A 144,179-nucleotide genomic window follows, 5' to 3' on the forward strand; every position below is an offset into this window, starting at 1 on the left:
AATACAGCAAATGAGTATGCTTCTATGCATGTAATGCTATCTTATTTTTGGCAAGAGAATGAATATAAGCCATATATGTATACAGTGTATATATATGTATATATATAGGCCCTATATATATATATATATATATATATATATATATATATATTTATGATTATGTACAATTTGTATATACATCACATATCAAATATTCATTTTTCTTGTATAATATGGAGGACGCATAATGAGTGTGGCCATTATTATGAAATGAATAACAAAATGAGTTATCAGCTTCATTTCCCAAACGATTTGTGAACTATGCGGTCACAGATGTGATGGTTTCGTTTGAAAAGGCATCCAGTGGATATGAAAGTTAAGAAAAAAGAATATTATTTACCTATGAACGAGAACTTATGCTAATATCTTGCAAAGTTTGTCCAAGGCCTTTTATAAGTATCATCACAAAATGTAATAAAAAAAACAACAACTTGTGAAACAGGAATGCTGTGCGTGAAGAGAAAGAAAGAATGATTTAGATTATAAAAGGAAAGTGAGGGAAGAAAAAGAAGGAGAAATAAGGAGGAGAAAAAAATACACAAAAAGGAAGTATATGAAGGCCCGTTTGCGGTAAAGAATTTGGTTAACATATAATAAATCATGACATTCAAATTTGTTCATTCTGTATAGCTGTTCATTCTAGACTCGAACACGCGACTCGCGCTGTACGTTACCTGCTATGGGCGATGTTTCACGAATTTGTGATTTATGTAACTCGTATTTCAACATTCCTTCTACAAATAGTAAATGCAGAGATAATGACTGATGCTCTCGGTATGTGAGGAGTCGGCGAACTGTGAATGTCCTCTGTCTGTTTACCCAGGATTAGTCAAGGAAAAAAGTCTAAGCTTTCATACATTATCTATAAATTTTTACGCCAGCTACATGATTGTGGTGAGTTTGAATCACAGTGGATCAAGAAAGTTAGAAGTGTTTTAGATAAGTGTGGTATGTCAAATTCATGGTTAGAGGATAACCCATTGAATCTAGAATGGGTGAAATCATCTTTGAATCTTAAGTTGGACGATACGGATAAGCAAAATTGGATTGCTGAAGTTAATGAAAACCGTTTATGTTTTAATTATAGAATTTTTAAACAGGAGGTTGGCTTGGAAAATTATTTATTAAAGTTGGATGTAGTGGATAGAATAACTCTGTGTAGATTTCGTTTTGGGAACCACAAGCTGCCTCTTGGTAATTGTCGATATTTACCTGATCAAGCACGCGAATTATGTACCTTATGTAATTTGCAGGTTCAAGGGGATGAATTTCATTATTTCTTGGTTTGTCCTTTCTTTGGTGAAACTCCTAGGCATTATATTAAGAGGCATTTCTCATGCCAGCCTGACGTTATTAAATTCCATCAATTATTTAGTAGTAGGAGTATTAAAAAGGTGAAGAATTTGTCCAGATTTTGTAGGATAATTATGTCGAAGTTTGACTAGAATCATTTTTTTCTTTTATTGTTTTTAAGTAACTGGTTGTAGTTTCTTTAGGAGTGCCAAAACTGTTCAATGTGTCAGTTGACACAGTGTGCTCTATTTGATGTTAAATCTTGCCGATATTATGTCATTCATGTGTTGTGACTGCCAAAGATTTAATCTTTTTTAATGTGTGTTCTACCCATTGTATTTCTTCCATGCCCCGGGAGGGGCCGTTTTAAGAAATAAAATTCCTCGTCATTGTCATTGTCATTGTCATTGCCAATGTCATTGTCATTGTCCCAGGCACTCACGATATGAATGATCAAAATCAATTGGTTTGTTAGGGCATGAAACACGACAAGAAAAAAAAAAACCTTTTCAAAAAGAGATAAATGACTTCCCACGGGTGGCTTTTGGGAGCTTAGAAGTTTATGCCCGTGGTAAACCGTCATATTCAATAGGATTAAGAACAGATGTTTGCCTTTATTTACGTTAAGACAGATTCACATCCATTTCGACATTGAAGAATAACTGAATAACTTTTGTACAGGCAGGGTCTCTCTCTTCCACCTCCTTGGTTTAACAATACCATAGACTTACCATCGTAAACCGCAGGTCCATGGCGATGCAATGGCGCGCGGTTCCACCATAATGAACGATGTGCATGGGATCAGCGACGACCCGTACACTTGCAGACACGGGCTATAGGCTTACACCAAAGGCTCACAATTGCCACATACATGTACGTAGGAGTACAATGAATGTCTCTCCCCTCCAAGCCTTTGATTAGAAGCCATGTCGCCACTTTAGCTAAGTTAAAACTAGGGCAGTACCAAGCTCGGACTGGATTCCACAATTATCATAAGCAACCTGCAGTGGTGACACTGCAGTAATTCCAGAGACTCCAACCCAAAGCACCTTCTGATCTGGAGATTCTCCCGCCTGGAACCCCTAGCAAACGGGAGATTCCAAGTTGATGTGTGCGAAGCGCGAAATTCCCAGGGCTCTAGATGCTCTCTGGTGCTATCTAAGGCTTATTTTTTCAACAAACGATAGCAATAGGTACGAAATCCTTTCCAACGGGAGACACAGAGCCAGGGCGGGAGAAATTAAATCATAAGCGGGAGAACGGGGGATTTTGCAAAAATGGGTTTTCGGCGAGAGATCTCCCGTCGAAAACGGGAGAGTTGGAGTCTCTGTAATTCTCATCTAATGATATCTTTCTCTTTTTTTTATCACTACGCTTGATAACATATATATATATATATATATATATATATATATATATATACATATATACATATGTAAGAATGCTACCATTGGACGAGGAATGAATCTGACGAGTCTGCCTGAAGAATCTATCTTGTCTATTTTGCTGCTGTCCCACTTTTGTGTCACTTTACCAAGTAGGCCTACCAAATGCATTGCGGATGTGCATATTTGGTGTTTGTGTTTTATTAATTATTATAAATTATTATTAATAATCATCCTTGTGAGTCAAGATATGATTTATCATACTGATAACATTCTCTACAAGAGCTTTGTAGTCACCGCAGCAAACAGGAAAACGAAAGCATTGTATCATGCAATACAGGAATAAAATGAACTACGCCAGTTATTGTGCAAACAGAACTCCCACATTCTGCGCCGTAGATCTGCAACTAGATATTCGCAGATAGTAGTTTTTGGTTTTTTGTTTTTGTTTTACGCTTTAAATTTTTGCACTTTACATGAGGAGGAGGAGGAGGAGGACTCGACTGGGTGCAACAAAACTCCAAATTATGCAAATTGCTTCTACAACAAGTGAAGAATCAGAATCAATCTTATGGAACATACAACATAAATTAACATCATCAGTCTATATTTCAAGTTTTCAAGGACTCTGTTGGGAACATTATTTTGGGGTCCGATGTCTTATATTTTCATCTTCTTCTTGAAAACGCATATTATTCAAATTTTTACCAAACATGGCAGGTATCGTCCCTGGGACGAATAAATGTGCAAATGCGCAACATGCTCCCCTATCATAGGAGCCGCTGAAGTCCTGAATCCCCTAAGTTCAAGAATCTTTAAAACCGCTTCTTCTGTAGAGCCAGTCAAGAAGCTCCTAGGGTACTTTTAATGAGACTTTGTCAAGATATTTCTTTTGTTTGTTTGTTTGTTTGTTTTGTTTTGTTTTTCAAAATTTTTTAAAAGGGAAAATTCTGTTTACATCATTTCAATATTAGACTCTAATGAGATTTTCGTTTTGTTTCAATGTTATGATGTGTAATACTGAGTAGAAATCATCATAAAAACGAGAACATGGAACAGTCTGACTCTGTCAAAGCACATTGTGACAGGGCTGTACAAGTTAGACCTCGTGAAAGAGATTTCTGAATCACTCGTATGGTAAGAATTGAAAAAAATAAAATAGTATTGTTTTAATCAATATCATTTATCTACCTCGATTGTATAGCGATTGTAACTCCCGGGAACTCTTATCTTGACAGTTGGGAAAAGAAAGGTGGACCTGCGAGACTCCCCAATGTCGGAATCAAAGAAGAAGATTTTCGGGGCCGCGCTGGAGGAGGTCTCAAATGCCGTCAAACGGGCCAATCAAATTCTCTCTTCCAAGCTGGATTCGGCCAAGACTGCAAACATCACGAACGTTGATTGGCTGTTTGATTCTGCCATAGAGTCCCAAGCTATCGGAATCAACAACTACTGGTATCTACCGGGAGGACACTGGAAACCAATGAACTGTTTGCCCCGTTGGAAGGTATGTGGAACCGAAATTTTTGTGGTACTGTAGAAAGAAAGAGGGTAAAAAATGCCAGACTGTAAAAACGACAAGGAAGAAGAGTATAATAACGTGTAGCCACACGTGCACACCTTTACACTTGCATGCTTTCTTTTATCTATGTACAATTGCATTAGTAAATATAAATTATATGTATACGTACGCACACACACACACACACACACACCTAACAGTCTGAAAAAAAACCGATGGCACCCGCGATATATCTCGCAGAAATCCTGCCCTTCTTTACTGCTTCTCTCCGTGTACTAGTAATCATCAAGCCCAGAAGTTTCAGTCAAGTAGCACACTAAGCAAATTAAGGCCCACGAGATCGAGCAATGTGGAACTCGTAGGCTGTTTTTACCTAGTGTCGACTCATGGACCTTCTATGACTCGTGTTGTGGGATGACCCCATCCATACGACGTATGGCAATACGATAGACGTGTGGATATAGCACGTATTTGTCTGTCTGAATGCTCTTATATCGGTGTACGTTGCATGGATTTACGGCGTTTATTGAAACGATGGGTTGGACAAAGTCTCAATACGACGTTTATCCATAGTGTGCACGTCACGAGACCAACACCCACGAGTCATACTCATGGACCTACTTTGCCTAGTGTCGAACTCATGGGCTGTATGACTCGTGTTGTGGGATGACCCCATCCATACGACGTATGGCTATTCGATGACTCGGTGTGCAGGTCTAAAAGTGTCATCGGTGACTTATTCTACTGTTGCATTCACACGTTAGATTTCGAAAACAATCTTTAGCATTATTGTATGCAATACAATAGGAATATGTTAGCTTCTTCGTGGGAACAGACAGACTCTGTATTTTAGGGTCTCCGTGGTCAATAACTCCAATTTGTTACTATCGGCTCTCTTTTCGAACCCGCAAGAGATCAGCATCCTTTTCAGATGCACTCAAGCAATAACAGTGTCAGTACATCCCAGTAGGTTTCAAGTGATAAAGACAAAGTTAATGCTTTTCACGTTTGTCTAATCTATGTCGATATGTCGAAGATGCAAGGCCCTGTTGTGCAGTACGCTTCGATATAGTTACATCTAGGAGGCACTAGGCGAGCTCGCCTATTGTACCTCCTTGGTTATATTTGGGGGATTAGACGTTATACAAATCAAGCAAGTACATTGTACTACCAAGCTCGCAGAGATCAGACACAAAAAGACGCCAACTTGAACGACAAAGGCTCCTAAATCCATAATGCAGCCGCGGAATGCTGTAGGTATTGATGTCCTTCGGGACATTTAGCATGCAGCATTCTTTGCCGAACTCAATATTATCACAGTAACGTTCCTTTCTGTATTGTTATTTCTTCCTCTTTAAAAAATGTGACTGTTACCCGGGGCAATTTCTCTTAATGACACATATTATGTATAGTGCATTTATTTTGGTATTTTTTTTTTATCAACAAGGAAAAAGAGCGAAGACTATGACCCGTATGGCTGGATGCTATTTGCATCATTGGGGAGCTTGAGGTCAAAGGTCATAGGTCATAAAGGACATCTAAGCTTAATCTCCCAATAACTCAAGAAATGATGATTGGATTTTCACCAAACTTGCATTGTGTGTTTATAATGAAGTAAGAAACAATTTGATTTGGATGTCATGAAGTCAAATGTCAAAGATCAAAGGGGGTCATAAAGGACATGAAATAAGTCTTATCTTCCAATAACTCAACAATTGAGGATCAGATTTTCACAAAATATATTATGTAGGTGTCGCGATACCTCTATGTTTGTGTTGAAGGCACTGCCTACGAGATGGCGATATCTTAATCACGGCTGCTTTGGCGGAGATGTGCTCTCTTAGAGTGCTGTTGTTGCTTTTAGTTTTCATGTTTTTGTGCATTGGATCTATTTTCCCCACTCTTCATACTTCTTAACCGACATGCCCACTTTTCTCCACCTTGCCTTGTAGCATCCCATTTTTTTTCCTGTTGTGCAATGCTCACCGGTCTACTCCATCATTGAAACTCAGGTCTGATGTGCACTTTATATAATATTACGCTGTATTTCTTTCTCATGCACATTATAATCAGCGTTACTGTAATTAATGAATTTATTTTGGATTTCTGTGAGCCCGATGTACAGTAACCGTATAAGTCTTTGAGCTGCTACATTGTTTTGTAGTGAAAAATAAATAATAATAATAATAATATTATTATTATTATTATTATTATTATTATTATTATTATTATTATTATTATCATTATTATTATCATTACCTCTCAGACCATTCTTTAACTAGGGATATGGACGTCGGTCAAGAATGAAACAAATATCTACGCAAAGATGTAATCACATTCAGCATGATCATAATTATGATACTAGGTTCCACACTTCATTTACTGCGTATAATGAATCAGTACTTTGCTCCAAACCATATATACATATATATGTATATGTATATATATATATATGTATGTATATATATATATATATATGGTTATATATATATATATATATATTACAAGACATATATATAGTTATATATATATATATATATTACAAGAATACATGAAATGTGTTTCTATTTCTCCTTTCTTCTGTTTTTCTTCAGGTTGCGATCATCATCCCGTTTCGAGATAGAAATTTTCACCTACCAATAGTGCTCAAGTACCTCATTCCTATGTTACAGCGACAGCTCCTCGAATTCAGCTTCTTTATCATTGAACAGGTAAGTTCCTTGCTGAAGAAGTCTCATCAACACAAAGGTCTAATATCCCGCTTTTACTGCCCTCATACTCTTTTCCATCATTATCCGTACTTGATACTAGTAACAAAATTACGCAATAATTGATACAGTGCACTTCTGTTACAACGAACACGGTTAAAACGAAATTTCGTTATAACGAAGTAAATCTTCTGGTCCCAAAATTATCACCATTAAAGTCTATGGTACAAAATTCGCTTATAACGAACACGGTTATAGCGAAATTTCCGTTATAACGAAGTCTTTTTCCGAGCGCCACAGACAAAGAAAAACAAGAAATGTGCTCCGTTATAACGAAATGCGAATTGCTTTCGAAAATACGTAGCGGAACAAGCATTTACAGCGTCTCTGCATGGGTGAACGCTTCACATCACTGTGTGTGTTTGCTCCTTGTGTCACGCACTGTTTCTGAGGGGAACTTGCGTTTATTATTGTAATACAGTTATCCCATCACATTTCACATAGCTTTCCAGTGTATGATGAGTATTCAGCAAACAGAATATGATATGATACGTGGTTTCCTTGTTTTCGTTATATATTGTATTTGTTCGGTTATAACGAAATTTCGTTATAACGAAAGAAAACTGCCGGTCTCGAGCATTTCGTTATAACGGGAGTGCACTGTATTGTCATTCTGAATGACACCAAAAACGTTAAAGTATGACGTAATACATGATTAGAGAAAACTTTTCTTACTTTATGACTTCATTTGTTATGATTATAATTGCTATTTTCGTTATCTTAATATATTTAGATTTTGAAGTATGTCATTGAAAATTTAGAAAATACTATGTATAGGTTATAACTTGCGTCCAAAGGAGCATATCTAATCCATCCGACCCGATTTGAAATCGGTTAAGGTCGTAAATACACTTAGCAGCCCCATGGTCTTGTCGAACACATTACTCACATTTCATTTCATTTTCATTTCATGTATTGTTTCTGCATGGTACATTTATCAATCAACAAAGCACTTTAGAAAACATACACGTTGATTCATCATTAATCATGGCTAACTTTACAAAATGAGAGATAAGGATTCATTATGAGAGAAAACAGAGATATAACGCATACGTAATTCACCTAGTGAGACAAGTATTTGTAGAGCCTATCTAAAACATGTTCTTAAGTAATATTTATTTGCACTTCCTACAGTTTTAGTTTGTTTGTTCGTTCGTTTATTGTTTTTTTTTTTATGTTTATTTCTGTATCTGACACGAACAGGGCCCACTAGGAGAACAGCGCTTAGATCAATGAATTTGAATTGAATTGAATCGAATGAAGTGACTATCTACCCTGTATAAATAAAACCAAAATAATAATACTTAGTATGATTATGAGACGACTGAATAATGGTAATTGTAGTGATAAACATGATGATGATGATAACAACATTGAAATGATAATAATAATAATGATAATAATGATAATAATAATAATAATAATAATAATAATAATAATGATAATAATAATAATAATAATACATCTACACACACACACACAACGCATTTATACAACACATTAAAGTTGACCTCACATTTCTGTTCCGTATCTCAAATCACAAGGCCAACCAAGACCTGTTCAATCGAGCCATGCTGATGAATGTCGGGTTCCTGGAAGCGCTGAACTTCACTAACTACGACTGCTTTATATTCCACGATGTCGACCACGTGCCGCTAGATGATCACAACTACTACGGCTGCTCGGGTATGCCGCGGCACTTTTTGTCTGGCGCTGACAGGTGGAAGTACAAGTAAGCATGGAGTGTAACTTGGAAAACCCACTTGTAACTCAATTTAACAATATTTCCCTCGTCTATTTTTGTTAAAAGAGCATCCGAGGAGAGTGCATTGACCGTATTTATATACAATAATCATGTCGGACACACAAGGTGAACAGAGTGTGACCTAGACTAAAAGCAATTTTTTTAATGCCGGTCTGACCAGATAATTCGTGATCTGTGAAAACCGTCGGCGTGATACGTGATAGCCAAGCGCAAAGCAATAATGCGATCTTAGTATGACGAAAAAGTTCATGTCTCAAATTACGGTTGTGTGAAGCTCTCATTGATTGGTCGATAACGTAGATTTCAAAGCATTCTGTACGGTGAGAACCAATAGTACCTCCTCTTATAAACACACTTGCCAACACAAAGAACTGCTGACACATTACTGTGCAACATATTATGTAATGACGTACAGGATAGATACATTTTTTAGATATTTCACAAATAAACTGTATTGCCCTGCCTTCTACTCCTAAAGCTCGATCATAAGATCTTGAGATGATTAAGTAGTGTGTATGGTCTATTCACTTGAATCTTATTTCAGAAAAAACAACAACAATCATTTATTCTCCATTCAACAAAGCTTTAAATAGCACGAGAAGATATCATTTTCAAACCCTGCATAATTCTCATTCTCGGGATCCTTTTTCACTCTACGGGCTAGTATATAGGCGGGATGTTCTCAAATTCATCTCTCTCTTCTTTTTTGCGGCAAATCAGGTTTTTCGTTTGAAAAAGTTTACGTATCAATTGCTTATCACAGTATAATTGTTACCAATTTACAAATGCAGAAATATCCTAATAAACTATGTAGGCCACGTTTATCATCATCATTATCAAGGTCCCATAATGAAATCATCATAATCTTGTATATTGGAATGACTATCTTGCGAAATATTGATAGCTTGCGGGCGACACGACAAACGGTCTGCACTAACGATCTAACATTTTGTATAATAATCACAGATTGCCGTACGACGCGTTCTTCGGGGCTGTTTCGGGTCTGACCAAGGGCCAGATTCGGCAGATTAACGGCTTCCCGAACGTCTACTGGGGCTGGGGAGGCGAGGATGACGAAATCTGGAACCGGATGAAGGACAGTGGTCTGGCGGTCAGTCGGCCAAAGGGACCAGTCGGCCACTTTGACGTCATCAAGCATCATCACAAGAGCGCGCCTTTCTCCAAAGAAAGGTTTGTAGTATTTCCTCCCTCATGTCCAGTCTTTTGTCGTTCGGGGTCGATCACATCATAATAGTATGCAAGTTGAACGTTGTGAAAACTAGATGAAATGCATTTACAGACTTAAGCATCAACGACTTAACTTCATCGGTATGTATGATAACCACTTTATTTCATTTTCCCTGTAATTTAATGGATAAAAGTCATTGCGTCGTATGCATTTATTTCAAATTATTGAGGAATTTGGGTTTTAAAAGAATCGATTCTTCACTTTTATTTGGCACTCCCTCTCAATTCGTTATTTGGAATTGGTGTCAATGTTCCCATTTCTCCAACTCTTAGGCATGGCTTGCTCAGCTCGTTCAAAGGGCGCTACAAGAATGACGGCCTCAACGATATCGTGTATCGGACGCCGAACTACACCTTTAACGAGCTCTACACCAACGTGAGCGTTGACATCAAGCGCATCAAGCCGCACTATCCCATGCCGGCGCCAAAGGGTGTAAAGAAGAGCTCGCAGAAGGAGCTGATGCAGAAAATGGCGGACCTGACTTTGAAGGCTAAACCTGGCAAGGAGAATCCAGCGAAGAAGGGCCGGAGTGGTCCGGCCGTCCGAAAACCGGACTCGCTCGGCAAGTCCGAGGAGTCACCGCAAGGGAACAAGACGCAACCAGAAGCCAAGCAACTGGAAACGAAGGAACAAGAAAAGACAGAAGGGGAGAAGGAGGACAAAACTTGATGATGAACGTGGATGGAGGAGCTTAAACAGCAAGCTGATTCGCAAACAAAGTTGATCGACAACCAATCATTATGTCGTGCATTCGGATTAGAAGGACTTGGAAAGGGACCCGAAAAAAGAGGAAAACGTTGACATCGGAGAAAAATATAACCAATCACTTGAAAGAGCGGCGCTCAACTTGCAGCATACGTTAAAGTTTGCAATCTATAATGGCTTCTGACGTTGAAGGCTGAATCCAAAAACAACAACAGCCAAAAAAACCCAAACGCAGGTATGATTCGGAGAAAAGCAAAAATTTCGAAGTTTGCTTGCGTCGGCTAGTGACACTTCAACTATGACTTCGTTCTCCCAGTTGATCACTTTTTCGTCTTAATATTCCCACGATTATGTCAAAACCTTTTGCTTCTCTTCATGCGTTACATTTTCTATTTAATGTTATGATAAATTTGTTCTTCAATACTCATCGAGACAAATAAAAGAAAAATAAAATGTAATAAAATGAAATGAAATGAAATGAAAATGATATGTTAGGTGCATAATATGGCAAAAATAACAATAAAATTGACACATCAAAGTCACAGTATGTGATTGCATTATATTCCTCTGACAATATTTCCATTATTCTATGAAATGAGCTGCATTGATTTCGTAGCTATGTATAAAAATAATTGTATACTCTAATTGTATTTTATTGAAAATGACGTAAATGAAATGGAATTCAATCAAATTATTTTACAGAAACCAAAAACTTTCGATTTCCACCTGGTTTCCTTTTCTGTGTTAGTACATTTCTATTCAGATAATTCATGTCCACCTAACAGCTATATTGGCATATCGAATACCGCAGATTGCTCTCTGGAGGTCTTTCCAATGCAACTATGATTAACGTTTCCTGATAATCACACCACCAAATCTTTCTTCATGTCGTTCAATGTTGCTCTAAGAAAAAATGAAAAAAGAAACCCTTTTGGCTGATGCATTGCTGTGGATTCGCATCTATTTTCTAAATAATCTTCTTGCGGGGAATTATCCATCAGTCAATCACGTTGGATGAACACCATGATATTGTTATTGTGGTTCAAATCAAACGACCGCCCATGAAGCCATGTTTGGCACAAAAAAGAAGAAGAAAAGAAACCGTGGGCAATACTTAATGGGCGTGAATAAATATCAAATCCAGGGACACAAACACAGTATCCTTGTGCTATAGCCTTATTCACAAAAACACGGTTCTTGACCGTGCAAGCATTTTCGCACTTCCACATTTTGGGTGTCTAGTAGGGCCTATTATAGCTGTAATCGGTCATTCACTTTTAACAACCGTTTTGTGCTTCTGTTTTCCATGTATTTAAGTAACCGTGGGAGTGGGTAGTGTGAGGAGTGTGGCATTCATGACGGATTGCAGATGATGATGATGGTGGTGATGACGATGATGATAAAAAGCATTTATAGCGCCATTTATCTGTAAAGAACATTCAAAGGCGCCTATTATTGCAGTGATATCCCTTCTATTTAGCTCATCGGAGCTAAGCTTATTAACATTTTTCTCTGCATCTATACGCCCACAGATTACCGTATAAGTTTAAAGAGCTTACGGTCTGGGCTGATTCCTCTTGCAGGTGAGAACAACTGTAGAGCTCACCACGCTACCTGCATTTTAGCAAGTTTGGAGCAAATTATCTTGCGTCTTGTTACCCATAGCAATCCAACTGTTAGACCAGCGGCTGTAATTCGTTGTTCCAAGGGGAAGGTACCGTTGTATTCTAGATGTGATTCTTGTATATTACTTTGCTTTAAATAAGGAAGAAATTGGTTCGATGTAAAAATGTCAGAGGTGAAAATGTCAGGGGTAAAAATGTCAGAGATAAAAATTTCAGGGGTGAAAATGTCAGAGGTAAAAATGTCAGAGGTAATAATGTCGAAGGTAAAAATGTAAAGGGTTAAAATGTCAGAGGTCAAAATGTCAGAGGTAAGAATGTCGGAGGTCAAAATGTCGGGGGTTAAAATGTCAGAGGTAAAAATGCCAGAGGTAAGAATGTCAGAGGTAAAAATGTCAGGGGTTGAAATGTCACAGGCAAAAATGCCAGAGGTAAGAATGGTCATTGTTCAGGAAAATTGTCAGGGTGTTAACCACATACTGCCATACACACCGACTGACCCCTGTGCAAAATTACAATTTTGCACGAGGGTTGAAAACAGAGCAAAATCTGAAACCTAACTTTAATAACTTTAATAACCTAACCTAAATCTAATGAAACGGATTTATGCTATCATTTCCTAAAATAACCTCCAACAAAATTGTACACTATTCAGCTATTGCTCATATCAATGTCAGTGTTATCCGATATATAATTTAGTTTTGAACTACTAAGGATCAACAGTGGGAAATGCTTTTTGTAACACCTAGTACATGTTTATATCAGCTGGGCGTGTGGTTTGGAAAATTGATTCCTGGTTTTTTGTTTTTTGTTTTTGTTTTTGTTTTTTTTTTTTTTTGGGGGGGGGGGAGGGAGGGTGACACAATGTTGCATGCCCCACTTACAGTAGATAATCCTCCGTTGCTTCGCCCATCATGTCACACACCCACACCCACACACGTACACGTACACTCACATTTTTTAACCTTTGCGCAGGTATACATAAAACGAATTAGTATAACTCAGACTCACGTAAACACGCACAGACACACACATACACACACACATTACATTACATGTATTTTTCAGTATACATCTTTTAAAAATCAATTACTATAAGTATTCATGCTGAACTCCCAATGATGACTGTGCACAGTCAGTGAGCCGCAGAAAGGCTTTTAGGATATTAAATTTCTCTAAATGTCATGAAAATGAGGGTGAAAACCTCCCGCTCACGTCCATGTTTTCTTGTCAATTCGAGGGTGACGATTCCAAATCCGATTGATGCCACTCGCGTAACCTTGAGCATTTTCGGTAAAATGCAGAAATCCAAAATGGCCGCCAGATATCCTAATTCGGCCATGATAAACACAAAAAAATGTGCATTATATGACCAATTATTCCGCCAAACTTTGTACATTTCTGTTCCTAGAGTTACTCAATCTGCATTTGCAGAGAGTTCATTTCATAAGTTCATTTAATATTTTCATATAGGTTCATTTAGTATTTAAAGATCATTTTTTATAGGTTCATTTAGTATTTAAAGATCATTTTTTATTCAAAAGTGGCCGCCATTCCTATGCTTATGTACTATATGAATGGCAAAACATATACATGGACAGTCATATAGAACAAAATTACTGTATTTGCAGTCCCGTACGTACGCTATCATAAAGTGTTGCATGTACAATACAAATATGTTGGGTGTCACTTACAATATAGAGGGCCTACATGTATATTTGAGCATTTAATATTCATAAACCTTACGATGTTTAACACAATTTCTTATATATTTCACGAGTCATACAGCCCATGAGTTCGACACTAAGCTAACAAGGCCCACGAGACCGACACATTAAGCCCCGTGTTGAGTCTGTCGAACTCGTGGGTTGTTTTTGCCGATTGTCGAACTCATGGGCTTTATTTGCCTAATGTCGAACATATGGGCTGTATGACTCGTGAGCTGTATGACTCATGGACCTGTTTTCAATGTCGAACTCGTAGGCTGTATGACTCGTGGGTGTCGGTCTTGTGGGAATGACCCCGTGTGAAGTTGTTATAGCACTGCTTTCAGAATGAGGCAGCACTGTACATATCTCAGAGTCTCCGTTGACATCATATTATACGCAAACACATTCACTCCGAAAAAAAAAAAAAAAACTGGTGGTAAAATTCATCTACCGTGTATAATTCATCTGGGTTAACATGAAAAGCTTTCGGCCACTGTTTTCATTTCAGAGATTTGACGACAGGAAGTGAGGTGGTCCCTTTTTTCCAATTTCCCCTGCCTCATGTTCTTTCTCGGATGAGGGGACTGAAAAGTTTGTATAATATCGCTTTTAGAAGAACAGGACAGATAATTAGGAATTTCATTTGTGTCATCATCTAGGATTCAGCCTTTTCATTCAGTAGGGTAGAGTGAATATTACGATGTTGAACATCTCAAGGCAAGTAAGTGTCAAAATGTTCATATCTAATAATTCCTGATCAACGATCTTGACGTTAGCATCAATTCAAGTTTTGGTGGATTTTTCCAAATTCCTAGGGGAAAATTCAGATTGAGGGAGTAAATTTGGATGTTTGCATCAAAAAACAAAACAGCTTTTGTTAGGGACAACCTTCTGATTTATAATCAGCACACAAATTGATAAACAGTGTACCTGAGTGACAGAAAAAAAAAGAAGAACATTTGTTTATTTCCATGCATACTTTGCCGTCCATAATTGTGATGGGGTATATGAGTGGCATCCATTTTGAAGTTTTGTATTAAGAAGGATATAATAAGCCTAAAAACAATAAATTTTCTGTTTGTTTGCTTGTTTGTTTGCTTGTTTTGCTAGTGGCACTCATCAGATTTGCATTGCACACGCAAAACTTGATAAAAGCGTAGGTATGTGACTGAAAATTCGTCTTCTATTTTTGTGCATGTGTTTTGCCATTCATAAACATGAGTATAGGAGTGGCGGCCATTTTGAATTGAAAATAAGCATAAAATACTAAATGCACCTCTTCAAAAGAAAACAATTCTTGCATGTGTATGTAGAATTACTCAAGGAACAAAAATTTAAACAACTTTGATGGAATAATTGGTCATAAAATGGACATAACTGGGATTATGATGGCCAAATTAGCATATCTGGCGGCCATTTTGGATTTTTGCATTTTGCCGAAAATGCTCAAGGTTACGCGAGTGGCATCAATCGGATTTGGAATCAGCACCCTCGAATTGACAAGAAACCATCAAAAAACATTGTATATATATAAAAAAACAAGGTTAGGTGCACTTTCTATGGAGCCTAGCCTGGAATATTTTAACTGTAAAAAATCTCAATCTGGCAAAGTCTAAAAAGGACACTTCTTAGATTTCCACCTGTTCAACTATATTTTCTCAAATTCAGTTTTCGTATTCACCATTGGCATGCAAGGTCATTTTCGAGAATAATATCAAAATACAATGCAATCATGACAATGTACACAGACATGGTACACTCTTGCAAAACATTTCATTACAAGGTTCAAGTATCACATGGCGCAAACAATGTTCAAGTAGCACTCAATCACGGCCAGCAGACCTTCGCATTATTGAAACTGGAGATAAAGAACAACAAAACTTGTTCTTGCATAACGACAATTTGAAAACAACAATAGAGTCTGGTCCCGGTACTCTGGTACAATGTAGTTCAAACACGAGCTTTTGTGTTGTAACGCAATTGATGTTGAACGGCAAAAGATGTAGGGCCTTCTTTTTGATAAGCTGTATACCTCGTTGTAATTTTCCTAATGAATATACAAGCATGCGCTCCACAAAAAAAAAAAAAAAAAAAAAATTAAAAAAATTAAAAAAAATCACGATTTCACTTTAAAAAGTGATATCAACCTTTAACATGCCTATTGTTGATTTCCTAGTGTATTTGACCTGTTATATTTCACTAACATTCTTAGCTCTGACAGTTTTTGCTTGTAACATTTCACCTCCGACAGTTTTACCTGGCTCCAGAAATCATACTCCTCCATACCCTCGGGCCTCGACAGAAAAAAAGAAGATTCCTATTATGTTCTTGGTGACTGTTGTTGAAACTGTCTTCTTTTTATCTACATGCCACTCACAACAGACTTACCAGACAGGAATAGAGAAGTATAACGAAAAACAAAGATAAACTAAAATCGTAATACGAAAACCAAGCCACAGTGTCCCCCTCAAAAAAAAAAAAAAATGACTCTAACATGTTTGTGGGAAAAAAATATTCTCAATGTCAAATCTTTGAGGTTGAATGCATTATTTATCCGTTTTGTGGTAATTGCGCATCTGAAATATCCTGTTTTAGACTATTGCCGGACCCTAATCATCCCTTTTATGATAATCATACTTCTATTAGATCCGGTTCTGCACTACTTCCCCACGTGGCTTTGCACATTATTGCAGTGACAGATGTGTTTTTTTAGGTCAATAATGCCCTATATTAAAAATCCATCCGACTAGTCAATTTGATAAACCACGCTATTGACGAGTCATCACCTTCTTCCGCCGTTTAAGTACACTATCAGGCATGATAGTATGATATAGTACATCGTACCTCCAAATTCACCATCAAAGAGGTTTACTGGAAGTGGTTGAAAAATGTTCCCGTATAATCCTCCTCAATTGTAAGTGCGACTATCACAATTTTTCTTGTCGGGGATGGACTTTTTCTACCCAGTCATGCAACGATAATAAGTAGGTCCCTGTATCTGACGAATCATTATTTTGAACAATATTCTGCCAGGAATAATGTAATAACGTCTTGTTTTGACATTTTTATTATATGACAATTTTGCTTTTACACGAACAATGGAAAATATTGGGAGGTGATGACATCATCATCAGCTCATTCAATTGCATATTTATGATTACAGATATTTTGAGAAATATTTTGCAGAACCTAGTGAAACTTCATGCCTTCCCTGATTTTTGTCCGATTTTTGATAAAAGTCTCACTGTCGTGCTGATATATATTGTAATCTTTCTTTCAGACTAATTTTCAACTGGTCCGGAAAACCCCTTATGATATGTATAGGGCTCACACCCATAAATATTTCCCCATAGGGATGTGTGTTAAAAATCAAATTTCAAAAAAAAAAAAATCTGTAAAATAGCTGGGAGAAAATAATGAGGTATTTCAGCTTCACTTACCTGGATTAGTTAGATATACCCTTTCATCCATCAAATTCTCAGGGTGGATAATTCAGTTCAAATTCTGTCCAGGGGTCCGCAAAGCCAGACTACGAGTTCTTGTCACTCAAAAAATCACCCATTTTCCGTACACGTACCCAATGAAATATAGTCAACTCAAATTCCACCAGAAAAGCTTTCATCTTCCAACCAAAATGCAATTTGTAGAGGAATTCATACTCAATATCTACAGCTATTCAGTTTTTTGCCAAACTACATCATTGATTTTTAATCAGTTTTTTCTTAATTTATTTTGGTATCTTTGGTACGAATTTATGAAGGGACATTCCATTGTATTTACGGGTGTGAGCCCTATACCATGAAAAAAAAAGTTGCGGTAAGAGCGCCATCTCTCGATGCTCATTCGACTTGAAACATGATTTTTTTTTCTTTTTAAATTTCTATAAGCGGCGCCTCTTATATGATTAACCCTAAACCTACGGGTAGCCAGTGGGCAATAGACAGTCTATAGATAGTCTATTTTAGAAGTCCCGTTGGAACCAAATGATTTGAGTAACATTATTAATCATATCAGATATCTGAGCAATGTAATTTTTACATTCTTTTGATTGCCTCACTTTGACACGTAAATAAAGTTGGGAGCAGAAGAATCGTTTATTGCCTGATGGCGAAAGTTAATGGAATTTTGCAGCTGAAATAGTGGCAATAAACTGGAGAAAATGTGTATCGCAAATTTCTCACGCATAACGCGAGCACGTTTTTTACGTTCACCAACTCTTACTACAAGTGAAAGTCGTATTGCCGTATCTTCCTATCAAAAATCGCATTGTACTGTTCTTAAAGGCCGTGTCACACCTTTCCGGGCAAGCTTTGCGTGCGACTTGCAAAGAACAATTTTGACTACCCGGAGGTCCCCGTAGATGAGCCGCACATGACAGTACCTAGCACGTTTCTCACCCGTAGTCGCCCGGAGTTGCGCACGCAAATCTTTTTACCCGCAACCATTTTTAGGCCCTGTCACACCTTTCCGGGCATACTACGCGGGCTTGTTGTGTGTGGGGATTTTCGAGGATACCGGAAATTTCTGAGGACGCACAAGGATTTGGGCGAGTCAGTGCATGTGTCTTACTTGTTGGACGCGTTCTACTTAAATTCTCTACTCGCGGGTATACTGTATGACCTGTGTACCAGTCGCGTGGGTCCTGACAACTCAGTGAAGGAATTCCTCTGAAGGAATGGCAGAAATCCCACAGAATGTCATTATCTTGGCTGCATACGGGGACTGCGAGGTACCTGCGTGGGAGTTGCCTGGGAGGTGCTGCCGCTACGGACGTCCTACTGGCGTTGTGCGTGGACCTCTCCGGCATCCCCGCCACTCACCCGGAAAAAGTTTTGGTCATGCTAAAAATTTGGCTGCGGTTCAATGGGACTTGCGTGGGCACCTCCGGGCAACTACAGGAGAGATACGCGCTAGGTACTGTCACGTGCGGACCAACTGCGGAGAGCTCCGGGTAGCAAAGTTGTTTCCCCCGCAAGTCAAGCTGCAAAACTTCCCCAGATACAGTATGACAATGCCTTGAGCATACTCAAAACTTGTTCCGAGTGAGTCGTGGGGGTTCGCTCGCAGAGGTACACGCATAACACCAGTAAGAGACCCTTCCCGGCAGCACCTCGCAGGCAACTTCAACGTAGGTACTTCTCAGTACCCGTACGTCGCTCGTAACAGAAAACGGATCGGTTTCAAGGCTCTCACGCAGGTCACACGGAATACACGCAAGTAAAATGTAAGTAGCACGAGTCTAGCAGGTAAGACACAAGTGCGAAACTCACAAACATTCTTGCACGCACGCGGAAAATTCTCCTCCGTGCTGGAAAACCCTCCTCGTAACAAGCCCGTGTAGCTTGCCCGGAAAGGTGTGACACTTGTTTCGCGGCTTGACTTGCGGGGAAACAAATTTGCTACCCGGAGCAGCTATCCGCAGTTGGTCCGCATCTGACAGTACCTAGCGCGCATCTCGCCTGTAGTTGCCCGGAGGTGCGCACGCAAGTCCGATTTAACCGCAGCCAAGTTTTGAGCATGACCAAAACTTTTTCCGGGTGAGTCGCGGGGATACCCGGAGAGGTCCACGCAGAACGCCATTAGGAGGCCCTTTAGCGGCAGCTCTTCGTAGGCAACTTCCACGCAGGTACTTCGCAGTCCCCGTATACTTGCAGCCAAGATAATGACATTCCGTGGGACTTTTGCCATTCCTTCAAGTAATTCCTTCACTGAGTTGTCAGCCCCCACGTGACTGGTACACAGGTCACACAGTATACCCGCAATTAGAATTTAAGTAGAACGCGTCCAGCAAGTAAGATGCATGCACTGACTGGCCAAAATCCTTGTCTGCCCTCAGAAATTGTCTGGTATGCTGGAAAATCCCTACACGCAACAAGCCCGAGTAGCTTGCCCGGAAAGGTGTTGACAGGGCCTAAAGATAGTTACGGGTAAAAAGATTTGCGTGTGCACCTCGGGCGACTATGGGTGAGATACGTGCTAGGTACTGTCATATATGGCTCATCTACGGGGACCTCCGTGTAGTAAAAATGTTCTTTGCAAGTCGCACGCAAGGCTTGCCCGGAAAGGTGTGACACGGCCTTTAGGCAATAGAATTATTGTAGCATATCCCCTCAAGGCCAGTCAATATTGTATTAACGTTCTTTTGCGTTTTTGATTTGACAATCGATATGTCCTGTATTTTACAAGCCGACTTGTCCATGGTAGCTAGAAACCTGATTTCAATGTACAAAGTGATTTAATGGTATTACAGTTTAACCACTTTATCCCCCTATAAAACTAGCACACGAGACAAGTGAATACAAAGAGAGAATAAAAAATGGAGTATTGATGACTAACGAAGTGTTCTATACATAAGGTGTAATGAAGGAAGAACAGAAGTTCTGTTGTTCATCATTAGCTGAAGGCTATGTTTGTTATGTATTGTAGGTCCATAGTTTTACAAAAAAAAATCTAATCCAGCACATTGTCTTCCTCTGTCCTTTTAACCCTCCCCCCCCCCCCCCCCCCCCCACCACCACCATGCGTGCCCTTAAGTTTAATGAACTCTTCCTGGGTAAAATATTTGAAAGATACGCTTACATTCTTACCCGTCATAACACACACACACATAAATTTCCAGGACATTTTTTTAAACATTACAAATATGATAATCTCATCCGCTCTTGTGAAATAACTTTGTTGCTGCACAGAGTCTCTCTCGGTCGGTGCCGGTACACCTTAAAGAGCGGATGGTATATATAATGTGAACATTGTGCAGACCTCCACGGTATCGTGTGTTCGAATTTTTCTTTTCTTTTCTTTTCTTTTCTTTTTCTCCTTGTTTCTGCGCACGTAGAAAGGTCATCGATTACGAAGTTCCCACTCATCACGCTGTTACCGCGCGATTTCAACTTTGCCATCAGCTCATTTCCCTATTCAGCTTTAAGTCATAAACTGTCCGTGTCTCTCCGTCTAAACATTGCTGCGCGTGAGAGAAAAAAAAAACAAGGTATTCACAATCATTTTATTGCCATATTTTTCTTTGTGCAGCGTTATTTATGCCATCCTGTATGTTCGTCGGAATGCCGCGTTCATCACCACAGAGATATCGGAGAGAATATATCCGTAGGACAAAGATGACTGAAGACGTGAAAAGCAAGGTGCGGTTTGTCTCCCTAGACAAGATTGGAAGTACGAAAAAGACTGTACTCTTTAAATTCTTCCTTTCTTATTTTTCATCGTCTCAGGGTACGGGGTAGTTGAATCCCCCGGTACGAACATACTTGCAAGTAAATAAACGGAGCAACAAATTGGGTACATTATTCGAACCTAATGCCCTACAAAAACAAGAGATATTTTCATTCATGTATCCATATTTGAACAGACTTTCCAGAAGGCCTATTTCCTCCAATGCCATTTTGGGTTGCCTTCCCCTCTTGTGGCGGCCTCCATTGTTCAATAACAAGTTTGGCCTCAAATTGGACAAACAAATTCCACATGTAGGCCGTCCTCATATCGCACGAATGACGGAAGTTGTTATTGACGAGTTTGTGCACGATCGCGCCTTAAAGAAGTGCATGGTTTGATCTTTCGCGAAATCTGGTTTGAAGAACATTATTTTTCTTTTGAAAAATAGAATGAATCATCTGGGAAGTAGAGTAAAGAAACTTGCAGGGATGAGGAGAGGGATTCTTGTCTTATAAGAAACAAGATTAACCTTGTTTTCGGTGGAGGGAGGGAGGGAGTGATTAATGTTTGTAACTTGTTTGCAAATGTTTTCCTCATCGAATGTGACCACCATTTCTTCTGTTTCCTTCGGTTTCTCTTTGATCGAGGATAGTTATAGACAAGAAGTCATGATCGAGGCTGCTCGAAGCAATGAAAAATTCAAGCATCGCTCCGAGTCACGTAGCGCCTCATAAGCAAATTGATCATTGCAGTGACATGTCGCAATGATATCAAAATAAATACAAGGCTTCATATATGTCATCATAATACTAAAAACTATAGAGGTTCTCGTTCTCCAAATCTCCTCCTCTCTCTCTCTCTCTCTCTCTCTCTCTCTCTCTCTCTCTCTCTCTCTCTCAATATCCTTGTCTCTTCTCCTTCTTTATTATGTTGCATCATTATTGCGCCTGTCTCTTATTTTCTGTTTTTTCTTTTCGTCGTCGATTCTCTGGAGGGATTTTATGTTTGTACCATTTATCTCTTTCTCTCTCCAGCATTCTGCTTGCATCGCCCTTCTCCTCTCATATGCTTTCACAGTTTCTGAATAGTATACCATGCATCAAAACTGAATTGTCTAAACCTACCCCCTTTGCATACCCCCTTTTCATCTGCAGGGCTAAGTAAGGAATTGATAGCTGGTAGAGACGCGGTTTACCAGTATCAGTATAGGCAAATATTTCTGCTCTTCATAAAGAATGTTTCAATGACATGGAAATAGAACAGAGAGACTTCTTCGAACTGTACAAAATGAATGCTTTTTCCTTAAATGCTTCAGTGCCAGGTATGCACTACCGTCAAAACACGTTAATGATGGTTGAGAATGAATATAACTATACTCGAGAGCCAACTGCCTATTGTGTTATTTTTTCCCCCTTGTTTGGAGCACCTCGAATCGAAGACAGTGGTATTTGGGTCCCACAGAAAGAGTAAATGAAGACACCCTCGACCCACGAGACAGAAGAAGACACGGATTATTGGTCGCAAAGAAACGGTTGTTTTCGATGGGTGCAGCGAAACGTGAGCTGCACCCAAGTCGAGGAATCGAACATCAAAGGATTATCAAAAGCGCTTCAACCTCATAAAATTTCGCAGGTTATAATCGTGTCTGGGAAAGGTCATGTGACCGTCAGTATATATATATATATATATATATATATATATATATATATATATATATATATATATATATATGTGTGTGTGTGTGTGTGTGTGTATATACATATCACTAATCATATGTTATTCCTTGCCAAAAAGACAGTTTACTATTTTGTTTTCTCCCAAACTCTGCTCGCTTTCCCAGTACGTTGTGCTTTCTTTTTCACATAGACATCAGAAGTCACATCTTTCCGCTTATTAAATTCTGACAAGAAATGTCATCATTTTACGAAGCCAGACATGGGCCTATAAAATGTCACCTAGTCATGTTCGTGTCTGGAACGGAACGGTACATCACCTTCGTCTCGCAACTAAGGCAGAAACCATGAGGGTATACATGTATAGCCTACTAGACGCCATGGAATATGCCGGCTAAAGCCATAACGTCCTTATAACCAGTACAGTCAAAGTGCCCTGTTTTGCACAAGGTCTCAAAACCTGTATGGAACCAGCCCAACGTAACATTTTTTTTTTCTAACCAAAGCAACATAATTATAAATCTGGGGGGGGGGGGGGTAATGAGCCATTTTAAAGCCTTTATAATCACTCTCATTTGGAGGATACACACCGACATCAGAAGGCATCAACAAACATTCTACTCTTCGAAAACAGCAGTGGGCAAACATGTCGGTTACATTTCGTTATTCCGAAGGTTCGTTATTCCGAAAATGAAGCAGGATTCGTTATTTTGAATGTTCGTCAATCCGAAGTAATAAAAGGCTTGTAATTCTGAAGATTTGTAAGTATAGGTTTTACGCACTTTTCCTCTGCATTTTCGGATTAACAATATCAATGATTTTGCAAACATTAGCATTTTAATGCAAATTAGTTATACTTCCGTCGAGATATTTTCTTATTGCAAATGATTGGCAAGTTGTCCTTCATAGGCATATATACATATATTATTCAGTATATTAAGTAGTGTTGGTTCCAGTCATATATTCGAGTATATAGGGCCTATAATCATGCCCATGATCATGACAATTAATCAGACACTATGAGTGGTGTTTATTTACGCCGACGAAGGGTAATCTGTCAATCAGTTGCTTTGTAGTGAAGGACCTGGTTACACTTCAGATAAAATGCCCCATAAGAACCATGCTTCTATTATCAATCATTCCGGGTGAATTTGAAGCCAGAGGTGATTTCTGTTTTCAAATACACGGGTAAAATCATAATTATGATAAATCTGTACCGTTTCTTGCCATCAGCTCGTACACTTTTAGTTGGTCGTCACAACGTTCATTAATCCCGTCGGTGCAATTTGCGTGATTTTTGTTTTCCAATCATGAGTACAAGTATGATACATCATTCATATATATGAATATATATATATATATATATATATATATATATATATATATATATATATATATGTATGTATGTATACAACGACTTGCAGGCATCAATTCTCCGTGACATGTTACTTCGATAACAAAAATTGAATTCACTCAAAACAGCTTTCCAAATAAGGTAATTTTCCATTGGACAAAACAAGCATTGCATGGTCATATGTGGTATTCTTGTCAAACAAACAATATGCACTTTCTCAAGGACAAGCGTACACAATTCTTCAAACAATGTCAGAAGTCGGGGTCATTTTGCGTGTTTAAACACGTCAACGCTTTTTTTTTTATCTTTCAAGTATCACCATCTAACAACGTGCGGAACATCTATAAAGCTCTTCCTTTTTGGCTCGTAGATTACTGCGAATTCATCTCGACCATCGACTGCTACGCCAGGCCTTAGCACATGTGATGGGGAACTTTAATGATATAACATAACAAGTTAACAACCTGTATATAACTGAGACTAAAACACTTGGAGAAATGTTGTGGTAATTTCATTTATTCCCATTTACTTCTGATATAATATGATATTGGAAATGGCAATACTGATACTCATATTTGTTAAAACAATTTTTCATAATTTTGCCATCAAAAGAGCAGTAACTTCACTTGCAATGATAACAATTTTTCATATTCAACATTAAAAAGACTCATACTTGTATACATTGCATGGTAACGCCAGAATAAAAGCAAATTCTACAATTTGTCAATGAAAGCCGAAGTTTGTAAACATAATTGAAATGTACTATTTACACTGGGACATTTACAGGTATATCATAATAAGTTAGGCCCATAATGTATAAAGTTCGTTCTTTTACAAACACTCATTTACTTCACCTCAAATAACGTAAATACATAAAAAATATGGATATCATTATACACTGCCACTGTTTACTACACGCGTATGTGTATATAATATATCAATCATTCACGTATAGTAGTTTTACACTTTTTTCTGTTAGTGTGCGCAGGTTTACAAGCACACGTATAATATCTTTCAGGAGACAATTTTAATAATCATGAAATTGGCAATAGTCTGATACGATTGTATAAAAACACGCAAACTGACAAGTGTTTTAGCGGTATAAAATAAGAATGTATTATCCTGCCATTAGACCAGTGTGCGGTATATCTACAGAAGCCCCTGCTATAAGAGGCAAGATGAGCATAACAGCTTAAACTGATACCTCATTCTATCATTCCCGTTTTGGAATGCATTAAGAAAGAGATAGAGAGGGGAGAGAATATGAGAGAAACAACATTAAAGTGTAATTACAAGTAAGATAATATCAAGACGGACTTAAGCTAACGCACGGTGTGTATGTCGTTGGTCTGTCGACATAGCATAAGTAACTTCTTCCCTGTGCAGCAACCGTAGCCAATCACAATCACGAACACACGACTAAAAGTTGTCGGTGTGTACATTACAGTACATTAATCGTCGTAGTAAAAGATACGAACAGAGACCGATTTATTAAAACCAGCAACAACGACAATCATTTAAGCTGCACAAACAAAAACCAAAGAACAACAAATTTGTACATACTTGAAGCTCACATTTATATACATGTATGCTTGGCAGCACACAATTAAACTACATGTATAATATTATTTCAGAAAATATGAAATCGCCTTGGGATAACGTCATTACTTGGGATGATTACACATCCACAATAATACAATTTTGCTCTGCAACACCATTTTATACATTACAAAAGGTTATAGAATGCAGCTTTGAATCGAAAACTACTCCGTAAGCTAACTCCAGTGAAAAGAGTGGATTCCAATGATTAGAATTCTGGAAGACAAAATCAAAAAGGAAATATAGACAATAATTATACGATGTATAACGAAATATCGCAACCGTCACCATCAAATTCTTTGAAGTTCAGTAATTTTCGTATCTACCATTGATTTGAACAAATTTTTCAAAGTTGAGTTTATTTGATTTTACTCAACTTGGCAAAGTAAAATTGAAGACAAGAGTCCTATACAGCGATTAATGGATTAATACACTATAAACAATCTTTCAATTCAATTAATGCATGTTCCCACATGGACGCCGATATCAAACACAGTTCGTGAAACTGAGTGCACATCCAAGAACAGTCAAAAGGGACTGTTTGACGATATCACTACGATTCAATCTGTCATCACTTTAATGTCGCATGGACTGGTCCATGTCGTCCGCAATTCCGAACGTGCATAACTGACCAAGAAATATACAATATCCCACGGTTTGAATAAGACAATATGTACGTGGAACTTTATTAACTGCGTTAGATTCCAACATTTTGTCAATACGGTTGAGAATGAAAAAAAAAATGTATTGTGATTTCAGAAATATATTTTTTTTTCTTATTTTTCAAAAAGGTGGCAGACAGTGCATAAATATAAATTTGATTGAATAATTGTTTGTCGTACGGAAGGCAAAACTGTCTTTTTGTACCTACAGTCAGCCTTTCGTGATAATTTCTTGTTTCTTCCCAAAGATTCAAGAGATTGGAGTCACAACTGTCTTTATTTCCTTTGAACCCATGTTCGATGCCGCCACTCTAAGATATTTGAAGCATGTACCAAACTGGATCTGCCTGCAGATAGGAAGACAATTGACTCGTGTCTCATTGCATAATCACCAGCCACTTTCTGAGGAAGATATGTTTTTGTGATGGGAACTACATTTCGCCATCCCTACTTATCAAAGATAGTTGATATACATGACACAGGGATTACTGGAGTGGGCATGCCAGGCCCCTAATCTGATACATGTATTAATAAATAATTATACTTGAAGGTCATTCCATATCAGTTTTATTTGACGGAATTATAGGGAAAAGTTATACAATCAGCTTTCCGGGAGGGTACAGTTTCAAACACTTTCACGTGATAAAGCTCTGATTTACACTTTTGCACATATTCCTGGACGGGATTGGCTTTTGTTTTGTATGCCTTATCATTACGTGAGATTTCATTTCATTTAATAAAAAAACAAGCAAAGTATAGCCACATTATGTCAACATTAAAAACGAATCTTCATACTGCTAAGCAAGTCGGCGGCATCGAACATCAAAGGCACAAATGCACCTGTGGAATTCTTTTGTACATCACTTATTATTATCATTATTATTATTACTTATTTGCTTATCATTTGGCATTTCTACATAAACAAAAAAAAAAAAGGAAAATGACAACTGTTTGAAGATAACAGCCAATTGGAACTCCATATCATAAACATCCTTGGTTCTTCCTACTGCCAATACTAGTATAAGGTTGTGGGGCGTTATTGAAAGGCATGCACGCTATTCATGTGTGTTTGTGGGCTGTTTGTGTGTGTGGATGTTGTCGTTGTTGAAACGTCCATGTTGAGGGTGTTGCTTGCATCACACTTGTTGTTTGCAACCACATAAATGTGACATCAATACAGGCGCCCGTTGAGTATCGATCACCATACCATCACATAAGAAAACAGCCTCGCCACATGCGTATTGCCTGATTTGTCGAATCAAAATAATGTGATGCTCTCGTTTTATGTGAGCATACCAAACGTATTTATGCATTACAAAGCAACATACGTTTACGTGTTTCCGTTCCCGTTTTGGCAAAACGGTAGCAAACTGGCTTATGCTAATTATACGAGATTGTCAATCTAGGCCAAGATGTGACCAGACGGAAATCAGTTCTGACTGCTTCTCACGGCTGTCAGTCCGTCAAGTGTTCAGGGTAATCAACCTCACTATATACGGTCAGAAAAAGTGCCAACATAAACTTCTTCGCTTGAAAAGCTGCGCTGAGAGGGAAAAGAGCTTGGGATTGGGATTACAAATCCGAAGGTTTACTCATCAGTAGGGTACAAACCACTTCCGCTTCAAAGAGCTGGAGGGGTGTGGAGGCGTGAGGGGAAAGAAAAAAGGTGGGTCACGTTGATATAAGGGCGCCACCAACCATGCGATTGTTATCCGAAATGCCCCACGGAGCAGCCGTTGTTACGGCTAGATGTATGCACCGCCTCCGACACGACCTAACTTCGTCACGGTATCTTAGCATTCTAATTTAACCCTGGAAGTCTGCCTAACGATTGCATGAAGAAGCTATCATTGTGACTACCATAAACTATGGATTTTTTCTCTATCTTTCACCATCATAAGTAACAATGCTGACTTAAAGTAATTGACAACTGTGTGGAAGAATCCGTGTGTTTAAGAAGCCGAGTCTGTGCTTTCTGTCTTTTTTTTAAAATTATCATTAACAATGTTGGCTTTTAAATGGACGTGAGACTCAAACATATAATGGTGTATGTACTGAGAGAATGCAGACATAATACTATTAGCAGAACTCATCAGTGAAATCTGAGGAAAATCGGAAAATGCGTTCAAAAGTTAGGAGCTTTCATAGTTCGGTAAAGCCATCGCTGGATAACACTGACAATTCTAATGATCGATGTCACACGTGGGCAACGATACAAAGAAAATATAAAGGAAATGCTACAGTTTCCTTATTTTAACATAAAGAAAAAAACACTTGCTTAGCTCTTTTAAAAGGCAGGGAGGATGATATCACTCACAATTATGTTTCATAAAATATTAGTTTGGGGAATTTTATTTTTGCTTTCTTTATATTTTTGTCTATGTGCGACATCACAAAATGTAGTCTTCTATCCAGCGATTACGGTACCCAAACTTTAAAATGTCATAAGTAATGTCGATCCACGATGAACTGAGCTTGTTTTACGTGACTTCTTATAAGGAAACATTGAACGCTTATAAGCAGGCACGGGACCCTGTCACGGGACACAACCGAAGCAGTCAGGGCACTCAAAACCAGGGACATCGTGAATATAATCCGACGAGTTTTATCGCAAAACGAACTAACTCCATTCTTGTTACGTTGAGATATTTGTGATTAAAGCTGCTAAAAACATAGAAAATGACAAGAAAATACAGGACATTCTTAATCAAAACTTCTGGAATACAATCTTGTTATGTCACAACTGAAGTATTACTGGAAAGGTTTAATTTTGCTCTATCTGATGATGGACTAACATTGAAATGTTTAAAAATTGAGCTTAGTTCATTTTGCAATAAAACTCGTCATCCGTTGATCTTATCCACTTAACTACATCTCCTAACTTTTGAACAGATCATCTGATTTTTTTTCCCAAACGCTTACTGATGTGTTCTACTAATAGTTTTGCATTCACGCAATCCATGAATATAATATTTGGATTTCATCCTCCATTAAGTGTTGGCTGTGGAAGAACACGACGGAAGTGTCTCCTTAATGTGATACACACCAATTTACATCTACAGATGCACAACGTTTTTTCAAGAAAAAAAACCCCCAACAACAACCCACTAGAAACTGCTTGAAATAAGTGAGCACGAAACGAACAAAGCGTAAATTCCTGTAGAACGACTGTTAGCACCAAAGGCAATGTTTACATAGTAAATGAGACCAAACGGAACAGGAGACAAATTCGAGATTACTCATCATTCTATAATGACAGCTGATGAGTATCATCAATGTACATAAGAACCAGAACGGACCCCGTCGGGTTATTTCTGCGTCACAATAGACGGTGTCTGCATTCTTCGCGGTGTAATGAACAAAGAGCAGGACCGCTCGTACGCGCCATGTTTGCCAGAAAAAAAATATATATATACCGTGTGAACATCATCATACATCTGCGCCCATACCAACATATAGTGGAAGACATGCATTAGCGAGTACGGTATGTTGTCACGTTTGAGTAAATGGCTGATATACACGTAATACACAATAAGACTTAAAACTCCTCTTTATCGAAGTACTGTTATTTGGCGTTCATAAGATACTTGCATTCGGCATGTGATAGCTACGGTGTGAGTTCTCTTCAACTGTCCATTAAGTACTTTCGACGTCTTCGCCAAATCTATTCATCGTTACGACATCATCTCCAACAAGTCTCAGGCGTCCAGTCTGCTCTCATATAACTGTCGACATCTTAACCGCAGTAGACGTCCATGATATTCTAGGTGGCAGACCTGAGCGGGCCCAGGAACGTAGTAAACAAACGGCGTCTGACACATTGCGTCACTTTCACGACAACGGCACCAGGACACGTCAAATCCTGTGTGTCGGTCCACATAATACACACCATCCCAGTCATACGCAATAATTACATGAAAGATAAAAACACCTACGATAACATCACGCACCCTTTCAAGTAAAAATAGATACACTTTAGGTTTGCGTTCTGCGCATGCTCCCTCATTTCGCGCTGGCGAGAATGGTATGAATGTCTTTTTTTAACTCAAGAACAATCCCTCTCATATTGCGCTCTGTGTGTCACACGGGTTCGTAGGTGGACATTATCAAGCATTCTCTGTGTTCAGCCATAGTCCAGGCATGGAGATACTTAGCTCCATGGTCCTAAAAGCGCTCCATCGTCGTTACCGGATTCGGATCATCTCTCCGAGTCGTCACTTAGGTCGATTATTCGCGGGTCCGTCGTGACGGTAACCCCATTCGACGCCAGGGACAATTCTTCGGCGGCCGTGCCGTAGTGCCCCGGACCATCCGGATCTGCGGCCGGTACCGGCTCCTTCCCACCGACTCCCTTGGCCCTCATCTTGCAATAGCGAACGACCAGTATGACAAGTACCTGATGGGAGTGTTTAGAAAGGAGAAAAAGAATATTGACCATTAGCATAATATTGAAAGTGATAATAAAAACAGCGATATACGCGCAGGGGGGAAAGCGTGAAGCTTAAACAAATACAAACTTGTTATTTGAGTAAAGAATAAATCTATACTATGACTAGTATTATGGCAAAACATTGGAGGCTGTTATCAAGAAAAAGACTTGTGAAAAAAAAAGAGCGCACTGCAAAGAAATAGTACTTTGCGGTATGCCAATCGTTTTCACATTCACAGGCGATATCCAAACCAGAGATAGATGCAGGGGCATTTTAAAGGACAAGTTCACCTTCATAGACAAGTGGGTTGAGTGAATGCAGCAATATTAGTAGAACACATCAGTGAGAGTTTGAGCAAAATCGGACAATCCGTTGAAAAGTTATGAATTTTTGAAGTTTCTGCTCAGTCACGGCTAGATGAAAAGACTACTATAGCTTGTGATGTCACATGAGTACAACGATATAAAGAAAGAATAAAGAAAATTCAACATATTTCCATTTTTCTCGCATAACAAAAGAACACTCGACTTTTCTCTTTCAGAAGGTAGGGGGAATAATACTACCCTTAACATACGTCAGTAGCAAGTCAAAGAAATGTGCACTTTATTCAAAAAGCAAAGTTTTGCGAAATTCTCTTTTTATTTTCCTCATATAGTTGTACGCATGTGACATCATACACTGTAGTAGTCTTCTCTGCCAGCAGTGACTGCGCAGATACTTAAAATATTCGTAACTTTTGAACGGATTGTCCAATTTTCCTCAAACTTTCACTGATGTGTTCTACTAATATTGCTGCATTCTCTCAATCCTTATGTATATGAAGGTGGACTTGTTCTTTAAGTGTAGAAGAAATTTTTAGTCGCAGCAGTGATGCCAATTGGAGCGAATATGATGAAAGTAGTAACAGCAGCAGAATTTCAGCAGCTGTAATAGTTGTTATATATGTATACACAATGCTGGTAGAAATATTATAAGGGGTTAGAAATGCTGATAGGACAGTGTTGGCATCGTGGATGTAAAAGTTGGGACATTCTTTGAATCTGCAAAAATAACACGTGCAAGCTTTTTTCAGTGGACCATTCTTTTCCATACTTTCTTTTTTGTCAACCTTGCAAATTATTTTTTCATTTTCATATTATTGTTTTTTTCTCGTGATATGTTTGTACATTGTCACTCTTTGTTGAAAATGAAAGAAATTGTAACAAAATGAAGTATGTAGTGCTGTTAATTCTTGGTTATTTTACTTAATTGTACATATTTTAGTATAATCATACTTAACAACACTTCCTCACATACAGGTACTTCTACACACTGCATTATGTATTTCTTGCAATATTGATGAAACAATTTGTTTGTGTAATTCATGTATGCTTTTTAGCCTACTTTATTTCACTTCTTTTTGTTGGAAATAAATGATGATTGAATTGAATGTGGAAAAAACCCAAATATTTCTGTCTAGACTGTGCCAAAGACCCTCTCACTGTATTCAGCATAACTACAAGCAAAACAAGCAGAGCATTGTCACGCGAGTTGGAGTCTAGCCACCGGCAAGAGCCAAGTTCCCGCGAGCTGAGGCGACCGGCTCGCTTCGCTCGAGATTGTCGGCGCAAAGATACGTCGCAGCATATGATAATCAATTGGAAATTGATCTGACGAGTGCCAAAATCTACGGACAATGTACAAGCACACTGTGGCAAAACAAAGACAAAAATACAGTTAAATAGTATAAAGATTTGAAAAAAAAAGAGATAACTTATGACAGAGGCGAAGCCTAACATAAGAGCGTAAAGGGAACCTTAAAGTTTTTTCCTCCAAACACATACTGAAGGAGCAGTTTGGATGTCATATGATGCGTTATGCCAAAGTTTTAGACCATTTTTTGTATTTTTTTTTAAAGGGGAGGGGCTTATTTTTTCTTCTTTTTTTGTGCTGTAAAATACCGCGCTCGTTGTAGCCTACTGTCAGGCCTAGTGGCTTAGGTCTACATTCCACACTGCCAGACGTACTCAGGACTATAGTGGCTCGTCTGTACGGTGGAGAAAGAGGACGCGCAATGGGTAAAGTGGGTATAGCATCACACAGACGCCACTGTCTTTATCTCACAGTTGTGTGAAACAAAGTGAACCAGCCCAACACCCATCATGTTGACGTACCAAAGATATATTAAATAAATGGGGAGGGGAAGGATTTATCGAAAAAAAAATTAAACCAGTCAGCTCAGAATCATTAATGGCGGCGAATCTCTCTATAAAATATACCTCGCGGGTTTTGAAACTGGGTACCTGATATTTAGGCGTATATAGTTTCAGAATACACGTAGCCTTTTGCCAAGGCCCTGTCGGTGTATAGTGGTGAGCGGATAGGGGCGAACGAAGCTAGCTCAGCTGAGTTGGAGAGCGTGCGCTCGGCTGGGTTCGCTTCACTTGCTCGTAATAGCCATCATATAGCAAGAGGGACTTGACAAAAGGCTAGAATACACGCAATATTTTTGAGTGTGAAACAGTAGTTTTTTTGGTTTTGGTTTTGGTTTTTTTTTTTTTTTTTGGTCTTTTGGGGGAAGTTAAATGTAGGACATCTAACGGGAATTGAAGCAAACCCCCATCCTTTGCAAATTTTTGGACCGAATTGATATCAGTTGGTTTAAGTAACGGTCTATAGATGTAAAACACAAATTAAATCTTTCGTGCATGTCATTAAAAAAAAATAAAATAAAAAAATTCAAGTTGCAGTATCCTATGGCGTGCGTGTGGGACCTCTTTTATTCCTAGCCTCTTTGCTAGTCTAGCTTCGAATACGACGCACGGCGTGGAATACAAACTTACGCCACTATGGCCACAGGGCCTTTATTACTAAAAACCCTGTATTCGTTCGTTCAGTGTCCCGTATTTTGAGGACGATGTGTCAAGGAGAGTATTTCTTCTTCTGTTGTTTTTGTTTTTTTCTCTTTCTCTGTTATTCTGGTGGAAATGCGTTGCTATTCGCTACATGAATGGTCAACTACAGAATCCGAAGATCATACAAGGTTGCTTCGTAGGGTACAATCACAGCGATCTAATCTGCGACAGTTAAAAGTTTGTTCCTTTATTCCGACAACACACACATGCATACACACACATTATACCCACACGCACACAACTTCATACGTCCGCGTTACTTTCTGTAGGAGCTTCGTATACCTTAGTCTGGTTTCCAGACCCTTTGCTAACTGGACTCCGTGGCAACGAAGTCGACGCCTTAAACTATACCAGTTTTCGACGTTGAGGGCGTCAATATCCTGAATAGCGAAATAGTACGAGCAGAGGGTCTGGAAACCAGACTACGTATACCTATGAACTGCACCTCCAATAGCACTTTTCTCGCAGCCGGCGTCTTTTCTTTGTATATATAAACTATCCTGCTACGCTCTACCCAGGGAGGTGGAACCGTTCTACTTTCTACAAATGTACGTCTGTACACTGAAGCGAGTTCATTTGGCCACACTTTATTACATTCATCACATGGTGTGTTTTTTTTTTCGGTTTTTTTTTTTTTTTGGGGGGGGGGGGGGGGGGAGGAGGTTTCCTTGCAGCTTACACAAACATATTGTTTCGCAAGCCCTCTGACATGCATTAACGACATTGTGCGTGTTAAATCTAGAAAACTTCATAACACAACAATGATATCATTCGCACATTACATTCTTTGTTCAACTTGTACACCGAGGACCTTATGTTGTGGTCATTGAACTCATCTGCTTTCAACAAGATCGCTTCAAGCGTGTGGAATTACTGATGAATAGAATAAACTCGAATTGAATTGAATGATAAGGAAAAATAAATGTTCGCATATTTTTTTTTCTTTTCATTAATACTCTGCATGATTTTACAATGAATATAGGAAATATAAACCAAGAAAACAAATAGATATCTTGACAATTTTCAGGGCGTAAATGATCTCTTAGGTGGTGGTGCTTGTCAACGCTCTTACAATTGTTTGTATCGCATTGCCTGAGGCAGGAATTCGTATTACCAGAGCACACGGGCAATTTTAGCCTGTATAGGCTACCAGCCGCGATTTAAGCAATTCAATGACAAAATGAATGCATCAGGAGAAGTTCATGGCTGTGTTACTTTCTCTAGTTAGCTTCAAGCTGTAGGGGTCCACTCTAATCATCATGGAAATAAACATTTTTTTTTTCGGTCATACCATGCTCGGAAGAATCTCTCACATGGGGGTTTAGCACTCTGGACTACGATTAAAGGGATGTAACTTACAGTTTCAGTTGAGATGGGACTTCAGATTTTCGAAGGTTTCAGTTGAAATTTTTTGAGATAATGCACAAACATCTTATGAAATATGAAAGAGCATATAATTCTAAGAGGAATTCAAAATTTATTTGGTAAAAATTGGTTTTAAAATGGCTGAGATATCCAAAATAAAGTGATCCTAATAAAAGGTGGGACCCACCTTTTACTAAGATCACTTTGATTGATTTGATTTTTTTTTGTGTGTGTGTGTGATATCTCAGCCATTTCAAAACCTATTTTCATGAAATGAACTTTGAATTCCTCTTAAAATGTTGTATGCTCTGTAACATGTCATATAGCGGTTTCTAAATATCTCACAAAAAGTTAATAGCTGAATCCCCACCTCAACCAATACTATACCCTCCCTTTAACTTAATCCTCCCTAAAATGCCTCCTTTCCAAATTGGGCTTTGAAAGAAAGAGATCTAAAGACCCTAGAGGTGAAATCTCAGGGAGAGAAAGAGAAATAAAGAGTTCGCCTCGGGGAAAATGATTTGACATCTGATAACATTCATGCTGCGAGTAAACTCATTTGGGAATTGTGGCGCTTAGGACGTATCTATCTCGTGTAATGAACAATCTATTTATGAATATTATTTTGTTGTAATATCCAATATGCCAAAATATTTCCATTGCGTACAATGAAGCCCATCAATCAAACATTCACTCACTCAGTCAATCAATAATTCTAGATATTCCCTTTGTTGCACTGTTTACAACAACCAATTGTAGTAATACAAACTATTTTTTCCCCGGCCTTTTAAAGACGCATCTCTTCAATACAACTTAATTGCGTCTACTATCAAAAAGAATAAACCACTCGTGCATGGTTCTTATATCGCTTATTTCATTTCTTACATATTCAGAGAACGAAAACATGAGGTATTTTGAAGGCTCGCTCTTATCTCCCTTTCACACGTTTTTTTTTTTTTTTTTGTGTGTGTGTGTATGTATGTGTGATTAAATGCGGGTGGCAGTGATAACATTGCGATAACACAAACAGCGTTATTTGGTACCTGGGAGTCAACACGTGTCTAAACAGATCGTTATTTGACACGCGTTATTACATTATTGATTATCGATACGAAAATGTCCCGGCTGATTGTCCTGCAATAGAAAACGCCCTTGGAATTTTTCTTACCTTTACTATTTTTTTTTTGTAGACCAACTGGCGTTTTTACTTCTCTCTCTCTCTCTCCTTTTCTTGTCAATTTGTCTGTCTTTCAGTCTGTTTTGTCTACCTCTGTCTGTCTGTCTGTCTGTCTGTCTATCTGCTGAAGTCTGACTTTCTCTCATCCCTCTCCTGAAAGTCCGCCGCGGGACTTGCTGTACAGCGACAGGACTGTGTATAGTTATTATGGTTCTATGAATATGATTCTACAGTTATGGGAAGGTGGGAAGGGTTGGGAGGGTGTGGGTTAACCATAAGAATTTAGTGACCAATGGTAACAGTGAGAGAAAATGACAAAGTTTCTACGGCTCCGTGTTCGTTCCCATCGCAGCATTAATATCCTCACAGCATGAGCACTATTCTTCGCGAGTACCCTACTAGAGGTACAAGACGAGCCCATAGTACTTCCTTGGTGCATCTAGAGTAGGCCCTACTAGTCCGCTGATGCCCTTTAATCGAACACGTGGGCCAGCGGGTTCTGCACGTAAGAGGTTAACCCCGGCGCCAGCAGATGCCCATGGAGGTGCAGCTCCATGAGATAATATACCCAACTGAACGCATCGCATGGTGCAAAGGGACAAATGACGTAAGTGTATGCGAACGACTGCATTCAACGAGGCAGCTAATAGGGCTCGAACCCATGACCTGATGAGTCCAGTCCAAAGCAGTCCCTACTACATCACACTGTTTCCACCCACGTAATCAGTCAGACCAACGTGGCCGACCGGCAGAGGGCAGTCGGAAGGGCTCAAAGAGGGAGGCATTTCTCGCGGAAAGGTCTGCTGCAGACAAGGGCATTGACAGGAAATTCCACCGGGAAGGAAAAGTTGCAAAGGACAGTGGGTAGGTCATTCAGTGGGAGAAATTGCTATTGCCCTCCTCTTTCCCTGTATGTCTCTCAGAGACTCCAACCCCAAGCACCTTCTGATCTGGAGATTCTCCCGCCTGAAACCTTTAGCAAACGGGAGACTCCAACTTGATGTGTGCGAAGCGCGAAATTCCCAGGGTTCTAGATGCTCTCTGGTGCTATCTAAGGCTTACTTTTTCAACATACGATAGAAATAAGTAAGAAATCCTTTCCAACAGGTGACAAAGAGCCAGGGCGGGAGAAATTAAATCTCAAACGGGAGAACGGGAGATTTTGCAAATATGGGTTTTCGGCGGGAGATCTCCCGTCGAAAACGGGAGAGTTGGAGTCTCTGGTCTCTATGTATGTAATATGTAGGAACCTATGTATTTATGTATGTATGTATGTGCGTGAATTTTGTGCACCAATGTGTACCAATAAATTATGTAGGTCTGTGTGTGTGTGTGTGTGTGTGTGTGTGTGTGTGTGTGTGTGTGTGCGTGTGTGTGTGTCGGTGTGTGTGCATGTAGGCCTCTGTATGTATGTATGTATGTATGTATGTATATATCATATACAAACAGTGAAAAAGTATGAAACAAAAACTTACAAAATTATCATCTATCAGAAAGTCATCGCAGGGTATGAACAGAGGCAGACAGAGATTTAACTTGCAAAAGCAAAGTGGTGCTTTTGCAGAAAAGGGAACATTACTACTTCCTCATTTGTATCACTGCTACTAGTACTACTACAGGGTATTTTCCATTATGGGAAAATACGGAATCCTACTTTTGAGTTGTAATTAACAGCTTTCTGCAAACCAAGTGCGCTGGAAACAGACTGGTGTGGCATGCTTGACGGGCTCTTCCCTTCTAGATGGTAAAAAATCCTTGATGTTCGGTAATCCGGCCTGTCAAAATAAGCACGCTGTAGTCTAATGTGTGGTTTTCCCCGTAAGTACCGTAATAAGCCAGGTCGTACTTAGCTTATGTGCACATGTACTCAGTATACGATTGTTCAAATTAGGACATTCTTCCGTCGAGATGTTTTCATTGCAACTGATTGACAAATTGCCCAACATCGACTCGATGTTGGGCAATTTGTCAATCATTTGCAATGTATACGATGGACCTTCCCTTTTTAGGCACCTCACTCGTCAACGCATGACACCTAATGTCCTTGCCCGACGTAACGATATGGAACTCGTGTTCAAACAAAGAATGAACCTACGTAGACCACGTGACAAGAATGGCCCGTCAGTTTCTACTTGGGGAAGCACCCATTGTTTTGCATTGAGTGTATTTTACAGTCTTCTTCTATAGATTAGGCCTATCACTAAATAGGGCAACCAGGTAGATCCTGGTGCTGGCAAGCACCATAAATACAGATTATATATATATATATATATAATCATAACACCACGGATGGGTATCTCAGTGAATTTAAAAACCCACTGGTATACGCTTGTTATCTCGACTGAACCTTTTTTTTTTTCTGCTCATTCGCAAAGTGGAATTGCGAACTGGCTTATTATAGGCAGCACCTTACGATTCCTGTAGTGACGTAAAGTTGGAGAAAGGCTCTCCATCACCGAGGATGCTGGCTTCCAACTGACCTCACGAATCATGACTTTAAGTCCCTTATCAGTGATTACATTCCAACGGTAATGACGTAAAGTTTGAAACATCATTTCATTATCGCAACTCACTCTACAAAAAGTAAAACGTTACATGAACCCCAAATGTACCTATGTTATATTTGTACCTACTTGTACTTCTATACTCCTCATTCCTCATCTATACTTGTAGTCAAAAACAGACCAAGTGCATTACTCCTACGTGATTGATTGACCAATTACATTCATTGCATTTGAATGAACAAGATAGAAATGATCTCGCACCAGTCATCCAACGTGAGTCAAATTCCTCGGAATTCATCGTTTGCCGTTAGATCGTCAGGGGGTATGATAGAGGTTGAACCCCTATCCTCAAACTTACACAAAATCATCGCAAACAAACGCACACATTCCCACAGACAAAGAAAGCAAACCACAATGAGAGAAACATACCATTTTATTGTGAATCAACATTCTTCCCCCCCCCCCCCGTTCTCTCTCCCATCGGAGGATGAAATGACACGTGACGCTGTCGATGTCAATGGTGAGCATACAATGTATTTTTTTTTTCTCTCTCTCTCCCGGACGAGTGTTAACAAGTGTCCTCCGCACTATTGTGATTCTGATACGGCTATTACTTGACTGACCCGCTTTTCCTTAGAAAAATATTTTACAAGCTTTATAGCCTTCTGGTTACCGCACATTCTCTATTATCTGGATAATATGACAGCGTGATGGATGACGACCAATCAGACCACTTATCAGAAAGGCACTTCCGAGTACACTCGTGGTCGGGCTAGAACTATTAGAATATTACTATCCATGGCAGCTTCATGTCTTTTGACAATCAACCGTGTTGATCATTAAACAGGAATTCCAGTCCATTTATAAGTCAGTCCGATACGTAATAGTCAAGTCTAACGAGTATAACAGTGAACATTTGATCAAAATCGGATAAAAATCAAGGAAGTTATGACATTGGGAAGTTTTGCTAATTTGTGCAGAACAGTTCTCGGAAAGTCAATATGAATATGCAAATGAATGAGCTGATGATGTCATCACCTCACTATTTTCCACTGATTGTGTACAAGAAAATGGTGAAAATTCAATGTTTCTGTTAACATGATGTAATTCCTAGTTGAATAAATTCAGAATAATGATCAGTTATGGACAAATCAGGACTTGAGACTAGGGTAACATTGCATTTGAATGAAAACCTAGAAATTCAAAAATTTTTAGGCGCAAACTATATGGCAAGCTGTGAGGAGATGACATCATCACTTCACTATTTGCTTATAAAAGAATATTCATATTGACTGTCCAAGAACTATTTCACGAAAAATCAGCGAAATTTCAAAATGTCACATAGACTTTTTAAACCCAATTTCGATCAATTTTTTATTGCTGTGCTAAGAAAATTTTACTCCTTCTTTTCAAACTAATTCTTATCTGCACTAGGATTACCCTTTACGCTAGCTGGTGAAACACTCCTCAGCCCACGGCATCTTTGGACCACAACTTCTGAAATGTCATTGGCACTGTAAGCAGACAGATCACCAGTGGCATAGTATAATAACAGAGCTAAAACTAGGGTTGCCCAATGGATATGTCCCCCCCCCCTCCCCACACACACACACCTACACTTACAAAGGAATTAATCGAAATATTTTTTTTTCAAAAGTAGGCCTAGTGAAATATTCCAAAGTTCAGTCTATATAGTATAACAATGACAAGATTAGACACTGTTGCCTTTCATTCCACATTTTGACTCCAGCGTGCTTCACTCAGAGATTCTTCTCACTACCGCTCATTGTAAGCTCTTTAGCTCATTAATTTGTGTGGTAATAAATAACGAAGGTGAAATACTATGTGAAACATGAACAGAGCGAAGTCGTACGATGATCCATCCATACATACCAACATGACAAGGGATCATTAGCAAGATTGAACGTAATAACAATCATTTGTGCTTTTTTTCTATAGGGTTGTCACCCGCAAAGAACAGAATCACTGTGAGCGTAAGAAATCAATGTCGCGCCATTCAATGGTCGCCATGGCTACGCGCCACAAAACTCCCCCGGCAGAAAAGGACAGACGACCAGTGTGCATATTCTGCTGGAAGAGGAATATGCCTAATGAATTGGAAGAGACCGGGAATCTATAGAATTTCGGAACATTAATGGGCCTGCATTCAAAATTGAGTCTTCCCTAATTTCAAAGAGGGTCCAAAGTAACCTCCTCAGATTCTCATCGGAGTAGTTAGGAAGCCATCCTGTACAATTGGCCTCAATGAGAGTCGGAACGATAACCCAAAATAACTGTATTTCAAACCTAACCCTTTGACCCACAGCTCGTCGCAGTGCTCAATAGCGTTTTGGCAACATCATTGACTTATTCTAGTCTTGGGAATCTGGACGCACCCATAGTTCACTTCTACTCCACTCGTAAGTAGGCCTATTCAAGCCATGCAGGCCGGCATTTTCCGGCCTAAGCAAGCTAAATCAAACCACACAATAACATTGAACTTCCTTTTGACGGATGTCCATTCTTTCTACGCCCGTGGAAAGAGAAGACCACGTGGATATAGGGCCTTGCACCCGGTACATGCAGTGCCGTATACGGCACTGGGTACATGCAGGTGTCTTGGCAGGGCTTGAAGCCTGAACCTTGTTACTGAAGGAGTAATGCCCAATCTAGCACAGCGCAAGTTACGCCATAACCTTTCGTCAAGGCCCTCTTGCTGTATACTGGCGAACGAAGCGAACCCGGCCGAGCGCGACTCTACTCGGCGCTCTTTAGAGCACATATTATGCAAACCTCAAATACGCCTATAGCTTGAACTACAAAGTTCATTAACCCTATCTGCCAAAAGATTTTTAAAAAATCCTTCAAATATCCACAAAAAATTCCCGGATCACTACCAAAATTTAATCGTCTATTCCTTGTGTCACTATCAACTTTTCCTGCAAGTTTCATTCAAATCCGTTCACAATTTGTTGAGTTATTTTGTAAACAGACAAACCAACGCCGACTTCCTTGACGGAGGCAATACGCGTGAAATCGGCGTACCTTGGACATGTGCGTATTGAATGCGCGTTTTTTTATTGGACGTCCAATGGCGTACGCAATCTGGCAATTGTATTTACGCAGAAGAAATTTGCATAAACCGTGGCTTAAATTTCAACCACCTTTGTGAATTCGGGCCAATAAATTTTGAAACTTTTACAGTGAGAATGCTGAATTAAAAAGACGCAAACCTGATTGCGACCAAAATTTCGATTTTCTTTTTTTTTTCCGATGAGAACGGGCACTATAAAGGTTCCTATCCTCCCTCATCAGCCGCATCAAGGTGAATCTAATTCAAGTCAGTAAGGTCATTTTTCTCCTACTCCAGTGAAGAATCAGAAGTCTCTCATAAAAGGGTCACACCGCTTAGCATTACAGCCGTTAAAGGTCACGATTACCCAAGTATATGTGTGGACAGTGAGTGGAGTGAACGCAGCTTTTGTCAGGAGAACGCAGTTAAGGGAAATCGGACAATCCGTTCAAAAGTTATGAAATGTTAATATTTCAGTGCCACCATCGATGGATGAGAGGACAACAACAGTTTAGAGTGACATCACTAGAGGACCCGTTAATTACATAAGGTAGCAGAAATAATATAAAAATAAAAAGAATTCCGCAAATTTCATTCTTCTATGAAAGTAGGTCCTACATATTGCATTCCCTCGACTTGATACGGACACATTTTAAGGATAATATTGCTCCCTCTGCTTTCTGAAAGAAGTAAGTCAACTGCTCTTTCATTTTTGCTAGAAATATGAAAATATGTTGAATTCTGTGAAGGTTTTCTTTATAACGTTGTACTCGATGATATCACACACAGTGATGTTGGAATCTTTTCGCCTAGCGATGGCTGGACTGAATCTTAAAAAAGCTTTTGAACGGATTGTCAGATAACGTCAAATTTTTACTGATGTGTTCTACGAGTATTGCTGCATTCACTCAGTCCACTGAAATATCTGGGTGACTTTGCCCTTTAACAACGATCGTAAGATGGATGTCGAGTGGAACTAGTTGACTTTGACCTCTACCCAGCTTGACTGTTTAGATCGTTGTTGTTCTTTGGTCTTTATTTTCTCAGACATGACCTCTCTCAAAATCGAGCTGAAGACCCGACTGTCTCGTTGCTATGTTTTTCCTCTGTCTGATCTTCCATAATCCGTTGTCTAGGCAACTGTGTCACAATGTTTCTGGTAAACTGGGGCCCCACTTGAAACGCAGTCCTTCGAGACAGTATAAAAACTATACAAAACCTACTATACATCAAAAGTATTTGAAAAATCACCAACGCGGCTACTGAACTATCAATAGGAAACAGCATTTCATCACAGCAAACATGACGTAATTCTCCTAAATACAATTTCATTTTTTTTTATCCACATGGTTTTGATATTGATTATATAATCAACGATATCAAAGTGTTATTTCCAAAATATGATAAAATCTCTCCTCTCGGGTAGGTTTGTTGGAAAACAACAGCAACAGCCCCAGGGAGGGAAACAAAGTACATATTCATCAAAGCAAACACATAACGTTTTCAAAACGTTTTTACAACGTTTTATTTTTTGTTTGTTTTTTACTTTCCGTACGTCTTTGTCTAAAACGGATGTTTTCATACGTTACATATAACGTCAAAGTTTGGACTTAGCATTTACCGCAAACCACAGGTTGTTGTTTTTCTTTCTTTTCTTTTTTTGAAAACGATTCTATAACGGCAATGGACGTTACAAATGAAATGTCTTTTACAAAACGTTTGTAACCGTTATCGGACGTTACAAAACTAAACGTCCGATGCCTAACGGTTCTCTTGAATATTCGTGCATATTTATGAATATTCAAGTAAGAAAATCTAAAATTTGAAAACTAGTAGATATACAATCAGCAAAAAAAGAAAGCAAACACTTATTCCAGTGCATATTTTTCATAGAAAATTTTGATAAAAAGTTTTGTGTCATTATCATATTAAAGGTTATCCATTTGGCTGTCGACCTGGTAGGTGAATACAAAGAGAAATTTTACGTAGGAGTGAACACATTCGTTTTGGTCTTCCAAGGCACAAAAATGAAAATTGCAAAATTTTACATGTAGTGATTCATTTCGCAAATGCCCTTCAAGATAGCAATGGTAACAAAAGACAAATTCAACACAATGAGAAAGATGAATGAATAGCAAAAAGCAAGTTTTTGTTTCTTTGTATCTCTTTATATCCTCAAACAAGAACTTGATAGTGGGAAACTAAAGAAGGAAAATAAGAATTTTTTGTCAGGTTAAAATCAAATGTAAAAGAGAGTAAGATGCAACAGTGGTAAAATGGACCTTTTTATTTCATTCTTTTAATTAAGGGATTTAAGAATTAATGAGACAAATTCAAGAACCAGTTATCTTTTCCATGTTGTAAATTCGAAATAACATTTCAAATTTCTACCATTTTTGTGAACATTGTCTCTTTTCTAATGTCATCTGAATTTGGATTTGACAGAAGGTTCCTATTTTCTCCATTTTTTTTTTGGCCTTTTTCATCTTTGGGGGCTGCAAAGATATTATAGAGATCAATGGGTAAATTTCCATAATTTGTGTTTCCTATCGTGTTGGATTTGTCTTTTGTTCTGATTGTTGTATGGAAGAGCACATACGCAAGAATGAGAAATGGTCCATTTGTGCAATTTTTACTTTTGTGCCTTGAAAGAGAAAAAACGAATGTGTTCACTCATGCATAAAGCTTCCATTTTTACTGACCTACCAAGTTGATAGCCAATGAAATTGCCTTAACATTGCATATGAAAATTAACATTTAGCCTAATATGAGAAGTATGAGCTTGAAAAAGTGTTCACTTTCTTTCTTTCTTTTTGCTGAGTGTAGATAAAAGACATTGAAATCTTAAGTATTCATGGTGGGTTCAAGCTATTTGACTGCGTTAAATTTGTATTTATTATATATATCAGTTATTAACAATTTCAAATTGTGTTATGATGAGGTATTTTCATATTTTAATGGGCCTAACTAAGGTATGTAAGATTTAATTTTAGTAACCATGTCTTCACACATGAAAGAATGTGATACAGATACATCAACTAGTATAGGATGTAGTAGGTATATATAGGTAGTACAGTAGTAGGACATCAGGAACAGGGAATTTCAGGATAGGATTTATAGGATTATCTGATTATAGGCTCAGAAAACATTAATCCCAGATTGTGCCCGTATAATCTCATAACTAAATAGTATGCCGAATACAATCCTTATTTTCACCCATTACGTTATAAGGGTCGTAAAGGTTTTTCAAAGGGTTCTTTGAACATTCTTTAAACGTTCATAGGAAATTGTAGACATTCCTGAAAAGTTCTAAGACGTTTTTTGGAAGTTTTCGAAAAGTTCTTTAAACGTTTGTTGTACACATTAGACGTTCTTAATTTTTTTCTGGACGTTCTAGACGGATATTAAAGGTTCTCTTTACGTTCTGTAATGAGTCATAAGACTTTTTAGACATTTTTAAACACTTTTTGAACGCTCTAGACGGTTTTCAGAGGTTTCCTTGACGTCTGCGGAACGTCCACAGAACGTATATTCTAGTAATATGTCTTGTAACGTGTCATGTTCTTAAAATGTTTTCTGACGTCTATTTCAAAAGGTTATTAGCAGGTCCTAATAAACTTTGGAAAGTCTTCTTTAATTTTTTTCAACGTCCATTTGAAACGTTTTAAATACGTTAAAAACTTCACAAAAATGGCATTCTGAAAAAGTTTTGACAAAACGTTCAAATAACAAACTTTTATATATTTGCTTAAAGCAATATCGTAACATGTATTTGTGACAACTTTTGGCTCCCTTAATGTTTAAGTCTCGGTGTTTGCTCCGGATGTGTGGAGAAAGGCAAACCAAATAACATCCATTTTTTTTTTCGACGACGAACTGCGCGCTTTTCGGGCTTTTTTTGTTGTTGTTGTTCTTTGTTTGTTTGTCTGTATGTTTGGTGATTCCAAAATCCAAATAACATAAGCTATAAAAAAAATGTCAACATTTTCGCATGATCAAAAGGTAGAGTATTCTCGCTAATGCTGAATTATTCGAATCATATTTTATACATCTATTTTTTTTTAGACCAAAATCATCATCTGGTAACTCTGACGTAACATCACACAAAGCTATCAACAGCTACAGATGACGATCGATATCAATCTGCCAATGCTATTGATTGGTGAGACTGCAAAATATATATTTAAAAAAAGATTGTCTTGACGAGAATCTAATGAACAAAGGCCGTTCCCTGTGGTAACAGCACTGCCGAATGCACGTTCCATATAACTGAATCAATTTCGTACGAATTACTGCGTATCTCGTAACCACAAAAACTTATCTGTTTCTAACAGACTGTATAGTTGATTACATTATATCATGTGATATGATATGATATGATATGATTTGATATTACTTTCATCATTACAAGTTAGAAAGTATGCAGGCGAGCATCTTTAACTTGTTTCGGCTATAATCGATCTTCAAAAGTTTCCCTTCACTGCTCCCTTTGCCTTCTGTTAACAAAACGTTACAGTCGTATTCTTTCCCATCATATTACCTGGCGTACAAATGCGACATGTATTTGGCAACACATTGCATACAATACGGGGTGGGGAGGGGAGAGACTCGTATCCATGTACACGCACATGGAGATGGTAACACGCAATTGCGCACACACATATATCGATACATATTTGATCTTAATATGCACTTGGAAACACTGACAGACATTAAAAAAGGACAATGTACCTTCGTCACATATTTCAATACAAGATACTCAGTAGTGGCAAGCACAAACACGCTTACAGCAACATTAGCTCATCGGGAAAATAGCATCTGCTGTTAAACTTTGGCCCGACCCTTGCAACAAAAAATGAACAATGCTTAGCATTTTGTGATGGTTTGTCATGTTACACGCAATGTTCAGGGATCCACGACAACACTCCAACAGCTGCCACGCAGGCGTGCATTCATTTGTTCAAAATCATATGCCGAGGACACTCGCAGAAGCCGAGACAGACACAACATAAAAAAGTACAACACCTCTTCTAGCACAAAACATACACTCACAAACACATGCGCAGGCACACACACATACACTCTGACACACACATTTCTTCTTATTATTATTCTCATTATCATTATTATCACTACTATTATCAAAATTATTATTATTATTGTTATCAGTATTATCATAATTATCATTGTTATTATTATTATTATCATTATCATCATCATTATTATTGTCATAATAATCATTATTATTATTATCGTTATTATCATTATTATTATAGTTTTTACAGAAATCTTGCAATATTCGGGTTTTTTTTTCTGTTCAAAAGTAACTGTGCTCCGGTCTTGAATCCTTATAATATTATCATTATATCTGACTGATCATTAGTCTGAAGTTTTTCAGCCAGGATTAACAATATTGTTTAACACTTCTACATGCAGCAGAAGAATAATAGATTGATAAATAGTGGGTAAAAACTTATATAGCGTTTAATACTGACGTTTCCAGGCGCACTTACTGATTGGATATTATGTTTTGCATATGTGAAAATTGGTACATTTGGGTACATGAACACTCAAGTAGAAAGATTTAAATGCACTTGACGGGAGATATTATGTTGTCAGTACATATACACGTATATATATATATATATATATATATATATGAATATATATATATATATATATATATATATATATATGAATATATATATATATATATATATATATATATGAATATATATATATATATATATATATATATATATATATATATATATATGAATATATATATATATATATATATATATATATATATATATCTTTTTTTCGTTGCGTATATGTGAATATTCTGTATACGTGTTTATTTGAACATTCAAGTGGAATGTTTCATGTGCACTCGTCAGGAGATATTCTTTTTCGTTAAATTTCGTTACATTTTCGTTACATTCATTTTGTTCATGCACACATTCGAGCGGAATGTACAGCAGCGAATGAAATTAAAGTAAAACAAAACTTTGGGATAAAATCCGCTCTGTCACGTTTCACTACATCCATTATACGAGAATTTAGGGTGAAAAGGATTCCTTTGAGTGGTTAGGTGCTTACAGTCGGCAAGCACGGCCCACAAACTCCTTCAAGGCACTCCATCGTGCCACACGACCCCACACCATCGTGGCAAAGACACAATCGCTGCAAGAGGGTTAGAGGAGATCAGAAACCCCCCAAGCCCCAACATCATCCCATGTCAATAAGGAGATGTCATCGGTATTTTCATACAAGGGATCTGAGATGATCTTCTTAAGCATGCTGTCAGAGGCTTTCCTAGATTACAGGCCTACTCGTTAACACCATGGTTTTTTTTATCAGTCTTGGCTGATTTTTGACAAAGGGGGCGAAGACACTTTCAGCGGATTCATTCAATGCACCCCCGCAATACCACTCGTTGAGGGTGGCGTCACAACACTGCCTCGACATCCCAAAGGAGGGTATAAGCACCCAAGAAGGCCTATAGATCTGCTTGACTGAATGTTACACAATGAATCATGAATTCAGCTGGATTGGGCTTTTTTTTCCCTCTCTTAATTCGGTATTTTCTCCTTTCTTTCGGACAAGATCACTCCCGTATTGTCTGCGTGGCGTCAACTACCCCTCAGGAATGTCGGAGGATGGGGCGGGTCCTCCATCCTTATAGCCTACAAGTGTAGGCATATCTCGTATGGAAGTTCAGAGTAACACAGTCCCATATCATGGATTACACGGGGTAATCATGGCTCGCCTTGAACAGTTCAAAAAAAATCGATCGTCTGATCATAGTTCATCTCCCATAATCACACTCCTCCTATTCATGGAACAATGGACGTTTTAACATACCACATTTAGGCTTAGAGGGCATCACATACAGCTTGAAACCATTTTATGGAGCGTTAAAGAGCGTACTATTCTAAGTGGAATTCTAAGTTTATTTGACGAAAATTGGTTTTAAAATAGCTGAGATATCCAAAAACAGAGTAAAACGAAGCAATCCTAGTAAAATGTGGATCCCATCTTTTATCAGGATTGCTTTGTTTTGGATATCTCAGCCACTTCAAAACTAATTTTCATCAAACAAACCTTGAATTGCTCTGAGAAATCATATGCTCTTTCACTTCTTATTATCTAAAAAAAAGAGAAGATAATAATCATCGAAAAACGTTGGAAATCCGAAGCTCCATCTCAACTGAAACTGTACCCATCCCTTTGATAGAATGCACTGACCACCGGGAATGTGTGTGAGGGCGAATGGCTGTGTGTGCGTGTGTGGAGGGGGGGGGGGGGGGATAGGAAATTCGAACTTGCTTCACAGCACTCCCATAGAGATGGTCGAAGGATTAAAGGTGTAACAGGAAATAGGGCATGCATCCAATCGATACAACACTGGGATATTTAAGCGTTTGTCACCTTCTATTAAACGTGGTGAAATATCTCGATACCGGTAGTATTCAATGCCTTGCAGCAAACTATTTGCCGTGTACCCTTTTCGTCACTTTATAAGCAGAACCCTGAATGATGTGAATAACAAATACCTTCTGTTAAACGTGGTGAAATATCTCGATACCGGTAGTATTCAATGCCTTGCTGCAAACTATTTGCCGTGTACTCTTTTCGTCACTTTATAAGCAGAATCCTTGAAGTGAATAACAAACAAACATCAAAATGGCCGTTCTTGGTATCCAATTAATGACTGTCAGTAGACCATGGAAAGAGGAAGAATTTTAAATCCATCCTTTCAATATATACGTCACCTACGTTTCGCAATGTACATTTGTAGCTAGATCCAGTACACCAAAGTTACAATAATATATTGTAAGTATGTAAAATGGTGAAAATGCAAACCCTCCACTAATGGCTATACGTACTAATCCAAACTAATGCACTAATGGCCATTACGTACATTACAAATATTGATAATGTCCATACATTGAAGGAAAAAATCAAATTAATCGAATTTAACTAACTTCACTGGAAGACAGCAGTGACGTTGAGATTATATTTTTCTCATTTACTTTTACTGCATATTCATTTTATTAATGGAGATCCAATGAACATACAGTGAACCGCAACAAAGAATTGACAGCTTATAATTATAAGCGGAAGACTCCGGGAAGCTATGTCAACACAAACGCACATCTATTTCATTCATTTCAAGCTGAGGTGGCATATATTGATGTCGATACCTCATACAATCAGCATTCGTTATGGTCAGTCACGTGGTATTTAGCTGGCCCGGGCTAGTCGTTTGGTTGATCACAATTCGCTTACGCTGCGGACTACCTGTTTGCGTGCACAATGCAATCCCATAACGGAAATGGAACACCAGCCATACTGACGACATTTATATCGAAATGACAGCGCCGTCAAAGGAAATATCTGTTGCACTTAACGCTGGACTCCACACATCATCTTCCGGAATGTACTCATAACCGATTTGGCACCAAGGGGTGAGGGGTTTGTTCACCTTACCCATCTCTACTCCACTAGAGTGCTCTTCCTCACGGATGCCGCGGGCGCCAGCCGGGGTTTAAATTCCTACCCATCCATTTTAACCCATTGGTGACGGGAAGCGAGTGTACTTTGTAAGAAGGCTTAAAGGACCACCGTTTAAATGGGACAACTGGTTAAAGAGAAGCCACACACTACCCTCAGGTTGACTCTGGTATATAAGCAAACCTCAGTCAGATCTAAGTTATTGAGAAAGTTGCAGAATTATTCATTTCCACATGTTTTCGTAAAATAGTAAATGATGGGGCAAAGTATACACCAGGTGAAGACATAACCACCTAACAAGTTTCATACTTACTCCCACGCATAATAGCTACACTTTTATCTTGGACTGACTATTCAAGGCCAGAAAACTTCCGCAAAAAAACAAATCTTCACAAACAATGTGCATTTCTATTGTCTGTTTGTTTGTTTGTTTCTTTGTTTCTTTTTTTGCATTTTCCACTCCAAAAATCATCAACACAATGAAACACCACTGAAATGACAAACAGCTTTACCGTGCGACTGAAAATGTGGTAATAACGTGCCGATGGCGACGATTAAAGGGTAGGTTTGGGAATAATTCTTGACAAAAAATAGACCTATATATATTTTTTAATGTTCAAAGCTATGGGAGAACTGTCAGTTGCTGATGAACGCTCTCACCTCGGTTTTTATTTTGAACATGCGTTTGTGTCCGATATCACAGTTTATTGATGAATCATTTGAGAATTGGAAAAAATATCCTTATATAGCCTTTAAAAATGCCCGTCATCTTCTGGCGTGTAGCGTCGCATTTTCACAAGCATCCTGCTCATCAATTGTCTCCAGAGAAGTACCGGGTCAGATAAGAATACAGCTTGCATGGGTCACTTTCGTAGCAAAGCAACATACCGATAAATTTTGTGTTGTTGGGTTTTGTAATCATATATGTATATATATATATATATATATATATATATATATATATATATATATATATATATATAAAACACAGTGCTTATATAGCGCATATCACTACCGTGGTGTCTCTATGCGCTTTAAGGAGAGGGATGAAGTAGAAAGAAGAAATGCAGTGTACAATATGTGTACCATAAATGCAGAACCAAACTCATTCATAATACTTTTTGAACAGAAATGTCTTGAGAGCAGTTTTAAACTTTAACACTGTGGGAGCTTCTTTTATATAACACGGAACAGCGTTCCACAGTGTGGGAGCAGCATGGGCAAAAGATCGATCACCATAAAACTTTGTTGTGATAATAGGACATTGGAGAAAATTTTTCTGAGTTGATCTTAAATCTTACATATATATATATATATATTTCCAATTTCAATTGAATATCTTGGTATCGATATAAAGAATAACAAGGAACTTTTTCAAACCCGGTGTCAAATTACACACGTGAAAGAAAGAAAGAAAATAAACAAACAAAAAATGTGATACAATGAGCTGAACGAAGGAGACGTTTATAAAACTCTAAAGTTCTGTGAAACTTCAACACACAGCCTAAGGAATCTTGAAGGGAAAGTCCGGACCAGTGAAACGTAAGCTTTGTCAGCTGTTTGTTAAGTAAGAGTAAAATGCCATAATCACAAAAGATTGCTTTTTTTCTCAAGAGCGGATACAATTTGAGAAATCACGAAAAATTATGAAGTTTCGCTGATTTTTTTTACAAAACACTTCTTGAACGGTCAGTAAGCGAATAGAGAAATGAGCGAGTTGATAATGCTATGCCCTATACAACTTAGCTTTACACGAAATCTTGAATTTCCTTTTTTTTTCACAATTATGACCCGTTTAATATAATGATAATTATATATGACTGATAATTATTTTGAAGTTATTCATCGAGGAATAATATCATGTTATACACTCTTACAGCAGAAAAAATGAATTTACGTCAGCTTTTTGTACACTGTTAATAGAAAATTGCGAAGATGTAGCCTATATCATCAGCTCACTCCTTTGCATGCTCATATCAACTGTTCGAGAACTGTTTCGCAAAAATAAAATGGCGAAAGTAAAAGGTTCATCACGATTTTGATGAAATCTTCACTGCCGTGCAGACTAACTTTTAACTGCATGCTTTGGAATTTCCCTTCGACGGGGTCACATTGCCGATGCTGCTGTTACTTCATAAAATAATTAACATCATTCAGTCTGTATCAAATTTCTCATAGTCGTGCAACATAGCATGCCCATCAAATGAGATGTCTTCTTTTTGCATGTATCATAACATAGAGGAGATTTTTTTTTTTTACATTTTTGAACCAAAAGCATTTGTTTGTTGTTTTGTTTTGATATCATGTATAGGGTTGATAAGTAAATGAATGAACGAACGAATTCATTCAACCACTCAAAACGTATAAATAATGTATAAATAAGGTATAAATACGAAGGATTTGATCCTCAGTTGTAAGGTCAAAATAGAAAATTCACATATTTTTTGCTTGAACAACTGTTGGGATAAGACGTGAATGTGATTTGTATCACTTTCCCCCCCCCCCCAAAAAAAAGAGAATGTTTCTTATTTGTCTAATTTCTAAAGTATGTCTACTCCTGCTTGAAAATTTTGTCTGGAAAATAGAATGTGGGTCATCTTTCTCCTTTTAATACGGATCAAGAGACTAACAAAATGAAATTGTAAATTCAGTGCCTTGGCCCTCGCATCTGTTTACCGCCAAATCTTCCACAGCTCCTTTTCTCTCTCCAGCCCAAAGGACCTTACGAATAACGGAGGATCACGGAAGCTAGTCTCATAAAAATTCTTTTACTTCACCGCCACGTCATGTGGGGGCGGGTGTGACGACACGGCATGTTACAGTCCCACAATCGAATGCTTTTCACGAGAGATACATTGTTTTCTACTTCCTCGTTCGCTCATGGTGTCGAGTGCAAAATGGCTTGCAGTTTGTCTGCGACGTAATGCACGTGTATCGCTGAATGTGTTTGAGAAAGCACATTCGTTTGCATCATGGTTTACCGTTCTCTGCAGAAGTGTTCTCGAGAATGTGAAATGCGTTCTCTTTCTCTTCACACACACACACACACACACACATCTGTTTGCTAGAGAGGTAAAAGATACGTCAAGTTCAAGTACTGAGTACAGTATCGGAGAACCAAAATGCAGTATAGCAACAGCGAGAACGCGACAAGTGATGTCATTTACAAAAGCACAGATCTGTTTCTTTTAATTTCCTTTTCCTTCAGAGTCATCACAAATGTATAAATTTATGCACACACACACACACACACATAAAGACGAGTATGTATGAAGAGTTTGCTTCCAAAAGGCGCTAAATCCATTGAAAATGATGGATTTAGCGCCTTTTGGAAGCAAGCTCTTGATATATATATATATATAGATAGATACATAGATATATAATATCAAAGACGAGTAGGCCTAAGTGTCAGATCAGCCAATGATTGTCCATCAACTAGAAGTCGTCCCAACTGAAAATTGCAAAATGGCGCCTCGCTCAATGTTACTCCGAAGTTCTTTGTGGTGGAATCGTCAACCCTGTATTTCCGCGTTAACTTGGCTCCGCATATTGTTACGTGACCGCTACTCGTATGCATTACCTCTTTTATAATAACCCCCCCCCCCCCACTGCATTCCTAGTAATTTTCTACTCCAGTCTATTGTCAAATAGAAATGATCATGTCAATACGTTGAGTGGGTCTGTTTGTTTGTTTGTTTGTTTGTTTCTTTTGCTGGTACGCCATTCTTTTAATTTTCCAACAAGTGACTTTTAACCGCAACCAGCGGTCTGATCTTCCATTCTTCTTGTCGCTGGTAGAATGGTTGCTGGTCTTTATGTCTGTTTCGCCCACGTTATGCTGCTTTTATTGCACCTGTTTCTATCCAAAAACAACTTGGTCTCCGTTTTTTTAAAGCCGTCAAGGCACTTTCCCTCTTTTTAATTGCTACTTACCACGACCACGGCAATAGTCAGAAGAAGTGGCCAGACTGTCCGGTGTATTGGGGTCTGGCGCTGGGCCTCGTTTTTAATATCTGTTGGTACAAGAGAAGACAATGGAGAAAGGAATAAGAAGGGTATGAGAAGTGGAGAATTAGTTATCTGGAACAGACAAACATTGTTTGTGCAATATTACCGTTTGACTACACTCGTAAAGTCAACAAAGAAGCTGATGTGGTGGTCCTAACACCCATGTGACCGGAAATAGATACTATAAAAGCCAGCAGTAAATTCAGGCCGTCTATATGGACTACCTTACAAAGCAACAATGTATAAATCACAAGGAAGAATAAAGTTCGTCTTACTTCAGTTAAAATGCACTCATACATGCATCCTTTCGACCTGCTAATGCCCTAAATTATTTTTTCATACAGCGTTGAAAAAATTACGCGTACCTTCAAAAATGAATTTGGCAAGTATAGTCTTCTCTACTCTTCCCTTTAGAAAATGTTGATTTGCAATGTCAAAATTCACATGCACGCATGACGACAATGTATGTTTGGTGTGCTAGGTAATAGGAGGTTTATATACCCTTACCCTCTCACCAAGGTTATTGCTTTCACGAAAACGAACTTTGAAAATAGTTGCGTTCCATATTCATTGTCACACAGCGTAAACAGATGGGGAAAAAACAGCAATGCCAATCAACGAAATAATGAAAAAATAGACCGCAATCCTGCTTTTGACGTAAACATCTCCAGTCGTGCGTTTCATTAATCGGGTGTATTGTTTTTATTATACACTTTCTCAGCAATTATTAAGCAGCTTGAAGAAAGAGCTTGCATGGTCCCAGGTGGTGTACGAGCTCAAGACGATCATGAATAGAAAGACTATATAACGGTTCAGAAAAGCTCCAATAATCAGAAAAGTCAGTATTTATTGTATGTACACTGTACTTCAGTTCGAGTACATTGCCATTCCTTTGTAACAATATTGTACAAAGTTTGTGTTTATCTACATACATAAATGCTTTGTGTTATCGGAATTGAAATGAATGAAATGACATGAAATTCGAAAATATAGCGTAATCGTTCAAATCAGATCATGAAGAGAAGCAAAAGAAAAATATCAAAAGAAACTGGAGACTTTGGCATATATTTATGACGAGCTTTCAACTAAAAGGTGCTAAATCCATTGAAAAACGATGGATTTTAATAGCGCCTATATATAATTCATTATTATTATCATTTCGTACCAGCCTGACAAAGATTGAATCGTTCACACATGTTTGCAGCAAGTGTTATGTTAACTGAGGTCCACACATGGCTTGAGGTTTGGGATATGTGACATTGAATTGAACAAAGTGGCATTCGCTTCTGATACCCATGAACTCTGGGGCCACTAGCCTTTGAACATGCGATTATGCTGAGGAGGCTACTTTGGACAGGTGACCAGCAGACCTTGTGGGCGATTCATGGGCTGTATCGACAGTTATGACAATAGTATCGACACAAATATAACAACAATAGTAAAACGTTCAAAAACGTTTATCATAAAGTTGTAGGTGAATTTGCGTCAACAAGAATGTTTTTGTAGGATGTGTATCGTCATAAATGTTACTAAGATTTAAAAAAAAAAATCTTCCCAATAACATCACTTAATCTTTTCTCGTAATCTTAGTTTCTGATTGAGCAGACATCTACACTTCACGGACAATGCGACTACGATGGCAAAAATATCGTGTACGTCAACAGACATCGGATAGCGAACGCGCGCTGACATTCGCATGTGCAGTGTAAGTGTATGTTGCGCTTGTTTCAGTCCTTTAGACTAGATTTAAACCGAATGGATCTGATTTCAAAGTCTTGACGAGCAATTTCAAAGCAGGTGCAGGAGACCGCCACCATTACCCTACTGGAAAGAGAACAGTGCATCACAGTGTGTTTACAGTGTGTTCACGTAGTCGTCTACATGAAACCGCTCGAATGTAACAGTGTGAAGATGATTTCACACTGTGGTACGGTTTTCACAGTGTTCACATAGTACTGCTTTGTGTCACACTGTGAAATGATGACTCACATTGTGTTCACAATGTTAAAACGCTCGAATTTTACAGTGTGGAGAGATTTCACACTGTGTTCACACTGTGTTTATCACACTGTGGGACACTGTGTTCTTTCCACCAGGGGTAACATGAGGAGGAAAAAAAGTAACTGAGGAGCTCGAGGAACGTGTGAAGCTTTTTGTTGATAAAACAAGAATTGGAAGGTGTACAACTCTAGGATTATATAAGGTTCTTGAATGGAAGTTCCTCCCTTTTGCCCATAACGTAATCTGTCGAGAATTTTTCCTATATGCATCCCACCAAAGTTGCCTGGGAAAGTTTCTCATGTGGATTGTAAAATAAGTTTAATGCGATTTTCTTGCTTCTCCACTCAGCAAAGAAGGAGTTGTTAAAACAGCAGAGGTCAAACGCTATTCGAAACCACTGAAGTGCATCAATCGGTGGTGTAATGCAATACATAACATTGTGCATCACCATTTATTTTACAAACTCAAGCAGGGCTCACTATGCTCACAGCTGCGTCGCGATTCCTCCCTCTTTTCAACAGTGCACAAATCGCCCCAAACAACTTCAGTCGACAATGCATCGGCTCACCGTACGAAAGCGTATTAAAGGAGACCTCCGGATGATTTTCAGATTTTTACATTTGAACAACAATAAATTAGTGATTAGGATAAGGAATAATAGTGTTTTCAAAATTTATAACAAATTGCAATGAACAAGGATGATGACATGCAGCCTCACCATAAGAATGCATGACTTGGGGCTCAAGGAAGCAGAACAAAAGAAGAAGGCATGCATACAGACTCTACACAGGCGAACTTAGAAAGGCGGTATTAGAATTACACTGCTACATTTCTGAAATATGTGATTCGTCTATGTCATCAACACTGTTCAGTGTAATTTAATTTGTTTAGATCTTTTAGAGTATTGGTTTCTCTGCTCAAGGACGACAATAAATTCCACAAATCTATACATGGAGCTGTCGATTTATGTACTACATGATGTGAAATTATGAAAATCGTGTCGAATGCCCCATTAAGACGTTCTTCCCATTTGCATGCAAAGACAGCGTAGCAGCACAGAAAAAAAAAAGGCAAAAAGAAAAAAGGTGGGTCAAAAAGACGCCACGAGCACACTAACGAAGAAGCGCGTGGGTCGAGAGAACAAAAACATAAAAACTAAATACAAAGAAAGAGAGAAAACAACAGCGACAAAGATATAAATCTCGCGTACCATCAACTTCATTTATGTGACGAGGGATAAAACGCGATGCATTCACCAATGCAGAACTCTTGTGGCAACTGCGTATCGTTCTCATTATAGTCGCCACATATCTTACATTCTATTGAAGGGGTTTTTCCCATCGACTATTATTATGATACAATGACTACAGTAGAAATGTTTCTATAACATTAACTGGTCTGTTAAAGTGTGTGTGTGTGTGGGGGGGGGGGGGAGGGTTCAGAAAAACGCTCAGACAGTATTGTCCCCTATGCCGGTCAGTATTACAAAATATATTACAAAATTATTCAGGTTGGCTTTATGGTCTTGTAGATAAGACCAAACTTAAGAAGAACAATTCAAGAAAGTTTTCCTGTGCTGCAGTAGGCAAAAGGGATTTGCATTCATCACCGAGACATCGGGTTTCATGGAGGTTTATTGTTTATTGTTCCGCGAAAGATCATTGCAGTATTTTTGGGGGTAAGCACTTCAATTGTTACACGTACACGGAGGAGTCTTGGACGAGAACTCTTTTACTCGTCCCTACTACCCCGGCTGCCTGACAAATTCTTAATTTGATTGCTAAGAATGACTAGAAGGGCGGTCCCTGCATGGTGGTGATATCTATACGATCGTCTAAAGATGGTTGTAAGGTGGCTAAAGAACAGCAAATGGCCTGATAATGCATGTAATGAGACCAGATCACAAGCCGTTCGACACCAACACATGCAGGGGACAATGGAAGTAGCCATCCCTACGGTAATTATGCCATTCAATCTTATACTTTGTCAGTTTATCTTTGGATATCTCAGCCATATCAAAACCGATTTTCTTCAAATAATCTATGAATTCCTCTTAGAATTGTATGCTCCTTCATATTTCATAAGAAGTTTCTTTTTGTTATCTCGCAAAATGTTAAAATCTGAATTCCCCCATCTCAACCAAAACTATACCGTTCCCTTTATATTCCACAGAGAGATGTTCTTTAATTGTGCGAGGGATATCAAAGGGAGTCATCCTACGAGCCCAATACCCACGAGTCATACAGCCCATGAGCTCGACACTAGGCAAATGAGGCCAATGAGTTCGACAGTAGGCAAATACGGCTAATGATAGGGAAGCAAGGCCCACGAGTCCGACACGAGGTAAAAAAAAAAGACCCGTAAGTCCGACACCAGTCAAACAAGGCCCATGAGTTTGATGCTATGCAAAAAAAGCCCACGGGACCGACACTTGGAGCATTAAGCCTCATGATGTAATGAGTGTCGAACTCGTGGGCCGCGTTTGCCCAGTGTCGGACTCAGAATCTTTTCGGCCCGGTGTCGGACTAGTGGGCCTTGTTTGCATAGTGTCAGACTCGTGGGCCTTCTATGCCTATAGTGTCAAGCTCGCGGGCCGATCGAAGGGTCAACTGTGAGCTGGACGTTGGTCATTGCGGGAATAAAAGCTAAAGCTGCAGATTCAAGTGAGTGAGTGAGAGATTTTTAACTGGAACATCCAGCTCATTTTTGCGATATCGTTATCTACCTGATCTAACACTCTTTGTGGCCTTCAGCGTCTGGAAGCTGCCTAAAAAGGGGGCGCTGATCGGTTTTCAAACAAAGGAGGTGTGCAACGTGTGCAACAACAGTATGAGATCTGAGCTAAGATTTGGCATGCTTTTCTTGTCCCGATTCTGAATGTTGTCTTGGGAGGACAATAGTGAAGGCCTTGAGATGAAGTCGAATGCCAATGCGTGCCCAACACACCTTTATCATCACAATCATGTGTTTTGTGATATAGCCCATATACGAGTTGTTCTCGATTACCGACTCCGCAGAATTTCATCCATAGACGATTGTTTGAAGAGAAAAGGACTGGCATATATCCCCTCCCCCCCCCCCCCCCTCCATCTCAATTGAAGAGTCCCGGGGGCTTGACTGACATTCATTTGAGTGCTAACATAACTTTGACCTTCATGAAGCCTGCCTCTAGGGTATGTCATTAACTCCATTGTCACTTCCTATTCAGGGGCAGCCACCAGCACAAACAATGTATCCACGAACTTTGCTCTTTCGCCTGATTCTCTTCTGAAAATCATGCGAATAATGATAATAATAAGATCGTAAAACGCGTGATACCATAGGATAGTCTCCATGCGCGCACACATGGAAACAAAATCATCCATACATTTCTACATTCACAAAACATAATTAGCAATTATCAAAAAAGTGGGTTTTCAACCGATCTAATGTGTATATGAAAATAAACTGCACGGATGTGGATTAATTTGAATCAATGATTGCTCTTCAGTCACTGGCGTTTATCTACAATCCTGGAAGAAGAAAATATGATGCTCGACAGTTTCAGTGTTTTTGGCCTTTAGGGCTCCTCCGTGAAACCGGCATGACGACCTCTTGAGTTCCCTGTACCCCTACAGCGATTACTGTCAGGATTTAAGAGCTGGTAATGACAGGGTATGAAGGTCCATATTTTGACTGACGAAAACGTTTGTTGCCTTCCTTTGTATTCATGTCCCATCAGGTTTACCCGTATATAGGGAGGCATATTATTTAATCAATCATCGTAGCTATATCATCGATGACATGGCAGAGACAGAGGCTAATGTTTAAAAAAAGCATTCTACTGAGCTCTAAAACCAGTTAGCGAGAAAGGAGGTTTGTTTTTTACCCTCTGATAGAGCGATTCTTTACCAAAGGACGCTCTGCAAGTCAAGTATATACTTTATCTTTTTCGGCATGTCAAGACTAAGCAATATAATGGAGCACAGGTTATGTCAAAGGATGAGGATCTAAAGAAAGGAAAACGATTGCGGGCTACATTTAACTCATTTATCTTTGCCTGGAAAAAAAGTTAACATGGGTTTGCTGCCACACTGCGCATTCCATGCTCAAAGGGATGTGGTATAAAACATGGTAAATAACCAACCCCTCCGTTAATTGACTTAGTGCGCTAGTCCGGAGCGTTGCCTCTGCCAGTTATAATGAACGAAATGAATTGTCCCTTTGTGCTGGCCTTTCCATGAACTATCATTACTGGGAACACCTATTGCGTGCACTTGTGAATCATAGGCCTAGGGGGTAAATTGGACCAGGAATCATTCTTGAGCTCCAGACATCACAGTCAATAGCCTAGTCTGCCAAAAGAGCGTGAAACCAGAAAGCATTGCCTCCCATGTTTGTGAAGCCAGGCATGTTAAAGCGGCCGCTCGAAGATGGTCCGCTACTAACAATGAAGGCAGTGAATCACGTCACGTCACGTCAAAGAACAGTCCAGTGACAGATTAAAGGTACTGTTTACCATTGGGAGCAGTGATTTAATTTTTTTTTTGGAGATATCACTTTTGATGCATATGTGTAGGTGAGTTGTATCACAAAATATCCTAAAATATAACAATTTCGCAATAAGGCCTAAGATATAAGGAGATATCACTATTTTTCTCAATGAACCATAACTGTAGACGGTTCAGTCTAAGAGCATTTTTATTATAACTATTGTTCACATCTTTTATATTCAACAATACTTGACAGGGACTTTCCTGATTCAAATCTTTACATTGGTTGTTTCTATCCCTAACTCACATTTTTCAAGTATTTTAAAGGCACATAAGCAAGGTTTTTATTTCATTTGCAAATGGTAAATAAAGGAAACCAAAACCCAAAGAGCAATGTGGATTGAGTGAAAGCAGCAACATTAGTAGAACACATCAGTGAAAGTTTGAAGAAAACGGACAATAGATGCAAATGATTTTCCTCAAACTTTCACTGATGTGTTCTAACAATATTGCTGCTTTCATTCAATCCACATTGCTCTTTGGGGTTTTGGTTTCCTTTAAGCATGTTAAGCAAAGTTCGGCGACGATATTTTAAGTCCTTAATGTCAGCCAAATGTTCTTGCGTAAAACAATGATTTATCAAGGTCAATGGTCGAGTCTGCCTGTCTCTGCTCAGTAATATCATGTGTGTCGAACACAGTTTTCTCGGCTTTGCACGGTACCCTTGACTTTTAGTTGGGATCGTGATGTTAGAACTCATTTTAAGTGCGGCATAATTGTAATTTCAAGGAAGTTTTTTTTTGTGTGTGTTAATTTTATCAACGAACAAAGTAGGTACCTACAAGTATTAATCCAACGCCATGTGACGAAGACGGTTACTTCAAGATGTCCCTTACGTCTCGTTTAGGCCATTCACTGTTATTCAAAAGTGTGAAAATATTGGGTTTATCATTTTTCAGATATCTCCAAATTTGCACCAAGTCCCGTTTTTGTCCCTCAAAGATAGGAACATCCCAGCAGAAAATCATAATGTTACATGTGGTATGATGAAGTACTTTAGATTGTGTATGGTTCGTGTTTTTTCCACAATGCTTGTCTGTGCGATCCTCATCCCTTTCTCTCTCTCTCCTCCTCCTCTATCACACACACACACTCTCTCTCTCTCTCTCTCTCTCTCTCTTCCTGGCAGTCTTCACATAGGGTCAACATGAGATCGGACATCCGGTATTCAAGCCGTGAAGCCATTTTTTTATAAAGAGCTAATTCGACGTGAAACCCATGTACTGAGTATTACAACCTGCTCGACTGGCCGGATAATAATGGCATTACCCCATCCGATTTCCTCTCCTTTATCCTGTATGGTCCATTCCACTGCGTTCTCACGGAACCATTGAAGTCAAGGGCGTTGAAGACGTGCCATTGGCTTTGAGCCTTTTTTTTTTTTTTGTTCATCGCATAACGCGAGGGTCCTGGATCGATTGAGCTATTTCCTCTCCGTCCATTTAATCCACCATTTTCTCCTCCCCCTAGGGGCGACTTCCTGCAGTTAAACCACGGATATTTCTTGTATCTTTTCCTTCTTTCTTTTTGTTTAATCACAAATAGCCATGTTGAATGGCACCACGCGGTTTGCTGAAGTTGAAGAATTTATTGAGGCCGCCTGTATGACAGGCGAATAAAACGTAAAAGAAAAATGATATCATATATCATACGTCAAACTTTTAACATTTTTTGCCAAATGGCACCAAGTGTATCTTTTATATACACGTGCTCAAAGGATTTGAAAGGCAGTCAGGGAGTTCGGGTTCCACCTGAATGCTAATCCCTTCTGAATGAAAGAGTGATTTAGATATTAAAAAAACACAACACAGGAGTATAGACTAACCTCTGAATCGGTTGTGCTGACTGCCTTATTTTCCCCTTGGAGTGTGACTGACATCAATCTAAACTCCGTCGTCGTGTATATGAATTAGTGCATTATACTTGTCTCCTTATTTCTATCTGCAAACCGAGATTGGCAAACACGCATTTGTTCTCATTTTGATCGAATCGAGTAAGGATTTGACATAACGACCTCCAGTTGTGTATGAAATCAAGCCATGCGAGAAATAAATTCTCATTGCAAAACAAAACTTTTAGGTTTTTGGCCAAATGTTGGCCAGATATTCAATGCATCAAGTGATGTTGTTTCCAATGGCTTGTGACCAAAGTTTGAGTCAAATGAACAAAAAAAAAAAAAAAACTGACACAATCAAAGTCATCTTCAATGCTATCTACGATAGACACAGCGATGTCTCGAAAGCCCAACGACTTAACAAAAATGCGCTCTTTTATTTGTTCCTGAATGACGGCCTATCATTACAAAAAAAAATCTACCGCTTTTCGTGTGTGAAAGGTAAATATTTGACTTTAACATGCTTAAAGGTTACAGGGGATCGACTACACGAAATAACAAGAGACCCGGGGGTCTCTTGGAAGTTCACTTTCCATGCATTCTTGCAGACTCTTACATGAGAACATTGGAAACTTGTGGTGGGGGTAGCTTTGAGTTCTGGAGGCATGGTCTCCATTTGCATATTCCATCACACTGGTAAAAACACCTGCCAAGCATGGTACCCTGTTGAACAAATTGAGATCTTAACCCTGGCATGCTACCTGTAAAGTTTGGCGAATTTTCATCGAGGGGGTTTCAATGAGTATGAACATGCACAATTTACATCACCATTTGGATCCATCCCACAAAATGAGGGCAGGGGGCACCCCTGATTCTCCCATGAACAAACTTGAAACAACAGTCATCAATATACTGACTCATCGTACTAACTCAGCTCAATCACTTCTGGCTTACGGGGGGGCATAGTGCTCATTTGATGGAATTGAGATTCTATCCCCCTAAGGATGCTACCTGCCAAGTTTGGTAAAAATTTGTGATGGGGTTTTGAAGAGAAAGATGAAAATTTACAATTTAGGTCCAAATTTAGGCCCCCCTGGGCCTCCCCAGGTGAGGCATGGTGCCCATTTGATGGGAATGAGATTCTTTTCCCCTAGGGATGCTACCTGCAATGTTTGATGAAAATTCATACTGACATTTTGAAGAAAAAGATGAAAATGTACAAATTGGGCCCAATCGACCCCTCCCCTGGGTCCCAAGGGGGGGGGGGGGGTGGGCACCCCTGATTCCGCCATGAACAAACTTGAATGTACAGTCATCAGTGTACCAACTCATAGTATTAACTTAGCTCTATCACATCTGGTTCTAGAGAAGAAGGTTTTTTAAGATTCCTTAATTTTGGGGGGTTTGGGCCCCTCTGGGGGCCCCCAGGTGGGGTATGATGCCCACTTGAACAAATTCAGATCCTTTTCCCCTAAGGATGCTACCTGTCAAGTTTGGTGAAAATCGGTCATAGGGTTCTCAAGAAGAAGATGAAAATGTAAAAAGTTTACGCACGACGCACGACGGACGACGCAGGACGGACGACGGACGACGGACGCCAGACGAAGAACGATCGCAATAGCTCACTTGAGCCTTTGGCTCAGGTGAGATAAAAAAAAACCACACCTACACTGCGACCAAGAGTACATGCGTTAAAATCAGACGACACCCATACCAGGGAGGTGGAAAGATTCTTCCACCTCCCTGCCCATACAGTGTAAATTTGCGACTTGCGTTGATTTCCAGATAAACAATGGAGCTACGACTTTTGTGACTTCACGCTTTTACGATCAAAACAGACGGAAAACAAACAATCAAACGAACAAGCACAAAAATGAATAAACAAACAAACCCATATAGCCTCAACAAATTCGTCTTTGCTAAGAAATTTGGCCCCTCTAAAAGATGACAAGTTAGCCCTGACAGACGTGCAGTGGTCTCAGAGGAGATATTGCCCCCGTTTAGCGAGAGCCTTAGGGAAGAAAGAGATGGACGTAAATAACTAAGAGACAAATGTGTAACTGCATGTGCGAGTACCGACAGCACTTGCAGTCGATGATTTGAAAAAGAAAAACATCAACTAAAAACGTCATTAATCCGCTTTCAATCACTCTGGTTTCATCGGACTCCTGTCATCGTCGCAAAGTAACAATCACATTACACCATGACCCGACGTCCATGGAAGAATCGACAAGTTTGCGCCAGTCAAACAAGACGAATCTGACATTTAATGGCGCCGACAAAGACTATTCTCCTCACAGCCTATTATGTCTATATCGATGCTTTAAAAACAACAACAACAACAACAACAATAAATCTGTCTGATGCGACACTGATTTTATGGCAATGTCCTTTGAAAATTGGGACAGTCTTATAATCACCTACTCCGAGCCGCCGATGTCGATTATAAGTGACAATTGTTACACGAAAAGAAAATCTGAAATAGAATATTCACAAAAATAAACAAGATTGATATGTATGGAAATCGTAATTTTGTGATTATTCAAAGTTGTATCTTTTTTTTTCAATATCAATTTCAGAATTGCCAACAGCAGTGGGTCAGAAAAAAACAAGTCTATACGTCTCAATGATGCAAATAGAAAAGTACAATGCTCAACCAGAAAGAACAAAGGGAGGAGATTAAATTTGTGAATATGTGAAGGTAGCGAACGATGAGCTCCCCCCACCCCCCTGTGAAGAATGTTTTATCCACGCTGTAATCATTCCACGGATCGCTTTCTGCACCGAAACAACTCTTTTCCATTGGATCCCACTTCTGCTCAATGCCATTTAATTTCATGCTCTGTTTTCTACATTTATAGCTTACTGGTTTCTCATCCCCTGGTATCCATATTTGGTCAGATCTACCCCGTCTGCCCTGTTTTTAGCATCAGTCGAAATTGTCCCATCATTAACATGTTCTGTTTTCCGCATTTAGTCAATGGCAGCGCATCCTTCGATTTCTGCATGCGGTTTATATGGTATCCCACCCTCCTATACCAAGCGTTTATTACATTTTCATGCACTTCTCTGCTTTACGGTAAATTTTCGTATCCACCTTTTTCGCCCCGGCTCATTTTCTGATTTCCACAATTTAGAGAATGCTATTTCATTCTCTGTTTTTATAACATTATGTAAGGTAGATATGTTTACATCCTCCATGCTTTCAACATCAGTTGAAACTACTCCCACCCCTTTTCACACAACCTTTATGGACCTACTACACTTTGAGTTCTGTCGAATGAAGACTCACTTGTGTCGACATCAAAGAATAGAACGATGCCATATAATAATGATGATAATGATAATAATGATAATAATAATGATAATAATAGTAATGATAATAATAATAATGATAATAACAATAATAATAGTAATAGTAATAATAATAATAATACTTACTATTATTATTATTATTATTATTTTACTATTATCATTATTATTATTATTATTATCAGCATTATTATTATTATTATTATTATTATTTTTACTATTATCATTATTATTATTATTATTATTATTATTATTATTATTATTATTATTATTATTATTATTATCATTATTATTATTACTATTGTTATTATTATCATTATTATTATACTGTCTCATTTACCCAGGGTAGCCTCTTCAGGGTTGCCACTGCTGTTTTAAACAGAGGGCTCTGCCATCATTATTACCCCAGCGTTGCCAGGTACCCATTTATACACCTGGGTTGAGAGTGACAAGATGGGTAAAAACGTCTTGTCCAAGGACGTACATAATGTAAATGTAAGCACTGGGCGGGATTCGAACTCGGGTCCTCGATCGGGAGTCGAGAGTCTTATCCACTATGCCAGAGCGCCCCCACTATTTTCATAAAATATGAAAAAGGGACACCATAGCATGAGGCCATGGCATACGATGAAACTAGTTTATCCCTGAGACCCTCAATCGCTTTTCAGAGCCGGATAATGAACTATCATGATGGCGTCTCACACCCCAACTCCACCGCCCTGGCCGTGCATATGGCGCTGTCACTCGAAGTCTTGGGGATGCGCAGCCTACTTCTCCACAGGACCCCCTTTGAGAGACGTAATTACGCGACTGTATTATCTCGTGCCACTGAACAGCTTCGTACTGAAGAGAAAACTCGTCCCTAATCACGTTTTTGTAAAGCGTTCTTGCAATGTGCTAAGAGTTGCTGTGTATTGTAAAAGGAGTGTCATGCCATGCCGATAGCTGCATACGAACAAGCGTCATCCCGACATGACAAAGCTGTATCACAAATTCAGCGGCCTATTAAAAATCAAACAGGCCTAACCTACGCAACTCTCGATACGCTGACATCTAAAGAGTAGGCCAGCGGACAGCTGGTTACAAGGGCATTAGGCTTATAGCTCCATGCATCTCGGTAACGTACTTTAGAAACTCACAGCGTTTTGACATGCGAGAGTGCAGAATCGAGCAAAACTTTACTGGAAAAGATTTAAACACCGCCACTGGCCAAGATTGAGCTTTTAACTTTTTGCGGGATACTAAAAAACCACTTAGACTAACGAAATCCAAAGTTTATTCGATGAAATCACTTCTGAAATGGCTGAGATATCCAGAAACAAAGTAAAACAAAGCGATCCTAATGAAAGGTGGGTCCTACCTTTTATTATTATCGCTTTGTTTTTTAATATCTTAGCCATTTCAAAACCAATTTTCATCAAATAAACGTTGAATTCCTCTTGGAATTAGATGCTCTTTCATATCATCATAAGAGGTTGCTCATTATGTCACACACACACACAAAAAAAAACAACACTACGTTCGAAACCTGAAGCAAGGTATAATATCAACCAAAGCTATATCATCCCTTGAAGGAGAAACGTGACTCAGGTTTGCCGTAAGACAAACAAACGAACAAACAAATCATTTTGCACGTTTAAGGACGTTCACGAACAAGTCTACTTTGCCACCGGGAAAGGACTATACTTCTAGCCAGAAGTGCTCACATGGAAAGTGAAGCAGCATGAACTGAACTTCTGGCATGGGTTTCAGGGACCCCACTGGGGTCATCAAGTCACAGCGACCCCGAGCTCTCACGGACCAGTTGTTGAGGTAAATTTTTCACAAGGAGGGGAAGCGCTTTAAAAACAAAAACAATAACAACAACAACAACAAAAACAACAACAACAAAGACAAAGATAGAAAAAATCACAGGAAGCTATAGGTATGCAATTAATTTGAACTTGCACTTTGTGTGATATTTGTGAATTTTGTGTGGCTGACCAGTCCTTCATTGATCAGTGGTAACGAATAAAAACGAGGACAGAGAGTCGTGGTCACCACTATCAAGGTTGTCAAAGTCACAGACGAGAGTCATCTACAAAAGTCATCGGCACGTGACTGGGAACCAGAAGCATAACAATTCAGGCGAGATACATATTAGTATAATTTATATTCGACAGCAGATAATCATCTATTATGGATTAGCAAAGTTCTCCGTGGACGCTTGCTTTTAACATCATTACTCAGCCCACAGCACGCACGGGTGTTTAGTGGTCCCGCCTCACATCCAACTGGACCCCATGGAAGACCAACTTAGCGTAGTTGATGGGCTATCCAGCCATCTTCTCAGATGAAAAATGAAAAAAAGCAAAAAAAAAAAAAAAACCAGACAAACAGGCCAATTTGACTGTGTGCGCCCTGAATAGACCAATTCGGTTTGGGTACTGTTTTTGTATGGTAATTTCTAAAACTGTGGGGCTTCAAGTATACCCAACAAAAGATATTTATGCACTGACATAGCAATGCACTTGGCTCATTGCATAACCCATTGAAAGTGTTGTTGATCTTCTTAACCCCCCCCCCCCCCCGTTATGGCCGCCATAAGTTACAGTGCTCTGAAGTCAGATAAATCTATACCCAAGTTTATTACGTGCTCCTTCCATCCGTCACTCAGTTTCAAACGTTGTGCAGACAGAACTTATTATAGTCTGCATATTGCGTGCGCTATACATCATGTTTTGTGGTCATTTTATTTTTAATTGTTGGACATTAAAACGCGAATGTTCTCCCCAAGTAGAAACACAACAAATGGTGTACTATCAAGACATTACGTTTATCCCATCGGTACATCACAAAAATGCATCAATGAATGCAGGTTTGCCATGTAACTGATTGCGAAGGTAGGGCCTTAATAGTGTAGTCATAAGAGTGCCTTCCAGTGGATTGGTTGCATCGGCACCATGTTATTTTTACAATCTCTACTAAAACGATGCATTATTATAATCATTCCTTGTAAGAGATAGTTATTGCCCTGGCAATTGAGTCTCATGCGCTTCTATCTCACAGATGCAAATATTTCGGTGCACGGTGAACATTAAACCATTGGGTACCACGGTCATGGGGACATGAAAGAGAAGGTGGTGATGGCGGGACCAAACGTCGTCCCCATGGCAACGGGCACGGATGAGGGAGGACCTCTAGTCGTGCATGTCTGTTTATACTCACGTGGCGAAACTTTGCCGAAAGGATTGTTGGTAGTGTGCCTTCTCGACGTCTTCTCTTGCTCTGCTTCTGTTGTCGTTTCTGCTTTCGTCGTTGGAGTCATCGTTGTTGTCGACTTGGAAGTCGTAGTGGGCACTGCAGTGGTAGAGGGGATATGAGAACATATATATATCGATATTTGGAAGGTTGCAGTGCATTATAGCAGGTATCTATGGAGTCCACACGTTGTCTTACTCGAAAATGCCCTGAAGAAATGATAAGCTACGACAAACTACGGAATCGCACACTTTGAATTCTAAAGAGCCAGCATTAACAAAACTTACCGAGTCAATCATGAAAGGTGGTATGATTATGTCCACATGACTAAACAGCATTGTGTTGGCAGTTCTTTTTGTTTTCATCAAAATAAACTTGAAACAAAATGCAAAAAATGCAAAGCATACATTGCACATTTTTTCTTTTATCATTTTGCAAGAAATGGGACCTCGTTTCACTGCCAGATACATGCAATTAAACTCGGTCTATTTACTGAAGGTTATTCCAGTTCTGGAAATGACAAGCCTCAAAACGGGTGAAATGGTCCTCATAAAATTTTTGGTATGGCGACGTGACTGACATCAAGTGAAACGGTTTATTTGCCCATGACTTTTATAATTGCGGTGAGGAAGCGACTTGTTGCAACTCACCGCGGCGCCTCGTTTAAAGTTTACTTTATGGATACTCCTTTACCCGAGGTTCTGAAAAGTTTGAAGAGATCGCCATCTCACTTGTATTAGTCCGAAAACGAAGGCGTAGTATAGGCAACTGCATGGCAACCAGTGTTGGTTCTAATCTTTATAGCACACAGCAGGTACTGCGTAATTATTCAAATTCATGAAATTCTTAATTCCGTCGAGATGTTTTCATTGCAACTGACTGACAAATTGCCCTACATCGACGTAAATAAGCACTGATTTCAACCAACAACCAGCAATCAACACTTGCTGTCGGGCGGAAGCTCGGTGGTCTAGTGGAGATGACGCCTGTCCGGAGATTAGGAGGTCGTATAGGTTCGAATCCTGCTCGAGTATGTACGCCCATGATTTTTCATATGGCCACTACTAAAAAACTCTGATCCATTCAGTGCTTATTTACGTCGATGTAGGGCAATTTGTCAATCAGTTGCAATGAAAACATCTCGACGGAAGAATTTCGTGAATTTGAAGAATGATGACGTTGATAAATGTAGTTCAGAAGGAGGAAAGAAGAAAACAAGAGTGACACCAGAACAGTATATCTTAAAAAAAGCTATAAGACGGAAGAGGAAAACAGGGGCAATAGGTAATAAAAACAAATGAGATTAACTCGAAGATGAAGGGGGCGGGGAAATTCTTTTACCCACTCCAGAACAACAGAAGGTAACCTTCTTCTGGCCGCACCCATCTCATCACAAAGCGTTCTTCTAATAGGAGCAAAAAAATGTTCAGGAGTTGACCCGGCGCGCACTCTAAATGGCTTAAGCAAACATGGTTCATAGCGGTAATCCGTTTTCATTTCTTCAGGTGACAACTCATTTGTGTGTGTGTGTGTGTGTGTGTGTGTGTGTGTGTGTGTGTGTGTGTGTGTGTGTGTGTGTGTGTGTGTGTGTGTGTGTGTGTGTGTGTGTGGAAGTGTATACGGTTGATTAATATTGCATAAGCGAGTTATACAGCAGCTTGTTTCGACAATGTTATTCAGTCTTGATGCAAAATTCCAACCTTGACGGGTAAAGCAATGATCACGTTTATCGCACTTCCTATTCAAACAGGATCTCACTGATGACTTTTCCCATTTTTGTTTGTTTCTCACATAGCTTTCGGGGGAATAAAATCAATGGTAAACTCATGCGGGTATGTGGCGTATCGACGTGTCACCTACAGCTAGTTTTAATGTACTTTGTGCAGTGGATCTGCGTGTATGTTTCATATCAAACGGAACTAGATGTTTTACTATCAAACACTGATGATAATATCGACTGTATCCTATTACTCCTAAAAATAAACGCCCTTAACACTTTCAGCTTCACTAATGACAAAACTATGAAGGATATAGGCCTATAATGTAAAAATCAAGGTCAAACGTTAAGCAGTAGTATTTCTTTGTCATGGACATTTCGATCACAGGACTGGAGGAAAGTATAGTGTACTCACGCCATGTTGTCACGGCGACTGTCGTGTGCGTTTCAGGAGTTGTAGTCACCGGAAGCACGAGTAGAGTTTTCTTGATGTGAGGTCCACACTCTCCATCGGAGAGATCCGGCCAGCAGCAGCCGTAGTCACCGCCTTCCTCCACTGTCAGCTCCAGGATGGTCAGGGTGCAGTTGACGGAGCCGCTCCACGGGTACGGACCCCCTCGCACGTGTCTGGCGTCTGATGCGGCCAAGATTGCCGAGTTCAGGGTAAACTCCACCCGGCCGCAGACGCTGCTTATGTCCGTCGTCGCATAGGTGAAGACCTGGCAGTCCAGGGTTATGTTGGAGCCTTCCATGACGGTCCATGCTCCCTTATTCCCGATCTCGGTGCCTAAAGTCGAGATGAAAAAGAAAAATCCAACATCGTCACTTACTGACAATCTAGAGTGAAATGGACAGGGCCCAACACCTGTACTATAACCATGTAGTATATCGCACAGAAGAACAAGAAAAAGAAGAGATTATACACACATATATTAGCCAAATTAAATCAAAGACGAATTGAAAAAATTAATCAGTGAAATAACTTAGCTCGGTAATCTATAAGAGTTGCGATACGTTGGGAAAAAATAGCAGAAAAGGAGACACTTTCTCTCTGTTTACCGAATAAAGTAGGTCTACATTGTACACTTCCTGGGAGAGCAGAAGAAGGGGGGGGGGGATGAATTATTAAAAGTCCAGGTACATCTTGTATGTAGTTCATAGTAACGGACTTCAGGGGAAACATTAGAAATGTAGCTTCAAAGGTTGAATGAGAGGAGATTGGGATTGATTTGGAGAATTATTGTGTAAAATATGATTTGATCATATTTTTTTTCCGCATTTCCAAACCAGTATAGGACACTAAATGAGGGAAAAACAACTTCATTTCATGTTATTTGATCGAATAGGTCCCGAACTAGGTTCGGCGAATATGGTACTGCGTCCTGAAAACACATGAAGCTTCAAAATTACGTTATGTAGGACCTATTTCTTAATACATGTCTGCTTTTAGAGAAAGATTTTGCCCTTTATCTATTTCTTGTCAGCTTATGCGTACGTGATGCGGCATTTCCCATCAAATAACTTCAGATAATCAAGTTGTTATCTTCATAAAACTTCTGAACAGTGATAATTAGTATGATGATGGACCGGAAGTGATGTGAAGCAAAGCTTCCACGCAAAAAAAAAAAAAAAAAGCGTCTAGATAGCATTAAGAAGTTGCTACCCTACATACCCTGGGCAGATTTACTACCTTTCAAATACAAACTCACTGTTTTTCATGCAGCAGGGCAGCATGGCCCTTGTTTGACCCTTGCGTGTTTGAATCGAGGCTCCCGAGTCCCATGTAGAAAAAAAAAGTACATGATAGGGTGTTTGTGGCTTTGTGAATGTGCTGAATGTAATGAGAACCACGTGATGTGAGAAGTTATTTTCTAGTCACTATGACGGGTTTTTATGTCCTCCCATATTGTTCAAACTAACTTGTCGTGCTTTCTATCTGCTCGTTAGATGATTTTTTTACCCCGGAATTCCTGGTACATGTAGATTAATTTCCTTTCGCATACGAAATCAGCTGTTTTGCAACGTATCATGGTTGCATGCCAGATACATTTTTCGTGCTTTTGTTTCAGTTACAAAACGCTCGAGGGAGGAGATACCGGAAATAAAGAGTTATAGAACAAATGACTTTCATAACTCCTTGACAACATGAGCTTTCCCGGCTATATAAACATTAGGCCTACCTGACAAAATCCTCCATCGAATTTAATCTGGCATTTTTCCTTTTTTTTTTTTTTTTTTTTTTTTTTTGGTCTCTCTGTTTCTGTCTCTGTTTGTTTGTCTTTCTGTCTCACAGTCTGTCTTTCTCTCTTCTTGCTCGATGCCAAGGTTGGCCTCCTTTTTTTTTTTTTTCTTTTTTTTTTTGGGGGGGGGGGGTAAAAAACTGAAAGCGGTATGCCGGCTTTGAATCATAAAACAATGTTTCCTTCGTGATTATACAAGTGCATCAGATGAAATTAGTCGCTCGTGGTGTAGTCATGGTAGTAGAAACCCCTGAAGAGCTGCACAGCGCCATGTACGATAGTCCCCACGGTGGAGTACATATACCCGTGTCTAACCTCATACTTATAGTGTCGACGTTATATGACTTCTGAAACGAAAACCATTACAAAAACGAGTTGGGACTCAATCGGTTTTTTTTTTATTTATTTATTATTATTCTGCATCATTCACGGTACATGAGCCACATTATGCGTCAGATTAGTACTACACGGCTGAACTTCACGGGTGAACGACGACTCCACAGTGTGAAGTCCTGGAACCAATTTGCCCTTTCGGTGGGGATTTTATAGCCCTATTCGTGATGTGCCCGGTACGAAAGGATAACTGTGTTTGACAATGAATTCACACAGTTTTCAAATATCAACGAGTACGGGACCTTGAAAGAAATACTGTCTAGTTTATGCGATTCCGTCATAACAAATGAGGCGACGTCAGCACGCATTTTACCGCACCTCGATCCTCTATGCCATACAAATTACAATACATTACATTCCCACGTGAGACATTTTTGCGACAGAAATGAGAGCTGAAATTTGACAAATGAAGAGTTTGATCGGAAAATGGGCTAAGAGACGTTTTTATTTATTTTTTTTAATAAGTCCATCATCAGACAGAGCAAAATGAAACCTTTCACATGGAGTATTCTTGAAGTTATGATTAAAAAAAAATCCCATATATTCTTATTATTTTCGTTTTATTTTTTTTTCTGCAGTTTTATTCACAAACGTCTTTACCTATTAAAGGGATGGTATAATACGGGTTGAAGTTGAAGTTGAAGCCTTTAACTTTTGCGAGATACTATAAGAAACCACTTTATGAAATAATTAGGATACAATTCTGAGAGGAATTCACAGTTTATTTGATGAAAATCGGTTTTTAGATTATCTGAGATATCCAAAAACAAAGTAAAACCAGGTGATTCTAATAAAAGATGAATCCCACCTTTTATTAGGATCACTTTGTTTTGGATATCTCAGCTGTTCCAAAGCAAATCTTTATCATATTATAAACTTTGAATTCCTCTATGAATTGTGTGCTCTTTCATATTTCCTAAGAGGTTTCTCATTAACTCACAAAAACAAAAGTTGGAAACCTAAAGCCCCATATCAAACATTGGTGTCAACCAAAACTATGATCATTATCCCTTTAAACATGAATGGAGTTCACTTTTTGCGGTCAAACTCTTCAAATGTTTTTGCAAAAAGAAAAAATCTATCTTCGGACATTATTTCCTAAGTTGGCTCTTCACTTCCAAAAGAAGGGCGCGAGTAAGGATCCTGTCAAGTGCTCGCGTCCTTGGACGACACGCTTTTACCCACGGATGTCTCTCTCTCGACTTATGAATGCACACAAACATGGATATTGGACAATACTGGTGACATACTGTAACAATGGCAAAAGGCTTCCCTGGGTAAATTAAACCATTATTGTCATTACGTTATTCTATAGACTGGCGGACCATAGGTGGGGGACCGGGTGGACGATGTAAAATGTTGGCAGGAAATTCATTACCGTTTCTGTGAGGTGAATAGTTCGGTTTGAAAATATCTGTGAAAAAAAAAATAACGACTTCACGCACAAACAGTTATTCTGTAACTGGGATACCACTTCACAGCCACAATAACAGAACAGTTTGAACTATCCACGCTGCATAACAAGCCTCGCCTTATACATAAGAATAGGCCTATGTGTTGGGGAAGTGAACGTTTAACATATTTATGTATTCCACTCACCCAATCCGCACAACGTGAACGTTAGACGCGAATGAAAAAAAAAATTGCTTGATATGAGCAACCCGATTGATATCAATTTACAATATTTCCAAACGACATTGAACGACATGAGGAGTATGTAGGCCACTCGAGCACTCGCAGGTACGGGCACTCATACATTTCGGGCACTCATACATTACATACTCATACATACACACTCACACAATCACACAGATTTATGGTGTTTTTTGTTTTACTTCTTGTTTGGCGATATCTACACTTTCTTTATTGAGAAAAGAGAGAGAAGAGGGGGGGGGGATAGGGAGAGGGAGAGGACGGGGATGGAATCATATCGAAAATTCCCAAGAACGTCACAAGAAGGACATCACTTGATCGCAAAATACGAGGTATGAGACGGTGTCAAAATTTAGATAAATCCACTCAACGCTGAGGGGATGAAGTACTCGTTCAAGTACTCGGAATTTCCTCATTATTCCGTGCGAACGGGCACGGGAATCTGAAGCAGTATGAAGCATTTGCGCAACACATGGCGACAAACCAACCAATTGGGAGCATGTTAAAGGAATAGTATAGTTTTGGTTATGTGGGGGGCTTCATGTTTCCAACGTTTTGTGTGAGATAATGAAAAACCTCTTATGATACACGAAACACCATAAAACTATTCTGAGAGATATTCAACACATTCAAAGTTTGTCTGGTGAAAATTGGTTTTGAAATGGCTGAGAAAGCCCAAAACAAAGAGGTCCTAGTTAAAGGTGGGACCCAACTTTTATTAGGACCACCTTATTTTACTTTCATTTCTTATGCATATATATATATATATATATATATATATGCACATAGGTGAATATTCGATAAAATCGGATGGAAATCAGGGAAGTTACGAATTTGTTGAGTTTCGCTAAATTTTGCTAAACAGTTTTCGAACAGTTGTAATTCAAATGACTGAGCTGATTATATCATTATCTCACAATTTTCCATTGATCGTGTACAACAATACACTTCCGAAAATTCATCTTTTCAGCTACAGAAGTATAAAGATGCTGTTAATCCTGGCTGAATACCTTCAAAATAATGATCAGTCAAACATATTAGAGTTTGAGAGGTCTATGGGGGCATAATTGCGCATGAACAAAAAAGTAAAATTGGAAATTTCAAGATTTTCTTGACGAACTATATGGCAAGTTGTGAGGTGACGACTTCAACTAAATTCATTTACATATTAATATTGACTGGTTAAGAAGTGTTTTGTAGAAATAAGCAAGACTTCACAATTTCACGCCTTCCTAACGTTTTATCCGATAGATTAAAAAAAAAAGATTGTAGGGCCTACTTATAAAGTGTAAGTCACTCTTCCTTTTCAGACTAACCTTTACCCGTCGTAAATTCCCCTTTATAGTCTCAAGTCCTAAAATATCTGACTGATCACTATTTTGAACTTATTCAGCAAGCAACAACATTATAATGTTTTACACTTTTAAAGCAGAACTGAACTTCGCCTTTTGTTTTCACTATCTATGGGAAACTGTGAGGTGATAACATCATCTGTTCATTCATACGGATATTCATGTCAACTGTTCGAGAACTGGTGTGCAAGAATGAGCAAATCCTTGAAATTTTATATCTTCCTTACCGTCAATCTGATTAGTATGAAGTTTTGCACTATTGTGCTTGCTATATTTTACTTTTTCTTTTTGGACGAACTTTAAACTGGTCCGGAATTTTCTTTTACTGGTTTCTGCCGACACCTCTGTGCCGGATTTACAATTATAAAGATAGTATCAGCACACAACACTTTTTAAGTCTCTGTTTGTATCTATACGGTAGCCTCAATATTGAGTTCATATTTACAATGATAACTATTAACGATGACACAATAATAATCATCATCATTACCCTAGCAGTGATTACTGGTCTACATAAGAGGTATCGTGGGAAACGCATCTTTATATATAAGGAAGTGTTATAATGTATACTGCTTGAACAAGCGCAGGATGACACAATTTGTCAAGTTGTGTCGATGAATCGAGCATACGTATGGACGACTTGACTGCCGTGTTGACTTATCGAGACCTTTGAGTTTACTAGACATTTGTTTGTTGTTGTTTTTTTGTCGTTCAGCGAAGAAAGATTCTGATTGTATCAATACCAACTGTGTACATTGTGATGCCATGGTACGCGTGCATGTATGTATGACATTGAATTACAAATTACGAAAACGAATGTTTGTTCCAATGTAGACATACCCATTTTTTTTTTTTTTTTTTTTTGTCGATATGATCCAGTTCCCAGCTTATATCAGTGGGAGGTCATTAACGACCAAGGTCATAGTGTGCTTCATATCAGATGTTGCGGCTTTCCCCCACAGAGGAGGCTATTGAGCGAAGACTTTGCTTAAAGGAACATTCCAGACGATTTTCATAATTTCACATCATGTAGTACATAAATCGACAACTCCATGCATAGATTTGCGGAATTTATTGTGGTTCTTGAGCAGAGAAAATATACTTTGAAAAACCTTAAACAAATTACACTGAACAAGGATAATGACATAGGAGGCTCACATATTTCAGAAATGTAGTGCCTAATTCCATTACAATACCGCTTGCTTGCGAGTTCACCCGTGTATAATCTATGCATGCCTTCTTCTTTGTTCTGCTTCCTTGAGCCCCAACTCATGCATTCTTATGGTGACTCTGTCTTGTCATCATCCTTGTTCATTGCAATTTGCTCTAAATTTTGAAAATATTCTTATTCTTCATCCCAATTATCACAAATTCTGAAACTCTGTCCTCAGTATAACTAATTTATGATTGTTCAAAATGTAAACATCTGAAAATCATCCGGAGGTCTCCTTTAACCCTCGCCTGAATATCCTATCCGTAATGTGTGTGAAATTTGCGTACGTCTGACTCATTTTTTTTTCCCTTGGCACAATTAGGGTTAATGATATTTAGAAGTATGACGACCATCATTCCACTGACCTTCATTTCACATCATTACACCATTAGTGTTGGAAGGCACACCGCTGTTCGTTGTTGTTGTTGTTCTTGTTCTTGTTCTTGTTCTTGTTCTTGTTGTTTGAGTGTGTGTGTAAACGAGCAGACAACAAACAGTTGTAGCAACGACTTACATTGACAAGCGACATGTGGCGGGAATGACAATGGGAGATTTTTCTCTCTTGTTACCTCTTTGTCCAATGTAGACAATGTTCATCAAAGTACAGTGATGGGTGTGTGTGCAATCGATCAACTCAGGGATTCTTGGTTTAGAAGACGATGTGAACGAGTAGAGGGCAGGCAAAGGGCAACTTCTTTTATGCGCTATTATCAGTTTGGTTACTGGTATTTTAAGTGTAATCCACGGTGAGGGTTTAGGGTTGACGATTCAGCAAGACTGTCATATTCGCCGCAAGTGCCCGTCATGCTGCTCGGTGTGAAGGGGGAGCGCGCGGCTTGCGTGTTGCGGTTCTCTCCGACAAGTTCCTAAGCAAATCACGCAAAGGATATGCTCGTTTACATTCAAAATGAAATCCCTGGAAGTAGCCTTTGAATAGTTTACGTATGCGTAATTACAATCTCAATAAGGTGCGTCCACATAGCGGCGAAATTACAGCTATGCACTGTTGACGCACCTGCAAGTTAAGTGTCATTTACTTACAAATTACGTATGGTAGGTTTTTCATTATTGGCTCCTGTACAATTATCATTTTGAAGCTCTTTTTTTAAATCATATGTAGAATCTAATAAATACGTATATGTAGGTTTTATGTATAATGCAGGCCCTACACAATTTGCATTACGTACATGTACCCTCTCGTGTTAGTCATCACAGCGATTTAGCTCTTTTTTTCTTTTTCTTTTTGAGCGATGACTACAAGTAATCTTATTCGGATATTGAAAGTGCAGCATCATAAGTCTGCATGGATAAATTTTTGCGGGGTCGCGGAACTTTTTTTCATTGAACTCAATTTTTCATATTTCATTTTCTTCAGGTGTCTGTGTTTTTCAGAGAATTTGGACCAATTTCAATTCTTCGTTTATTAAACATATCACTTCGCAAACACTTCATCAAAGCCGATGAATGATAAAATGAAACATTAAATTTTCCATTTCGCGCCCTCAAAAAAAAAAAAAAACACCCCATTAATTCTTAGTACATGTACCAATTCCAGGCATACTTAATGATCGCTCTGTTGAAATTCAGGCAGTCATTCGTTTAAAAAATGAATGAAATACAAAATTGATGGTTATAACATAAATTTTCATCAATTTGTTGTATCATTTCCTTGGAATGATAACACAAAATGCATGAGTCAGCACCGCTGTTGGTGTATTGATTGTCTCATTGCCTATATACATGTCGGAGTAGTTCTCTTGTCAAGAACTGATGTACATTCATCAGACGATCACTTCAGAAAAACTAGCCAGTCATCTGATCTGATAGGGCACAACCGCTCTGATGAACTGTATCAGGCGACGCAGGGGTGCGCCATCATCTCTCACACACCAACCCAAAGGCATCTCAGTTTTATCACTTTCCTTGAGGTTCTTCATTACTTCCGTGGCGGCTGCTTCTCTAGCCACGCGGATCATGCCCTTTTGTCTTTGAAGAGAAATCGTACAGTATGCAAGTGCCCGCAGAGGTATAATGCGTCATTCCTCTGAAGATCTTACTAGGTTGACGGGTCTTCACCCATTTAGGCCTATATACATCCATCAAAAAATATCACATGGCAGCTGTAGAAAGCTGTTTCTTTTCTTCTTGACGTTATTGTCGCAGAAAAACAAAGTTTTGTGTGTGCTTTTAGGTTGTGTAATCTTGGATATGAAGCAGGTGTCACCTAACGTGCCTGACAATACGTCACCACACCTGAAGCCACGTGATCTGCAAGCGACACAGAGGCCAAAGGAGCCTGTCTTGGCAGTCGGTCACACGATACATGCAGTTATGAATTGTAGAATGTGATTGTTATGCCTGTCAAAAATCATCAAGCGCAAAACAGAAAAATAAAAGCAGTCAAACATAGTGACACATATAAAGACAATTTATTCCGCGGCACGCTAGGTGCTGCCCGTCTTTCGTGTAAAGCATTCGTTACTCAGACGCCAGCTGGTCCAGTCTCACATGTTGGATAGGATGTCAAGATCACCTGTTGCTTCGAACTTGCACAACGATCGTAGGTGCTCTATACCATGACTCATGATGAAGAATGGAACAAACCCAAAAACCGATCGCGTGAGAAATGACGTCCTCAAGAGGGCACCCGACCCTTAATGAGCCGATCCGATCAAAGAGGTCATTAGGAGCTGGTGGCAAGGAACAGTTGTTCATCGGTATAGGAATCCTACATGGTATAAGAGGGCATTCGAGCAGACTGACCGTCACCGGCGTGTGTGGTCATCGATAGTGAATAAGTTCCTGGCCTACAACACCTTTTGTAAGACAAACGACACCGTTCTGCGCGCAAGGTCCACACTTGTTTCCTGTTAACCCTATCATTACCATAAGTGATCAGTTTGCACACGATACGAAGGTCATTTTGATAGGGTGGTCCTTCGAGGCCGAAGAAAAGGCTCAGTACGGACACAAGGTCCCGCGTCAGCTTCGATGATGTTCCAATAAAGCCCATCGTTAGGGAAGCTGCACACCCGAAGCCTGTCAAATATCACTATCCGTGTTTGCCGGATCTTCGTTTTTATATTCTCCAGAATCTATCAGCCACGACACCTAGACAGTTCCTACACCATTTCGTGGTTTACTGTGGACTGGAGGATTTCTACGTTACCAATGTTGCACGCCTTCGGATGCCAGAACTCGTCCACAGAGCTACCAAGTCTCACGCATTCTGCATGAGACTCAAGCATTCTGCATGAGACTCAAGTATTTAGGGGCCATCTCACGATCGCACGCATGGCACCCAAATTTTTTCTCACCCATCGGGCGAAGTCTGCGACTTGGGCCTATACATGATAATGAGCATAGCTCAAAAGATTAAAGTGATAGTTGCAAATGGAGGTATATTTCCCTTTTGTCTTTCAAAATAAGTAAAAAATAGGGAGTCATTTAAGTATGCACCTGATCGCACCATTAAGAGCTAAAAATTGAAAAAGCTCCCTACCGTGGGAGGCCACGGGGGGGGGGGGGGGGTAGTGGGACCCCCTCCCACACCCTCGCTCGCGCGCACATTAGCATGCCGAGATGCCAAGTCATGAAAATCTCACTCATAATTTTTTTTTGAACTTGGCATCCCTGCGTCCAGACATGGTCTACCTTACCAAGGGCCCCTCGCACATTGTTTAAATCCTTTGTGTGTGAAATGGCGTCAAGTCCTCTAGTCACGGGCTCTGATTTCGAGGTTCGTAGCAAGCCCCGAGGTGTGGTGTGGTAATTAAAATACAGAACCTGAATTCAAGTCATGTGCTATACGTTTACCCTTACACTGTTATGTAGTCATGGTAGACGAAACAAAACAAAAATCATAATTATGTTAACAATATATATATATATATATATATATATATATATATATATATATATATATATATATATATATACATATATAAATACCAGGCCCATGGTCCTACTCTGGACACATGACAGGTAATGACGTACTTATAAATGCTAACAGTGAACAAGTTACGACTTTATTACCAACGACATCCTGTATCGATTTAACTGCGTATAAGTTACCAGCAATTCTGGGGTGACGATATAATGGCAGGCTTTTCTGTGGAAGGAGTGCTTACCCTAAATCGTTGATGCTCAATATTACAAATGTTCATTGTTCAGAACTAGCAAAATTCTTACACCTGGGGGCTCCTTAATCTATCATATTTAAATCAGGGTTCGTTCATCCCAACATATGTTACATCAATCTTCATAATAATATCTCTTCTTACGAACTACAGTTTTTTCTCTCTTTCTATTTTCAAATAATCAAATCTTTGGAATAATAGACCGTAGGAATAACAAGCCTTCGGAACAACGAACTTTTGAAATAACAATCCTTCTAAATAACGAGCTATTACCTTATTTTCGCTTCTTTTGAGAAAGAAAAATAGTGGAGCCGAAATAACAAACCTGCTAAGCTCTGCCGGATGAAGTTAACACACCTAGAAAGAGGGGTCTTTAAGTGTTGAAGTATTACAACCACATGGTCAAAAGTTAAAGTACAATCACTCCCCTCCTCTCTCCTTCTTTCTCTCTCTGGTCAGAGATGCCAAGTTCAAAAAACTTCTATGAGTGAGATTTTTATGACTCGGCATCTCGGCGCTCGCGCGCATGCGCGCGCGAACGAGGGGGATGTCCCCCTCCCATGGTAGGGAGCTTTTTTAAATTATGTGTGTATTAGCTCTTAATGATGCGATCTGGTGCATACTTAAGTGACTACTTTTTTACTAATTTTGAAAGGCAAAAGGGAAATATACCTTCAATTGCAACTGCCACTTTAATCCTTTGAGCTATATGGTCCTTATTTTTGGCCCAAATTGCAGACTTCACCAAATGCGTGAGAAAAATGGGTGCCATGCGTGAGATCGTGAGACAGATTAGATGCTTGAGTCTCACGCAGAATGCGTGAGACTTGGTAGCTCAGTCTGGTACGAACGCCGAAAAGCGCCCGCCGGGTTATACCTGACAGGCAGTATGCTTGTGCTTGCAACAATCGTCTGAGCATGAAACTCCATGGTATGAGTAAACCTGATCCGTACTATTTTCCCATGCGCACAATACCCTAAGGGATTCAGATTCTTCTCCATACGCATAGAACTTACTGACAAGGGGCGCCATTTTTCAACATGTCACCAGAATTTGGACTCTTGGTGAATAAAAAAAAAATCGTGAAAACTCCACTCCTTAAAGTTGACACCAAGCCAGCACAACAGCGAAATTCATACCAAGAGCAAACAAAACAGAAGCAAGTTCTAGAATTTTTCATATCTTTCCAACCCGTGGATGCCGGTCGAGAACCTGCAATGAAATTGCGAGACTTGATAGTACAATGACAATAAAATCATCCCGTGTACGTGTTGTATTTCACACATTAATCACTATAACTTTGCGTATAACGTGGATTATAAAACTGAAGTGATTATCTTCGCATCGAATTTGTCGAGACTTGTACTGATTTAGTATATATAAATTAGTCATAGAGAGTACTTTAAAGATCCTGTTATTTTGGACCAGAACTATTTTTCACGTAATAACCCTCCATGTACAAACCAATGACACAGTCTTTTGATGATGACATATATTGCCTCACCTTACGTCTGTCTTTTCTGGTAACAGTGAAATGCATTTTAAAAGGCGTGGAACTCTCATTATAACATGGTATTTGTCAAAAAGAATAATATATAAAATAATATGCTCAAACATATGCGTTTGAAAATAGGATCCTGAACACGAAGGATTTGAGATACACATTATAAATTTTACTTCAATATAAAAAAAAAAAAGATATAGGAAAGGAAGACATTATGAAAAAGGAGCTGCCACTTCATTTGGATTTTAATAAAAGAGCTAAAGCGCTGAATTCATTTCAACGATTTTTTTTTCTTTTTCATACGCTTACTTGCAGAACATTGAAAGCAAACAGTGATAAGTTCCCTCAAGTAGAGCCTCCTTCTCCAAGATCTCAGCCACTGAAGGCTGCTACCAGGAAGTGACTGCATTTTGCACTCCAAATTGTCACAAAATGCCTGGGTCCTGTTTCATAAAGCTGTTCGTAAAGTTACGCACGACTTTACGAACGACTTACATATGGCAAGTCAACTGGGTTTCGTAATCATTGTTAATATCAATAGCTAAAGTTGAAATTTGCAGATGATAATGATTATTCTTACATTTTAACACACGTTTTTAGTTGAAACTGTATTTCTGCCCCAATGTTAGGATGAAATATTGACATACCGTCGTACTTTGTTAAAACGTAGGAGGAAAATGGGCACACATAATTATTAGCACTTCATATTGCAGTCGTTCGTAAAGTCATGCTTAAATTTACGAACAGCTTTATCAAATAATGCTCTGGTTCCCTAAACAACTGACGCGACTATTGCACTGATATTTCTTCCATAGCAGCGACCATTAGAAAATTTAAATAAAGTTAATGTACATTTTTAAAAGCAATGGCTCCACAGAGTGCCAGCAGGTGACTATTGAGTTTTCCCGTTTGATGATAAGTCAAGATCCAAGTTCTTCTGAATGGATATGCTTACCCTATACAGGGAGCATGTCCATGTGAATGAAGGTAGTTGGATTAAAAGAAGAAGAAGAGCGCAGCAGACATGTAAAAATTAATACGGAAATCGTTTGGGAAAGTTATGGCACTTTCTGTCTCAGTGACTCACTTTAACATGGCATCCTTTTTGGAACCGCAAAACGTCGGTGGTGTAGGGTGACACCTAATGACACCGCATGCCTTAAAACCACGGTATGATTGTCCTCGTAAAATGTCACATCCACTTTATCGGAATCTTTGCAAAAATCTGGCCATTCCATATTTTTGCCTTGAACTTTGTTTGAGATTGAAAGACGGCATTTGGGCACATCCTTCAGGAGGGACAGAAATTCAGTTAAAGGATGGATTGCACTTTACGGGATATTTCCAACTTCCTGCAAGGAGTAAGTTTTCACAGCTTCACAAGCCAAGACTACTAAATTGAGGTGATCGTAGTTATAGGCTCTGTTACCATTGATCACATTACGAGGCGTTAGGGGTCTATTCCTACTCAGTGATAGCCTGCTTGTCCTGTATTGGATGAATAATATAGAAATTACTAGTCTTCGGGTTTTCGCTTTTATACGTACAATGTTATGAATTCGCTTTGCATTCTTTTAAAGCACACAGTCATAGAGAAAACTACAATGTGGCTATCAAGACGACAATCAATAGGTCAGAAGACATTAAAAAAAAATTGATTGTTTTCATATCATTTTAGCCATACAAAAGCATGTAAGCGCTCACGAAAGACAATTTCTAGAGCCTGATTACGTCCAATCCGTCAGGAAGGTCGCCCGTTTCGTATGACGTCACACACTGACTTTGCGAAGTCTGCTCTGTCTATACGTGTCAACGGAGATTCTACCTGGTTTAATATGAGCTAGAGGAGGAACGCAGAGCAGATAACACCGGAGTTTAGTAAAAAGAAGTCAACGATAACATTTGCCACTAGAGTAGTGACAAAGATCGCTAATTATTTAGCTGCCTGTAGAATTCGAAACCAGTTTCGTTGTAGAAGAGTATTGTTTATGTTCGAAAAAAAACCCAAAAAACAAGGGGAGATTACTTGACTTAGGTGATGCGAAAGGGACTTAAATGAACCTTGTGACAAAGAGACAATTTCCTTGTCGGACTTTCTGCACCGCAGGCAGCTGAAGCAAAAAAAAAAAAAAAAAAAAAAAAAAAAAAAAGTATACCCTCAAGGTCAGGTTGATTCTTCAGAAAACGGCTATGTTTTTCTTGTGTTGTCACACAGTATAGGGAACAAATGTTTCGAGACCTTTGCACAGACATTTCCTGAGATATACAGTCTACTAAAAATAGATGGGGACCGATAAGGAAGCTTTTCTTATTCAACGAGTCTTGAGATATTAAGAGTCGTACGTGGAGCAAGTGAAGTGAAAAACTCCGTGATCCCCAAAGCTGAAGTAACCGACTGATTCCGACTCCCTCATTCCTCGTCCTTGGTATAGCAGCAGTGCTATGCCAGACCATCCCTACATTATTGCACGTACATACAGAGTATTCGATTTTGCGTGTGTTTGTATCGCGAATATAATACGAAAAAGAGCAACAGTCGAGGAAAAAATCCCTACAAACAGATTTGACAGTTGCACAATATGGTGTCTTCACACCCATACTTTAACACAATTTCTGCTGCTCATCTTTTTTTTTTCTTAGTTCTGTATGTGTCGGAACATGTCTGATACGGAAAAAAAAAGTAATTGCAAAAACAGGTGTCATCATTGTATTTAGATACGCACCCATTATGCCGCGGATCGTGACAAGAAGAATAAAACTATGGATTGCATGGTCTTTATGTATAGAGATGTAAAGACGTAATATTGCAGTACCTTTCTTTTTATACCTATAGTGGTATCGACAAAAATCTGTTTTATAAACCCTTTTACCAATCCGCGACTACTGTACTTTCTAGGGGCGCCTTTGTCAACTGCGAAACCAATTGTTTCCTATCTAGGTCAGGCACAATGAGGAGTGTTATGGAACGTGTAATGTGAAGAGATACACTCTTTTTGACGGGTGTAAAGTGAATTTCTTTCGTTAACATACACGAGAAAGGCCACTCGCGCGACTCCCACCAGTCTCTGGATACCAAAGAGGGAAAAGTAGAATCGACAACATTCATAGACAAAATCATGAGGGTATAGACTTAAGGGCTTTTTACACTTGTAAATTTTTGCTTAGCCCCGGACCAACGGTGGGGCTAAGGGGGGGGGGGGGGGGGGGGGGGCTTAGCCCCACCGTTGGTACGGGACTATCCTTAGCCCATTGTCTGTTTACACTCGTTTTTGCCAAAGTGGGCTAGCCCACCGATAGTACGGTACTATCTGGCCCTGCAAAATAGCAGGGGTTAGCACCGCAATTGCGGTGCCAAGCAAGTGAGTGTAAACAGAACGAAAAAATAATCCTGGGCTAAGCGACGGAGACGAAGTCCGACCTTCACTGACCAATCAGAAACGAGGTAATCAAGTGCTGCCGGTGCGTGCGTGTACGTGTACAGTACACAGCGTAATTATGAATATTCATGTGGTTTGGAAAGTCCGGGGCTAAGAAATACAAGTGTAAAAAGGTCAGTTTTCTCCTTAGCCCCGGACAAGAGATAGTACGGGACTAATTGGCGAGTGTAAAAAGCTGAAAAAATTGGTACGGGACTAACGATAGTCCTGGGTCAGAGAAAGTCCGGGGTTAAGAAACACAAGTGTAAAAAGCCCTTTATAAAATTTCGGAGGAATTTTTCCGTCCATCAGATAATCACGACGGATCTTTTATGATAGCATGCGCTGAGTCTTGGGGTTGTCATGTACTGCACAGAAATACATCAAGATTTTCATGTGATGACAACACAACCAGAAAGTAATGCAAGGTGTTATATATACATATAGAATATACGTTTATGTATGTATGGACATATATATATATATATATATATATATATGATATTTATATATATATATATATATATATATATAATATATATATACATATATATAGTCAAAACTGCCACCCAAGGGAGACGGAAAAAAACTGGCCGTTATGATTAAAATCACGTGGCAGTTTTTACAAACAGGCACTTTTATATGACTTATCGGGAGGGGGGCGTGTTTTTAGTGGCGGGTATACGTCAGGTGGCCGCTATATACAGGTGGCCGCTTAGGCAGGTTTGACTATATGTACAGAAATCCAATCCATTGTTGCAGCTTTCGCTTGCATCTTGGTTGGATTTTCATGTACAAGCAACTAAGATGATACGATTTCCGTTTTTCTCGCCATGGGTGGCATACATGCAAAGGACAATTTGCTATCAGACGGAGAATGCGCGAAACGATTTTATGTGTCAAGTGCCTATCTGTAGCAGGGTCGTGGAGAAACTGTCTTCTCCGAGACGTGCTACATATTGACATTTCCGTCTATGCCACGATCAATAAGCTGTTTACACGTTACCGACAAGTGTCAGTCACGTGTCTTAGAGAAGATTTAAGAAAAACGCCTGCAGGGATTGTTGATGGATAAACTTGTTTCCATGAAGAGTATTTTATTAATCAAATTAGCTGCTGAAATGCCGAAGAGGCAAAACAAAACACGGGACAGTGCCCTCTGTCTCCTTTCATACTCAAATTGCTTTTTGACCCTAAATTTTTGTTCATTGATTGTGATGTACCCGTAGATAATGAATGAAATGATCTATTCCCAATGATGACGATAATAATAGTAATAAGGTCTTCTTTATCCAGGGTAGCCTTTTCAGTGTTGCCACTGCTCTACCAGAGGGCCCTGTCATTATCATTATTACCCTAGCGTTACCAGGTACCCATTTATAAATACAACTGTCGAGAGGGACATTGTGGGCAAAAACATCTTGTCCAAAGACGGAAGCACTGGGCGGGGATCGAATCCGGGTCCTCCGACTGGGAATCGGGAGTCTTATCCACCATGCCACAGCGCCCCCACTGATCCTCTGGAATCGAGTGCTGGGGCACCTTTCCCCTGGAATTATTCGGAATTCGTGACATTTTGAAGGCAGATGGCCACCAGGCTCAAGTCGAAGTGTGATCGACACAACTGACGTTAGTCCTCTCATCATGGTCCAAATCCACAGCCATACAATCAACAGTCACGTCGGACAATCAAATGACGGACAATGACGACATGACAATGAGCTGGATCGTAGGCCTATATTGTTTGGAAGGTTCAAAGACTATCATGGTCGCCCTCGGAAAAGCGATCCAAGAGGCTATATTCTTGAAGATTTGATCCAAAGAATGTATACGAAATTCCTACGTGTAGATATTTAAAGCAAGGGATGAGAAATCAATGCTCTGCTCACACGATCCAAAATGAGGAAACCACGACCCGGACAACTGAGGCTCGATGATGTTGATGATGAGCTCGACGGCCAAGAGCAGTATAGTCGACGACTCTGCCTTAGAATCCACAGGTTCGCCAAAGGGGCAAATGGAAGCATCACCAATGAAGGCGTCAGGGATTAACTAGACGCTGACGTCGAACCAACTGTCATCGACCGCAGCCAGCGTTTGGCCCAACGCCATCAACATGGACCATCCATCGCTCGCTTCGCAACGTACAACGCGAGACAAAGAGTGTTCATAGTTTCTCCACCTCCCTGGCCAAAGCTAGAAGATTCAAGAGATTCAAGAGATGGAGTCACAGCAATCTTATTCCCTTCGAACCGCCACTTCTCAAAATTACTTGAAGTACGTGCCAAACCAAATCTGCCTCACTGATAGGAACACAACTGATTCATGTCTCATTCCTTAATGACCAGTCCCTCTCCACAGCGAGATGTGTCTTTGTGATGGTGATTTCTTTTCGCCACCCCTATTCAAAAAAGATGAGCGGCACATAACAGTAAGGACATAAAAGGGATGCACAAACAGAAATTGGGATAAGATTGATGGAATAAAAATCAAATCAACTCGTCTGGACATGTTCGGACACTAATCTGACATAAAGCATTTATCAAGAACTATACATCTCAGAGTCATTTGTCGAAATTAATCGGATAAGTGATAAAATTGGCTTTCCAGGCGGGCATACTTTAAAGCATTTTCACAAAATCCATACAAAATATACTGGGAAATCGGGCGATTTTCAGCATGCATAACGTATGTGTGGAAATCACTAATCTCATTTGGAGAACAAGATCAGTGGTGGAAGAAATGAGCTGCTTGGCGGACATCTGCGCTCTCAGAGTGCTTCTCTAGTTTCTAATGTATAGAAATGAAAAAGCCATGCTGATGGGATCGCAACGGAGATTATCCTGTCTCCGCAGCGTATCCTTTTCTTCATTCAAATCGGTGAGCCGCAGTTTGTCTCAGAATGTATACAGTAAAATACCTTGGCGTCATTCTTGATACAGTCATTTGTCCTGAGCTCACTGAGCAGCTTACATGTGTTAAGACGGCCACCGATCCATTGATTTGATTACAGCGACCACACTATTATGGTACAGCCCCGTTTTGATTATTGCAATACAATGTAGATCACTTCAAATTCTACCACTTCAAATTCTATCTAGGTTGTTCAAAGCAGGGTAGAGTGTCCAAACATTGTACAAGAAAATGGCATGCAAAGTCGAAAATTACTGTACGAAACCCGACTTTTGTCAACATCACTCTCATCATTATTCAAAACTCCAGGGCCCTGTTTTGTTTGAGTTATGATTGCTTAGATAGTTGATTTTGATTGTAAGTCTATGGCATCCTGTGTGGTAAGGAAATTTATGATAGATTCTATCTTTTGATAAAACGGGGCCCAGGTCAATCTGGGTAAATTGAGACCCGTGCAGAGCAAATCTAGTCATTCATTGATATAATTATTTGTATTCTTCTCGTATAAAATTACATGTAACCTGATCTTTATGCGATATTGCTAAAATTCATCAGCTTTTTTTTTCTTTTTTGCTGCTGCTGCTGCTGTGAATTACGCCCTCTTTTGATCTCACGTTAACCTCCAGTGTTCTTTTATTGTGCCAATATGTTTTTTCTCATGTCGTGAAGATATTATGAATTATTTTGTATCGTTTATCATGTGTTGTTTATGCGGTAACGGACTCACTGAAAACAGCCCTGGGGCAGTGGGGCTGATAATGTTTCTTAAACTGTATTGAAAGTATTAATGAATTGAAAATATTCCTAAACAAGCTGTCGCCAATTATCAACACGGCGCATTCCCGCCTCCCCCCCCCCCCTCCAACCAACAAGTATAGTGAGGGGTTTTTAGCGAATTGCCTTCTATTCTTGCTTGCTTTCTCGTCATGAATGAAGTGTCCGAGCGAGCTTAACACGTCTCCTCATGCTAAAGAAAAGACGCTTGAATTAGTTTGAAGAAAACGTCCTGCAGCAGGCAAGTTTCCACAAAGTGTTAGGATTGTATGTGCGTGGTCATAAAACACAGGTAAACAATAGGCCAACGTTCAAGTGCATTCTACAACTCACAAGACCAAGTGTAGACCAAGCCACCGCGGTGACTGACCTATCGCTGCACTTTTTGTGACATTTTCTTAATTATGCATTATGTATGTCTCTTTTTTTTGGGGGGGGGGGGAGGGACGTAACCACCATGAAAATGCGTTTGTGTATCTCTTGTACGTGTTGAAGTGAGTTAAGAAATACTGTTTCTAGCTTCAGGGCTAATAAAATGCCCATTAACTACGTGCCACTTCCACCCTTAGTAGAATGCAAGTTTTGATTCTCAAGGCGCAATATTTACACAAGAAAAGAAATTCCTTTTCATGGGTATGAATGATTAATGTGTGAATGCCTTACCAGGTATGGAAAAAACAAATAAGCAGTTCGTGAAGCTGACACTGTTTTCGTGACATCATGGACGCTTATCAAGCAGGATCCGAGGTGATAAAGTGTGATAGAACCTATGATTTCTTAGACCGCAGCGTCCTAATAAACTTGACATTATCCTGCCAGACTCATTACTGATGCTATAGGATCCAACTTGTTACTATCTCATCCTGCGATGGGACGACCCTGGGCCCAACCATATTCTATTGCTGAGTTTTTTTTTTCTCTCTCTCTCTCTCTCTTTCTTAAACTTTATTCCTAGGGACCGATATGATTTTTTTTTTTTTTTTTTTACAATGACGAAAACTGTCCCTGCCATGGTGGTAAAGCGGTTATATGGGTTAAGGATTCATTAGTCCCTCAGTTTGGGGCTCTCTTTTTCAAAACAGTGCGGCGGGGCTATTATACAACGGAAGTGACCAGATTGTGATTTTAAATAACAAACCCATGAGATGTAGCGCATATCACAACATTCTATTCATAATGCAAAAGCAACATCAACCTGATTTTTTTTTTACAGGCGTTGGTATCACGCTCGTGGGAGCAAGGTATATTCGTCACAGGGGGAGCAAATTTGTATGTTATTGATTTAAAGAGGGAAAGAAGGGGGAGATAAAAAAGGCACATACATACACACATGCAGACAGGCCTACCGACAGAGGAGAAGAGAAAGAGAGAGGGAGGTATAATATTTCCTTCCATCGAAGTTCGTCTAAAGTTGCTCGAAAGGAAACATAGCATATTCTATTATTTGTCCTTTATTCTTTCATATTCATCTATTCAAATGTGATGATGATGATAACTAACGGGCCTATTATATCAACGGTAGATAGTGAACTTCAGGCGCTGCAAAATATGCCAGAACTCATTGAAAGACTCTGAGAATATTCACAAAAACTCATCGAGAAATCCCATTAATGAGCTAGTAAGGTCAAAATTGTTTTAGAAAAAATAATCGGCCTTGAATATGATACTATATCGATTTTACTAACGCGGAAATTAATTGGGAAATGATAATATCTGCTTTCAATCACTTTCACAAGATACTCCTCTGATCTACACTTCAGAGCACATATTTCTGGACGGGATCGATGTCTGTTATATATGTTTTAACATTTGGGAAAATTTCATTTCATTTAATCAGTAAACAGGCATTAAAGGATACCAAAACCCAAAGAGAAACGTGAAACACACACACACACACACACACACACACACACACACAAACATCGAAAGATATGGTACAAACAAACAGCGGCCGCATGAAATTCTTGTTAGACTTGGACTGTCAATTAATAAAATCTACTTTAATATCATCCGAATGTAAAAGGTTCCTTTTCGAACAAAAGAAGAATAATTTTCTTTACATGCAAAAAAAAAAAAAAAAGAAATATAGTTTTCCTTATCGTAAAACATTCATATCGGTACCGGGGAAGATAGTCACTATATTAAGAAAAAAAATGACAATATTATATGGTATATATAGAGAGAGTATCAGCAAATGAGATTCTAGCTTGAGTTATGAGGTTTGCGGGGGCTTATGTCAAGTTTAGGACTCTTTGGTCCTTGAAATATATTGATGTTAACACCTTTGGGTCTTACTTAATGAGTCCAAGGTATTGAAGCATTGTCAGTACCACGTAACTATATGATTTTTTTTTTGGAAATTCACTCATAATCATTTACATGTGCATCATATTAGGTGTTACAAAAAGCATTTCCCACTGTTGATGCTTAATAGTTCGAAAACTATAAATCTGTCATTAATATGAGTAATACCTGAATAGTGTACGATTTGGTTGGAAGATATTTGAATATGAAAATCTACATCAGTTTCATGAAATCCATGATTAATTTCAAAGTTAGGTTCCAGATTTTGGTCAAATTTTAACCCTCTGTACAAAACCTAAACTTTATACAGGAACTAATGGTGTGTATGTGAGTGTGTACTTACAATGACCTGAACAATGGACATGGATACCACCTGTTCAGAGCTCTACTCCAAGGCACATGAATGCTTTATTAATTATTCATGATGGATTGCCCTGGGCACTGCTAGTCTGAATTCATGGCAAAGGGTGAAATGCATGCACATGAAAAAAAATAAACACATGTTTCCATGCGCTTACATACACCACATTTCAGAATGAATAAAGACTAGCTGTGTAAGTGGAATTCCTCATGAATAATGGAGCATTCAAATCCTGGTCATTGTCCAGGACCATTGTCTGGGTGTCAACTACACACTCCTATGCACACCAACTGACTTCTGGGCAAAGTTTTGTACAGAGGGTTGAAAATAGTGCAAAATCTGAAACCTAACTGAAAAATCAATGTTTAATTTAATGAAACTGAATCATGCTTTCATTTTAAAAATTAATTGCCTCCAACAAAATTGTACACTATTCAGCTATTGCTCATATCAATGTCAGTGTTATCTGATATATAGTTTTTGAAACATTAAGGATCAAAAGTGGGAAATGCTTTTTGTAACACCTAGTACATGTGCCAAGTAATTTATTCATTCCTTCGGGAAATATCACGCTTTGAGAATCAGAGCTTTCATTGCGCTATGGCTGGAAGTATAGAATGTAGTTAGTTGATGGGCGTTTTCATGAACCATAGACATAATAACAGCGTCATTGCATTCACATCAACACATACATGAGATGCACAAACATATTTTACGATGCTCCTTTTATGCCCCTCTCTACTCCCCCCCCCCCAAAAAAAAAACCCCAAATAACACAAAAACAAAGATACAAATAGACACAAAATATAACACAGTTATGACATCGAGATATCCGTCAAGAAAGAGATACAAAAGTGCAACGACATGTCAGTACGTGGTGTGTCTTGATCTGACGGATTGCAGAATGCACCCTGATCAACACCGACAGTCAAACCTGCCTTAGCGGTCCCCTGTCTAGTGGCAACGACAATTCAAAAATCCCCTGGGAGAAAAGCCATGTTAAAGACCCTACAATCCTATAGAATTGTAAACCTGCGATTAAGGGCTTACTCGCCAAGACGCCTATGCATTCTTCTTGAAATTTGCTTTTGTCAACCTCACCATTACCAACCGGGCGTGTGATTTTGCAAAGTTTCGTTGCAGTGTGAATGGACACTTAAAATTTCGCGAAATTTCCCGGTGAAAGAGGCCCTGTAGCGTTTAGGTGACTAAAAAGCGATAAGATGAAACTTGCTACAACACTTCGTTCATCAAAGATATATATATATATATATATATATATATATATATATATATATATATAGTCACAGAGAGAGAGAGAGAGAGAGAGAGAAAGAATAGAAAGCGACACCGAAGACTCCTTGCTATATTTGCTCTGGAGGAGGAGGCAAGGAGGCAGGAAGGCGGGGATAGCGAAATGCTGATATTTGCCTCGGTACCTCACTCAGGAGGATACATGGATAAGCAAGCATCTCGATCGGCCAGTATCAAGAAGAGAATGACATAAGAAGGTACGACCGTGTCCTTGGAAAGTCATCCTTCATTTCAATATACATGACCAGGAACTGATTTTTATCTAAAATTCCTACGTATATATATATATATATATATATTTGTTGGTTTTTTTTTTTGGCTTTAGCTGAAGCAATAACTACTATTACATCCAACCTAAAGGAAACAAGTTCAACAAACCTAACAATAACAGTTAGACAGATCACTGGCTCATCGCAGAGAGAACGAAATTACAAATTCTATCATTTCCGACATTTTCACGAAACAGCGACGGAAACCATTCTAGATTTAACATGAAATAAAGCGATGCTATTCAAAATGTAGTGATGATCAGTTTGTTCATTGAATTTGCTGTTTGTACATGCATTTGACTCACTGTGAGCATAACATGGTACAGCTTCACTCTGGCGACAAAGCGTTGATCACCGTGACTGATACGGTCACGGAAGAGTTCTGCCTCAAAATGTAGGCCTGTATAGGTAAGGACTAAACCCGAATTCATTGATTCCTGCCATCGCTGTTTCGGTCATTACACATTTTAATGCTGCCATTAAAAGCCCCAAGAAGCCGGCGCGATTGGGTTGTAGCACACGTTATTGAGTCAAGCGTCGAACAAAAGGCATGCCCTCGACATTTCATTGCCCTGTCTCCAGTTCTCCAAAACCGCACCCACTCTCATTAATGTTTGATCCTCGGTGGAATCTTGCCGTTGTCCCTCGAGAACAAAAAGACAGCACTACCATTGTACCAATCACACTTGCACGCACCCGGACACGCCACCACACATAGCGATCAATATCCTCCTCATAATGGAGAGCTGTATGTCGTTATTATCAACCAAACCTTCGCACAGCCTGAAAATCCTGCTACGATAGTAATCCTCCAATTTCCATTTTCGAAGGAAAAGTGATTGAAAATGCATCCGTTAAGACTCTGTAGTTCTGAATGTGTATTTTCAAATCATTTGCATCACCTTAATCGCAAAATGTATAATTCAACTTTGAAATGATTATGATGGGATATCTAATCAGTAGACAGGGAATTGATGGGGCTCAACATTTCCTCCACCCCCCCCCCCCCCACCTCTCTCTTTCTCTCCTTTCCCCCTCTACCTTCTTTACTATTTCGCGGTAGATGTTGTCGCTCTGGCAAAGGAGTGTGCTTGACGAGTAAGAACCTATGGCCAACAGTGACGTCACTAAAGCGCCAGTTTTAGTCGGACGTCGACCCTGACTGGGCCATGATGACACACTAGGTACGGGTAATTTTCGTTTAATATTCCCTCCTTTCTTACGTCACCTCCATCACTGTCACTTTATCTATCCACATCCCCCACCATCCCCATTCTATTGCCAGCCCCACGCTGTTGGATACTTTCAAACGTGAACCATGGAGCTATATACGAAAGATCAGCTCCATGCATGGGTCTTGCCGCAGAAAATGATACTTAAACGGATGTTTGACAGTTTATATGTACCTCGGGAAAAATAGATCATAATTATGTAATTTGCGGAGCAAAACGCTGCGGAAGCGGAATTAACCTCATATACCACTTTGAGGAGAATAAATTGTACTCAAAATACATCGCGCAACTTTTAAATGCACGCCTGTGGTACGGTACTATTATAATACACACGGGGGGAGGGGTAGTGGTTAGAGGGTTTAACCCCCTTCCTCCACGCTCTCGAATCATTGCTTTGTTTTCTTTGTTTTGTCTTGTCTAATGTTCATTTGTTTGTTTGCTTGTTTATTCGTTTGTCATATTGAGTTCTTCCTTCTGTTGTTGTTCGTTTGTTTGTGTTTGTTTGTTTGTTTTTCTTTGCTTGAGGAGCGGCATTAAAAAATGTAAGAAATGTCTTCTTTTTTTTTCTTTTTTTTTTTTGGGGGGGGGGAGGGGTTATGACCCAAACTGCACATCTCCCCCCCCCCCCAGCACACACCAAAAGCACAGACACATACACACGCGCATGCACAAATTGCAAGTTGTCTGATACTGAGAGCAGGGAGGTGCTCACCTCCCCGTACCGAGTTCGCATCTCGCGACCTCGATTGTTCATCATGCTTGAGCGACTATGACGTATTGTCTGCCTGTTAATTCGATATATACTCATGTGTTTTTGCACGTGGACCAGAAAATTGCAATATTATGAACATGATTTTCGAAGGGCAGTTACGATGTAACTCATCGTCCATGATAACGAAAGTTCGTTCCTTGCAGTCTACTAATAAGAAATTCTCATTTTTTTTTCTCTTTCCCGTGACGAAAGAAACTTGAGGAATTTCACTTCAGGGTCTTTTGTCAACACTCATAAATATTAGAAGTCCCTATATAATATCATGTCATTTTGGTTCACTATAGAACAACGCTTCTAAACATTTTACAGCCCAAGGGCCACTTTAGCTCGTGCAATATGTTTGGAGGCCCAGTTAGATTGAATATCATGATATTATATATATATATATATATATATATATATATATATATATATATATATATATGTATATGTATATACATATACATATATATATATATATATATATATATATATATATATATATGTATATGTATATACATATACATATATATATATATATATATATATATATATATATATATATTCTTTCTTTTTTTCTTTTCTTTTTTTGGCCGACATTGCAAGAGCTTCGCGACCCGCCAGTGGGGCCGCGGACAATCGGTTGAAAAGCACAGCCTTATAGAATACCACTGTCGATACTCTCTGGGTGAATGTCTGACTATACCCCTATTGAATTGCCCTGAACTGTTTACTCAGGTTTCGCTTATTTCGAAATACAAAGAAAATGGATATAATCATGTCTCTTTGAAGAAAGTTCTCCCAAAGACGACAGGTGGCAGCAGAAAAGAATGCAGCAATTTAATGGGGATGGCGTGGCACAGCAGGATTCGAAATACGACCTCTCCCAAACAGATCGATGTGATCAATAGACGCTGTCGAATAGTGCCGTTTTAACCAACTGAATGGCGCTGGTGTGGTAATCGTTCGTTCTATACGCCAGCCGTATAACCCATTCTTCTCTCTATCATCGATTTTGTCGCATTGATAGACGGAATTGCAATCTGAATGGTTTGGTCAGGTGCTTTTATTTTGGGGTTCATTTCGTTGAACATTCATGGCGGAGTCGGGCCAATGAGGTGCTAACTCGACATTCCAGGCATTGACCACTCATGGCCACCACCACGTGACGGTGTTGCGTAAAACCACAGCCGTTTTCAAATGCCACTAGATACACGTCCGATCAAAGAAGATTTGAAATGTCCCTTGGTTCTATGCAGCTACCTTTCACCTTCATCCCTTGGAAGTTTCAAAGGTACTTGCTTGGCCCGATACTTGACACAAACCTACTTGACTACAGTGCAGAGAAGTACTTGATTTTACAAAAAGACTTTAACACTCCACAATCAATCACTAGGCTGCACTTAAGCCCAACACCCAACAAGCTGAATAGGCTATTAAGTTGGGTACGCATACTTGAGACTATGAACCTGACCTTTGACATGTCAACATGCTGTCAGCAATTATAAGTTCAGCACATACTCCAATCTGTATTTAAAATGTAAGAACTAATAGGTCAACTTCGGGGAGCTTTAACTTCCCTGAAATCCTCCAGAATCGGCAAGTGCCGCAAGAAAGACGCAAGGAGACGATCCTCACCGCTGACCTCAACAATGGAAAAAAAAATAACAAAATGGTCAAACGTCCGAAAATTTTGTATACGTTCTAATAATTGCTGTCCGCCTAGTCCTACTAAATCGCTGGCCAAAATGGATGTGATATACAATTATCTAAGGTAGGAATGTTTCTGCCACAAAACCCGAAGCTTCAACCGCAAACTTGGGTAAACTCTTTTATAGCTATTCTGACAATAGTATAGATGTGGAGGTGACCATGTGCTTGGGAGAAGAGTTCTCTCTTTAACCCTCTTCGGGTAATTGCGTTGGTCTCCCTTGCCATCCCTCTTTAGGGAAGATATAAGGCCGTCTGATAGGAAGTACCTATTATATACAATAGCTTTTATATCTGTTACTTCTCATCTTAAACTGGACAATTATTGCAGAAGTGTTCTGCCATCTTTGTCATATTCATGTATGACTTTGGAGGAGAGATTCTCTAGGAAGAAGTAAAGCCCGCTGGATTATGAATTTGCATTGGCCTGTCTCTTATGTTGATCGTCCGAGAATATCATCAGTGTAACACCGACATTACGCCATCGAACAACACCACTAAAACAAAGGTGTTACATGAGTAAAATCAATATTTCCATGAGCTAGCTTACCACACAATCAATCGATCAGGCACGCTGGTTAGACACTTATCACCCTAAGAAGACATAAGATGCTTGGGAAGATTGTGATAGTGTGCCTGTATACACAGGAATGCCTTTACATCTATCACGAAGCACCTGCAAAGTAGAACACTGGATGGCTGTATCATTATCGTAAATCATAAATCCTATTAAACCTCTTTACAATTATTAGAATGCTTCTTCTTCTTCTTCTTTTTCCCAACGCCCCGGCGTTCAGTTTGTGAAACAAGTTGTACATTATTTTGCGTACCATGGGCAATAGCGATGCCAGTTCTCCAGATAAACAATAAGCAAGTGATTGTGAGACAGAGGAAAGGGAGAAATGATGGCGAAACAGAGATCGGGGGGTGATGTAAAAGGGGTGTTAGGAAGGGGCGAGAGGAAAAAGATATGGCATAAGGAGTGCGCTCTACAAATTACACAGTGTGCCCTGGGAGGTGGCCCACCTCCCTGCTGTACCTCTCCGCTCTGCGACTATCAAACATGCCATGATTTTCACGGGTATGAGGTCTAACCAAATGTAATGCATATTTTGGAGGGGGTGCATAGCGAGCTTGTTTTCCCTCTAGAAAAAACACTCAGTACAGACAATAATGACACAGATTATTTTTCGTTCTTGTTTTGTTTTATCGTAATTTATTTGTGTTTTGTTTTATCATAATTTATTTACTGTGGTGGTCGTTGTTCTTCCATTAAGGTAGTGTTAGGGAAAGCGAACCTGAAGAGAGAGAGAGAGAGAGAGCCCCGTCAATATCTTGAGTTGCGAAGCTGCGACAATAACTCACAATAGCTGACCCCATGGGCATTACACCTGACATCAACTGACCCCGTGATCTAGAAATTGAGTAAACCGTGAAGCCACAGGGCAAAGGAATACCATGTCCCGTGCGTGCCATGCACAGTTCTGTCCCCTCCCCTCCCCCCCCCCCCAAAAAAAAGTGTCTGCAAGTGTCAGCTGACGGAACGAGAATGAGTAAAGCAATATTCATATTTATGGCTTTACTTACAGTATATAGATCGGATAAGGAGTGGGGGAACAGCCAGACGAAGCAAGGGACAAGGTCACCGAAATGTGAACAACGATCATTCCTGGAACATAATCTAAATGAATCTTGCGATTCATCGCTTTTGCTCGAAAAGCAGTCGATAAAACCATGAAACAATAGTAGCTCCATGACTGAAAACCACCCAGGAAGCAATGATCGGGGGCTGGCTTCCAGCAAATCTGTGCTCAGCTAGATTATGATAACGACGACGATTAAAGACGAGGAAAGAGAGGAATCTGTTATGCCTATGTTTGATTAAATGTATTTCCTACGATTATGTTGTCGCACACTTTCCATATGTTACTTACCATATAAAATTTAAATTCTTGCCGATTTAAAAATGATTGTTAATTTCGTCTAATACGGCTCGCGTTATGTGGTCCTTTACCTTCGTTTGAATAGTCCAGCTGTTAAAAATAAGAGCTCTTAAGAACATCATGAAATGAACACATATGCAGATCTGTCGTTTTAATAGAGTTAGATACAAATTTTACAGAAGTATTTTACTCAGCACTTCCATGAACTGTATTCATGCGGCGAGAAACTCTTCAAGGTATTCACAATCTACTATCAACAACGTCAAACATTCTCTACATTTTGCCATCATCTTCGATGAGAACGAAGATTTGACTGTTGGTTGAAAATCGATGACACCTGCCCTGTAATCATAAATCATAACTCCTGAATGAAAAATGACAGATTCTCACTCGCCTTAAAGCCGCGAAAATATTACACTCCTCTCACATGCTCTCATATTTTTTGTTGTGTATATTTGTTGAAGATACAAACAGGTCATCAAATTCCTCAGTGTATTTGGAGATTTTATCTAATTAACATAGCAGAGGCGCTCTTAAAACCATCTGAACAAGTCCTTGCGGTTGGTTATGGTGGTCGTGAAATTCTGATGGTCCCTCCTGAATTCAATGCTCGGATGTTTTTGGATTGCAGTCAGGCAGTAACACTACAAACAGCAAGAGCAATGAGGAAGGAAGGATTTTAACTGTGGTGTCAGCGACAGCGTGGGAGAGTAACGGTCAATTATAGACATGAGAAATTATTCACAAGGCATAGATACGCCCGGCAAGTTGCTGTCGCTGTTCTGTTTTTGCTTGTAATCACAGTTCACTCGCGAAGATTATAGGGTATCGATTAAAAGAAAAGAACATGGAAACGGCACACTCGTCTCTCATCGTCAGTTATCTTCACTAAACCACGCGCCACCAAACTAGCTGGCAATGCAGCTTTCTCCTCTACTGCTTCCAGGATGTGGAAGAAACATCCGTATTAAGCGTCTTATAAATATATTATATTATTATTATTATTATCATTATTATTATTATTATTATTACTACTACTACTATAATTATCATTATTATCATTATAAGCTCTCTCCTCTTTTGAGATCATCACCAACACCGATTTTGAATTTGAAGACCTTCTTCTTCTGACATCTGATCTCTATATTTGCACTGGACTTGTACTGTCACTGCCTGGTAATAATTTGTACATATTTTATCTCCTGTGGCGACCAGGGATGACATCTCATAACGCTTTGTATCCAGCGGAAAAGGTGCTCTGAAAGTATCAATATAATTATTATGATTATTGTTATTAATATTATTATTATTATTATTATTATTATTATCATTATTATCATTATTATTATTATCATCAACGTTTTAGCTCCATCATATTCGGTATCAAATATAACCAGTACACACACGTGCTTTTTCTCATTTCTCTTTGTTCCAAGAATTACAGTAGATTCCTTGCTGCATGTCCTTCGATAACGATTGCGTGGTTCGCGGAAGACGACTTATGAAGCAAACGGCCTCGGTGAATGTTTGGATGGACTATTGACGTACGGAAGATCATGTTGAAGCCATCAACATCCGCAATGCGATGTGACCAGGCGGATCAATGGTAGGATATGTAGGCCTAACAGGAGCTGGAAAGAGTACCCTGCCTGGTATATGTATACATTGTGAGTACGGCTGTCATAACCGGACCACACTGGTAAAAGCTCTGAAGACAAGCATGACCAGGACCATTTTTCGCACATCACAAATTGGTTATGTGCGCGCGTATACGTGTGTAGAGTACAGGGTTAAGAGAGGCAACTACAGAGAGCCGATGGGAGGGTTTGTTGGGCCGATATATAAATTAAAGGCATTATTTACCATTTTTAGATGAAACAAAAACCCGGATTTAGTGCCAAAATACTTCTAAAATGTGAATTAGGTATAGAAACAACCAATGTAAAAATTTGAATCAGTATGATTAATGTTAAGTATCGTTAAAAAAACAATGTTTCACGACTAAACCGTCAATAGTTATAGTTTAGTGTGTGTGACGGCTCTACGGTGTTGCATCTTTAAACGCGTTAAATAGTGAATTAATTACTCACGCGTTCAAGCTGATGTAACCATCTTTCGTACAGGAGTCTGAAAAGTTCAAATTAAATTGTGCCAAGTCGGAATTAAGTAGATTGAAAAGAACTATTCAATCTACACTGTTCATTCAGGCTTGCTTCTGTGGCAAATCATAGCATTAAGTGATGTGCATCCTATAGAGAGAGAGAGAGAAAAAAAAAGCTAAAATCTGTTGTTGATTCAACCTTTGAAATACTTGAGCGATTATTGTAGATTTCGGAGAGAGATAAGATTGTCAGGCGGTTCATCATTCCTCTGACTGCGCGTTCGGTTAGATGCAAACAATATTTGTCAAGAGAACCCTGACTGAAAGTATAAAGTCCTTCAAATACATACAATTACACATACATACACGTATACACACACGTACACACACACACACACACGCACACACACACATAGTGTATACATATTATATAAATTCATGTGTATAATGTAATACTTTTTGTTTGAAAATGAAATTTGTAGCATTCAGTTCAAAAGAAAGAGAATTCTAATTCCTACAATACAATACAAAAATGACAAAAAAAAAATCGATAAGAAATAAGGTAGATATGACATTAATAGAAATTTCACTTCTTCTTTTATTTTCCGTCAAACATTTCTTGACCAGTCCTTATGAATATTCAAATCGGCAAATTGACGATGTCATGCTCTCATGATTTCTTATTCATTTCATTTACAGAAATGACCAAAAAAAAAAAAAAAAACCCTCATATTTCGGCTGTATAGATAGATATCAAAACTGGTCTTAAAACAACCCAAAATGAAAAACAGACAAACAAACAAACAAATATTAAGTCTGATATATCTTGGCATGGGAACATGCTTTTACTCGTATTGCTAAAATGACAATTTTCCCAAATTTCATGCAGTTTCTATCATAAAATACATGAAAAATTGTGAGGGTATGGCATCGTCAACTCGCTCCATTGATTACTTTAAGTGCTGGTCAAGAAACGTTTTCCGAAAAAATGTGAAATTTCGAAATGTCCTATCTCCCGTATTTCATATCCGAATTAAGTCAATTTTATATCATTCTTTCGGGAATATTTTTTCTCTTTCTTTTCGAGTTTATTCATTTTTCATTTTTCATTTTTTTTTTTTTTGGGGGGGGGGGGGTTGATTTCCTCTTTAAAGCGTAAGTCTTGTTTCCTGCTCCTTCCCCTTCTTTCCCTTTACTTCCTTGGAATAAACAAATCCAAATACAGGGAAGTGGCGTCAAGGAGTATTGAGGGACGCCACGAGAGGCGTTTCTTGGGGTTGCATGCACCAGCACCAGGGAGGTGAGACTGCACCTCCCTGCGTGCACTCAGCAGCGGCCACGTGTAGCAAGTTGAATGTATACCTGTGTGTGTCTCCTCTCTCTCGCGCGCTCACATTGAAGCGGGAATAATGACAAGATAAAGCGGATTACTGCCCGCATCAAAAAGAAAGGTCCCGTACTAAGCGTGGGGGCCTTTATTGATATAGGTAGGCGTTGTGCGTATGATCTACATCGCCGTCGTACAATCTTTGCGGAACATCATCCGGATTACAGAGAGAATTGAGAAGGTAAGGCGTATAATACTACTATTATGTGATTTTATCGTGAAGACACGTGATAAAACGCGTGCACAGGTGTGGAGATTAAACAAGAAGAAAAAGAAAAAGAGGATAAAGCCAACTCAATGACAAAATGCTCATCCCCAATTTTAGATAGGTGTGCATGGATGACATACTAGTAGTCCTTGGGTAAGGGGAGGTAATTGCTCGACGAACATGATCGATACCATGCTGAATAATTAGGAGTTTGTTATATAAAAATAAAAAGGAAATTAAACAATCACGACAGAATCTTGATCGTTGATGCACAAATGACCCCAGCTCATCAAACACATACAGACACACAGACAGACAGGCACACAAACACACAAACACAAACGAACAAACAAACACAAACACACATATAGCGAAATAAAACAGGAAACTAGCCAAATACATCAGTCTTGACAACATTTTTATGGGGTTTTGTTTTTGTGCTGATGTTGTAATGTTGTTGTTTTATAATTCTCTTTCGATTGTTTAAACATGAAGTGCTAAATGGACTCAGTTCTTTTGCTTCCCTTTCCTTAGTGTTTTTTTTTTAATAGCATCACAGTCTCGTTAGATTGATATTAGATTAGTGGTTTTGCATAATGAAGTATACTGATGATAGTGGGAAAATCACTCTGGGTGAAAATATAATCTCAGCACTTTATACGTATCTCAAACTACAAACTTCCAATTGCAGTCAAATCACTGTAGGTTTCAATTCAGAACACTTCATATTTCACACCCTGCACCTCCACCTTTGTATTCTTATCAAATGGTTAACTGAAAAACACATAATGCACATACGAACACACACATGCACGCACACACAATATGGTGGACAACACATGCAAGTGGCAAAGGTAAGAAGCATTAAATGTTCCCTGACATCCAATTCTGGTCAAGTATCCATTCGGGATAACAAACATCTATTTTCATTTTCGCAAAGGACTATACTTTTAGTGGGTATACCTCTCATATTTTGCTGAACATGCTGATTATGGCAAGCAGATTTGTTTCAAACGCATGATAATTGGCAATTGATCTCCTGTATGGGCATCTCTCTCGGATACCTTGTTATTTTGTGCTCAGTTAAAAGATGGAATACGTTTTTTATTGCATTGAATTGAAATGAATTGAAATTGAGGTCACAGTTTTATAAAATCATTGTGCGGTAATATTGCTGGTCAATACGAGGAGCGCTACAACTCAATATTAATCCTTTTCAAAGAGAAAAAAAGAAAACAGAGAACTTTCACACTGGGACGGTCAATTAAACACTTCAGTGCAAGTTGCTTCAAATCTACTATATTATTGGGATACATGTGCACTCTGGATTTCAACTGTATCAAGTAAATTTAGGATGCATTTGAAAATATATCGAACTATTCATACGGTCGGCCCAGGGGTGTTCCACCTCCTTAGTCAAGCGTAAAGATAACATATTCGTAAAGCGGAATGGGAGGGGGAAACCCGATTGCGGATTAGAGGTCACTAGGTCGCTTCGAACTCTTTGACTCCTATTGGTCGATTATTGAATACTTCAACGAGGTTTTTAGAAGCATGGCATATTTTGCAGTAACACACACCACACAATTAGACAAACTAGTAACTCTGATGACAATGTCTTGGTACAACGGGTGTTATGTTAATTTAAAAAAAAATCGCAAGATGGACTGCTTCGTTATACACAATAACTGCAACATCCTATGGCAATTTATGAAAACGGTCACGGAGATTGGCCGAATTTGAGCTTTAACCTTAATCAGGCCGGGCTTTTTTGGCTATGCTAACCCCCCCCCCCCCCCTGATCCAGACCATCGGTTGTGTTATCGCGACGAAATTTGGCATGCGTGACACTCACGTCATAATCTACAAGATTGTGTCATAAGATTTTTGGAAACAATCGATTTCTAATTTTAATTAATTAATCATGCAAATTAAGCTCTCAAGCTCTTAAAAGCATTGAGTGTCTACATTTTGGTCTGTAAATCTCTTTTAGCATATTCATCAATTGTACATCACAAGAACTTCCAAAACTCATTTCCATTCTCGCGTTACGGAATTATAGCGCGAAACGTTGAGGGGGGGGGGGGGGGCGGATTCTGCCCCCCCCCCCCCCCCCCCGCCCTGTCAGGGTTAAAGGGTTTTGGTCGAGACCTAATTTCGGGTTTCTAACATTTTTTGGTGAGATAATGGGAAACCTCTTATGAAATATGAAAGAGCATGTAATTCCATGAGTAATTTAACGTTTATTTGATGAAAATTGGTTTTGAAATGGCTGAGATATCCAAAAACAGAGCAATTGTGATAAGTGTGGGACCCATACTTTATTACGATCACTTTGTTTTACTTTGTTTTTGGATGTTTCAGTCATTCCAATCCCGATTTTCATCAAATAAACTTTGAATTCCTCTTAAAATGGTATGCTCTGTACTATTTCATAAGTGTTTTCTTGGTATCTCCCAAAAAGTTAAAAGCCCAATTCTCATCTCCACCAATACTGTCTATCCCTTTAAATAACTTTACACTGCACCACACAGTTTCAACAGTTTTAAAAATGACTGACGAAAATTCTCCCTTAAGTTCACATCATGTCTCTTCCGTCCTGCCGAAAAGAACAAATTAAACGGTCTGTTGGGTCAAGTAAAGAAGACCCGGAAGTTGTTCTGGTAATGTAATTACTGAAATCAGGTGTTTTTTAGATTTGGCTTCACACTGTGATTCTCTTCAAGGCAAAACGTAACAAAAGTGACGTATCTACGAGATGATAATTATACGCATATAATGTCAACCATCGATGAACGTAGACGAGCTTTATCACGTATCAGCTGAAGATAACTAACCACCGCGCGTCGCCCCACACAGGACGCGCCACGACCGCCAACATCGTGCACATCACACGCAAACCCAGAGCTATTAAAATCAACGTCATTCCACCGGAATCTCCATTCTCGCTCTTCCGCATGAAATACCATCCTCATTACACGAACTCGTGTACCAATCATCTTCCGCGTCGCTGGGGTTCTCAAAGCATTTTTCCGTGAGAGGCCACCCTAATATTTCTATAACGTAGGCAAGGTCGTCGGCAGAAAATCAGAAGCGATCGACACTTGACCTCACAGGTTTTCACACCAGCCTAACGTAACACAACTTAAAGCCACCATTTCAAGCTGCCCATTGCCTAGATACAATAGTATTAAATCAAACTAAAATACGTAATTAGCCATTTGCAGATGAAACCAAAAAATCAGCTTTAGTGCTTCAAAATAGTTCTAAAATGTGAGTTAGGGATAGAAACAACGAATGTAAAATTTTGAATCGGTATGATTAATGTTAAAGGGGATGGCTAGTAACTGATCAGTGGGAATCAGTGGGAATGCTGGGGATGATTGTTCCAATCCTTGTGGGATCCATTTAAGTGAACATTATATATCTATTGTTGTGTGAAAATTATTTGCTTCAGAATGGTCTCATACCAAGTAATGTGCAGTTTAATGTTTCCAGGTTAGCTGCCTGCACAGTGATCGTTAACGATCGCCCCGTCAATGTACAAACAAACAGCGAAAGCGTTTCTGCGTGACACTGATAAGGAAAGAAATAAAGTCTGAATGACTTTAACGACAGCGTTAAAACAGAACAATCATGATTTATTATCACTTTGTCAGCATATGACTTTAATGGATCAAAAACCTACAAGAAAACATACAAAACTACATATACGAAACGACGAAAAAAAGTTGCCGTTTTACCACGTCCCCCTAACGGCGGTACAGGGCAGGAAGCTAGGCAATGTTTCTGTTTATCTGGCCCGCAAATGACACTTGTCAGTGCTCACTTTACCAGAATTACGCGTCCTCTACAGCGAGTTAAAACGCACGTGTGTTTCTGATTAGCGAGTGAATCACTACATCAGGGCATAATCCGGCGCATACAAGGCCATTAACACAAAAGCGTAGGCCTACGTGTTTGATTTAAATCGACGCCGAATCCAAATTATCAGTCTGTCACTCTCTCGTAAAGTGAATTAAATGCCAGTTACCACACATTCGTCTATCTTTATGACGATTTATTCTTTCCCACGGAAAACAAAACAAGAGAGAAAATACGGGAGAGAAATGTAATGTCAAATTATTTTTTCTCCTGTCTGAACAGAATGCCAAATTTAATTTCCACTATAACCATCATGTTTATTATCATCTGGGTCAGCTCTCTTAGCCTCCTTTCTACGAACAAAAAACAAGGAAAGAATACAATATTCGTCTGCTTGTCGGACAGGCAAAAGACAAAATGGCATGATTTATGTAACACAGAGCTAGACAACTTCTCTGTATTTTCAAGGTTGTAGATATCATTAAGCCTTCAGGCGAACTTCTCCCATCCGGAGAGGTCCCACCTTCCTGGCCCACCTTTGCTTCTCGTGCCGTCAATCGGTTGTATTAATTATAATGTCTTCGCCTTACATACGGAGCCAGTGGAATACGCGCCGACTATGCTGACGTGATTGGGAATGGATTTTTTTCTCAGAAGGTGACGAGTTTTAGAAATGCGACTTTACAGCGTTAAATATATATATATATATATATATATATATATATATATAGATGAATAATAAAAAAAGTACATGGTCCGTAAAGACACAGCGAAAATTTACATTTGACCAGCAAGCGGATCGACTTACCCAAACTTTCGGCAGAGAGAACTGGGTATATAACCGCGACTGTGGCGAGAAATACCCTCACGGATGAAGCGCAGAGGTAATCCATGCTGTCAGACAAGGTTCTCAAACTTGGGTCAGCGAAGTAAAGATCACTACTGTCAGATAATCAAATATAACTTATCGAGGGAGGATCCGAAAAATTATAGATACACTCCAATAGACCGTTTCTGAAGTTTTTTTTTTTTTTAATGTCCCCTCCTTGAATGAAGAAGGGAGAGTCAAGCGAATGGAAATCTGGGAAGGTTTCTCAAAAGACCATAAAACCCACTTCAATGTGAACGGCGGAGAGAGAAAAATTGACTACCACTCGACGACTCCCAGCCCCCCGCCGAAAACCGGTGTAGCGTAAAGTCCATGTAACACTCCGTGCCGCTTATCCTTCTCTGCGCCGTTCCAATCACAGTATCTGTGTGCTCCCTTCCGAGACGTATTCTCCAAACAGCAGGAAGCCGAGATAATCCTCAGAATGTCAGTGATGCACTCCTTTCTTTTCTCCAAGAAGCTCGAAGGTATCACTTCAGGCTTGTCGCTGGCACTCTCTGACAGCTGTTACACTTTTCAACGACGTCTATGCAGCAGCAAAGTATATGACGAGTCTGCCTGTCCGGTGGCACTGCACTGACTGGTAGTAGGGTAAGCCACACAGTGCTAGATATTTGCCCTCCAGTGATGGATGGCGACCCCGTGTATGTTCCGCGGGGGTTAGATGGAGCAATGGAAGATTCTTCAGACGTCGGCAAAACTTCGGCGCACCGCGGCTCTTGGATGAATTGCCGACTCTTACCGTCGGCTCCTCTGTCTGGAATGAGTGCGATTGAGCCAAGCACGGCGTCAATGCTGAAATAGAAACTTTTTTCCGACCTCGTATTAAAGTTTCTGAACTCCTAGGCGCATGGATTTGATTGGACGAAGCGCGGCTGCTGTTGTTAGTGGTAGTGGTTTCTTTTTTCGTTTTCTTTCTCCTTGTTGTTGTTGTTGTCTGTGTGTGCTCCCGATATATTTCCCTTCTGTAATCCTGTTTTTACTACACGCTAAGAGACGTACGCACGCTGAGTTTCACAGCGAGGTTGTTCTGGCCTCGGCGGTAGAAACCATCTGCAGTGATCCGTGCGCGAGATGCCGAACCTTATTATTGGTCCAGCAAATAGTCTACACCCGGATTTATCGCAGACTTTGATTAAACTCATGGTCGGATGATGTACCATTCGTACTGAATCTTTTTTTTTTCTTAGTTTTCTTTTTTTTTATCTAACTTGCTTCTCATTTCCTTTTCCTTTCGATTCTTTTCCTCAGCGTCCAACCAAACTTGCTGGATAAGGTGCCCTAGATGATGTATTTATACTGGAATTCCTATAACTCCTTCGCCCTTTCCTTCTTTAGTTCAAGGTTCGACTCGATACGATAATTCGATACACTACTTTTCAAAGAAATCAAAAGTACTTCTTTACAAGGTAATGTTTCGGTCAAGACAACAAAATTTCAATCCAATGATAAAACTTTGCTCCGATCTAAATAGGACATTCATGCATCACACTACTTTTTCTGTCACTCAAGAGAGGCTTTGACCGTTGTAAAACCATGGAGCTGTGGCTCCATGATAAAACAAAGTAAAAGACTTCCATGAGCAGGCGAAACGGAACTTCGGAGACAGTCCTCCTATATATTATGTTTGGATAAATTGTGAGCCGCTTCTTGCATGAAGTGTTGACATTTCCGTTTTTGCATACACCAGCCGTTGAAAGCAAATCCAAGAGTAGGAAGGCGTGTTTTATTACACGTGCGCATATGACTTTCTCAAAAGCGTGCGATTGGATACAGTATATGGTCATACGGGCAGAGTTGTCCGCTCATGTGTGTCTCCTGACGCTGAAGTATGAATGCCTGCGCACAGGCGAGGGGGAGCTCGTTGGTAGGCATGGTAGGTGGCGCTCTACACAATACCGCAGACTGCTTTTCGGCTTAATCTTGTAGTGATCCACGATAATGAATCGCAGCCAGTAATACGTATTATACTATGCGACACTCACACATGGAAAAGAAGAAGAAAAAGAGAGAATAATAATTTCTCGAAGAAAGAGAGAGGAGGGAGGATAAAACAATTCAAATCCGTTTTGACCCTCTTAATTTTGACCAAGATATGATATCATGTTGATATCATTCAAAATTCTCCACCAGTAAAGCAAATTCATATCCATTTGGCATTTTTAGATAATATAATGATTTGATATTGAACAGTACAGTTGAATTGCCGTTTTAGATTACTTCCCCGTCCCCTCTTTACCTTTGGTACTTGATGTTATACAATTCCCATTTCACTGATCAAGAAACACCACAAGCAGGAAAAAACGGGAAAGAAGCTAATGTCAGTCATCAGAAAAAGACAGTTTTGACATTAATATCAACTTTGATACAGTCAATCGTACATAGGATTCAAAAATAGTGCAATAGGTCCATTTCAAACATCATAACAAAGTACCTCTAGAAACTACAAATTTCCACATTTTGAAAGCTTTCTTGAACTTGAAATTCTGACAGGAAGTATGATCTGTGTGTGTGTGTGTGTGTGTGTGTGTGTGTGTGTGTGTGTGTGGGTATGTGTGTGTCCTCCCGAAGTGCAACTTAAACTTTCAAATCAAACTTTTTAGGAGTTTGAACAATTAGTCATGATTCCCGATTGTTCGGGGAAATACTAGTACGTGTATCTCTCTCTTTTTTTTAAGGCATTTTTGTCTCCGACTTTATCAGGGCAACGCGGAGTTCCTCCTTATCTTGTGAAGAAAATTTACTGGCTTCAAGGCAGGCGAAAAAAATGTAGGCTTAATGACGAGCTTTTTTTGTCACTGTTGTCACTATCATTTAGCTATGTCCGCGTCTGACGAATGACTGTTTTCCGGATTCAAAATTGAACGTGAGGAAGTTCATCCTTACATTCACAAGTTTTCATTTTCGATTCCCCCCCCCCCCCGAAATCTTGAACTTGTTGTAATGGCGTCAGTCAGCCTTACTTCCACTCCCTTCTGGTATCGAATTATAAGTAATTATAGAAAACCGGATTAACAGGGGAAAACGGTATCATAATAAATATGGTTTGCATCAATATTGACCTCCAATGCGCACTTTGTCGCAGACGAGAGACGTAGTTGACGGAGTTGCTGACGTTCGATTCCTCCTCTGCCTCCGATAACGACCATGGATGGCACCAGGGATCATCTTCGTCCACCAGGATGACGATGATGATGATGATGATGATGATGGTAATGATAATGCTATAAATAATACCAATAAGCAAATGTACTTGTACAAATGCATTTGTGCTAATAGTACAAATGAAAAAAATTCTGATAATTGTTAGAAATACTAAAAACAATGATAAACAATAAATATGATGATGATAATAAGTAATGATAATAGTGCGAATAATGATGATAAATGTTTCTTATTAAGTGATTTAACAGCAAGCTGATCAGAGAGCTGTTACAAGAAAGCAGTTAACGTACAATACCAATGTTAATTGTGACGGGCACATTTGTCTTTGAGTTTCTTTTTGAAAGTATCACATAGATGGCGTTGTTGTGGTAGAGTGTTCCAGATAACTGATCCAGCCTGTGAGATTGTGCGTTCGACTGCCTTGGGATTTGAAGTAATGTTTTGTCGTTTTGCGAAAGAATATCTGGAGACTGTCAGGCTGTAGGGGTGGTTGTGAGTGGGATATATAGGTACTGTGGAAGAGCACTCATTATTATGCATATGTCACCTGTTTGTAGACCAAAAGGGCTAGTTCTTCACACCAAGTTAGGCGAGCCGCTCGATTTTGGACTTTCGGGAGTCATTTTAAGTCGCTAGCATCCATATTTACCAGAGGAAAATGTCCAAAATGCAGCCTGCCCAGAACAAAATTGGGATTTCAAGCTATGACACGAGCTTAATTGACACTGAATATATCTAGTTCCACCGGAATTCGAGGACTCATACTCACAGTGCTCAATTGATTACGGTATCCCACCTTGAACAGTTAAACAGAAGGGGCTCATTAATTTTTGGGACAACTCACGAAGCCTTTGTCTGCTTCCTTTATGACAGAAACTGCTTTCAAAAGCATCAAAAGCGAGATATCTTGATAAACTGATACTTCCTAATGATAATCAATTCCGTATTTCGCTGTAAACTCTATGTGTATATTTTTCAGCTTTGTCTCACTGGTTCACAGGATGAATCATCTAAAGCGGATGTGACAGATATATATTCCAAAATAAACTTGATTTTTAAGTTCTCATAAAGTATGTTCATCATCTTAACCTGTCTGTGAATGCCCATACTACTCTGAAGTTCGTGACCTCGAGCAAATTCTTGTTGACGAAGATCCGGACATGACAACTCATGTTAGCTGAGTGCGCCTCAACGGCAGCCGAGGATCTACGCAAGATTGGAAGAGATTAAACACTTTCCGATGGAGCGACCACAGAAGAGTCAGTGCCTCCTGTTGTCTTCAGACGCTGAAAGTGCTAAAAAGGACAGAACTGAAATCAGTCGGCTTAAGGAAGAGGTTTCTAGGGTTCCTGGGGTTCATGGGGCTTTCGGCTTCCTTGAGAGCCCACACACTTTCATCAGCTGCAGAACTTGTCACACGCGAGAGGAAATACGAACACATTACTCCAATCCTGCGTAGTCCCAGTGCACTGGCTATCGCGACGAAAATTGGTACTTGATATTCAGTTAACCCCCTGGCTTTCAAGACGGTTCACTTACCCATGCATGGAGTTAACCCACTGTGTGCTTCGAGTGCCGACTGACGCACAGAAAATCACTATAACCTTGTACACACAGTCCAAAGTCAAAGGCACCGAAAGGGTTTAGTAAAGTGGTACACCCGGTTTCCGTATGAGCAATGGCTTAAGCTCTTTACATGCAATCGTAAACGTGTTCGTGCATTATTAGTCAGAGCTACTATGACGCATGGTGGACATAAAAGGAGAAAAAAGGTTTTCTCTTAAATGGCGCCATGGCGACGTTCCTCAATACCTTGCTCATTGATCTCATGAAACTTGACATACACTGGTAATTGAATTAAGCGAGTCCACACGCACTTAAATTCATTCGCTCTGGCGACAATTGCCTCGACCGAAATAAGAATCAACGTCCTTTCGTAATCGGCAAAGCATCTAAGACATGCTTGCGTCAAATATTTATATATTGCACGCCGATATATTTATGCATTTCACTTCCTTGTAAATATATGAAAAATATCCAACAGTTTAGAACGACAATATTGTATTTTTCTCTCTAAAAATAGTTTATTTCTTAACGCACTCTAAGTTATCTTCCGATTAACTACCCATATTTCATTTTGGGAAAAATAAATCCCTTGTTATTTTCGCCCAAATGACTCTTTAGAATGTCAAAACCGAGTTTTCGAAGAATCGTACCTTCGGAGTGCAAAAATGATCAAAATCGGATGAGAAATGAAAATTCATCACATTGTCTTAGTCATTTCACGTACAGAAATGACAAAAATCTCATATTTCAGCTGTATGAATACAGAACTTGTCTTAAAACCACCCAAAATAAATAAGAGCAAAATGTTAACTGTGATATATTTTGATATGGGATTATGCTTTTACCTACATTTTGTAGATAAAAATATACTTTCTTCCGAATTTCATATATAACATACATGAAAAATTGTGAGGGCATGACATCATCAACTCACTCATTTGAATATTCATAAGGACTGGGCAAGAAATATTTTCCGAAAAAGTCAGATTTCAAAATGTCATATCTCCTTTATTTCTTATCTGATTTTTGCCATTTTTCCAACTTTCTGTAGGGATTTGTTCTCATTCTTTCAAAGTTTATCTATATTTGGGATGGATTTCCTGTTTAAGGGATTCTAAATGGTTGATGAGTGGGTCTCTGCTTAGGAAAATATGTGATGGCGGTTGACTTTGGTTGTTTAATAGAAAGAGTAAAACGTTGCTGAAAGGCAAACGAGGAGACCTTTACTTAACCTTCTATGAGGTCATTGTTGTCACATTTTCTCTTTAGTTATGGTAGATGCAGCAATGTTGTCACCCTAAAATTTATTTTTCTTTTACTTCATATTCATCATTGACATCATGACCATAGCCCCCCCCCCCCTATCCGACATGTACAATGGTGAAAACATTCTTTATGAGTATGAAATAAAGGTGCACAACCTTGACCTTGGCCCCACGGAGGTCATACATTGTTCTCGATCATGTGACTGTTTTACCCAAATTGATGACGCGTTTTGGCCCGGCTGTGTGGTGCAGTGTTCTGTCAACACTTTGCTCCACCCGCTGGACAGAAGAGAGAAAGCATTCCTGAGCGAAACTTTCCGATGAAAGACGACACATCAGGATGGTTCCTGGAGATTTGAATCGCTCTTCGGGGAAGGATCGTGCTCCTTATCCGTTTTTTAGAGACATATGTGCGAACTTGTTGTTGTCGTTGTGTCTGTATTTGCTCGTTTCTTTATCTGCTTCTTTCTGCCTCACACGCAAGCAAATGTGTTTTTTTTTCTTCTACGTATCAATTGCGGTATTGAAATTTAGTAAACTGTCCTATCACTCAGTTAGCAGTTTGATCTACGGGATTTTTTTTGTCCATTCAGTACTGGAAGTTACGCAGATGCAGCGACTGTATTCACAACAGAAGCTGTGGTAATGCAGATCAAGGGGGTTCAAGAGATGGAGTCACAACAGTCTTTTTTTCCCACTTGAGCACATGTTAGATGCCGCCACCTAAAAAAAAAAAAAAAAAAAAAAAAAAAAAATGTGCCGTACTGGACCTGCCAGTTGATTCATGTTTCATTGCGTAATGATCAGCCACTCTCAAAGCAAGATATGTCTTTATGATGGGAAATATACCTAACTTTATGTTAGTCCAAAACGAATCTTCGGATCGCTCAGAAGGATGACGGCATTATAAAAGGCAATAAAATGAGCCGTCATTCTATGATGCGTCTTATTCATTTGTATAGGACTACAAGACAAATTTCCACAAGTGTTCTTCTTTGAAAGTAAACTAGAAAGTCTCAGGAACGTCTGTTCAGTGCATGGTGTGAGCACGGAGTTACAAGAGACTTGGTGTACGTTTATGATACTAATGCTAGAGGGCAATTAATTTTGGAGGACGTTGGCACAAACAGTATAATGCTGTCTCTCCAACAGGAAGTTTGATTCCATGTAGCATATTACACCTAGAAAATATAAGTCAGGCACTGGAATTCACAGCAACTGACAGCGTTCATGATCAGAGGTGAAAATCAAGGGTTGTGCTTTTTCACATTGCGGAATTCCAGTGTTAGTTTTTAAGCTCGGGAGTTATGCCAGAAAACTTTGCTATATTTTAGTATTTTCGTCCGTTAAGAACATCCTCTGTTCTCTGTAACGCTTCGATACACATTGAACAACAAACAACTTCACAAAGTATTGCTTTAATATAACGACGAAACATGATTTTAGGCTGTTTAATTAAGATTGTTACTGTGACAAAGAATTCCGTTTGCCAATTATGAACCTCAACCATGAGAATATGTATTTACAACATCCATCGGTGTTTCAGAATCAGACCGTAAATCATGCTGGTTCCATGACATTTGCTCCTGCTGCGACAGTTGCTCCCATGAAATACCTGCGTGCCCAGGCAAACTTAAACACTCTGCCCACAAACATAGCCCTAAGCCTAATACTAATCCTCACACCAAACGAAACGTAAAACCCTATCACAACAATAACCCTAACCCTAAGTCCTTGACAAAAATAAGACCGGAGCAATTGTCGCAGAAGCAAATGTCGTGTCACCATCTTGCACTTGTCACCGAATCAACTAAACTGTCTCGGCGAGTATGCGCAGAGCAAAACTGTTTGCCCTCGGTCTGTCTGTGTTTTTATTTACAAAGGTAGAAAAAAAAACAGAATCTTCGTTTCGAGACTCATTGAGACAGCAAAGGACACTAAACACATCAAATACACAAAATATCGGAAGACGTGCAAATACACGTCTAGTAGGGAGTCAGCCTGGAGCTTGATCCGATTTTAGACCCTCCAGTCATCGCTTGGGGGAAACCCCGAACGTGAGACAAACCAGTCATATTTGATTCGTGGAAGAAAGGGGTCGGTCGACCCGGTATGAAATTGAGAAAATGCTAAGGGGAAACGGATCACAGCTGACATAATAATGTGACTGATCGCTATAGGTCCATATGAATTCTGCTTAAGTTAATCTTTTGCCCACACAGGTCTTGGAAGAAGTCCTGGATGGCATCCAAGTTCGCGATGCCACAAGGGACCCTCAATAAAAATACGAGGATCCTGGATATCGCGTTACATTCCAAAGAACCATTAGTAGACCCAAACGTCATGACCTTTACCCATTCAAATTTTTTTTTCTCCTCTCCCATCCCCACCCGTCATTCGACCCTTCCGGCGTTTGGTCGCTTTCGTGCTCACGTCCAAAATCGATTTATAGTGATTCCACTTTGGCCTTAACATTCAAAAGAAGAAAAATGAGGTCAATAGGTGAGGGTAATAAGTAATCAATTTGATCAAACCCCATTTTCTTAGTTCTGATCGTGACACTCCCCTTTAAAGGGGAAATCCAGTCCAAATATAAAGTTAGTCTTATAAAAAAGAGTAAGATTTTACGTGTTCAACGGTAAAAATTTTGACTGAAATCATATGATAAATAAGAATCTTATGAAATTTTGAAGTTTTGATATTTTCTTCAAACCAATTCATGTACAATGGGTATGAATATGCAAATGAGCGAGCTAACCATGTCATACCCTCGCAATTTTCCATTGTTCATGTACAAAAAAAAAATGCCCAAAATTAAATGTTTCTGTCATTGAAGTCTGAAACATGACGTTATTCCTGGCTAAATAACTTCAGAATAGTGATCAGTTAGATATATGAGGATTTGAGCCTCGGGCATAATTGCGTGTGAATGACAAACTTGAAATTTCAAAATTTTATGTACAAACTATGTGATAAGTTGTGAGGGAACGACATGCTCAATTTTCCATTTGCATATTCATATTGACTGTTCAAGAACTGTTTACCCCCGAAATAGCGAAACTTCAAAATGTCATAACTTCCTTATTTTTCATCCGATTTCGATCAAATATATACCGTTGAACTCGATATATTCTATTCTTTCTTAAATTTGGACTGGATTTCCCCTTTAAGGTTCAAATTTTGAGAGACGCTGTTGAAAATCTTTTTGAGAACTCCCATCTGCACAAATGGGTTCTCTGTAAAGAATTCAAATCCGTTGCATATTAAAAGAGATGCGAATTTTGGATTCTTTAGATTCCAAAATTATTTGAAAATATTCACTGAAGAGTAGATTTACTTGTAGTATTATGTTCTTGCAATACGAAGTACATGATAATTCACAACAATCATGGGTAGATCATTACTTCAGTGGTTCGCTAATGTGAATGTTTGGGTTCGGATATGACGCAGCGCATTGATAATGATGCACTTCATAAACTTCACAAAGTTTACCTGCAACCATTGAAACTTCTCAGATTCTTGATATTGAAACACCATTCGCCTATATGATTATACATGCGACCACTATACCATAGATGAGGAGGGGGAGGAATAGATGCTCGAGAAAATATACAAAGCAAACAGACGAAGAGAAAGGGTTCAGGATGGGGTGTAGGGTAGCGAAAGGGAAGTGAAAACGAAGTGCTGGCTTTACTTTACGTAAAGCGCGTGTTCAAACTATCGGAACTCGAACCGGCCCCTTTTCCCCAAACAATTTGTTCTATCTTGCCGTACTGCTCTGCTGCCGAGTGGTACATTGTATTTGCAGGAATTTCGTCTGATACAGAAAACGGCTCCATGAGAGGTCAGTGGCCTCTCTGGCGGATTTGCCGCAGCCTGAGTTTCACCTCTAACCCATCCGTAACCATACATTCGATTTGCCCTTAAATACAGCAATCGGGAAAGCAGCCATCCGTTTCAACAGCACGCACAGATATATTTTCTTCTAAAGCTAAAGACCCTAGGTTCATGAACTCGAAAAGTCATCGATGGAAACCAAAAGTCAAGAAGTTCTTTAACGCTGACAAAGTATTGGCATATGACGTTCGCAAAAACAGCTATCACCTTGGGTAAATACTCAGAGCTTTTATGGCAGAAGGGTATCTCGTAAAGAAAAACGAGTGCTATTTCTTAAAAACCTAAAGCCATCAACATGTGCTATCTTTAGAGAGCCATAATCTATTAATCAACTGTATGATCTGATGATGTGTACTACCTCGGCAAAATGAAAGTCCAGAAACTTTGCACTCGAAGACCAAAATGGCATTCTTTTCTTTTTCGAGGTGTAAAAGAAATCCCTTCCGCCTTCTATTGATTGAGTTATTTAAGAATGAGGATGGCGTGAAACAAAGGAACTGAAACTTTGTCATTTGGCTTTCAACGATGTTCAATAAAGATCAAGGATAAATCAATAACCGTCAAAAGTCGTACGGATGGGAAAGAATGCGAGGAATCATGCACCTCGCCCTGCGAGAGAAGTAATTACAGTGGTCATCCCACGAACCATACAACCACGAGTCATACGGTCCACAAATTTGACATTGAGAAAAAAAATAGGTCCATGAGTCAAAGCAAACGAGCTGGACTCTAGCCAAAAGGTCCAAGAGTCCGACAGTAGGCAAACAAGGCCCATGAATCCGACACAAGGCAAGACTGACACTGCGTATGTTAGCCCTTTGATGTAATGAGTTTCGGACTCGTGGGCCTTTTTTTGCCGTTTACGTGTCGGACTCGTGGGCCTTGTTTGCCCAGTGTCGGAATCATGGACCTTATTTGCCTAGTGCCGAGCTCATGGGCTGTATTACTTGTGGGCTGTATGACTCGTGGGTGCCTTACTCGTGAAGTGCACTCATGTTATAAACCCTCGTCAGAAGTCCTTTCGGTCAAGCATATAAGCTCGAACAATGTGATTACGGATCACGGAGCCATGAAATCAGGCGTTTGGAGAGGTTGTCCTGCAACTTACCCCTGAAATAGTCTCAGGTTAGGTATTTGCTGATGACAGAATTACAATCGACTTACTCTTGCAAATTATTATCTGCATCCGATTACTTCTTGTGGCTTTAATATGTCATGATGAAACACCACTAAAAGTAGGCCCTACTAGCAATCCAGGCCCGACGACATCAAAGCTAGTGATAAATCTACAGAATATAATACAGGTCTGATGGATGGTCTGTGATATATTATCCTCTTCGTCCCTACAAAAAGTCAAGACGCTAATTCCTGTAAGGGGCTTAATTTTACAAGGAGTTCGTTCAACCCACCCAGCAGAAAAGGTTTGACCAGACAGGGTGGTAGATAGGGCCTCCATGATCATCCCCAGGTGGTATGTGGTTCCAAATTGTGGTATCAGTAGAATTTTACAGGCCACTTTTTATCATTATTTGTCAGTAGAATTTTACAGGCCATTTTTCATCATTATTTGTTGGAACAAATGTAAAACAGTCTACGTACGCTAAGACTACAACACGCACCACTGGCACTGGCGCCTGTAGCAGTGCTAGTGGTGCCTGTAGTAGTCTTTGCGCGCGCAGACTTTTTTTCGAAGAATAAGGTCTTGTCGCAACTATAGTGGCCTGTAAAATTTTATTGATACCACAATTTGGAATCACATACTACCTATGGGTGTTCCAGAGGGTCCAACCGACCACCCCATGCAGTCAAACCTTTTCTGCGGGGTGGGTTGAACGAAGTCATTTTTTCTGGGTCCCTGCGCCTTGACTATAAAACCATCCTCCCCGAAATATTGAAGCCACAAGACACGGATGGCCTCTTGCCTTCCTGGCTTATGGACATACTCGGTTTAAAACACTGTAACATAATGATATGGGAGGCTTCCAAAGTAAGAAGAAAAGATGATTCATTAGATTATGTAGTCAGTCAGGTGCATTGCTATGTCAGTGTATAAATCAACTACTATTAGACATCCTGAAGCCTACCCCTCCCCTCCCCATTATGAAATAGACAATACCATTAAAAAAAAGCAGTGCTCAAACTGAAGAGTTTATAAGGTTATACCGCCTGTATTACACACTGCGAATGCACCCCTAGAGTAAGACACGCAAGGAAGGTGGGACATAAACAACAAGCATGGGGGTGGGGGGACCACACTACGACAAGGTCTGAAAACAATGGAAGAAATGCTCCAGCCACAGCGAATCATTACGCATCGTTGGTGTGCTCGTGGCTTACACACACACACACACACACACACACACATACACACACACACACACAATTATGTATATGATCATATGGAAGAGGTGTTGTGTGTCGTGATTTTTATTCGTAATATGAAGCAACTGTTAATATACAAATGATGCACAGGAAAGAGTGGTCCACTAACGCCACGAAATAATCCTGTGCATCATTTGTTTTATAAAATGGGTCGAAAACTAACAGCATTTTTCACGTACCTTTGTGGGTCAATACCAGTCAGCTACATGTAGCACTCGCTCGAGAGAGTCAAGCACGTCGCACTCGGAAATCCCGCACATATAAGTACTCTACGTATAACAGTACTGTATACGTACGCCACATAATGTTATAATGCACACAAGAAAGGCCGGCCGGCGGCAGCCCGAACTTGAAAGTTTGAAAGTTTGAAAGTTTATTTACTCACAACCCAAACTCTGGGTATCGGAGTCCAATAAAAAACATATAGCACATTATAATATCAATAAATAATAATTGCAAATAACTCTGAAAAGTGTACAAAACAACTATAACAAACAAAATAAGAATGAAATGCGATTGATGAAAAGAAAAAAAAATGTACAGAAATATACAATATATACACGATTTATGGTAAAAAAACAAACAAAACAAAACAAAGAAAGGGAAATATGACGAGAGAGAGAAGGGATATGGAGGTGAAGAGGGAGAGTGAGAAGGACACAAGACTGGTGAATTAACAAAGGATATACGAGTGACTTTTGGTTGAGGAAAAAAAAGAAAAAAGAAAAACAGAAAAAGAAAAACGCAAAGACATACGGAAATGAATCCATACGCTAAGTGAACAAGAATGAAGGAAATATGGAGACGGGAACGAGAAGAAGAAGTAGAGAGGGGAAGAAAAAAGGAGGAGAGAATGAAAAGACAAATAAGTTACATATCAATTGTAAAGAAGGCACAGCCTGTAAAAAAGGCATGTATAGTATTTGCAAAAAGGATAAAAAATACTAATAATCTAAACATGTGTAATTATATAATTAAAAAACTTGGATAAATTGGAAAGGACTGTTTTCTTTTGACGATTAAATAATTGATCCATCTTCGTAGTGTTGGGGTATTTCCAGTAATATTTTTTTAAGTATTTCTTTCGTTGTTCATTAAAGAGTCTACACTGAAAAATGTAGTGGAATTCATCACCAATTTTCTCTTCATTACAATGGGTACAAAATCTTTCGTTTCTTGGAATCTGATTGTATCTTCCAGAAACAATTGGCAGTTTATGATTTGCGCAACGGAATTTACATAAAATTTTTGCCTGTGAATCATGAAGGTGTCGAAAATACTTCTCAAAATGAAGATCCTGTTTAAAGATTCGATAATTTAAACATTGAGAATTTTTTTCTACATTACTATGCCACTCTTGTTTATAAATATCATTTAATCTGGCACTAACTAAACTTTTAAAGCCAGCTAAAGTGAGATGTGATGCTTGGCTGTTCCAAATTGCAGTTAGACCTAAGTTGTTAAATATTTCTTTTATCAAATTACCCATGTCATCGAATTTTCTTGCCTCGCCGATAAAACATTTTGAAAATTATACAAAACATGCGCTATCTTTGACATATTACTGTTAACAAGTTTAAACCAAAACATTAACATCCGAAGGGTCACTGTTTTTTGTAATCTATCTTTACCTATTTCTCCGTGAACCATACAATTCGGAGTTCGCTTATGCAATCCAAGAAGTTCCTTACAATATCTACAAAAGAAAGTTTCAATCTGGGCGAGGTCTTCAAAACCCCAAATTTCACTGCCGTAAACCAAAATAGGCATGATCAAATATTCAAAAAGCTCTAGTTTTACGTCGATTGGAAGGAGGAGAGGTAAAATTTTACTTTTCATGGAATACAACGCTCTTTTGGCTTGGGTTACTTGTTTGTTTATAGCTTTCTTAAAATCATTATTATAATTGAACGTCGTTCCTAAGTAAACATAATCATCGCAGACACAAATTTTGTCATCTCCAAAAAGAAAGGTAGGAGCTGTTCTAACTTGTCCACGGGAAAAAATAACTATCTTAGTCTTTGCAGTATTAACGGTCAGATGCCACAATTGGCAATAATCAAATAAAGCATCAAGAGCTAACTGGAGTTCCTCAGCATTTTCAGCCCACACAATCGTATCATCTGCATATAGTAATGTGAATAAATCAACAAACATATTCACTTCTTCGGTAGAACACGTTTCATTGATACCTGACGAAAGAAAATCCAGGCCAGGGTATCTCTGAGACAGAAATGACGAAAAATCGTTAAAATACAACGAAAATGATATTGGTGATAAATTCTCGCCTTGTTTTACACCTATGTTACTCTTTAAAAAATCTGATTTAGAATTGTTATAAAAAACGCAGGATTTTGACTTTCTATAGATATCCTTAACGACCCGGAGTAATGTACCATTAATTCCATGGTCAAACACAGTGAAGATCTATCAACCAAATCGAATGCTTTTTTGTAATCAACAAAAGCTGTATACACCCTTTTCCTTATCTGTAAATAAAAATCAAGAATAGCATGTAATGAAAATACATGGTCCATAGTTGAATATCCGCATCTAAAACCAGCTTGTTCCTCTCCTAACAGGCATTGTGATTCTACAAACAATGTTACTCTATCATTTAATACTGCCGTGAATAGCTTCCCAACACAGCTCAATAATGTAATACCTCTGTAGTTGTCAACACAATCTCGTGAGCCCTTCCCTTTTTACAGTGGTTTTATCAAACCGTTTACCCAATCTGTTGGGACAATGCCACTGTCGAATATAAGATTAAACAATTTGGTTATCAACTTGACCAAATTTTTTGAACTATTCTTCAGAAGTTCATTCAAAATCAAATCAAGGCCTGGTGCCTTGTTATTCTTAAGTCGTTTCATTTGATTGACAACTTCCGATATTCCAATCTCTCTGTCTAATTCTTCATTTGACATTTCATTAAGCAGTACTTCAATACCAGCATCATAAGATCGTACGTTACCACTACCCAAACTTTTAAAATGATCATAAAAATCATGCGATGATAGTTCTTGAGATGTTTCACAGTATCTATTCTTCCTATTAATCAGTTTCCAATAATCTTTCGGATTTGAACTTTTTAAATTCCTTAACGCTGAATTTAATTGCCAGGTATGATTTTGCTTCTTTAAACGGATAACATTTTTGTACAGTTTACTTTTACGTTTCATTTCACTCTCACTATGATCAGTTTTAGTTCGACGGAAGACATTTCTTGCTCGTATGAAATCTTTTCTTGCATCAGAACATTCTTTATCAAACCAAGACTTTGCGTGAAATTTGTTTCGGCGTGCCTTGAAATTCTTTGCTTTAGACTCAATAACCATATTACACGCATCTGCAGCATCTATATAGATATTACGTAGATTACCAGCGATCTTATCAATTTCACTTTGAAAGATGTTTCCTTTAGCAAGTGTCTCTATGTAATCTATTGATGCAATTATTTATGCATCATCAAAATTTTGAACGAACATATTTCTTTTCTTATCCTCCCATTTGATCTTGATTGACTTTTCATCATTACAATTACCTACGTCTGTTCTAAAAACATTATAATTTTCAGTAGATCTTTCTACAGCATGAGCAAATTTATTTACAATTTCGAGTGAAATCGGACAGTGTTTGTCTGATAGAAATTTATGAAAAGTACCGATGGAGAAATTTTCAATTTTTGTGAACACTTCGGGAGATGTCAAAGCATAATCAACAGTACTGGCACTGCCACATGTTAAACGACCAATACCGAAATCATCACCGAATCTGCCATTCACTATATGTATATCCATATTTTTGCAAAGATTTAATAATCTATGACCGTTATTATTAACATGACGATCATTGTTGAACCTTTTAGTACAAATACCAAGCAATTAAAGTTCAGATTGAGAATCAATTATATTTTCGGATATGAATGACAAACCAATTTCATTTTGAATCTCATCTTCCACTGTAAGAAAATCACCAAGTATCCCTGTTCTGGCATTGAAGTCTCCTACCAACAAAAACGGGAGATCGTATTTAGCCCGCATAGTGGTACAATCATTCAAAATTATGTCAAAAAATATCGTCAGTATAGTACTTTGACCCTTCATGCGGAACATACACTGAGCCAATCAAAATAGAGAATCCAGAAAAGTCAAGTTTAATCCACAAAATAGAATCAGACTGAGTCTGATTCAAAATTTCATAACAGCCCTTGAATCTCTCAGAAACAATTATTGCTAGCCCATGAGTCCCGCTGAGGGGGATAGAGACGTTTCTTTTCTGGGCCGTCACATATTGATACCCAGGAAAATACTCAGAATAATTCATATCGGTTTTAGTTTCACTGAGACAAATGATATCATGCTTTTTGACAAAATCTTGTAGGAAGCCATAATCACATTTCTCAGAAATACCGCAAACATTTAGCCCTGCAATCTTCAGCCTTGAAATCGATGAGCAATGATATTTACGGTCATCGGAGCAGGCATGTGCCGCGAGTTCCTAGATGTCAAGGTAAACCCCCAACTTCTTGATGCGGTCCTCGTCCCATCCGATGTCATGGAGATTGTCCAGCGAATCTAGAACTCTATGCTCTGCCTCCCATCGGACTTACTAATGTAATGGATCTTTCCATCTATTGTCCAGACGCGTAGTATGCCTGTGTCCTGCCTCATCTCTTGGACGACTTTGCTCCTGAGACGGGTGAGGTCGTCGTTGATGTAAACATGTTTCAGATCCTCTCTCTTTCTTAGACCTTTCTTGGCTCGCATGAAGGTTGCCTTTGCCTCACGCCTGGTGAAACGAGCAATGACGGTGCGCGCTTTCTTCCTTTGGTGGTCATCCGCCGGTGTTGAGCCCAATCGATGGCAGATGCTCAAATCTGCGGCCTTGATGTCTACTCCCATTTGCTTCGCTAGGTCTAGCACCACTCCTGTCGTATTTTCACCCTGTTCCTCCTTCAGACCGTAGATTTTCACGTTCTCCTTCCTTGTGTATTGTTCGAGTCGTTCTACTTCGAAATGACCGATTTTAACAGACCTTTTCATTCTGCCACTAGCCCTTCCTTCCTCATTCTGTTCCTTCCAAGTCTTCTGTTCCTGAAGCAAGATCTTCATTGCAGCGGTAACAGCGGAAGATACGGCTTGGACAATGATAGGCTGGATAGCAACTATAACCTTGGCGACTATGTTGGCTATCAGCGCATCATCAATTCCAGTCACTGTAGGGCTCGTGGTGTCTCCTCCCTTGGTGTTGGTAGACCTAGATCCTCCACCTGATGCACTACGTCCTTGACTTCCGGAGTCCAACTAGAAGTTGTTTACAGGATTGACAGCGCGTATAGTAGCGCGCGACGCACTTGTAACAACTGATTGAGTGCGCACTGGTGCTGCAGTGCAATGGTACTGAACAACGCCCACGTGACTCATTTCAGCGCTTCCTGTTGGCTACATTCTTGAACCCATTTCATAATTCTCGCTATCGCCAATGACGTAAAAAGTACCAGGATGTTGATTTAAGCGTCATTTACGGTGCATTATGGGATAGTCCGGTAGCAAAGTCACTTCCGTTCGTACGCGCGTGATACGTGACTAATGCTGTTTACACACACAACCGCCTGTATTCTACGTGTACTTCCGGTTTTCTCGACTTGAATTACAGCTTTAATATGATTTGAAATTCCTCCATTCTTAAGAAATTGCTGTTAATACTACTATTGGTTGTTGCTGCGAAGCTGCCATGTGTTGTTCGCACGACAATAAATGAAAAAAAAATCTGCAGAAATAGGACCCTTACTGGCATGCGAGACGTGACGTGGCCGCGTGGGCGAAGTTTGCGGGTGACTCCACAGCGCAGTACGTGCACGCGCGACTTACTAGTAGTGGTAGTATAGTAGCACTAGGTAGTAGGCCTAGTGCTTTTATACGTACATCGTACGTACTTACTTGGAAGAAATTGCTTCGGAGACAGGATAAGTTTGTTCGTTCCCGATTGTGTTCGCGACATTTCGAGAGAGAACAAATTATAAAAAAATGATGGGCATTCCATGACGATATACTGTATATCCAGGGCGGGTGAATATTTTCCAGTATATTTTCAGCGTATGCAGAGATGACTGATCTGTGATGTACGCCGTAAGCTCTGCCGTACCGGTATGTGTTAGCTTATGCGCTGCGTGCAGTGGTGTAGGTGCATGCTATTAATGCAAGGCCGGCCGCCGGCGGCGGCGGGGACTACAGTGTACGAGTATCGACAGGCCTGGCCACTCGCTGGCTCGGGCGGTACAGCGGCCTACTGTACTAGTATCCGTGGTCGGCGCTGCGCTATAGGTAAGGTACACGTACGCGCACGTTAGCGTTGTGCAAATTATGACCCGCGCCGGAAGTGCCCTTGCTACCAAGTGCACTAAATCTTGACGAAAAAGCCACATCCGGGTACTTTTTACGTCATTGGCGATAGCGAGAATTAGATTTATCTGTTTATACTGAATACTGATAACCATATGTGCAGTCTCCAGATATAAAAATCGAGAATTTGTTTGTTGTGTTTGTTTGTTTGTTTGTCTGTCTGTCTGTCTGTCTGTCTGTCTGTGTTATTTGCGATTTTTTTTTTTGGTGGTTTTTTTAAATTTTTTTTTTTTATTAGAGGCACGCTTATTGCAGTCGGTTTGTTAATTGAAGGTGCCATGTAGTAAGCGATAGGCTGCCACTCGAGAGAAATACTACAATGTATTCTTACCCATATAGAGAGAACATAACTTCACGCACATTGTTTATCATTGAATACGAAGATGATGTTTTTACACACAAGTCTTTCTTAGTTAGCATCTGCGTCGACAATCATCGTATCATGACGTGAAGAACATTGGCATAAGGACTCCGAAGCGTATGCCAACGGAGTGAAACGAGCTCTTTAGGTTCTTCCTCACACCTTCCCACATACTTCGGCGATGAAGCTAGCACAGGTATTAGTGTCATGGTGCGACATCGCATTTATTGTATCTACTGGTGGGTGTCCACGAGTTTATTGCAAGATGCATCTATTTGATTACCCAAATTGAAAGAAAACCTGCTAGGAGGGGCCTCCACATAATTCGTAATCCCAAGTTCTTTTATGCACGCGCACACAAACACACAAACATTTAAAGACAAAAAGGAAAGAGAAAAAAACAACTCTTTTGAAAACACTCGGATGAGAGAGGGGCAGGGGAGCGGTGGAGGTGAAATGGACGCCATACCGAAGTTTTCATTCATTCTTTTTTTTTTAATGCAAGGCGGGATATCAATGAAAGCTCTGCAATTCAAAACAGTTGAAACCTTTAACATGTTATTGGGAATATTAAGAGACTTTAATAGAGCAGCACATCAGAATTGTGGTAAAGCCCTTTGGACCCTTTTGCCCATACCATCACAGATGTCTGGTGACAATGTGACAATGACGTCACTTGCCACAATCTATCCATTTCTGCAGCTCCGAAATCATCAAAATCAACTTTACTGCAACGTTTTGCCTCAGGGTATGCCTATATGTTGAGACAAGGAGGTGAGACGAAATGTTTATAGAAGGTGACGATTAGAAAATGTTTATACTATGCAGAGGTGATATGTTGACATGTGTACTTTAAATTATCATGTTTTAGCTTTTCCAACAACAAGGGGTTCCTTGCTCATTTCTTTGTTTTTACAAATTATATGTTATTGATATCATTATTATTGTTATTATTATCATTATCATTATTATCATTATTATTATTATCATTATTATCATTATCATTACTATTATCATTATACTATTATTATTATCATCATCATCATCATCATCATCATCATTATCATTATCATTATCATTATCACCGTTGTTATATACCTGGCGATCCTGTGGTAATGTTGTTAACACTATTGAGAGGCTACCCGAGTCAATGAGACCAGGGGGGCGTTTCATCAACAAGTTCGTCGGAGGTTTTCACTGACAAATTTGCTAACAGCCAATCAGACGCACGGATTTCAGTAGCTTTTTACAGTTGTCAGTGTAAATCACTGGCAAAAAGTTTCATGAAACGGTCCCCGGAACTACATTATCTACCTGTTCATCATCATCATCATACAGTTCAGACAAAGTTCCAGGTATTGTTCGGTAGGGCGTGTGTTTTTGTGTTTGTGTGTGTTTGTGTGTATGTGTGTGTGTGTGTGTGTGTGTGTGTGCGTGTGCGTGTATGTGTTGACTAATGGTTGTAGTACAGTAATCCCCTCCCTCTCGTTCCTCGGCCCAAGAGAGATGTGGTTATCATTATATGATGAGTGAATAAAGTGCGCAATGTTGCGATGATAGGGAATTGTACATTGTTCGTCAGAACTGAAGCTAGCACAATGCTCTATCCATCGATCGCAGACAATATAAAGCAATCAACGCGCAAGGTCTCCAGCCGAAACATACTCTGTACCTGCCTTACTATGACTATAAAATCTACTGAAGTCTGAATCATCCGTTGCCATAGAAACATCTTCCATAAATGTGACGAGTGGTAAACCCAACGCTCATCTTTGGGGGCGTCGCGGCAATGCCTGTGATGTAGAAAAGAGAACTGTGACTAGGATCATCATCAGAGCCCACATTAGAGCACTGGTCTTCGACAGTGTGCATGAAAGTGGGATGTTTTTTTATTTTTCCTTGGAAGAGTCGATTTCCCAAAAACAAGAAGAGGTCATTGCTGTTTTATGTCTAGATTATATCGCCTTATATTCCTATGTCATTATATCTGTCTATAGACCATCAGTATTTTACCACTCAACCTCGTTCACTGAGTTGATACATGTGACTTACAATACGTCGCTACATTCCTCCTTATTATGTGTGAACACCACCTTTTTGTCTCTTTTTCCCTCTAGAAATATTTACATACACAGTATTTACGAGCACAAAAAAGACACGCCAACAGATTTGTATGACTGAATCATAATCTTTTCTTAAAAGCCCGACATTCCCTCCCCCCCCCAAAAAAAAAAAAAAAAAAAAAAATAAAGAAGAAATATCTAATATCACAGAACCATGCCAAAAGATTAGAATAGTCTGCATTGTCAAGCATTATTGTCATAAAATCGTACCCACACATATCTGGAAAGAGAGAGAAAACTACTGGAAAACTACTGTAAAATAGTGTGTATAAAAATGACTCGCTTTTGTTTTGTTTTGTTTTATATTATGGATCCATTTCTTTTGAACGGTGTTTCTAATCAAAAGACACCCATGCACCCACTCACGTAACCAAACAACTGAATGAAAAAAAGAAAAATATTTGTTAGATCTAGGATTAGTTTGGCAGGCAAATTATTTGAATGTTCGTTTTTTATGAAATAATGTTCAACTTTTTTTCAAATTCGTGTAAAAACAGACAAAATCTAGTGTTGTGTTCAAGGGAATAGGCATCGCGACCTCATTTTATTCACATTGGTGCCTTTGAATAGTACAGTCTCCCTAGCAAAATAGGTAGAACTTAAATTGTTGCTGTTTCGTTTGACACTTACTGTGTCCATTCCACTCAAATTGGACGTTATCGATTAATCACCTTCGCGTTTTACAAATTTTCATTTTCAAATCATTAAAATGTATGTTTATTCTGCAGTTCTCTCAAATGGTGAAAATAAAGTTGAATCAAAGTGAATTTAAGTGCTTAACATAGAAGAAAGTCAAAGTGAACTTGGAATATTGCATATAGGGACTGGAATCACTAACATGATGAAATTCAAGAAAACAGCCATATTTATCGCGAAATTCGGAGATTGTTCTGATTCTGAATGAAATCGAATTCGGCGTGGAAAGTTGGGTAGACTAACCGTCTTTAAAGTGAAACGATGTCTACAGCAATCGACAGCTATACTTTTTGAAAGATATCTTTGTTCACGTTTTGTGTCATTGAGAGCAAGGAAAATTGTCCAACGAATAACTTGATATTGCGTGTGTCTGTGTGTCTTTGTCTGTTACTGTGTATGTATGTGTGCGTGTGTGTGTGTGTGTGTGTGTGTGTGTGTGTGTGTGTGTGTGTGTGTGTGTGTGTGTGTGTGATCAGTTCGGTGTGTAGTTGACTATTTCTTGACCTCGTTCAATTTGTCTGTCATTAGTCAGTCAATTATCTCACAGGTCCCTTTACAAATCCAAACAAATCCATTTACTTTTTTTCAATCAGCAAAATTCTTGGCAACCTTGGTGCTCTAGACAAACTCGGTGTTTACAAAGGCACTACGTGCGGTCGACAGTCTGTAAAACCTTGAAGTTAGTTTGGATTAAAAACCACATCAAACAAACAAACAAACAGACAGAAAGTTTCATCAACTTCGGAGCTGTAAAATTGGAGAAAGTATGGGATCATGATGTTTCACATGTTGGCACCATAATATGGTGCCAACATGTGAAACATATTATAGAGATATTAGTACTGAGCAGGCATATATACATGTATTATGCAAATTAGATGGGAGTCACACCAAAATTTACTAATCTCCAATTGATTTGCACATAGATCTCCACTACCTTTCCATGCAATCTTTGTGAAAAACGAACGACTTCGTACGCTGATCATCACTTCAACTGAAAGACATACGGCTGTATGTAGGGATGTAATCTGGTATTCATTGGAAACACATGAGATAAGAAGAGTCCACAGATTATTTTAATTTTGATTTAATTGTCATGTTGATGAAACTGCTACTATTCTTTAATATAGTCCGGTCTAACTGTAAACGCAACTTAAACATGAATATGTCGCACTCCTGAGCTTTGTATTTTTGCTCTTTAGATCAAAGGAGACCAAAATAGAAGAGAGAGAAAGGGAGAATAAAGTGCAAAAAAGGGTCAGACAGAAGGTCACGAGACCAAGGTCTTTTCTGACGTTCTGTACGTGCTGCTGTTGACGTATATAAAACATTTTCAAGCATATTTTGAGTATTACGACCGTAAAAGGGGGCATACGTTATTATGGTATCGTGACAAGTATACTGTACAGTTGTTTTATTATATTTTGCAACGTCAAAGACGCAACGTTTACCTTTGGGAGCAGTGATTAAAAAAAAAAATGTTCAAGATATCACTTTTAATGCATATGTGTAGGTCAGTTGTGTCACAAAACATCCCACCATGGATTTTTTTTTTTTGGCAGTAAAACCTAAAATATAAGGAGATATCACTATTTTTCTTATCAAACCATACATGCCATAACTGAAGACAGCTTAGTCTGGAAACATTTTTATTATAACTATTGTTCACACTTTGTATATTTAACAATACTTTTAAAATCGATTAAATTGTTTCAAATGCTTACATTGGTTGTTTCTATCACTAACACATAATAATTATTTTAGAACTATTTTGAAGCACTAATGCTGGGTTTTTGTTTCAACTGCAAATGGTAAGTTATACCTTGTGCAGTTACTGTACCATGATTACAAAGAGACCTTTTTGCTTTCTCAGGAAGGTCGCAAGTCCCCTTTAATACCAAACAAGTATAATTTAGAATCGATCGAATCGGGGAGGCGAGACGCCACCTCCCTGATCGAATGAAACAACTTTCAACAGGCTCGATCAGACACGAGGTTTATCCGAAGGTTAGATCTGTAGTAGGACCATAATACGCCTTAATCACTGTCCACAAGTATGTGGGTGTGTGCGAGCGTGCGAGCGCGCGCATGCGTGTATCATTTAAAAAGAAGTATGTGCGTGTGTGTGTGTGTGTGTGTGTGTGTGTGTGTGTGTGTGTGTGTTTGCTCCCGGGTTTGCCTTTGTAATCTGGGCATTGACTATTATCTATATACCGGTCACCAGAAGAAGCAAGCCGACATGCTTTTGCATTTTGCATATAACCTTTCTTAGAACGAGGGCAAATGCGATCGATTTCTATGCGATGTATTAAACCCACCTTTGTCTGATGGCACAATAAGAATTTCTGAATTAGGAGGAGCATATGAGCAGCATAATGGTTCTCCCTTCTCCCTTTTTGAATGAGAAGAAAGAAAAATCGAAACCGATCGGTAGTCCCTTGATAGCAATAGGACGAAACGACACAATGAGACTTTCTGTACTACTTAAAAATAGCAGTCAAAATTTCAACCAAAACCTCTGACGGAATCAATTATCATAGGTATCATGTTATCTGTTATGACACACTTCAGATCAGACGAACTCCCACGTAATGACAATTGTCATAGTTAAAACAATTTATCATGTGAAGTATTTTTCTTAATCATTACGTGCTTCAACAAAGTAAAGACATGAATTCAACGATTGCAGAGTACAGATGGCAAACTATAATAAAAATTTCTGATGGTCATACCTTGGAATAAATTCACTGAATTAATTACAATCATGGCTTTTGTACAAAGCAAGCTTACATGATGAGGTAGCTCAGTCCATTGCCAAATAACAGTGAGATATGTGGACTAGTAAAAAAATCCTTTTTATAAGTGATCTGGAATCCTTGACTGCTGACCTTTCACCATAATTATGTGTGTGTAATATCCCTCGAAGAGTCCAAGAAATGCTTGATGAGTTCTTTCAGAGTTCGCAACCTGTAATCATCCAATTTGGTTTTTATTTTATTCAGTATGGCTTATTTGATTTGATAATGCTGTAATGCTAACAATACTGAAAAAACCCCACATGCGCACTCACATAATTGTGTAAAAAAACCACACAGGCAAATGAAAGTGCACAATGCCAACTAACACCCACACAAACACACCCACCCCCACACACAGACATGCATACACACACAATAAAACAAACAAAGGTGGATCCCTCTTTGTGAATATCAAAGACTTGTGGGATAACATAGGCCTAGTCGAAAGCATTCTCATTGATTCATTCAATTGATTCATTCTATTTCAGAACTTTGTTACATACTTCTTGAAAAATCTTTAACTGAAAAAAAATCCAATACCATCACTCTACACAACAAAACTAATACAAGGAACTAATTGACAATTTGACCTACATCGACGTAAATAAGCACTGAATTGATCAGTGTTTTAGTAGTAGCCATGATAAAAAATCATGGGCGTACATACTCGAGCGGGATTCGAACCTACGACCTCCTGATCACCGGACAGGCGTCATCTCCACTAGACCACCGAGCTTTCGCCCGACAGCAAGTGTTAGTTCTAATCCTTATAGCATGCAGCGGGTACTGCTTTGTTATTCAAATTCATGTAGTTCTTCCGTCGTGATGTTTTCATGGAACTGATTGACAAGATTGCCCTACATCGACGTAAATAAGCACATTCAGTGCTTATTTACGTCGATGTAGGGCAATTTGTCAATCAGTTCCATGAAAACATCTCGACGGAAGAACTACATGAATTTGAAAAACTAATACAACTTTAAGTATTACAAGCAATTTTCAAGCATCTTTCTCTTTAATCATATTCATTTCTCTTTTTTCCGTGAATTCGCTGATATTCGACGACACTGATTGCTTGACATGATAGAGACATTTTTACTTCCTGTTCATGGATTGACTGTAACCAATGTTCGAAGTCATTGTTTGAGTCCCCGCGATGGAACTGCCATGTGTTGTTATATCTGCAGTGCACCGTGCGTGAAAGATTAGCACCGATAAGGTATCTTTATATTTAGTTCTAAAAAATGACGATTTTTTTTGTTGTTGTTAAGGATTAAAAGAAAATCAAATAACACGAAAAACAGCACACAATTCACTGCTTAACTCTTCCAAAGAAAGAGAATATTCTGACTTTTCAATTGTATTGCGAATGTCGTGTGGGTGATATCTTCTTTTTTTTTAGCTTTCAGACTAACTCTATTGAATATAAATTGTTTCACGTATCAAGCACATCAGACACATTAATCAACGTCCATAACACTGTATTGATTCTCGCTGAGATGTCTTGATTACGCCAGGAAATTGGAACCTTGTCATCATGCATGGGCAGACTGTACAGCAGTATAAGGAGGTGAAAGAATATTGGTATGTGTCGGAGCGCTGAAAAGAGTACATGCGAGACCTTGATGTGTAATACCACTTTTAGCCGGAGTAAATCGTGCGTATTGGAATTTGTTTTTGAAGACAGGAAACGGAAGACGACAAGACATGCAACATAATAAATCGTGACAAGAATGAAAAAAAAAAGAACCTAAAGAAACTACACACGTGAAATAAGATTGGTTCATGTCTGCTTTTTTTTTTCTTCGTCTGCGTGTGAAAATGTGTTGTACAGGAGCTATCGAGCGTGCACAGATTCAGTGTTTGAAGAGGTGTGGGAGTATTTATGATTTCGTCTTCTTTTTTCCCACGTGCTTTAGTATTAAGCAGTTATGCTTGGACTCCTGAAACTTAAAGTTCAAACGGATCATAGCAGGAAGTTAGATGATGTAGAAATGTACGCGACTTTATATTTGGAATATCTAACTTCAGCAGAAAGAAGGAAGAATGAGGGCATATGTCCAAAGTGTGCAGGGTCTCTGCGTGTGTATTTTGTTTGCTTGTTTAAAGGGATGGTATAGTTTTGAATGAGATGGGGGTTCAGGTTTCTAACTCTTTTGTGAGATAAATGGGAAACCTCTTAGGAAATATTAAATAGCATGCAATTCTAAGAGGAATTCAAAATTTATTTGATGAAAATCCGATTAAAATGGTCTGATAACCAAAAACAATGAAATTTAATGAAATGTCATTTTACAGATCAGCAGTTGCGATCTTAACAAATTTAATTTGTAGAAGGAGACAAAGGGGAGAAACTCGCAACCGAAACTTCACCCCCTCTGAATAATATCTTTCTTCCAACAGTGAAATCCTATATCAAAAGGCTGGACCCACCTTTTATTGGGACAAATTTGTTTTGCTTTGTTTTTTAATATTTCGGCCATTTCAAAATCGATTTTCAGCACACAAACTTTGAATACCTCGTAGAATCTTATGCTCTTCAGTATTTCAAAAGTGGTTTCTAATCATCTCACAAAAGGTTAAAATCTAAATTCCCCCACCTAAACCAAAACTATACTATCCCTTTAAGATAGTATGTTTCTCTCAAATAAGATTTCTGGAATTCCTTGTTTGTCCTGGAGTGAGAATAGACAAAACAGGAGAAGTGGACATTGAAAAAAAAATCGGAGTAAAATCTGTGTGAATACAAGAAAGCAATCATCCATATCTGAAAATATGCAGACTAAAATAGCAAGAGGAAGAATGATATACGAGCATAAAATGATTACTTTTTCGAAATCAAGATGACGAACAGATGTTCATGTCGTTGATCATAGATTATCAAGGTAATACCTACTTGGTGTTCTGTAATTACGTCTGTGATGTAAGTTTCCTAAACTTACTTGAGCACATCAGCAATCTTCCACTACTTTTTTTTATGTCTCCGCCACGAAGTGGTGCCGGAGGCATTATATTTTCGGGTTGTCCGTCCGTCCGTCCTTCCGTCCGTCCTTCCGTCCGTCCGTAATGAATTTTGTGGACAGGGTAACTATCAAAACCTTTTGAGGTATCCTAGTGAAACTTGGCATATATGTGTATTAGGGGGTGAAGTTGTGCCTATCAACTTTTGGGTGCACATGCTCAAGGTCAAAGGTCAAAAGGTTAAGGTCGAATACATGAAATTTCACTATTTCCACCATATCTATACAATGCCAGAAAATATTTTCTTGAAACTTAGTGTATACATGTATTACCCAATTAAGATTCTCTGGTGAAAGTTTGGGTCATGAGGTCAAAGGTTAAAGGTCAAAAGATCAAGTAAAATATTAAAACTTCACCTTTTTTCTCTGTACCTTGGAAATTGTTCAAGGTATCTTCATGGAACATACATGTGCTGACTGGCAGGGATTATCTAGAAAATTTAGGGTTCATGGGGTCAAAGGTCGGGGCAAAGGTCAAGGGAAAAACTTCAAAATTTTACTATTTTCGTCATGTTTATGCAATGCTGGCAGGATTATTATTTTTTCTACACTTGGTGTATGCATGCATAACCTCTTAGAGATTCTTTGGAAAGTGTTTTTTTTTCTTTTGTTTTTGCCTCAAAGGTCAAAAGGTCAAAGATCAAGTGAAAGTGCTGAACTAAGCTATTCGTTCATATCTCGGAAGTGGCTCAAGTTATCTTGAAACGTACTACATATTTATGCATGTTCTGCCTGACAGTGATTATTTGATGAATTTTAGGGTCAAAGGCCAGATGAAAATGGTAACAATTTACTATTCAATACAGAAATTGCACTTTTTCTCCGCACTTGAAAATAACTCATTGCATAAACATATGAATGGGTCAAAGTCAAGTTAAAGTCCTTAACTCCCAAATACATGCTCTCTGAGTCCTATTCATCCAATTAAACCTAGGTCAAGGAAGGTGAACATTTAACACATTTTGTGACAAACTTGTCGTTTTAAAATTTTGCCAATTTTGTGAAAATGTTATCACACATTGTCCACATGTACTGTCTGGACCTATTAGGTGAATCATGCATTATGGCGGAGGCATACCAGTCGCCATAGCGGCATTTCTATTTTTTTTTTTTTTTTTTTTTTTGGTATTTGGATAGCTACTCATGAAAATGTCAATACTCTTTCGCTTTGTCATAGGCAGCGTTACCAACTATCAGCAACTCATCACTTACCTATTAGCCGCTCATGAATCTTCCAGGCTTTGAACATTTGCAGCGTCGGCTTGTTAGTTTGTTTCTTGGTAATAGTCATATTACAGAGGAGAATTAATACTGCAGTCAGCATACTCGGTGGTCATTATCCTAAAAAGCACATTGAACACCACTACCTCCACTTTCCGAAGGTTATTGAACGCAACTCTTGGTCACGTCGGCGAGAGCTTCTATTTCATAATCGGATTACCCCTTCCGCGTTTACTTACAAATGTCCCATCTCGTTTAGATCCTCTGATTGGGAAATTAATTGCCTCTGTTATAGAAGTTTCTCATCTTCTTAGAGTCATGTGGTATTTGGGATGAATAGCATTGTGTGCAATTGGCATCATTCCGTAAGGTCTCACCATCAGCAGTCTGCACATTAGGTCTCAACGAAATTGTCAGAATATATTATACATGTGTGTGCTCATGCATATATATATATATATATATATATATATATATATATATATATAGGGGGTGCTGTGTGTGTGTGTGTGTGTGTGTGTGTGTTGAATGTGTTTTTTGACAGCATCTGTATTTTGAAAGGTGTTAAACATGGGCTTAAACTGTCGTTGGGTAGTGTGTATTTTCCCATCACTAGGGACAAGCTTATTATTAAAGAACAAATATATTTTCTTGATAATTTAGGTGATTGTATCTCACAGTTGGTTTCCTCTGATGATTTACTTTTTACAGGTGATTCTAACGTGACTATGAATGAAATTTTAGAGTATTCAAAACAAAATTTATGAGAGCACAACATTCGTGAATCATTTAAATGTATGTTTTTTGATATTAATTGATCGATATTTGGAGGGAAAGAAACCCAACTACAAGACAATTCACATTTAACAACTGTTTAAACAGAAAGGTCTTTAGTCCAAAACAGTTTTGATTATTGGATTACATCAAGCAAACTTGAGACCTTGGCAGATAATTGTGATATTATCACTTCAATCACATCAATCACATCAATACTATACCTGCATGTCATTATGATTATTTGAGATATTAAGAAAAATGGCTATGATGACTGGAAATCTTATTGGAAATCTGATAATAGCCTCTGTTTTGATAGATTGATTGTTAAAGAAATAGTTAATAATATAAGAATGGTTAAAAAAGAGCAAGGTATTTTCTCGATTATTTACAAAATAAAATAAGGTTTAATAATTACGGAAGGTAAACTAAAGTAAAGGAAAATGAATTTGTAAAATTGGAAAAAAAAAATCCAGGATTTGAAATGTCAGAAAATTGTTATCATTCAGAAGAAATGAATAGAATGAAAGCTCTGTTTAAACAGTTACATTTGCTTTTTATTTTAATTTGTATGGGATCACTATGCAATTCCTTATTTTCAGCAATAATTATCATCAAACATTACAGTATATACATATCGGGTACTATTACACATCATGGATATTTCATAACATGATTACATTCGTTATAAATTTCTATTATTTTACAGAACGGTTTGCCAAAAGTAAGCAAAGAGTTTGCTTTTTTTGGTAAGCGATGATACATAAAACAATAATTCAACATGATTCTGGTGGGAAATACGAATAAGGGAAGAGGGGGAATTAGTGGGACTAGAGACAAGGGAGGTGAAGATAAAGGGGGAATATTTTGAACAAATGATTATTATCATGTTAAAAGGTAAGAATGACGAAAAACAATGATATAATACGGGACAAAGGGAAATAATGTATGTTATTAAATTATTTCATGTGGATTCATATTCTTCAAAGAAAGTGTCAGATAATGATACTGCGTAGGATTGTTTCTGCGCCGAAATCCCTAAATTAAGTGAAGAAAGTATAATTTCATGTCAGTGTAAAATAACATGGGAAGAATTTTTCAGTGATTTCAAGACTTTGACATTCCATAAGTCACCTGGTAACACTGTTTTTTTTAAATATAAAATCTTACATGACCTTTTGACCACGTATTGGGGGTGTCATAGTTGAGGTTTTCAATGAGGTGTTTCATAAAGGAAATATGAGTAAGAGATTTTCAGAGGTAAGACATCTACTACGATTTATCTAAAGCGAGTCATATATCTTATTATTGTCCCTTTGTGGAAATTTGCAGAGGTTAAAAGAATTTCTTTTGAATTTTTATGGAAAGGAAAAGACCATATTATAAACGGACCATTGTGTATGAAAATTACGATGAAGTGTGATCAAAATCAACTGAGTGGGTAAAAAGGCTTCTTTGTAGGGATAGGAATATGACCTGGATAAAAGAATGTCACTATTATTTCTAAATCCGTCGGCAGGAATCTGATATTTCATTGTAATTGTGAAACAAGCAGTTTTTAAAAGGAAAGTACCTGCTGTTTATACAGAACTTTTGTAAGCGTTGCAAGATTTGGGAAGATCACGAAATTCGGAAGATTTAGATATGAATCAAATAATATTTCACAATAAATTCTTTTTATTTGATGGGTAGACAATATATGGAAAATCTTTATCGACTAAATCATTAAATGCTTTGATTAAAAAAGAATAGTATACGACGAATCGTAAATCTAAAAAAAGGTAGGGTCATGAACTGAGAAAATTAGATATGTTTGGAGGGTTTGTGATATGATTTTGAATAGCTGAAGATAGAGTTGGTAGTGGGTATCTACCACACCTTGTCAGGTCAATGACCATATTTAGATGAAATTACCGGAGTACGGAAAAGCAGCTATAAGTTTTGTGACATATCTTCGAGAAAGATTTTCGAGTAGGCTATACTTAGTAATTGATATACAATAGCCATATGATTTGGAAGTAGACAGGAGATTGGATTGATTTTTCTTTTTCACCAAAATTAATCGAATGATATTTCCCAAGACCAGTTACAACTCTCTTACCAAAAATAGGGAACTTCAGTTTAAATTTCTTTATAGAGCACTTAAACAAAAGTCTATGAAATCTGGGTTTCCTACAGATAATTCTTATTCCTTTTGCAATCAAAGCTTTGAGATATATTCGCTTTTATTTGGATATATTGTATTAATGTGCAGGAATTGTTGCCAAATTATTGTCCACATATTGACTTTAGCGGAACTGGAAAATGTGCACAGGGAAGTTATTTCTACAGTTATATTACGGAATTCGTTAAAGAGTATCAATTAAAGGATGTAATGCAATAAGTACTATATAAATGATTAAATTTGTCTCATATTTAGCTAGATCAGAAGGGGAGCTATTAAAGGTAACAAATTTTGATAATGTAAAAGAATATTTTGAAGAAGAAAATGAAGTAGCGGTTAAAAGAGAAACACTCCAAAGGCATTTGTAAAAGTAGAAATACTATAAAGTGATGATAATTATAATGTTTTGGTGTATGAAGAGGGTTTTTGTATTTTCTTCAGTTGTATTTGCGAGTCAGTCATGGTTGTGTCGTTGTTTTTATACTTTTTATCCTTCCATCAATTTCACATCACTGCCACGATGTATTGTATTAAAAAAAAAATACAATTACACGTTTAGGCCAGATTTACTCAAATGTGAAAAAAAAAACAACAACCAGAAACCCGAGCGCTGGAAACAGGGACGGGTTGGGTTTGGGGTGTTTGTGTGTGTGTGTGAGTATGTGTATGATGCATGAATACATTCACTTATAAATGTGAGAGCACTTTAAGAGAAGCTGTTGTTGTGTTTTCTTTCTTTTTTTACTTGTTTGGGAGGTGTTAAAGCGGAATATAATGATTTTCATTCAAATCATCTATGCTACGACGTGCTGATTAAAGTTATTTCATATCAGTAGAAATATCAGTAACGGAAATGAGTCATTATGTAAAAGTGTATTTGCTGAGCTTTTTTTTTTCCATAGAATGATGTAGTTTTTCGAGCACTATGTGATTTGTATCTATGGACTCTAATTTCATAATAAAGTTTAAGGCATAATTTACCATTTGCAGATGAACCGCAGTATAAGTGCTTAAAACTAGTTCTAAAATGTGGGTTAGGGATAGAAACAACCAATGTAAAAATTTGAACCAGTATAATCGATGTTAAGTACATTGTTGAATATACAAAATGTGAATAATAGTTGATGTTTCCAGTTTCAACCGTCTACAGTTCTGGTTCAATGAGAAAAATAGTGATATCTCATTATATTTTAGGCTTTATTGCAAAAGAATTATATGGTAGGATGTTTTGTGACACAACTGACTTATGCATATGCATTTAAAAAAAAATATCTTGCACATGTTTTAAATCACTGCTCCCAAAGGTAAACAGACCCTTTCACATGATAATGCTTGTAAATTTCGTCGTATGATAACTTTAAGATTTGAATGAATTCTCAATCAATATTAAAGACAAAACAACATCAACAATAACAACAACAACTTCAGATGCTACGTCGACACCTAGAGCACTGAAATGGACAACAAGTAGCCCCTAAAACTTCACGACAAAAGAAAAAATGATGTCTTTTTTTTTCTGTCAAAGCAATATGTGACGTTAATGGCTGCAAATTGTGTGTAAACCAATTTCCATACCAGTTGAACTTGATCTTTTCCTAGCCAGTCATTTTCAGGCACCGATTCCTTGATAGCATACCTCGTCGAAGACTCCCGTTTTGTCAAGGAGAATGAGACCTCGTCTGAGCTCATTGAACCCAATGTCACGGCAGACGTCTGACAATGCGATTCATGTCTTCCACCTGCTGGTGAAATCTATGTGTGTCCTGCATTCAGAGGAAAGGGGAACCCTGCAGAGGATAAATACGCCGAGTAACCTCTGCGGGCGCGACACACATATATTGTGACATAAGTATTTTTTTCAATGGTATTTGTTCTGTTTCGCGGAAGAAATGAGGCAGAGGGACTCCCGTTTGTCCCTCCCTCCCCTCTTGTCGGATCATCTACGCTCTTGGATGTTACGGGCATCTTTCGGGTACTCTGCTGTTAAACGTGTCGGCACCTGTTGCCGAGCCGATAGAGTTTCTCTTTCCTCCTGGGCTGGACCCCTGCGGGCGTTCTGTGATGAGCCTGACCTCGGAGGTTACGCGAACGAAGTTTTTGGCAGAGACACACAGACATCGACACAGAAAAGAACCAAACCACAGCAAAACAAACAGAACGAAAAAAAAGAGAGAGCGGGAGAGAGAGAGACCCTAATTTTATATTCTCCTGATACCGAGATGACAGAAGAAATACGATTCAACCGAGTGAATGAACAGGAATTGTTCGTATTGAAGGCTTATTAGCATAATGTTAGTAAATGGGCGGCGATCAGGGCACTATATTTTTCCGCCCAATGCTGCCCGTTTTCCAAAGGATTAAGTAGTATCTCTGTCAAGGACATGACCTTGTGCCTGACAGAATGATCTGCAGTGCTATATAGAGTACATTGCATAGCAGAAGATGAAATAGCAAGTTTTGACCAGTCAAAAATAAAGTATGATATCATGGACAATGAAAAGGACGAAAATGTTTTAAATCATCTGTAACACTATTCATCTGTCAAATCATGATAAATTAAACAGCCACATCAGGGACGAAGCTGGGAGAAAGACACAGTAGCTAGTGCTTGTCTTGAACTTCAAGTTTGAAGTATGGGCCCACTCTGCACTCAGTACTGGCCCGAATTCACGAAGGTGGTACAAATGAAACCATGGTTTAAACCATGGACAAAAACCATGGAATGCCAAGTGTCGCACGGAATATTTCGTTACGAAATGGGTCATTTCGTCGATAAAATGACCGTTTCGTTAACGATCTTATCATTCCGTGGACGAAATGTTAAGTTAGTTACAAAATTTTGTCATTTCGTTACGAAATAATCATTTCATCGACGAAATGACTGATTTCGTAACGAAATATTCCATGCGACACTTGGCGCTCCATGGTTTTTGTCCATGGTTTAAACCATAGTTTCATTTGTACCACCTTCGTGAATTCGGGCCCCTGGGTATAAATCAATGTCATCGCATATCTTTCTGACGAAGAAAATCTATTCCCCTGTGGCAATCTATAGAAGAATCAAAGTTTGATGTTTAAATGTCAGTCTCTTTATTTTGTTGGTCTTTAATTGTTCGTGCAGAACAGAGATATCAAGCACACAGCTTCACCATGGCTTGACCAGGGCAGGTATATTAGCGGTTTTAATGGGATGTCACATGTCAGATGAACATTTCACTGTTAAAAGGGCATTCCAGACGATTTTTATAATTTCACGTCATGTGGGACAAAAACCAACAGCTCCATATATA

The 144,179-nt window shown here is 38.9% G+C and overlaps 1 protein-coding gene across 1 annotated transcript; it reads right to left on the reverse strand.

Annotated features, from left to right (window-relative positions):
- Positions 1-28,945: 28,945 nt before the first annotated feature.
- Positions 28,946-109,953, reverse strand: LOC139739570 (uncharacterized). Its single transcript, XM_071650172.1, has 5 exons — positions 108,970-109,953; positions 71,535-71,906; positions 69,370-69,501; positions 54,409-54,488; positions 28,946-30,908 (listed from the first exon to the last, which is right to left on the reverse strand). Exons 1-5 carry the CDS (start codon positions 109,052-109,054, stop codon positions 30,711-30,713), a joined length of 867 nt encoding a protein of 288 aa, XP_071506273.1. The 5' UTR covers positions 109,055-109,953; the 3' UTR covers positions 28,946-30,710.
- Between the last annotated feature and the right edge of the window lie 34,226 nt (positions 109,954-144,179).

The sequence above is a fragment of the Diadema antillarum genome, unplaced genomic scaffold (assembly GCF_040938485.1).
Source record: "Diadema antillarum isolate AM-2024a unplaced genomic scaffold, OU_Dant_1.0 seq00000807_RagTag, whole genome shotgun sequence".
NCBI lineage: Eukaryota > Metazoa > Echinodermata > Echinoidea > Diadematoida > Diadematidae > Diadema > Diadema antillarum.

Coding starts and splice junctions, on each gene's coding strand:
- LOC139739570 (XM_071650172.1), bottom strand. CDS start 109,054: ATGGATTACCTCTGCGCTTCATCCGTGAGGGTATTTCTCGCCACAGTC. Junction 69,502..71,534: donor AGTCGCCGTGACAACATGGC/GTGAGTACACTA, acceptor CTACCACTGCAG/TGCCCACTACGACTTCCAAG. Junction 30,909..54,408: donor TGACTATTGCCGTGGTCGTG/GTAAGTAGCAAT, acceptor CACTCCCATCAG/GTACTTGTCATACTGGTCGT.